The sequence below is a fragment of the Elgaria multicarinata genome, chromosome 20, assembly GCF_023053635.1.
Source record: "Elgaria multicarinata webbii isolate HBS135686 ecotype San Diego chromosome 20, rElgMul1.1.pri, whole genome shotgun sequence".
Taxonomy (NCBI): Eukaryota; Metazoa; Chordata; class Lepidosauria; order Squamata; family Anguidae; genus Elgaria; species Elgaria multicarinata.
The window spans coordinates 8,727,719-8,867,825 of record NC_086190.1 but is presented as its reverse complement, the minus strand read 5'-3'; the positions used below and the strand labels follow the sequence as shown (position 1 = coordinate 8,867,825).

The following is a 140,107-nucleotide window of genomic DNA, read 5'->3' as shown; positions in this document are numbered from 1 at the left end:
AGGGGTATGGAGAGAAGGGGAATTTGCCCCAGAAAGAAAGGAAATCCTTTTTGCCCCAGAATTTGCCCCAGAAAGAAAGGAAAACAGGGTGAGGGGTATGGAGAGAAGGGGAATTTGCCCCAGAAAGAAAGGAAATCCTTTTTGCCCTAGAAAGAAAGGAAAACGGGGTGAGGGGTATGGAGAGAAGGGGAATTTGCCCCAGAAAGAAAGGAAATCCTTTTTGCCCCAGAATTTGCCCCAGAAAGAAAGGAAAACGGGGTGAGGGGTATGGAGAGAAGGGGAATTTGCCCCAGAAAGAAAGGAAATCCTTTTTGCCCTAGAAAGAAAGGAAAACGGGGTGAGGGGTATGGAGAGAAGGGGAATTTGCCCCAGAAAGAAAGGAAATCCTTTTTGCCCCAGAATTTGCCCCAGAAAGAAAGGAAAACGGGGTGAGGGGTATGGAGAGAAGGGGAATTTGCCCCAGAAAGAAAGGAAATCCTTTTTGCCCTAGAAAGAAAGGAAAACGGGGTGAGGGGTATGGAGAGAAGGGGAATTTGCCCCAGAAAGAAAGGAAATCCTTTTTGCCCCAGAATTTGCCCCAGAAAGAAAGGAAAACGGGGTGAGGGGTATGGAGAGAAGGGGAATTTGCCCCAGAAAGAAAGGAAATCCTTTTTGCCCTAGAAAGAAAGGAAAACGGGGTGAGGGGTATGGAGAGAAGGGGAATTTGCCCCAGAAAGAAAGGAAATCCTTTTTGCCCCAGAATTTGCCCCAGAAAGAAAGGAAAACGGGGTGAGGGGTATGGAGAGAAGGGGAATTTGCCCCAGAAAGAAAGGAAATCCTTTTTGCCCTAGAAAGAAAGGAAAACGGGGTGAGGGGTATGGAGAGAAGGGGAATTTGCCCCAGAAAGAAAGGAAATCCTTTTTGCCCCAGAATTTGCCCCAGAAAGAAAGGAAAACGGGGTGAGGGGTATGGAGAGAAGGGGAATTTGCCCCAGAAAGAAAGGAAATCCTTTTTGCCCTAGAAAGAAAGGAAAACGGGGTGAGGGGTATGGAGAGAAGGGGAATTTGCCCCAGAAAGAAAGGAAATCCTTTTTGCCCCAGAATTTGCCCCAGAAAGAAAGGAAATCCTCAAGCCACAGGAAAGGAGAACGAATAGATGACTCAAGTCGCACAGAAGAGATGGCCACCCCAAACCTGGAAAATATATATAATTATACCCAATTAGGAAAAAAAAAAGGGAGAGACGCTTTCTCTCAGAATTTCTCTCAGAATTTCTCTCAGAATTAAAAAGCTGCTTCTGAAAGTCGGGGCTGAGGGCGATTTGCTCTCTGGAGAAGGGGGGGAGGAGGAGGCAGGTGTCACGTAGGCACACCTGGAAAATGTACGAATGTATAATTATCCCCAATTAGAAAAGGAAGCAGATGTCTCCTTAAAAGGCGCCCGGGGGAAAGGGGGGGGAGGTAAGAGATTTGGTATCTGGCAACAACAAAAAACCCACCACCCCAAATCCTCCCCCTCAAAACTAGGCCTCGCTTGAGCGGGAAAGAAAAGCGCGAAGGAAGAGCAGCCGCAGTCTGAGGGAAATGAACCGCTGAACTCCGCGGCCTCCGCGACCGCCGAACGCCCGCTTCGAAGGCGCCCGCCAATCAGCTGCCTCTTCCCGGACCGGACGTGGCGTGAACAACCAGACCGGAAGTGCTGGGAAAGGGCACGACAGGCACACTGGGAGATGTAGTTCCGCGCGGGGCGGGCGACGTTAGCTGACGACCCTGTTGTTAATTCGATGTAGTTTTATTTCAAGACGTGTGTTTTTCAATCAATAAATCTTCAATGCAGATATAAGCTACAGTATCCGCAATATTGGGGTGGTGTGCGTTCTATTATTGCAACCTGTTGAAAGCTACGTTCAAGGGGAATGGATATAAAGATTCTAAATTATTATTATTATTATTATTATTATTATTATTATTATTATTATTATTATTATTATTATTTTATATAGCACCATCAATGTACATGGTGCTGTACAGAGTAAAACAGTAAATAGCAAGACCCTGCCGCGTAGGCTTACATTCTATTAAAACCATAATAAAACAATAAGGAGGGGAAGAGAATGCAAACAGGCACAGGGTAGGGTAAAACTAACAGTATAAAGTAAGAGCAAAATCAAGTTTTAAAAGCTTTAGGAAAAAGAAAAGTTTTTAGTTGAGCTTTAAAATGCTTCTGGCTGTTCAGAGAGCACTATTATTATTATTATTATTATTTATTTATTTATATAGCACCATCAATGTACATGGTGCTGTACAGAGTAAAACAGTAGTTTTACCCTACCCTGTGCCTGTTTGGTGCATTCTCTTCCCCTCCTCATTGTTTTATTATGATTTTATTAGAATGTAAGCCTATGCGGCAGGGTCTTGCTTTTTACTGTTTGTACAGCACCATGTACATTGATGGTGCTATATAAATAATAATAATAATAATAATAATAATAATAATAATAATAAAATCATAATAAAATAATAAGGAGGGGAAGAGAATGCACCAAACAGGCACAGGGTAGGGTAAAACTAGCAGTATAAAGTCAGAACAAAATCAAGTTTTAAAAGCTTTAGGAAAAAGAAAAGTTTTTAGCTGAGCTTTAAAAGCTGCGGTTGAACTTGTAGTTCTCAAATGTTCTGGAAGAGCGTTCCAGGCGTAAGGGGCAGCAGAAGAAAATGGACGAAGCCGAGCAAGGGAAGTAGAGACCCTTGGGCAGGCGAGAAACATGGCATCAGAGGAGCGAAGAGCACGAGCGGGGGAATAGTGTAAGATGAGAGAGGAGAGATAGGAAGGAGCTAGACCGTGAAAAGCTTTGTAGGTCAACAGGAGAAGTTTATATTGGATTCTGAAGTGAATTGGAAGCCAATGAAGAGATTTCAGAAGTGGAGTGACATGGTCAGAGCGGCGGGCCAAGAAGATGATCTTGGCAGCAGAGTGGTGAACAGAAACCAACGGACTGATGTGAGAAGAAGGAAGGCCAGTGAGAAGAAGGTTGCAGTAGTCCAACCGAGGAATAACCAATGCATGAACAAGAGTCTTGGCAGAAGAGACTATATCTGTCATAGCTTACGACTCAGGTGCTCCTTGCTCAAAACAGCACTTCTGTGTTTTTATATTGTATTATATGTTTTTATACTGTTCGTTTTATATTTTGAATGGTTTTAAGCTGTGTGGTTCACATAGAGAGCTTCCGCTATTGAGCGGTATAAAAATGCAATAAATAAATAAGCACTTTTGAATGCAAACCTAAGATTAGAAGGTTTGGGGGGCAGCCTTGGCTCTTCCAAGGCAAGGCTGAGTCAAGTGCACGTCGACAAACGATGAGAACTACGAATTTAATAAAACAAGCAAGGAGTGGGCAGGACTGTTTGTGGTTCACAACGGAATCCCTGTAAGATCCCATATAGTTTGTGTAGGTGTGTGTCTTGTGCTTTGAAGATCATTTCATTGATTTGATTAAAATGTAGGATATAAATCTTCTAAATTCATTTATTCTAAATGAATGAATAAATTCCATGTGGAATGCTGTGGGTGGGTGGAGGACAAAACAATAGTATAATTGTGCTGGTTTAAGTCTAGAGTTAAGGCTATCTCATGTTGGCTCAAGCTCCACAAAGCCAGAATATTGGAAGCTAAGGCTGATATGTTAACTGGAACATAGGAGGCTGACTTATACAGAGGCAGACATCTTGCCCAGTACTTTCAACACTGACTGGCAGCAGTTCTCGGGGGGTGGGGGGCGTTAAGGCAGGATTCTTTCCTTGCGCTTCCTGGAAAAGCTGAGGATTGAACCTGGGAACTTCTGCATGCAAAGCATGCACTCTATCGCACTGTGATAATGTGTGATATCACAAATCAAGCTTGATTACAACTTGCCATCCATGCACCCACATGGATGCCCCACATTGTCCTAGGCTTGTATAATCTAATAAAGCATGTGAGTCTGTTTTGCTAGGAATCCTCCAGTGGGTGGGCCCATGCCAGTTTATTGCTTACATCAGTAGCTGGCAAGATGGATTAGCCAATGAAAAACTGTTCTGGAGATAAGATACTTAGTGCTGGTTCCAGGCTTTGGTAGACTCTTGGGCAAGGCGGCCTGGCCTCTATGTGGACTCCTCCTATCCAAGGCACCACAGCCCACTCACTTGCCCTCTTCCTCTGTGTCCAAACTGTAGAAATGTGCAGAAGGAAATCACAAGGTACGTGGAGGATGCTGCTCCATCTGTTATTGCTTGCATGCTCAGAGACAAAAGGGATGAACAAGCAGAAACAGCAAGGTGGAGGACTAGAAATAGGAGGCTCTAGAGTGCAGGCAACGGGGCTGTGGACCTCAGCAGGTGCCCCACAATGCTGTACCGGGAAACCCCAAAGGGTAGAGCGATGCTGGGGGCGGTGCAGGTGTTCTCGGACTTCCCGGAACGCGTGCACCAGCCCCCGCCTCCCCCCAGAGCAGGAAAAGGGCAAAATCAGCCCTGCGGGGAGGAGCTGGAAGACGCGTCCCAGGACTTCTGGGAACGCAATTCCCAGCCCCTGCCTCCCCGCAGGCCAATCTAGCCCTTCTGCTATGCTTGCATGATCACACCAGCGCCGGCGTGACAGAAGGGCTAGATAGGCCTGGGGGGAGGAGCTGGAAGACGTTCTGTTGCTATAGTTCTTTAACTTCCGTAGCCAGTGGTGTATATTTCTCTCTCTCTTGTCCTCTTCCTTTTCTGCAACATTTTTGTCATTAGGTATTGCTTTGTCAATGAGGTAGGTGTGTGGGCTGGGCATGTTGGTGGGCATGCCCCCTTGGGGGCTGGACATGTTGGTGGGCATGCCCCCTTGGGGGCTGGACATGTTGGTGGGCATGCCCCCTTGGGGGCTGGACATGTTGGTGAGCATGCCTCTTTAGGAGCTGGACATGTTGATGGGCACACCCCCTTGGGGCGGCCATGTTGTCCTCCTTTTTGGTTTCCAAAATATGGTCACCCTAGATAGGTCCTTGAATCTGTCAGGGCAGGCTTTGGGGTGAATGAAATAGAGTATTTCTGACCCCTTTTAATGTCAAAGTAGTAGAGTAAAACACCAACACCACCCTACCCATTTATATAATGCATTTCATGTGTTCAGCAGTTTTCACTCATATTGATTTGAATGCTGAAGATAAATCTTATGAGTGGAAAGGCAGATTATTATTATTATTATTATTATTATTATTATTATTATTAAAGAGCTTTATTATATAAGGGCTTTGGCTATACGGCAGTATAAAAATTCAATAAATAAATATTATTAAACAGCAAAAATAACAATCAGCAACAGCCTTATGGATGGAGCAGTGGGATACAAATGTTTTAAGTAAACTAATTATGCTACTAATAATATCTTAAGTGCCAACATATCACTAATAGTGCAGTGATCTAGATCAGTGGTTTCCAACTGGTGGTCCATGGACCCCAGGGGATCCATGTAACCCACTCAGGGGGTCCATGGCACCATTCACATATTAGCTCTGCAAGGTCCGCATTTTAATAAAATAAAATACACCGTCTCTCCTGCTCCGTTTCATTCGATGGTAACTTTATGCACAAAAGCTCCTGCATGATTTAGTGGCTAGCTTCAGAGATTACTTCCCTGCACCTAATCTTGAAAACTCATGGATAAGGAATCCTTCTGAATGTGGTGATGTACAACTAACAACTCTATCTGCGGAAGAGCAAGATGCACTTGCTGATGTGACTTGTGATGGTTCATTGAAATAATTTTTCAAAGAATATAGACAGGACCAATTCTAGGTGAAGGTTTTTCCTGATCATAAGAAGTTAGGTGAAAACGCTTTGTAACATGTAGTTCCCTTTTGTTCCACATATCTTTGTGAACAAACATTTTTTGACATTTTGTTATATGAAGAACAAGCATAGAAATCGGCTTGATGTTGATCCAGATTTGAGATTAAAAGTAGGAAATATTGAACCGGATGTGGAAAGGATTGTTCGGGACAAAAGGAGGCATGATTTCTCCCATCACATTTAGGTTTAGTAGCTGCTCAACAGATTACAATTTGTTCAATTGCAAACTAGATGTTAGTAAAATTAAATTCTGCTTTATATTCTTAACTAAATCATTGTCATTTTTGTTTGGTAATATCACAAATATCACAAATGTTATGGTCTGTTTTTTAGTATATCTAAAATCCTTTGCTTATTAAGGGCTACTCCTTATTTTCTCCAAAAAATTGCTTCGCACAGGTAACTACCATAAAGATAACAACATTTTCAAATGTAGGGGGTCCATGGCTTGGCATTTGAAAAACAAGGGGTCCACAGAACTTAGCTAATTGGGAACCACTGCTCTAGATGTATACTCTGAAGTAAGCCTCCTTGAGATTCTGTGACTTAGGGTACTTTCAGATAGAGAGCTCCTGGTGCTAACAATCAAAAGCAATTAAATCTATTCTGTGTTTTCTTCACTCATTTTATTTATTTATTTATTTAAGGATTTTTATGCCGCCATTCAGCCAAAAAAGGCTCTCACGGGGGCTTACAAAAGTATTTCTTGACAGTCCCTGCCCACAGGCTTACAATCTAAAAGACATGACACAAAAGGAAAGGGGATTGGGAGGGAGGAGGAGGAGGGGGGGGAAAGGAAAGCAAATTCAGGCACTACAATCTTAGTTGCAAAGTTCAGCAGTTACCGTTGACAGCAGGAGGGAGGGGGCTCTCAGCTGGAGCTGGACCCAGGCAAGGTGGAGAGGTGCCTGGCTGCTGCTTCCTCCCTCCTATACCCACTTATTGCGCTCAATGGAGCTTACATCTGAGTAGACATGCAAATAGCTGTAAAGCAGGAATCTCATTTAATTATTTCATTAAGTATTAAGCACCTGTTAAACTTGAAAGTGTTTACCCATGGCTGATTACTGTCTCTATTTGGAATTTCTACATGGCTTACAGTGCAATTCTATGTCTGTTCAGAAGTAAGCCCCATTAAGTTCAATAGGACTTTCTCCAAGGTAAGTGGATATGGAATTGCAGCCCCAGTTTCCAAGATAAGAGACATTACATGTCAAGCCTGCCCTGATATCAACATCTTTCTCATCTGGAAATTGTTTCCCTTCATCCTCAGGAGGTTACTTAGTGTTGAGAGAAAGGTTCTTTGTGCATGATCAGGAGCCTTGGCCACTGATTCTGGAGTATTCATATGTGTAATGCTAAGTAACTATTTTATTATTAAACAAAGGAAGCAAATCCCGAATGGAGTCTAATTATGTAACCAAACCTTGAATGGAGTCAATTACATATGGAGCCCAATTACAGGAAAATTAACTGCAATCATGTCTACTCAGAAGGAAGTCCCATTGAGTTCAATGGGGTTGACTTCCATTGTAGCGTGTAAGATTGTAGTCTAAGAAAAGGGTGGCTTATGGGATTTGTTAGATTTTCCAGCAGAAGATGAGGCTCAAATCCAGGTTCTTTCCCATTTTACTTTGCGATCATCTCCCACACCTTTATAGTTAGAAACAATGCTATAGAACTAAGTGGGACGGACTAACTTCTCAATAATCTTCCAAGTTCGTTCTCATTCAAATAGATTACAGAGATTTTTAAAGAAAGTTTAGGAGTATGTTATTTGTTTATCTATGTAGAAATTCATACCCCATCTTTGGCCACATTGGGCCCCAAGGAGGCTTACAATAATTTAAACCATAAAATACAAATACACAATAAATATCAAAAAGGCACGAGTCCCACATTCCCATCAAATGATCTACCAGTAGGCTGGCATGGCGATGAAGATAATAGAATTCAACACGGAATGGTTAGCATTGCTGTGTGTGTTTATCTAAAATAAATAAGAGCAAAGTTTAAAGGATGTTTAAATCTAATGCTGAAGAAGTAGATTAATTTCCACTCAAATTGACGGGACTCACTTCAATTCAGATTGAATACTGACTACATCTGGTTACCACTTTGATCCGAGTGGAGTGGTTCTCGTAAGAATGGGGTGTTCTGCCTACATCTGGTTAGAATTTCGATTTATTCGTGTAGAAATGAGGAGTTCCGTTTATAGGATATCATGAGATTCGGTTTCAAGCTACCTAATATTACATATCATTTGCATCCGTTTCTGATCTGCTTGTGTTTCGTTTTCATTATACACGGATGGTGCTATATCAATGCAATTGCTGTTATTTTTGTACCGAATGCCAGGCTGTCCCCACCCATCCAATTTTATTTATTTTGCCACACTAGATTCTGTGCTTTTCTATTGGGGGTTAATCTGACATACCAATTATTGTCCGTGTTGGTGGTAGATCGGTGTGGAATGAGACCCCCCACCCCCTCTAAAGAGAGTTCAAGTAATCAACAAATGAACACCCACTGGGCACCCAGGAAACCCCCCCCAAACAAAACATCCATAAAGGAGGATCACAATCCGGACTCTGCACCAAACAGCAAAATGTCGCAGTGATCCTACAGAAATATTTGACGGGTTTTGCATTTTCAGAAGGTATCTTTACCTTTCTCTTAAATAGATCGTGGTATTGTTATTTTGGATACTTGGCTTATTTTCACCATAACAGCGGCTTTTAACAAAACAAATTTCTATATTGAATCTATGCTTTTAACTCCAGACAGCAATTCAACCGCGAGTGAAATGTTTAAAAAGAAACCCCCAGAAGAAAGGATGCGTTGGGGGCGTGGGGTGTTATAAGACGGTCAGGATAGTTGCAATTCTATAGACGGATCCTTTTTTTAAAAAAAAAAAAATATGGTTTGAAACGGGTGAAATAGGAACGTTTTCGGGGGTGGGGAGTTCTCTGTTGTTATTGAATCCATGGTTTGAGAAGAAAAGGATTGGAAGTACTAAAAACTGTCATCTTAAAAGAACAATTGAAAATGATAAACTAAAGGGGTGTGTGGCGGGGGGGGATGAGATTTTGGGATGAGGACGAAGGCTATTGTGCAATCGCAGAGATTTTTATTTTTCTGTCTGGAATAAAGTCGGAATATCTACAGCCAACTCTCAATATTCAGCAATATTTTTTATGTAGGTCCTAATGCTATGTTACCATTCATATTTGCAATGTGATTACGAAAAGCCAACAAATCAAGTTACGATAATGTATGCAGACCATTACGATCCTGTCCTCTGAGTCTTGGGAATATGAAGACCAATCCGAGTCATTAATAACGTGCAGAAATTAAAGCCACCACCAAACGCCGTTCATTCTTTTTCTGAGACCCGAAGGCGAAGAAGACGCCCTTCTCGGCATCGGGAGGTGAAGGCTCTTTGGAATGACAAGCCACAAGACAGATATGCCCATTTGTCATACAGGTAGAGAGAGTGGGGTGCATCCCCCCCCCAACTCCATCCAATGCGTATTTACACGGAAATAAGCCGCGCGGAGTTCGATGGGAGAAATAGCAAATGTGATTTTATTAGGCAACAGACAGGTGCGAACAGGTGGGGGAACCCCTTTGTAAAGTTGGTGGGGGACAGAAGGATGCTCATTGTGGGTTAATTTGGGAGGGGGATAAGGTGATGTAAGGGCTAGATTGATAGCCCTGAGTCCCCCCCTCCCCTTCTTCCTCTCCCTCTCTCCCTTCCCGCTTCCTTTCAACCAAAAGGCGCCTTTTCCCAAGCCACCCCCCCCCCCAAGCATGGCATGAAGGGGTTAAAAAGGCGAAGTCTCAGGAGAAACTCTCCTCCCCAGAATCTGATCATGGGAAGGGGAAGGAGGGAAGTACACTACAGCAGACCCCTCCCAACCTGGGCTGTTCAAAAGGGGGAACAAGGGAAGCGAAGATGAGCAACCCAGCCCTGCCTGGGCCAGGGGTTGCCACCTGTGACTCATCCCCTTTGGCAGCACACAGACAGATCTCAAGCCAGCCAGGTAGGCAGGGAGAAAGGAAGCTGGGCTGGGCGAAAGGGAGAGTAGCCCTTGGGATGGTGGAGCCCAGTTGACTCTTAGGCCAACAGCATGGTGGGGGAGGGGGAGAATGGGAAATTAATACTTTATTATTTATTTATTTATTTATTACATTTATATACCGCCCCATAGCCGAAGCTCTCTGGGTGGTTTACAAAAATACTTGAAGTACACACATGTATCTCAATCAGCTCCATTTATTCCAATGGGTCCAGATGTGTTACTGAGTCTGGAGCCATCTCTCTCACTCCCCCCCACCCCCATCTATAGAACCAGACTTATCTCCTCTGCAGGGAAGAGTTATAAGTAATCCCATGACTGGTCAAACTTTGGACAGGTGACCTGAACTCATGCACCCACAACAGGACAGAGGGCTTTAAATCTCAGATAAATTCAAAGAAGTTGGGCGTCTTCCAACAGCTATTAGCAGCAACAGACTATCCATAGTAGTGCACCTCTGAATACCAAGTGCTGGAAGCAAAAGATAAACAAAAACTAAAAGTGATAACCCCCCACCCCACCCACATTTTGATGTCCTGCTTCTGAACAGTAGCTGCAAACAGCAAGATGGACTAGAAAGAACTTGGTTTGCATTTCTTATTTTCCCAAAGGAATTTCAATCCAATAATGGGGCATACTTCTTCCCCAAAGCCTACTGAATGGGGGACAAAAAACTCAAAGAGATTATATAGAAGTCTTAACAGGGGTAGCTGGGTTCTGCTGCAGCAAACAAGCAAAACGAAAACAAGAGTTTTGTGGTACCTTTAAAGTGGGGGTGGGTGGGAGACAGTGTGCAACCTTTTTGATCCTAAGGTTTGCATAGGATGTTGGCTCAGGGGACCACAGGTTGCCCACCCTTGCTTTAAAAACTTAAATGGATTGATGAATGCATCAGCTTATATAAGCTCTAGTTCACAAAAACTTGTGCCACAATCAGTTTGTTCGTCCTTAAAGAAAGAGTAGCCTCTATCAGGATTGCTGGTGTGTGTGTGTGCATGCATATTTCTTTAGTTGTGTTTTAATGGATCTATTTTCGAGTTTTAATTAAGATTTTTTTAACCTCAATTATATTATTGTTAGCTGGCTTGAGTACCGTCTTTGGCAGAAAGAAAAGAGATAAATTTAATAAAAAAAGTGCCACCGACTCTTAACTTGTTTTCATACAGAGACGTGAGCAGTGAGGAATGCAATTTAACACCAGGATGGCAGTAGGGAGAGATTGATAGGGTGACCATATGAAAAGGAGGACAGGGCTCCTGTATCTTTAACAGTTGTGATGAAGAGGGAATTTCAGCAGGTGTCATTTGTATGCATCCAGCACCTGGTGAAATTCCCTCTTCCTTACAATACTTAAAGCTACAGGAGCCCTGCCCTCTTTTGTATCTAGTCAGTCTAGTATAGCTCCTGCAGCTTTAAATGTTGTGATGAAGAGGGAATTTCCCCAGGTGCTGTATATATACAAATGACACTGGCTGAAATTCCCTCTTGATCACAACTGTTAAAGATACAGGAGCCCTGTCCTCCTTTTCATATGGTCACCCAAGGAGAGAAGTGTTCTAAAGTGCAGCCTTTTGCCCTTTATCCTAGTTCTAGCTCCTCCTTTACAGGCAGCTGCTCACCAAAGTACCATGCAAGGGACTAACAAACACTCTATAACCAGAGATGCCACCCAACTTTGTACGCACAAGACATTCACTCATCTTATCACTTTGAACAAAGCTCTTCCTGCTGTTAATTTAAAGAGCATGGCAATGTTCTTTTCCTGCCTGTGGCTGCAGCAAAGTAAGGGGGATATGGGGAAAAAAATAAGACATGGGACTGTTTGGGGGCAAATGTAGGTCAAGATGAGTGGTGGTGACTTCGTCAATGTTATGCAGGGATTTGAAACTCACATATTTTTTTTTAATTCATGGCTACCCTGAATGGGTTTTAGCTGAACACATATTATCACACATTATTACATAAACAATTAAAATGAGCCGAACTCTGATCTCCCCAATCCAATCTAAGATCCATCATAATTGGTATCAAATCATGAATGTCCCTTGTTAATCAGGTTACTATGGGAGGAAATAGGCTGTAGGCAGGCAGACCACCAGACAGAGAGAAAGAGAGAATGGAAGATAGTGTTATTGATGAAACTCTTGAGGTATTCACCTTATGCAACATATCCACCCTCTCATCAGTTCATTTCTCTTTCCCCTCTAGTTGTACAGGGCAACAGTTGATATAGCATAGACATCTCTCCCCACCACCATTTTTTAGAAGTCTAATAGTTATCATCTATCTCTTCCTGTTAGGTACACTGATCAGTCAGTCAATCTAATCATATCCGCCTATTGGTTTAACTGTAAGTGAGCAACATTGTGGATACAGCTAAGAAACTTAAATTCGTTGAAGAAAATGGAATCCAAGGGCCAAATTTAAATATATAGAGTAAGGCAAGTGAATCAGAATCTCTCTTTAGAGAACATAACAGGTTATAAGTAAGTAGGAGGAAAGCACACAGCCTTTTGTGTGTCTCACGTTCTCAGTCCGTGAAAGCTCGGTGACCCTGCTTGCATTATGTAATTGTGTTACTATGGTGGTTGCCATAGAGGCTAGTGTAACGAGCTAGGGATATTGCACACACAGGTACAAAATGTAACAGAACTAGGTCTAAAGAGCTGCTCCCTGGTGATATCGGAGAAAATAAGAGCCTTCCAAAGGGGGACAATAGTACTACATCTGTTCCAGGCTGTGGTTTGGAATGGAGAATTCTCCCAACGGTTACACCCTCTGAACACCAGGATTAATAACATCCTTTGAAATTCCTGGCTAACTGGTATAGAAGAAGAAGAAGAAGAAGAAGAAGAAGAAGAAGAAGAAGAAGAAGAAGAAGAAGAAGAAGAAGAAGAAGAAGATTTATTTATTTATTTATTTATTTAAGGATTTTTATGCCGCCATTCAGCCAAAAGGCTCTCACGACGGCTTACAAAAGTATTTCTTGACAGTCCCTGCCCACAGGCTTACAATCTAAAAGACGTGACACAAAAGGAAAGGGGATTGGGAGGGAGGAGGAGAAGGGGGGAAAGGAAAGCAAATTCAGGCACTACAATCTTAGTTGCAAAGTTCAGCAGTTACAGTTGACAGCAGGAGGGAGGGGGCTCTCAGCTGGAGCTGGACCCAGGCTCTATGGAGAGGTGTCTGGCTGCTGCTTCCTCCCTCACTGGTGGCCTCTGGAAGACAGTTGGTAGCAGGAGGGAGGGGGCTCTCAGCTGGAGCTGGACCCAGGCACGGTGGAGAGGTGCCTGGCTGCTGCTTCCTGCCTCACTGGTGGCCTCTGGAAGACAGTTAGTAGCAGGAGGGAGGGGGCTCTCAGCTGGAGCTGGACCCAGGCACGGTGGAGAGGTGCCTGGCTGCTGCTTCCTCCCTCACTGGTGGCCACTGGAAGACAGTTGGTAGCAGGAGGGAGGGGGCTCTCAGCTGGAGCTGGACCCAGGCACGGTGGAGAGGTGCCTGGCTGCTGCTTCCTCCTCCACTGGTGGCCTCTGCAGTGGCAGTTGGTAGCAGGAAGAAGAATTCTTACCCACCTCTCCCTTTGGATCGAGGCGGGGAACAACATTAGAACAGGAATCAATACATCTTAAAAATTCTTGATTTTACATTGATCTGGATAGGCCTGCCGGAAAAGGCTAGTCTTTAAAGCTGCCTTAAAATCACACAGAGAGTTAATTTTACGAATCTCCTCCGGCAGGCCGTTCCACAATCTGGGGGCGACAGAAGAAAAGGTCCTCTGGGAAACTGATGACAGCCTAGTTTTAGCTGACTGAAGTAAGTTTACCCCAGAGGACCTGAGTGTATAACTTCCATCTCTTGAGCTTCTCACCAAAGCATCTTCTGTACAAAAAAATCCACTCAAGCTTCCTTCGTTTCAGCAGGATAAATTTATAGCAGCAGTCATTCTGTTGCTGATATTAGCGTTAAGTATTTGTGAATCACAAATCTTTGCTGGTCTATTGCAAATCAGCCAGAGAACTACTAGTAGATACAAATCTATCTAGTGCCCATCCCTGAAAAATAAATCACTATAGCTACACAAACAGCTGTGTAGGTCTTTAATGTAAGAGCCAACATACACATTGTCTTATTTATTTATTAACAATCATTTAACTGTTTTGGGATTTGTTTCAATTGAGCAGTGGAATATAAATATTGTTATTAAATAAATATGGCTAATAATGGCTCCATTCAGACAACACACTAAACCATGCTACTTAACCACAAAATGGTTCCGTTAACCATTTTGTGGTTAAGCAGCATGGTTTAGCGCGTTGTCTGAACAGGGCCTATAAATAATAAGGCTCGCTAAGAGACTTACAGATAGAACCATAAAGACCATAAAAATGCAATAAATAAATAAATAAATAATAAAGAGTTAAAAGTATACCTTTAAAAAGCAAAAACCAGAATAACACTCAAGCAGCAAAGAGTAAAATCAAGACAATAAAAGCCTGAACTTCTCAACAGCACAGAAATATTTAAAACCAACCATACAAGTTTCCAAACTTCCAAAAGATTGTTTAAGAAGTTTCTAAAAGTTTATTTATAAGCCTGGGAAAATCGGATTTCCACCAGGTGCTCATAAGATCTCAGGGGGCAGAAGAGTTTGCCCTGGGGCTTCCTCGAAGGCTTGGACCCTAAGCCCTATAGGCTATGGAGGCTGGCCTGGGGTGCCTTGCAGGCTGGACGTGCCCCATGGGCTGAAGATTTTGCATCCCTGATACGCAGTATAAAATTTTAAACCCTCAGAAGAGAGAACAGGAGCCTTGATGTTGTTCACCACCTGGACAGCAGACAGAGTGAGCAGGCACACAGTTGTCTCACTACGGTGAGATGTGATGTAATTCTATTTAAAATTGTAGTCATTATTTATAACGTTTGCATTTCTACGTAAAAATTGGCACATGCAAATTTCATGCATATATATGTTTTCTTTTGTCCTGTTTTTGGTGATGCATTTGTTCTCACTTTTTTAGTGTTGTGTCAGTGGCCACTTTAGGTTCAATCCCTCTTATCTCCAGGTAGGGCTGGGAAAGACCCGGGCCTGGAGAACCATTGCTGCCAGTCAGTGTGGACAATACTGAGGCAGATGGACCGATGGTCTGACTTGGCATACAGCAGCTTCCTTATGTGTTCACCAGTAGCTTTTTGTGTATAGTACTGCAGTGCTGTTGCCCTTAGGGATGCCTCCCACCCCTTCCTTACAGGGATGTTGTAATTACTGCTGAGAAAATGTATGTAACATGCTTTGAAATGTGGTGTATCAGGTGTGCAGAAGTTGTGACATACTTCTTCTTCTTCTTCTTCTTCTTATTATTATTATTATTATTATTATTATTATTATTATTTCAGTTTATGAGACATCATATAGCTCAAGCTGTCAGGATGACATACACAATAAAAACAAATAAAATAAAACTAATCATAAAGACATTTAAAAGATTTAAAAGCAGCCACAACAATAATTCAGTATAGTTCAAACACACACACACACACACACACACACACACACACACACAGAGTGTCAAAGCAGCTAAAACTATAGCTGTGTGGAAATGGACTCTCAAAAATGTCAATTTTGTTTATGGGCAGAGAAATTCTCCAACTGTTTCTCTACATTGGCATCTTCCTTTTTGCATCTTCCGCAGTTATAGCAGGGAGGAGATTTCTCTCACAGATTTCTCTCACAAATAGCCCCTGCTGCCTGTGCTTCCCAAAACTGAGGGAAAAACCAACAATTTCAAAAGCAATATATTTTTTTTATAAAGGCATTCAGAGCAGCCATTTTGATCCTTTTAATACTCTGTAGCTACTTAGACACTCACCCCAGTATTGAAAGCAGCCAAGGGACCTTGGAGAATCAACAGGCTGACACATCCCATCTCTCTCCTAACATAAGTTATCATACAGGAGCCCTGTCTTCCTTTTCATATGTATTCCTTAGCCTGAACCCCAACTGAAATGGATCCAGATCACTCTCATTGAAATGCATCTGGAGCTTTTTTGCCCAGCAAAAAAACATTCACCACCAGCCTAAAGGTGTTATGATCTTCCAGCTCCAGGAATGGTCTTATCCCCACCACTTTCAGGTGGCTTGGAACCACTTCCTCTCACAAAGAAATATAAACCACTACCCTGGCCCACCTGGTCATTCTCTTTCTGCCAGTTCTAATAAGCCGGGGGGGGGGGGGAAGGATCCAATATAAAAGTGTCCCAGTACTTTGTCAACATCCTTTAACTGTAACAAATGAAACTTATCCAACAAAATTGCTCTCTGGATACCCCACCTGATTCACCTGCTATAACAATGGAGTATAAATCCCAGAGGATGCAAGAGATTTTATCATGGAAATGCCTGGCCAGTATGTCAGAGCATTTGATAGATCCACAGCCTCCTTAGGGCCAACATATATAAGCTCCAAACAACTCCCAAAAGCTTAATTGGATGACATAGATAGGATGTAATGAAGGCAGAGAACTAAAGTTTCTTCACTGCCCATGAATAAGCTTGAACATGGGCACACACTAATGTTTGAATGCATTCATTGTGAGCTTTTCTCCATCAATGTACAAGCCATCTCCCACCCTGTTTCATTGCTTTCAGCAACATGGCATACCATGTATGATCTCTACTAATCAAGAGAAAGTGCTCAGCAGCAATTGTGTCTACCACCCAAGCAATTTCTGCATTCCCCAAATAGACTAGGGCTTTGGCAGGAGAGGCTGCCATACCAGCCGGACCTTCCTGCAATGACTCTTCTGGAACTCATCTGGATCCATTAGCCTTCCAGAATGGACGATCTTAATATAAAACGCCCTACCATATAGAGGGGACACATATAGAGGGGAAACCAGGTGGTGATCTGACCATGACAAACATTTCCAGGCATATATGGGGGTGGGTGGGTCTGCTTGGAGGGCTTCCCTTGCTTTGCAACCCCATCAGCCTCACAGAAATGTCACAGTACAAGATGTTCAATGCCAGGTACCAGCTGGAGAATCAATTCACCTTTCCTGCCATTGCCAGTTGTGTGGGCTTTTAATTGCTTGCCTGCTGTTCCTTGCAGTTATAAGACTCCCTAAGGAGCATCTCTCAGAGGGAGTGGACTTCCCTCTGAAATTGGGCAGGTGTGTATACATTTTGAGCTGCCGTCACCATTTTATTCACCAAGGATGCTAGTATCCCCTTGTCTCCAACCCTTGAAAAGCAAATATCTGGTTTAAAACAAGATGAAAACAGGGCCGATTAAATGGCTACAGTTTCTAAATGCTGAATTGGGATCTTTCAATGGGGTGCTTTTAGACAGATGGCTCCTGGTGCTGGCAATTAGAAGGCATTGGGTAGGTGTTTCATGTTTTCTCCTTAACAGATTTTTTGCATTAAGGAAAAAGGCTGAACACTGCCAGTAAACTTCTTTCTTGAAGATATGGACAATGTTAGCCCTTCTCCAGTCATCTTCATCCGTCTTCCATGATTTTGCAAAGATAATGGACAGTGGTTCTGACAGTTCTTCTGCTAGTTCCTTAGCATACAGATCATTGGAGATTTGAACTCATTCAAAGGAATTAGGTGTTCCTTGAACTTTTGTTTATCAATCCCAAACTGCAATCCTGCCCCTTCAGCTTGTACTTCACTTTTGCTGGGGGTGGTGGGTGGTGGGAGAGGGTCATAGACCCGCCTTTGGGAGAAGATTGAGCCAAAGTAGGAATTGAGCACTTTGGCCTTTTCTTTGACATCTGTTGCCATCCTCATTAAGCAGTTGAACCACCATTTCTTTCCTCTGTCTTTTACTATTCATGTACAAAAGAAGAGTACAGACAGGTGGCACAGAAGTGTTGAAATGGCGTCAGGAAGGCTAAAGCTGTGAATGAGCTGAGATTAGCGAGGGACACTGTAGTTAAGGACGATGAGTAGATTCTGCGTTCCACCATTATAAAGCAGTCATTGGGGGATGGATCATTCTAACATTCATAAAATGGAAAATGTTTCACCAATCTCGCTAAAATTTACATGTACCAGAAAGAAATGTCGGTTTTACATACCCTGAAAATTTCAAAAACGTTGGTAAAAGATTGAGGAAAGGATGGCAGTTTAAAGTACAAAAGGAAAAAAAACCCTCTCTGAATCAAAACGAAACTGAAAACATAGGCTGACGAGAATATGTGCTCATGATATTTGGGAAATTTAGACCTTTACCCATCAATCCAGTGGTGGGGTCTTCTTCCTCCCTGCTTCTAGTCCCCACTTGGCCATGGAAACCCATTGGGTGACTTTGGGCCAGTCACAGACTCTCAGCCCAGCCTACCTCACAGGGTTGTTGTTGTGAGGATAAAATGGAGAGGAGGATTATGTATGCCGCCTTGCGTTCCTTGGAGGGGAAAAAGGCGGGATATAAATGCAATAATAATAATAATAATAATGATGAATACAGAGGCCTGGAATCATTCCTTATGATTGTTGGTGTTTGCTTTAACTGGTGAAGCAAGGTGTAGAACTCAGCAGAGATTTCTTTCAGCCTTCCTCTGGATCTATGATCCTTGGAATAGGGAGCTATATATTCCTTTTAACCCCCCCCCGCCCCTCCATACACACACAGTGCTTCTTTCCATTTTTCTAAGCGTTTGGTCCATACTGCTGTATATAAAGCTGAAAGCTTCAAACACTTCATTTAATTAGATTAGGCTAGTGTAACTTTTAAAGTACAATTTTGAAACCTAGGGTGACCATATTTTGGAAACCAAAAAGGAGGACAACATGGTTGCCCCCAAGGGGGCGTGTCCAGTACCAAGGGGGCGTGCCCACCCGAACATAGCCTTGGTCACATGTCTGATTTTACAGCACACATTTAAGACAAATCTGTTCTACATAATATCTTAATGTTAAAATCACTGAAATAAAGAACAAGTGAGAGATTCAAAGTATCTGAAATTAACTTCACTCACTCCTACTTTTGTAGGTTTTGCTGTACTTTGAAGCTTTTGCTATACTCTGTCTGTTACATTCTCCCCTTCCCTCAAATATCTTTTCTGACTGCATCTTCACTCATTGCAAGCTGCTGTTGTTGTTAACAAGGTTTGCTACTGCCCCCAGATCTGTTTCAAATTTGGTATGGCTAAAGCTCTACCTAAAAGCTATCATGGTGCCAACTTTCAGCTCTTTATCTTTAAAAATGACAGTTTTAAAAATAATAATTTTAAAACCTCATTTTTTTAAAAAAATCCTAAAAAAGTCAATGGATGAACAGATCTGTTTCAAATTTGGTGTGGCTAAAGCTCTACATAAATCCTATCATGGTACAAAGTTTCATCTCATTAACTTTAAAAATGACGATTTAAAAAATAATTTTAAAACCTCAATTTTTAAAAAAATCCTAAAAAATCAATGGATGAACAGATCTCTTTCAAATTTGGTATGACTAAAGCCCTTCCTAAGAGCTACCATTGTGCCAAGTTTCATGTCTTTATCTTAAAAAATGACAGAGTTATAAGCATTTTTGTTAATTCCCATTAGAGCTGCTCTTTGGGGGGGGGGATCTGGATTTCCCCTTCCCTCCCCCTCCTGGATTTGCCATCAAAAACCCGGACAAATCCGGGCAAATCCGGTCATATGGTCACCTGGGCCTACAACATTGGTTTCGGCCTAGTCACACTGTTTTTCTAATAAGCTTTAGAAACAGTTAAACTGTAGCGTATTTTGCATAGTGTACACATGGATTTTCTTTCTAAATGTTGCAGTCTAGACTAGCTCTTGATGTGTTTTTGGAGGCAGGCAAAACCTTTGTTGTTCCGGCAGGCCTTTGGCAAATAATCTGGACCTCTATCTATACCTTGGACTTTTAAATAATTATATATTTTAAAAGTTTAAAATGTTTTAATATTGAAATGTATTTATGTTTTTAACTCTTGTATATTTCTGTTTATAGATTTAGCTGTAAATGTTTTCATTTTGTAAGGCTGCCTTGAGGCCCAGCATTGGGCAATAGGTAGGATGATGATGATGATGATGATGATAATGATAATAATAATAATGTAATTTTCACATTTCACTTCTATTTTTGATGTTCTTTTGCATTTACTTTTCTTTATAAACCATTCATATCTTAAGACTTTTTGTGTGGCATGTTTTCATTGGTTTAATAAGTTAAAAGGGGTGTATTCGCTGTTTTCCTGCTTATGTTATCAAATTGTCTATTTTCAACTTCAAGGGTAGCAGAGTTGGGGGGAAATCCTCATTCACTGCAATCAGAGGCACTGAGTAAGGGATCCCTGGAGAAAATTTAGACTGACCCCAACCACATAACACTATTCCCCCTTCTGAAGAGGTCTGGATCACAGACTATTAAACACAAAGTAGCAGACCATAATAACAGTTCTCATGTGGACATTTGCTTTATGAGGCAGGTGCTCCTGCGGGCTACCAAACAAAGAAACTAACAGGCTATAAAATTGCCTGACTGGGTCTGCCAGAAATCTGGCCTCAACACTCCTGGAAGGTCCATGTTCTTCAGCACCTGCTCTCAGATGAACTTGATGGAATCCCACCCTCCACCCCTGGCTTTAATTTACTTGCCTCCCCTGGCTGGGCTTTGCAGGAAACTATAGGAACAGACAGCAGGCATTCATAGCACACATAGGGTGCTGAGACTGGCAAATCTAAAAGCAAGTATGTTGCTTTTCAAGAACCAAGGAAATTCAATGGGTCTTACTTTGAGTAAATATCTAGGGATGGAAATGCAGCCTATGCACGAATTGAGCCTTGCCAAGTTGGAAACAGATTGGTTCATGCCTTCATTTTTAGGATTTTTTAAGTTTGACTTTTTAAACCTAAAAATAAGGCAATCTGATTCCAACTTGGCATGCCTAAAGCCCTACTTAAGAGCTACCATACTGCCAAGTTTAATTGATTAGTTTAATCTGCTTTTATTTCATTTTTAAAAAACTTGTACTGCTCAAGGTCCTAGACCCCAAAGAGGAGATCTGTGTTTGAAATTTTAAAAATTCCTAAAAATCAAGGCATGAACGTACCTGCTTTAAACTTGGCATGGCTAAATCCCTACTTAAGAGCTACCATGCTGCCAAGTTTCATCTCTTTATCTTTAAAAATTAGGGAGATGTAAGCATTTTGGTTAATTAATGAATTTGAAAAGTTTGTTCAACACATAACACTAGCTTTGATTTAATATTGGATGTCAACATGGTGTAATATCCTGGCTGATTCTGGTTTGGTTGTCAACTGTCTAATATCTGGTCATCCGTTACACAAAGCCATGAAATTCATTAAACAAAAACCTAAGGTTTACAAAACAACGTTAAGGCTCTACAGTTTTCAATCAAGCACCAAAAAGCAGGGAAATTGGGAGTTAATATGATAGCCTGCTGCCCTCCAGATGTTTGAGATTACAAGTCCCAGCATTCCTGACCATAGGGCATAGTGACTTGCAATGATGGGAGTTGTAGTCCAACACCTTTGGAAGGCACCAGGTTGGGGAAGAGCGGCTCTAAACAAAAAAAAAGAGAAGTAGGTGGCCCTAAGTTGTTTGTCATCAGTTTTCCACAACCCCACAGTCACCTCTGCATATCATATTCTCCATCCTGTCCTCATGGTTTATCTGCTTTGGAAGAATGAGAATTTCACTGGCACTTTCTGCCTCCTTAGGGAGGATAGGGTGTTAAGGCTTGTGAGCCTTAACTCCCAATTTCCCTGCTTTTTGGTGCTTGGTTGAAAACTGTAGAGTCTTAATGTTGTTTTGTAAACCATAGGCTTTTTGTTTAACGAATAGGGTTTAGAGATAGTTAGTATTCCCTGGGAGGTGAAGGGAGGTAGATTTATGTGTACAACTTAAATTAAACTTAAAGTGTCTTTTAAACATCTTTTACTTTATGAATAAAATACATTCTTATTTTGTTATTTCAACCACATCTGCTCAGCCATTTACTTTACTTCAGTTGGTAAATACACACACACTCACGCACAAATAAGTAATTAAAAGAAGTCTAGCTCCTTCCTATCTCTCCTCTCTCATCTCACACTATTGCCCCGCTCGTGCTCTTCGCTCCTCTGATGCCATGTTTCTCGCCTGCCCAAGGGCCTCTACTTCCCTTGCTCGGCTTCGTCCATTTTCTTCGGCTGCCCCTTACGCCTGGAACGCTCTTCCAGAACATTTGAGAACTACAAGTTCAATCGCAGCTTTTAAAGCTCAACTAAAAACTTTTCTTTTTCCTAAAGCTTTCAAAACTTGATGTTGTGCGGACTTTATACTGTTAGTTTTTCCCTACCCTGTGCCTGCTTACCCTACCCTGTGCCTGTTGGCATTCTCTTCCCCTCCTTATTGTTTTACTATGATTTTATTAGAATGTAAGCCTATGCGGCAGGGTCTTGCTATTTACTGTTTTACTCTGTACGGCACCATGTACATTGATGGTGCTATATAAATAAATAAATAATAATAATAATAATAATAATAATAACGTGTCTATACTCAGAAGTAAGACACATAGAGTTCAATGGATAACAGAACGTAGGATTTCAGCCTAACTGTTAAACTTTTTAATGGATTAAATCTGCATAGTATGCATGGTGGACAACATACAGCCTGTGGGCCCAGTGGTTTTTACAACCCCCGCCTGGTCCAACTGTCATGGCAGCTGCACATCAGAATTGTGGTGATTCTGCTGGGGAAAAACAAGGATGCTCCCCATTCATCTTGTTTACCAGCAGAGTTGCTGTGACTCTGCCACTGTTGCCACTTCTGGCAGTGGCGGGAGAAAGTGGCAGGCCCTGGAACGGGGCAAGGCAGCACCCCAGTCCTTCAAAGTTGCTCACCCCTGAACTTATACAAAAGTTCCAATGCAAAACCAATCCCTTATTCACAGGTGAGAAACGTACGTGCTGTCCCAGCAGGTCCCATCTCAGAAGCGGCATTCCTCTGTCATGTGCAGGAAAAGCGGACTCTTCTAACATGATGCCGGCCACCAACAGTTTTTGGAAGTTCTTATGATATATATATCACACATTTTTTAAAAACGGATTTATCAAGACCACTTTTAAATTGTGGAAAGTCACTGATTCACTAACATGTAATCTTAAGCATGTACACTGAGAAATAAATCCAGCTGCGTTCAATGCTGCTTATGGTTAAGTACGTGTGAACTAGACAGAAGCCTAAAAACATAAAAGCCATAGTTACAAGCAAGCCCGGGTGTACGTACCCAGAATTTGCTAAAGGTGCTGGAAAATTGAAAAAGAAAATTGGCAGAAAAAGAACTTGCTGCAGGTGAGGCAGCTTTAGCCTTAAACGACTGGGTCTTTTAATTCTTAAAGGCCGCCTCCCCACCTCCACACGGTGTTCCAGGAAGGAGTGTGCGGGGCCTTTGCCACAATTTCACATAGCTTTCAACAGCTCCAGTATCATCACCTTGACGACCAGGACGCTACTTGGTCGTTGGTAGTGCAGTTAAGTAGCACAAAATCTCAATCCTTAGGCCTCTCTCAGAGGGAAAAGCAAATCCACAAAGGCTGCAAAGAGGTAGGACACATCTTCCCCTCTTTTGTTGCTTTTGGGAGAATGCATGATAATATCCCTTGCAAGTTTCACACAGGGTCACTGTTGCCAATAGCTCTGATGTGGGGCTGGGATGTGTGTGTGTGTGTGTATATATATATATATGAGAGAGAGAGAGAGAGAGATTTCCCCAGCATGAAATATTGAAGTGGGTTGATGAATGACGTAGTTTTGTTAAAGTTGTGGCAGAAACAACTCTAAACTATTCCTGAACTAAGCTGGAGGAGAAGGCAGCGGTTTTAGCATTATGTTCTGCTTTGATCTGCAACACTTTAGGCAAAGTTCAGCACTTGCGTATGGGCCATCGATTCCAGTGGCTGAGAATTAAAGCACATGCTTAATATTGTGGTTCTGTGTATATTTACTTAAAAGGAAGTCCCAATGGCCTTAACTTCCTAGTATTTAGGACTGCAGCCTTAGTCTCCCGCTGAAATCAACAGCATCTTTAAAAAGGGCTTGATTTTGGCCACATGGAGGTGATGCTGTTATGAAACTGTTGCTTCTTGGTGTTGTTGTTTGTTTATTTGTTGTCACAGCACCATCAGCTAACATGGGTGCCTTACAAAGGCACATAGGCAGAAATAGACAAATCTCTACCCGTAAAGACCATACAGTCTAAAGCAGACAAAGGTGGGGGAAATGCAGGAAGAATGGATGGGAGAAAAGAGAGCCAAGGGAAGGGATGAAAGAATCAGTGCAGTCAAATTAATTATACATGCTTGGTTGCAGCTGGGAAAGAGGTTGGAGCAGATGTGCAAAAGGTCATGTGGAACAAGTGGTTTTTGAAGGAAGGTAGAGAGGTAGTGGCAAGAACAAGTTCAGGGCAAGAGCTCTACCTTAACAAGTGATTGTTCATTCTGTGTTTATTTCACCATTCCCTCTAAAGTCCTCAGAGCAGCAAATATTGTTCTTCCTCTGCTTTATCTTACAACCATGAGAGTTAGGCTGGGCTGAGAATGATTGGCCTGAGATCACCCAGCTGAGCTTCACAGCTCAATACAGTTGGGTCTCCCCAATCTTACTCCAATAATGCCAGGACCAGGTAAGCCTATGCGGCAGGGTCTTGCTATTTACTGTGTAATCTGTACAGCACCATGTACATTGATGGTGCTATATAAATAAATAAATAATAATAATAATAATAATAATAATAATAATAATAATAATAATAATAACAGTTGCAACTGCTATCTTAATTTTCTGAAGGAACGATGCACCCAAAAGTTTGCCATTCCCAAACCCTGTGGTTAAAAAAACATGAGTTGCCATATAAACTCTTTACAGTCCCAGAATTGGACACAGTACTCCTGATGAGTCTAGCTAATGCAAAATAAAGTGGACTTCCTCTGACTTGAAAGCTATGGGTCTGTCAATGCATCTTAAAACCTTTTCCCCTCTTTTGCAGCTGCTTCACACTGCTGACTCATGTTCAGCTTATGTTCAAATGCGCCCAGAGATCCTTTTCACATATAGTTTGCTGATGGCACCAAATTATTTAGGGTAGTTAAAACAAAAGGGACAGTGAGGAACTCCAAAAGGTTCTCTCCAAACTGGGAGAATGGACATCTAAATTACAACAGCTGGGATTATTTAGCTTGGAAAAACGGAGGCTAAGGGGAGACATGAGACTAAGGGGAGACGAAATTATGCATGGTCTGGAGAATGTGGATGGGGAGACATTTTTCTCCCTCTCCTATAATACGAGAACCCTGATGGGGTCATCCCATGAAGCTGACTGGTGGGAAATTCAGGACAGATAAAAGGAAATACTTCTTCACCCAGCACATAGTCAAACTATGGAATTCTCTCTTACAAGTCATATTGATGGCCATCAGTTTGGATGGCTTTAAAAGGGGCTTAGACAAATTCCTGCAGGAGAAGGCTATCAATGGCTACTAGTCCTGATGGGTTCTATTCTACCACCAGTATCGCAGGCCTATATTCACCAGTGGGAGGGAGGTCTTGCGTTCATGTCCTGCCTATAGATTTCCTGGTCAACAGCTGGTTGGCCACTGTGTGAACAGAGTGCTGGACTAGATGGACCCTTGGTCTGATCCAGTATGGCTCTTCTTATGTTCTTACTCCTGCTAAGCTAGATATCACCTGCATCCATTTTTCATCATCATCATCATCATCATCTTCAAATGATTGCTGCAGATTGATTCACCACAGTGCCCACCCAAACACAGCCTTTGTTTATGATTGATTAAGATGCTGAAATAAAAGCTTGGAGGTAAAACCAGGAATTATTATTTTTTGCTCAGTTAGTGCTGAAAGCAAATTCCTCGACTGAATATATGCTCAGCAGGCATCCTGTTCTTTAATGCAAAATGGTTGTCTTGCCACCCCCTTCCCTGCCCCCAGCCCAGTATTTTGCTGCTGATTCTGCTGAATAGACCCTGATGTTCTAGTAAAAATTATGTAGATCCTACAAAACTAAAGTCTGCCCACATCTGTTTTAAATATCCAGATTTACAACATCCACAGATGATTGATTGTGGGGCTAGAGTATATTGCTGCTACATCAGAGACTAGAAGGTTCATCAGATTAGTGTTTTATCACACGCTCACTACTGCTCTAGGTTCCAGTTCTGGGTAGAACAGAAATGGCAACATTTCAGTGTAATGAGTTCTACTGGGCTTTGCTTCCAGGTACAAGGCCACAGAGGAGCTGAGTGCAAGATCCCCAGGCTCTTCGGGACCAGGGGAACAGCAAGAGATTAAGGAAAGAAGCAGCATGTGCATCAGTGGATTAGAAGCTCTTATATATTGAATACACCATAATTAATTAGGGTTGCTTCCATTTTTATGGAACTGTCAGGATTTCCCCGGATTTGTCCTGGTTTTTTGTTCTTTCCATGGTGTCAGGGGGGATTTTCTATAATTTTCAATAATGTCCTGGAATGACACACCTTCCCCTTTAAGGCTGCCATTAGCATGGCAGGAGGGAGTGACATGCTTTCTTGAGGCACGTCATTCCCCCACCACCACCAAGCTCCAATTGAGGTCTTAAAGGGGAAAGTGGGTCATTCGTGGACATTATAGAAAAGGCCCCAATTGGAGTGGATGGTGGTGGTGCAGAACGAAATCCTTTCCCCTCCTCCACTCCAATCGGGTTCTTTAAGGTGGCGGGGGAATAACGTACTTTCTGCAGGACTCAGAAAGCTGCTTCCCCCCCACACACACTAGGTGTCCTCTTTTTGGGTTTCCCAAATATGGTCACCCTATAATAATGATGATGTTTATGTTGATAATGGATGATGATGGTGATATGATGATGATAATAGATCATGATGATAATGATGATGGTGATGTTGATAATGCTAATAGATGGTGATATAATGATGATAATGATGAAACTGTGCGGGAGAGAGGGCCAGCGTATTGTTATTTGGTTTTTCTTTCCACTCTCTTTCTTCCCCTGCAACTTAAAAAAAGCTGTGTATGGAATTTAACTAGACGTTATTACAATTACTAACTTTCCCCCTGAGTTGACGACATTCCACGTTTGGAACTTTCATTGAAAAGGAGTGAAGTTTATGCTTAAGATAAATCCCTTGGCTAGAGATGTTGGAATAAGCAACAGCCATTTGTTGAAACTTTTGTCTGGAGGGAGAAAAATAACTGGTTGAAAAATCGCCAATTGATTAGTACATATTATGGTTTCAGTTTTGCCTACTTTACTTTGCCTGCTTTAATTGTAAGAAGAAAAGATGCTTGTTCATATTAAGCAAAAGACCTGTTTAAAGCTTGCAGTTGTCTTCTGTCTCAAGTGTGGTCTGACAAAACTTACTCTGCAATGAGATAAAGGGCAGTGATGAGCTGTAAAATCTTGCTGCTGGCTTTTCATCTAGCATTATAGGACTCATACATTGAATGTCTCACTTGTTCTTTATTTCAGTGGTTTTAATATTAACATATTCCATAGAACACTTTTGTCTTAATTTTAAGGTGTAGAATTAGACATGTGACCAAGGCCATGCCCCCTTGAGGGCCAGACATATCAAGTTGGCCCCGCCTTGGGGGTGGGCATGGTCACACCTTCTTGACTGCTGCCATATTGGCCTCCTTTTTGGTTTTCAAAATATGGTCAGCCTACTCAAAGAGCCATTCTTTCCCTTCCTGCCCCCATGATCTGTATGCTGATGACACGCAGCTCTATTTCTCCTTTTCATCTTCAGCAGGAGAGGCTGTGGGTGTGTTGAACCGGTGCCTGGCTGCGACAATGGACTAGATTAGGGCTAATAAAATGAAACTCAATCCAGACTAGACTGAGATGCTGTTAGTAGGTGATTCCGCTGACAGGAAGGCTCTGATTCTCTGCATTCCCATCATTCTGTGGGGTGAGGGAGCCATCACAGTTAAGTTGGTATAATACAACAGAAAGGTATAACACATGTGTCGCATTAATATGTCTTTAGTATTCAGGGCTGCAGTGGGGCCATCAGCAAAATGGGATGGTGCTAATGGTGTGTGTGTGTGTGTGAGGGAGAGAGAGTTCAAACCTTTAACTTCTCAGACTCGAGGCTGCCCAGAGCAAGTGAATAGATTGCACCACACTTGCAAGAGAACGAGTGAATGGGCAGATGATTTTTAGTAGGGGTGTGCACGGACCCCCCACTCCGCTTCACTTTCAGATCCGCCATTTTCGGATCGGGCCGCTCCGCCTCGCCCCTACTCCGCCTATGCCCACTCCGCTCCGAGCTCCGGATCCGGATCAGAGCTCCGTTCCCCCCCCATGGGGGGGTTACCGCACCCTGCCGCCATCGCCACCCATGCGGCGACGGCAGCAGAGCCCGGTAAGGGGGAGGGGGGCCTTACCTGCCTCCGTCCGTGGTCCGTCACCGTCTTCAATTGAGCCCGCGGTTCCACCAGGAAGTCTGGGCCACAAGCAGCCCAGACTTCCTGCTGGAACCACGGGCTCAATTGAAGATGCTGACGGACCGCGGACAGAGGCAGGTAAGGGAGAGGAGGGGGGGTTTACCAGGCCCTGCTGCTGTCGCCGCATGGGTGACAGCGACAGCGGCAGGGCCCGGTAAACCCCACTTACCTTTCCGGCGGAGCTCCGGATCGAGGCGAAGGATCCGCCTTCACCTCGATCCTCTTCGCCACGCTCCGCCGGCCCCCCAATCCTCTTCGCCTCCGCCTTAAGGGCAGGCGAAGCCCCCCGCTCCGCTTCTAATTCGCCGGTCCGATTAGAAGCGGAGCACATCCCTAATTTTTAGCCTCTGCCTTGCGTTTCCAGCCACTCTACTCCATCCTCTTTCCCACCTGTCCTTCTGTTCTCCTCTCCAGCGATTTATCAGAACTCTGTGGTCATTGGGCACTTGGTTCTTATTGGACTGTTCTTGGGTTTTCCTCTTTATGTTTTTTTTCCTAACCTTTGTTGTTGCATTTCTGCAGACCTCTCAACACACCTGCTGATGTCAGCCAATACTCCTCTGTCGTGTGTGGTGCCATTTTGGCTACATATACAACAGCACTCACTTCAGAACATCAGAAACTGAGGGAATGGCAAGGCTTTAAGTATTCAGGACAATAGCTGAACAGGTTACAGTGATTTTTCTCTACCTCCCCTTTAGGGCCATTTATCCTTCAGATTCTCCTGCTGTGAAGATGTCACAGTCTCCCCCAGCGGATGAAGGCACGACATTTGAGCATCTCTGGAGCACCCTGTAAGTGTTATTTATATGGCACCATCTGTGTGAACATAGCTTTACAGAGTGACAAATCCCCTGCTTCAAGGAACATACATTAAAGTCCTTGGAACATTCAACTGTTTTTGCATGTTCAATTTTGGTTCATTTTCCCTCTCTCCATAGTGTGGATGGAGCTGCATATGCAAAAGTATATAGTATCACACACCTGTATGTATGCATGTATGTATATGTGCCAGTGCCACATTTTAGGGGCAGGCATGCACCCCAGACAACCCACTTGGGGCACAGGGCTCAAGGGAAAGTGGGAGGGCATTTATCACCACCTACCTGCACCACAGCTGAAACAAAACTATTCATCTTCAATGACTAAGCCAGGAACACTAAACTACATGGCCAGCATTAAATTCATGGCATCTTGTTCCAGGCAGAAATCTCACAGAGGTTCTTTTTGAGCAGCCTTCTTTTTCCAGAGAGAGCGAGACTGATTTTTTGAAGGCTGCTTTGGACTGAGATCAGACCAAATGTTTAAACACTATGTTGTCTTCTTTATACAGGGAACCTGACAGTACTTACTTTGACCTCCCCCAATCGGAGCACACAGGGGGCACTGAAACTTCTAACCACACAGACGTCGCCATGGATGTCTTTCAGATGCGAAGCATGAACGATTCAGTAATGGTAGGTAAATTCTGTATCAAGGAGCATTCAGAAATTGTATCCTCCACCCATAGCCTGAATTGGTACTCTTTGCTCTACTATTTCAAGACTCTACAACATTCTGTTGTATGTGTGGATTTGGCCTATGGATGTGTTTGCACTAGCCAAGTTCTGGGCTGGTAGATGAGCCAGACAAGTTCTCTCAAAATTACCTCTCCTGTTTCTGATAAATTGCTGACTCCTGTTCTTTACAACTGTAAGCAAGAAATCCACTAATACATTTTCTCACAAGTAGAGCCTTTAGACTCAAGACGGTCTAGCCTTTAGATCCACCAGATGATTCAATGTTGGACCACTCAGAGAGCTTCAGCTATTGGGTGGTTTAGAAATGTAATAAATACCTAAGTAGTATGAAAGGGCTACAGCAGCATTCTTCAGTGTGACACCCATCAGATGCTTTGAACTACAATTCTCCTCATTCCTGACCATTATCCATGCTGGCTGGGACTGATGGGAATTGTAGTCCCAAATTTGTGATGGACACTACATTGGGGAAGGATGGCCTATTGCTTCAAAGAGCAGCCTCTAGCACTGCACTGCAAGCAAATCCACTGGTACAGGCAGGGAGAAGAAATCATGCTGCTTTGCCCCATCCAGACAATGGAGCTACAGTGATCATGAGCTTGCTTGACATGACGAGCTACCCTTTCTAAAATACCAAACGCCATTCTGGGAAGTGAAGACACTTGCAAGGTTGGGCAGTCCATAATAGGGATGCTCAAGGAATTTCTTAAGTCTACATTTTTCACCACACTTCCCCAGCTAATACTGGAATGCAGTTATCCTTCGGTTTTCACACTTCTCTTTCGACCTATGAAAATATATATATATATATATATATTTTTAAAAAAAGATATATTTTAAAATACTACAATCTTTCTTGGTGTGTTTTTTAAAACAACAACAACTGAAGATGGATGTGCAAATACAGTAGAACAGAATGGCCTTTTGAGTGAACATAGTGAAACTGACATGTTTTTATTTCAATTTTAGAATTTCTGGCTATGGGGGCGGTATATAAGTGTAATAAATAAACTATAGAATCATAGAATAGCAGAGTTGGAAGGTGCCTACAAGGCCATCTAGTCAAACCCCCTGCTCAATGCAGGAATCCACCCTAAAGCATCCCTGACAGATGGTTGTCCAGCTGCCTCTTGAAGGCCTCTAGTGTGGGAGAGCCCACAACTTCTCTAGGTAACTGATTCCATTGTCGTACTGCTCTAACAGTCAGGAAGTTTTTCCTGATGTCCAGCTGGAATTTGGCTTCCTTTAACTTTAGCCCGTTATTCCGTGTCCTGCACTCTGGGAGGATCGAGAAGAGATCCTGGCCCTCCTCTGTGTGACAACCTTTTAAATATTTGAAGAGTGCTCTCATGTCTCCCCTCAATCTTCTCTTCTCCAGGCTAAACATGCCCAGTTCTTTCAGTCTCTCTTCACAGGGCTTTGTTTCCAGACCCCTGATCATCCTCGTTGCCCTCCTCTGAACACGCTCCACCTTGTCTGCGTCCTTCTTGAATTGCGGAGCCCAGAACTGGACGCAATACTCTAGATGAGGCCTAACCAGGGACAAATAGAGAGGAACCAGTACCTCAAGTGATTTGGAAGCTATACTTCTATTAATGCAGCCCAAAATAGCATTTGCCTTTCTTGCAGCCATATCGCACTGTTGGCTCATATTCAGCTTGTGATCTACAACAATTCCAAGATCCTTCTCGTTTGTAGTATTGCTGAGCCAAGTATCCCCCATCTTGTAACTGTGCATTTGGCTTCTATTTCCTAAATGTAGAACCTGGCATTTATCCCTGTTAAATTTTATTCTGTTGTTTTCAGCCCAGCACTCCAGCCTATCAAGATCACTTTGAAGTTTGTTTCTGTCTTCCAGGGTATTAGCTATCCCACCCAATTTTGTGTCATCTGCAAATTTGATAAGCGTTCCCAGCACCTCCTCATCCAAATCATTAATAAAAATTTAGAAGAGCCTGGGCCCACGACTGAGCCCTGCGGCACCCCACTCGTTGCCTCTCCCCAATTTGAGAAGGTTCCATTGATAAGTACTCTTTGAGTCCAATTCTGTAGCCAACTGTGAATCCACCTAATAGTTGTTCCATCTAGCCCACTTTTAGCTAGTTTGTTAATCAGAATATCATGGGGCATTTTGTCAAAAGCTTCGCTGAAGTCAAGATATATGACGTTCACAGCATTCCCACAGTCCACAAGGGAGATTACCCGATCAAAAAATGAGATCAAATTAGTCTGACAGGACTTGTTCCTGACAAATCCATGTTGGCTTCTAGTAATCACTGCATTGATTTCAAGGTGTTTACAGATTGACTGTAATCTAATCTAATCTAATATAATCTGCTCCAGAATTTTCCCAGGGATGGATGTCAGACTGACTGGTCTGTAGTTCCCAGGTTCCTCCTTTTTGCCCTTTTTGAAGATAGGGACAAACATTAGCCCTCCTCCAGTCGTCCGGCACCTCACCCGTCTTCCATGATTTTGCAAAGATAATAGACAAAGGTACTGAGAGTTCTTCCACTAGCTCCTTCATTACTCTAGAATGCAGTTCATCGGGCCCTGGAGATTTGAACTCCTTCAAGGAAATTAGGTGTTCCTTGACCATTTATTTATCAATCTCAAACTGCAATCCTCCCCCTCAACTTCTGCTTCACTTTTTCCAGCGAGGTCATAGATCCGCTTTTGGGAGAAGACTGAGGCAAAGTAGGAATTGAGCACTTCAGCCTTTTCTTTGTCATCTGTTATCAATTTGCCATCCTCATTAAGCAGTTGAACCACCATTTCTTTCCTCTGTCTTTTACTACTCACATATCTGAAGAAAGCCTTTTTATTGCTTTTAGCATCCCTCGCTAATCTCAGCTCATTCTCAGCTTTAGCCTTCCTGACGCCATTTCAGCACTTCTGCGCCACTTGTCTGTACTCTTCTTTTGTAGCCTGGCCTTCCTTCCACTTCCTATATGTATTCCTTTTTGTTTTCAGGTCATCTCTACGCTTTTTGTGGAGCCACATTGGTTTCTTCTGTTGTCTTCTATCTTTTCTCCTTGTTGGAATTGTTTGTAACTGTCCCTTTAAAATTTCATTTTTTAAATACTCCCACCCATCCTGCACTCCTTTTCTCATTAGGCTCACTTGCCATGGGACCTTACTTATCATAGTTCTGAGTTTAATAAAATCAGCTTTCCTAAAATCCGGAGTACGTGTAAGGCTACATTCAACTTTTGTCTCCTTCATAATCAAGAATTCAAGTATGACGTGGTCACTTTCCCCCAGAGTTCCCGTAACTGCCACTTTATCCACTAAGTCATCCCTATTGGTCAATATCAAGTCAAGGATTACCAATCCTTCTTCCACTTTCGGTAGGAGAAAGTTATCACCCACACATGTCAGGAATTTCTTGGAAGGGCCGCTTTTGGCAGTATTTGTCTCCCAACAGATATCAGGGTAATTGAAGTCCCCCATCACTACTACAAAACACTTCCTTGAAACACTGGCAATTTGTTTCTCAAAAGTTTTGTCCTCGTCTTCTCCTTGATTGGAGATCATCAATTAGGGTGACCATATGGAAAGGAGGACAGGGATCCTGTATCTTTAACAATTATCCTGGTCTCAAATGACGTGCTGAAATTCCCTTTTCAATACAATTGTTAAAGATACAGGAGCCCTGTCCAACTTTCCATATGGTCACATTAGTGGATTTTCAATCCTTCTCTGAGAGTTTCCCAGATATACCTGTGTCTGTGAAATCCCCCCCCCCTTTTTTTAGTAGCTGGCAAAGAGGACTAAATTCTTCCACATTGTAGATCCCCAGGTGCCCCACAAACCTGCAAATTGCTTTGGTGAGTTATTCCTAGGATATAGGTATAGCTGTTGCTGCCTGGCGAATCTACATTTGCTATGGGTTTTTAAAACTCCTTCCTTGCTATTTACTTGGGTAATTGTACAATTCATGTTTTATTTTTTAAAGAAGTGAACTGTTTTTGAACCTCTCTTCTTGGTTCTTGAATAAATATACTCAGCTGGAAACTGGCATTGACTTAGGGTGCTTCCAGAAAGCCTTTTATTGTGCCATTGCTCTGCCTCATTTATGGGGGAGGGGGATTTATTTTTTATTTATTTTCATTTATTTAAGGATTTTTATGCCGCCATTCATCCAAAAAAGGCTCTCACGGCGGCTTACAAAAATATTTCTTGACAGTCCCTGCCCACAGGCTTACAATCTAAAAGACATGACACAAAAGGAAAGGGGATTGGGAGGGAGGAGGAGGAGGGGGAAAAAGAAAGCAAATTCAGGCACTACAATCTTAGTTGCAAAGTTCAGCAGTTACAGTTGACAGCAGGAGGGAGGGGGCTCTCAGCTGGAGCTGGACCGAGGCATGGTGGAGAGGTGCCTGGCTGCTGCTTCCTCCCTCACTGGTGGCCTCTGCAGAGACAGTGGGTAGCAGGAGGGAGGGGGCTCTCAGCTGGAGCTGGACCCAGGCATGGTGGAGAGGTGCCTGGCTGCTGCTTCCTCCCTCACTGGTGGCCTCTGCAGAGAGAGTTGGTAGCAGGAGGGAGGGGGCTCTGAGCTGGAGCTGGACCCAGGCACGGTGGAGAGGTGCCTGGCTGCTGCTTCCTCCCTCACTGGTGGCCTCTGCAGAGACAGTTGGTAGCAGGAGGGAGGGGGCTCTCAGCTGGAGCTGGACCCAGGCACGGTGGAGAGGTGCCTGGCTGCTGCTTCCTCCCTCACTGGTGGCCTCTGCAGAGACAGTTGGTAGCAGGAGGGAGGGGGCTCTCAGCTGGAGCTGGACCCAGGCACGGTGGAGAGGTGCCCGGCTGCTGCTTCCTCCCTCACTGGTGGCCTCTGCAGTTACAGTTGGTAGCAGGAGGGAGGGGGCTCTCAGCTGGAGCTGGACCCAGGCACGGTGGAGAGGTGCCTGGCTGCTGCTTCCTCCCTCACTGGTGGCCTCTGCAGAGACAGTGGGTAGCAGGAGGGAGGGGGCTCTCAGCTGGAGCTGGACCCAGGCACGGTGGAGAGGTGCCTGGCTGCTGCTTCCTCCCTCACTGGTGGCCTCTGCAGAGACACTAGGATCTAGATAATGTCATCTTCCACTCGTAACCCCCCTGTTGTTTCCATGGTTCCTTCTCTCTTTTTTCTTCCCACGGAAAATTCATGAAGGAGAAAAGATGGAAGACCTGCACAACCTCTCTTGATAATTCGTAGCAGGACCTCTTCATTTGGAAGCACCTTTTGTTCTTTTGACTAGCCTGGGGTTACTTTTAGGGATGGCCACGATCATGAAGTCTTATCAGGTTGGAAGTGCAGTCGCTGTGGGAATGGGAAGCTGGGCCCCAAGAGGGAGAGCCAATGTAACTTTTTGTTTGTCCACCTCCACCATACAGTCAAACTCCTCTCAGTTAGAAGAATCGTACTTCTGTTGCCTGTCCTGACAAGCAGAATGAAAATATTCTATCATTTTAACATACAGTAGATGGAGCACGTCAACAAAGTAAAAGCACTTTATTTGTTGATTTGCCTAGGTATTAGAACCCATTCCACCAGGAACCAAAAAAGTGCAGTGCTGCATTGAATAAAGGGTGCACCGGAAACGGGACTTACTTCTGAATAAACATGCATAGGACTTCACTGCATGGCTGCAGTTTTATCCACACATTTGATTCATTTCTGGGCCCAAAGTGTTGGTTTTGCTCAGGACCTCAGCACCTGATGGAACACCTCCTCCTCCCATATGTCTACAAATCCTTTAAGGCAGGGATGCAGAACTATATGAGCACATTTTTGCTTAAAGCTCTTAGGAGAAGCATTTCAACCCTTTACTTTTGTAACCGCCCAGAGAGCTCCGGCTATGGGGCGGTATATAAATTTAATAAATAAATAAATAAATTTAATAAATAAATTTAGAATGGGGGAAAAACTGCACAAGAGCCAGAAAATTGCTAAACAATTGTTGGTTAGGGGGAAAGGTGGTGAAGCCAGGGGAAGGGTGTGTGGCCCTCTAGGGAATCCCATAGGACCCTGCTGGGAACCCAGGAGGACCATATTTGGGCCACAGGTCTGAGGTTTAGTATCCCTGTCTTAAGGCTATCTACGGCAACTCTTCTCTCCATGTGTATCATTTCAGGCCATGGGTTCTGTTGATGCTTTGCCCTGTAGCCAGGATTCTGCTATGGGCCAGATCTTTAGAAGGATCAGGTTGGGTTAACCTTTTCATGGAACTAAGGGAACTCAGCACCATGGAAAACTCCAACTGGAGCTGGAGGCCAGACAGGATTGTCTGTACATTGCTTCAACAAGTAGCAGATTAAGTCTGAGCTTTAAATAAGAGTTTACTATCTCTAGTCTGGTTGGCTCTGTCTTTATTCGGATTGAGGCTTTGTCTCTTAAAGGGGCATGGCCTGTTTTAACAGCCTCAAGCTGCAATGGCATGGGATTGTGTCATATGTCCTCAGGATCAGAAGATAACAAGAAAACCTCCTTTGGACACAAGAGAGCTGACTCCTCCTGGAATCATCCCAAAGAACTGAGCCTTGTGATGACTGAATCCTCTTCCTGAGCTGTTAATTCTGGAGCCTCCTCTCGGGAAAAGGGGTCAGGTACCACTATGGATGAGTGTTCAAGGTCTTGATACACGACAGAGTCCTCCCTCAATCTGAAATTTGGAGGGTGGCCTTGAGTGAGAAAGGCTTTTCACTGGTGGCCCCACAACTGTGGAATGCTCTCCATAGGGAAGTTTACCTGGCTCTCACACCTTTTGATGCCACACTAAGACTTTTTTGTTCTCCTTGGTATTTTAAGATCTTATTGTTTTAGTCCGTTTGAAATTATTAACTGGTTGTTTTTAGTTCCTTCAGATTATATTGCATTTCATTGTGTTGGTATTTGTGTAGTTGGGCTTTTCTGCTGGATTGGATGCAAAGTTGGATTAGTTATTGTATTATTCTGTTTTTAAAATTATTTCATGAAACACCCAGGAAACTTGTTTTGTAGGGATGTAACAAATATAAATAATAGATACATTGTGAGACTTACTTTTGAGTAAGAATACATGTTTGCACTGTAAGAATATAAGATTGCTTGCCTCTGCTTGATCAGACTAGGATTAATGTAACCCACAGTTCTGTTTCCAACTATAATCAGCCAGATGGTTCTTCAAAGCTCTCAAGTAGAACATGAAGGTGGGAAGCTCCCTTGTTGCTTGTCCGTGGAATAGGATATTCAGAGTAAGACTGTCTCTAAGCATAGAGGTTCTACTGATTTAGCCATCATGATGGCCCTGTTCAGAAGACACCTTAAACCAAAGCTTTAACCATGGTGAATAAGGTAAAAACATTATCGTGGTTAAAGCCATGGTTTAAGGTGTCTTCGGAACAGGCTGATGACTAGGCCTCCTCCTCCTCCATGTAAGCCAGCCATCACCACATTGTGTAGCAGCAAATTTCAAAAATAATTTTCTTTATATAGAGTTTTCTATCTTGCCTTTCTATTGCCAATGTACTACTCAGAATGGCTTACAACAGGGTGGCTTGCCACCAAGCAAAATGGAGGCATAACTGCTTAGCTCTATAGACCTCAGGCTCCTTTTAGGCACTGATAACAGCAATTTTGATCTACTCTCCTCAGATAAGAGATGCAACAAAGAGCAAGTGGGCGATATGGTAAGGTACCGAAACTCAACTTCTGTTCCGATATAGTTGCTGACAGCTCAGAAGGCCTCAGCAAGGAAGAGGGAACTGACATGGCGAAGGGCAGGCGGAAAGCTTCAAAGGGCACAAAACGGACTAACACCCTTGCAGCAGAAATTGACATACTTTCTCTAAGTCAACAACTCAGGGCAGATTTAGCAGAAGATTGGACTGCAGTCCTTAAGAAAGAACTCTCTCCTATTGAGATGACCTTAGACTCAGTCTCAGTGCAACTTGCAGGGATTTCAAGTACTGCTAATGAGGCCATGAACAAGAGGCCTCATCCCATCATGCATGCCTTGCGCGAGAGTCAAAAATAAAAAAAATGACAGATAACTAGGGAATTGCAAATGAGGCTAGAGGAGCAGGAAGACAGGAATTGCCATTACAATTTTAGGATCCGTGGCCTGCCGGAATCTGAGGAAGGGGAAGATGTAGTGGGATTCCTAATAAAGTGCTTGACAACTCTAAACTTAAAAACTACAATCAAAATGGACGACATAGAGAGAGAGAGCACAGAACACTAGGACACAAACCAGTAGAGGGCACTCAACCTCGAGTCATAGTAATCAGATTTGAAATGTACTGCCTGATAGCTTCATCCCACGTACCTGTTTCCGTCGAATTGTCCCTACAGCGCTAAGCTGTCAGCATTGTTGTTGCTACCGGGCGGCAAGATCCTTCGCAAACCAGGAAGTGGATTTAAGGGGGGGAATGTAAAAAAATCATAAAAAATCAACAGATGACCCAATCTGATTCAAATTTGGTATGCTTAAAGCTCTCCTTAATATCTATTACTGTGCTGGGATGTGTCTTCCAGCTCTTCCCTGCAGGGCCAATTTTGCCCTTTTCCTGCTCTGGGGGGAGGCGGGGGCCTGGTGCACGCGTTCCCGGAAATCTGAGAATGTACCCCATGCCCCCAGTGTCACTCTAGCCTTCGGCTGGGCAGGCACAGTTGGGTCCACTCAGCCAAAAGCTAGAGTGGCTCTGGGAGGGTTGGTGCATGCGTTCCCGGAAGACTGAGAATGGATGCGCTGCCCCCTGCCCTCAGCATCGCTCTAGCCTTTGGCTGGGCAGGCGCCACCACGCCCGCCCAACCGAAGGCTAGAGCAGCTCTGGGAGGGGTGGTGCATGCTTTCCCGGAAATCTGAGAACACGTGCACCGGCCCTTTTCCCCAGTGAATTGGGGCCCAGTCCCAGTTGCCCCAGAGACCTCTGTTTTTCCGGAGGTCTCTGGGGTTTCCCTGTGCATCTGGTCACCCTATTTAACATGGTGGGTGGCCAGCACAGGTGGGAACAAAGGACTAACTTTACTCCTATGCAAGAGGTCTTCCATTGCTGAGGAAATGGAAGTCAACATCTGGTGTGATGAATGATTGCTTAGCTGGTGTAGGAGAGGCCCACTAGCTGCAGGGTGGTGGTACAGTATAGCATTTGCCTTTCTTGCAGCCATATCGCACTGTTGGCTCATATTCAACTTGCGATCAGTAATCTGGCAGTAGGGGCTCATTGGCAACATCATGCCCAAGAGCCCCTTGAAATCTGGCCCAAACCCTGTATGGATATAATACTAGAATACCTTCCTGCCAGTCTCCAATGTTCCATTCTTGGACAAGGTGCTGGAGGGTTGGTTGGCTTCTCAGCTCCAGGGATTTCTGGATGGGACAGATTATCTAGATCTGTTTCAATCTGGCTTCAGACCTGCTTATGGAAGAAAGACTCCCGTAGTGATCCAGCTGACTCCTGCCACCATATATTCCTCTGCCCTCTACTGCCCATTCCCTCCCAGTCTCTCCGCCTTTTTAAAAATAGCTTCTCCTGCCGGCAGGCAATAATTGTATGTCTAATACTACTTTATATACATAAGGAACATGTATAGTCCCTCCCCTCCCACCATCTGTCCAACAGACTGGGTGGCCCTCACCTTCAGTAGTGGACCAACCTGCAGGAGTTGATGCAATGTCTTGCAGCTGGCAGAAGGTCTCTTATTTATTTATTTATTTATTTAAAATATTTATATACCGCTCCCCATTGAAAAATTTCGGAGTGGTGTACAAGGTGAAATGAAAATAAAAACAGAATAAAACAGTTAAAACAAAATTTAAAAGAAGCAATGACAGTAATCCAAGGCTGCATGTTAAAGAAAGGCTTCTTGGAATAAAGATGTGTTCAGGAGTCGCCGAAAGGAGTACAAGGTTGGAGAGAGTGCACACTCAGGGGTCTGGTCCTGCAAAGAGGCAATGCTTTCCAGCCCTATAAAGTCTCTTCCAAGGGGCAGCCACAGGTAGAAGGTAGGAAACAGTGGTAAAGCTCAATAAGTCTACCTGGGCTATGTCTCTTTTGTGTCCTCTCCCAGCAGGAGGGATGCTAATGGCATCCGGATGGTGGTCATCCCACCTTTTTCTTCTTCCAGTCAACTCTGACATTAGAAATAAGCTAGGCTGATTAGAACGAGTTAAGAACATAAGAGCTTTGCTGAATCAGACTAAAGGTCTATGTAGTCCAGTGGTTCTCAACCTTCCTAATGCCGCGACCCTTTAATACAGTTCCTCATGTTGTGGTGACCCCCAACCGTAAAATTATTTTCGTTCTTCTCTACACGATTCATTGTCATGGGATGGTTTGCTAATGAAAATAATACATAATACAAAAGATGATACATGACATAGTTCAGTCAATACAGTTTCCTAAGACCATTGGAAATATGTGTTTTCCAATGGTCTTAGGCGACCCCTGTGAAAGGGTCGTTCGACCCCCAAAGGGGTCCCGACCCACAGGTTGAGAACCGCTTATCTAGTCCATCATTTTGTTCTCACAATGGCTAAACAGATGCCTGTGGGGAGCCTACAAGCAGGACATGAGCACAATAGTACCCTCCACTCATGTGGTGCAGTTACTAGTACTGCCACTGATACTGGAGCCATCTGGATTAGTAACCACAGATAGCCTTCTCTTCCAAATGATAGCTGCTGAGGGAAATGAACCAGCAGGGAAGAGTTAAAGAAACCTCTTGCATCTGCCAATCCTCCCCTGCAAATGTAACTCCTACATTACTAACAACCAACAAACAGGTATTTGGAAAGGTCTGTTTGTTTTGGAATGTGTTGCTCTGCCCTTACAGCAAAAAGCATTCCTTAAAGCAGGGATGGGGGACTTCCATCATGCAGGCCTTGTAGTCCAGCCTACAGAGGGTCTGCAATTGGCCCATGAAGCCTCCATGGGATCTTCATGGCGGGGTGGTGGAAGCCAATCCCTGCCTTCTGGAGGAATCCCTCATATTATCTCCGATCTCAGGTTGGAGTTAATAGCAAGGATGCAGGTGTTCTGGCATGACTTAAAGCAGAGTTGCCTTATACAGATAAAACATGGTAATACAGCATTTAATATTGGGGGCAAAAATGAAGGATTGAGCCAGTTTGAAAGATGTTCAAATCAACTTACTTTATTAGCGCTTTTATACACATCGTCAGAGAAAGCTATCTAACACTGTTTAACTTCAAGCACCCCGTAACACTGGGTGTGTATATGTGAACAAAGGTCTTTGATAAAAGGAAAGGCACGTTATAGGTCAAAATACAGAAGGCTGGAGCTGAATTATGGCATGTCAACTTGTGGAATTGATGCAATGAAAGTCAATTCAAATTATGGAAATAGCATAATTTATACCTGTTTTGTAGTAATTTGGGTATTTGTTGTTGTGATTGTGGTTGCGCTTTTCAAAGTGTAGATTTTTATGATCGATCATAATTCATCCTGGGAATAGACCTTGTTCAGCTCCATGGAACAATTTCCAAATCATTCCATTTTACCGACAAATGCAAATTTCATGATGTTGATGAAAGATGCAGCCTTGGTGGCATTTAACTCTGAAGACTGTTTTAAGCAGCTTTTGCAGGCAGAGGAAAATGGGAATTAAATCTGTCTAAATTTAATTCTGCAGAAGGAAACCCACTCTGCACTCCATTCCCCCTTCCCACTGAGAATCATTGGTACTGTCCAATACATCACTGGGCAAGTCTAGGCCTGCCTTCTCCTTTAATGAATAGTCATGAGAGAGAGAAAGGGGTGGGTATGGGTTTTGTTGTTAGATGCAACTAGTTGACAGAATGAGGCTGCGGGGTGGGGGGTGGGAGAGAAGAAAGCAAAATAGCCAGCCACCTAAGTAGCCAGCCCACATCTCTGTGCTGCCCTTTCTCTGTTCGCACACACAGGCACTTCACCAGCTATCTTTGCGTGCAGCTTAATGCCCTTGCTGCTTCAACATTCACTCCTTGACCCCATGACTCCAGCGGCAGGGAGTTGCACTGTTACTTTTAAATCCCAAGAAGACTAAAATGCTGTACGTTAGCAACCCAATGCAGCACTACAGTACGGTAGGTGCCGCCTTTTTTTTCACCGGGGTTCTGTGAAGGGTTGAGCTTGGTTAGGCCAACAGGGCACTTGTGGATTCTTCAGGAATGCCAGACACAGGCTGCAAGAAGTGAGCTGGAAATTTGTTTTGCTAGTTGTTGTTGTTGGCTTTTTAAAATAATAATAATAATAATTCTGAGCCCATGAGGAGAGGCATCGATCTTTCTCTGGCAGGTTGCTGTTGAACGAGATGTTGGGAGGTCTCCCAACCATTTTTCTAAACCAGGACATCATCAGCTGTTTGTTTGGCAAGACTCCATATCTGGTGTTTTGTACAGTGGCTTGAGGATGTCTTCAGAATCTTAGAATCTTCTGTGTTTTGCTAATGGGTGTATGCACTTTGCACAGTTTCATTATGCAGATGCTATTAAGGCAAAAATCCTAAGTACATTTACCAGGGAGGAACTAACATTGAGTGCAGTGAGATTAACCATTTTAAACATGCTTAGGATCAGGCTGCATGTTTCTTATTTTCCCCGACATTATCTTTGCCAATCTAAAAGAGGAGCTTCATCTTCTACTCTTAAAGCTATATAGCAAAATCTGAATTTTGACATTAAGTTATTTTTCATTTCTGTTTGGCTTTGATCCATGAAACTGTTGAACAATTAACAACCTACGTAAAATCTCTAATTGTCAACAAAGTTGGCTATGCATATAGACAATCTCCAAATGCAAAATAAAAAAAGTTGAGGAATAACAAAGATAGCAAAAAATGATGCTCAGTACCTTCACTGTAACTTTAAAAGGCTCCAGCGATTCTATGAGCATTTACTAAATTCTGTCATTCTGCTTCCAAGCTGGGATCCTAAAAAAAATACTTAGAAGTAAATTCCACCAATATCAAAGGGATGTACTTCTGAGGAAATTCAGGATCTAGCCGTAAATGTATTAATCAAAATCCAGAGTCATCTGTCTTATACCTTGTAGACTCACAATATCACACACTTATTCTTACAATGGTGTGTATTTAATGGGACTAACTCAGAACATTGCACTAATTGGCAGGAGTCACAGTTGCTACTTCTAATCTTATATTATGTATATGCCATGTGTTTGCTGTAACCTTAGGAGATAGTTGCCAAGTCAGAGTGATTGTGTGTCTTTTAATTCCTGCAATCACCACATTTTAAAAAAAAAAACCATTTGTTATACGTATGTCCTGGTGTAACATGGAAGTCTCAGTGATCTCTCATCCATGCCTGCTTTTAAACCCCATGAGCCATACACCGGGTGACTTGCCTAACTAAATACAAAACTTATCTGAGTTACTATAGATCATGCATTCTAATTTAGAACTAAAAATTGCTACTATTAAACTATTGGGAGTTGAAGAACCCTGTTGATCTACTGCAAATCAACTAATCTATCAGTAAATCTTGATCTACCTTCTCCCTGCCTCTGTTCTATCACATCAGGTATTTCCATGCAAGAAATCATGAGACTATAGTTGGCTAAAAATGTCGACCAAGTATGAAAAAGGTGAACTTCATTCAAGTGATTTATTAGGAAATGGATCTAAAACCAGAATCATAATGCCGCTATACAAATCTGTGTTACAGTCATGCTTCAAAAATTGTCTACAGTTCTGCATGCCTGCATCTTAAAAAGTATTTTTTGGAGCTAGAAAAGGAGAAGAAAAAGACAACCAAAATGGAGCATCTCCCCTACAAAAAATGCCTGTATTGTTTGGGCCTTTTTGCTTTAGAGTAGGGTGACCAACTGTCAGGATTTCCCCGGATTTGTCCTGGTTTTTGTTCTTTCCATGGTGTCAGGGGGGATTTTCTAGAATTTTCAATAATGTCCTGGAATGACACACCTTCCCCTTTAAGGCTGCCATTAGCATGGCAGGAGGGAGTGACATGCTTTCTTGAGGCACATCATTCCCCCACCCCGAGCTCCAATTGAGATCTTAAAGGGGAAAGTGGGTCATTCGTGGACATTATAGAAAAGGCCCCCATTGGAGTGGATGGTGGGGGTGCAGAATGAAATCCTTTCCCCTCCTCCACTCCAATCGGGTTCTTTAAGGTGGCGGGGGAATAACGTACTTTCTGCAGGACTCAGAAAGCTGCTTCCCCATACACACACTAGGTGTCCTCTTCTTTGGTTTCCCAAATATGGTCACCCTACTTTAGAGAAAAGATGAGAAAGGGAGATATGTTAGAGTTTTTTACTCCCTCATTCTTAATAACTATATCTTGGGGCCATCCAATGAAACTTTGTGGAAATTGTTGAGACAAGAAGTAGTGATGCCCACCAAACTTGGATGGCTTTAAAAGTAGACCAATTCATGGAGGATAAGGCTATGAATGGCTATTGTCATGATGATTATAGATATTGCCTAAACTAAAGGCCACACCTACACCTGTGTAGCAGTGATTTCCATAAATCAACACTGCATTGTTTGAAGACGTCTTTCCTTCTGTCTGCCCCTGGTTCATTAGATAACAGCTGAATTTCAGGTATTTTGTGAGGGAGTAAACCTCCTCTCTATCTACTTTCTCCACACCATGCATCATTTTATGTCATGCCCCCACTTAATCGTCTCTTTATCTAATTTAAAAAGCCTCAAGTGTCAGAGCAGGGGAGACAGGGTTGCAGGACTCAGCCTCTGGCCTCCCACAGCAATAAGCCATTGAGACTGAGGGAATGGAGATGACCTTGCAATTACAGAGTAGAAAGTGGGAGGGATTGATCCCCACTTTCCTGGGAAGAAAGAGCTACAGTTGCTCTTATTGGGGAGAGCATTCCAACACCAAAAAGTATGTCTTTCCTGTTGCCAGCCTCCAAACCTTATTTGGAAGAGGCACCTGAAGGAAGGCCTCAGATGATGATTGAAGTGTATGGGTATGTTCAAAGAGGCACTCTGTCAGTTATTTAGGTACCAAGGCATATAAGTCTTTATAGGTCAAAACTACCACCTTGAATTGGGCTTACATATACAGTCGTGTGAAAAAGAAAGTACACCCTCTTGGAATTGTATGATTTTACATATCAGGACATAATAACAATCATCTGTTCCTTAGCAGGTCTAAAAATTAGGTAAATACAACCTCAGATGAACAACAACACATATGACATATTACACCGTGTCATGATTTATTTAACGGAAATACAGCCAAAATAGAGAAACCATGTGTGAAAAAGTAAGTACACCTTATGATTCAATAGCTTGTAGAACCACCTTTAGCAGCAATAACTTGAAGTAATTGTTTTCTGTATGACTTTATCAGTCTCTCACATCGTTGTGGAGGAATTTTGCCCCACTCTTCTTTACAACGTTGCTTCAGTTCATTGAGGTTTGAGGGCATTTGTTTATGCACAGCTCTCTTAACGTCCCGCCACAGCATTTCAATCGGGTTGAGGTCTGGACTTTGACTGGGCCATTGCAACACCTTGATTCTTCTCTTTTTCAGCCATTCTGTTGTAGATTTGCTGGTGTGCTTGGGATCATTGTCCTGTTGCATGACCCAATTTCGGCCAAGCTTTAGCTGTCGGACAGATGGCCTCACATTTGACTCTAGAATACTTTGGTATACAGAGGAGTTCATGGTCGACTCAATGACTGCAAGGTTCCCAGGTCCTGTGGCTGCAAAACAAGCCCAAATCATCATCCCTCCACCACCGTGCTTGACAGTTGGTATGAGGTGTTTGTGCTGATATGCTGTGATTGGTTTTCACCAAACGTGGTGCTGTGCATTATGGCCAAACTTCTCCACTTTGGTCTCGTCTGTCCAAAGGACATCATTCCAGAAGTCTTGTGGTTTGTTCAGGTGCAACTTCGCAAACCTAAGCCGTGCTGCCACGTTCTTTTTAGAAAGAAGAGGCTTTCTCCTGGCAACCCTTCCAAACAAACCATACTTGTTCAGTCTTTTTCTAATTGTACTGTCATGAACTTTAACATTTAACATGCTCACTGAGGCCTGTAGAGTCTGTGATGTAACTCTTGGGTTTTTTTGCAATTTCTCTGAGCATTGCACGGTCTGACCTTGGGGTGATTTTGCTGGGACGTCCTCTCCTGGGAAGATTGGCAACTGTCTTGAATGTTTTCCACTTTTGAATCATCTTTCTCACTGTAGAATGATGGACTTTAAATTGTTTGGAAATGGCCTTATAACCCTTCCCAGATTGATGGGCAGCAGCAATTTCTTCTCTAAGATCATTGCTGATGTCTTTCCTCCTTGGCATTGTGTTAACACACACCTGAATGCTCCAGACCAGCAAACTGAAAAAACTTTGGCTTTTATAGAGGTGGTCATACTTGCTGATGATCAATTAATCACAGGCATTTGATTAGCAGCACCTGTCTGCTACTTAGCATCTTAATTCCTATGGAAGCAGTAAGGGTGTATTTACTTTTTCACACATGGCTTCTCCATTTTGGCTTTATTTCTGTTAAATAAATCATGACACGGTGTAATATGTCATGTGTTGTTGTTCATCTGAGGTTGTATTTACCTAATTTTTAGACCTGCTAAGGAACAGATGATTGTTATTATGTCCTGATATGTAAAATCATACAATTCCAAGAGGGTGTACTTTCTTTTTCACACGACTGTAGCCAGCCAGTGCAAGTTGGCCAGAATGAGTGTTATATGTTCAGAACCCCCGGTAGCCACTATCAGTCTGGCCACTGGATTTTGCGCAAACCATCTAGAAGGGCAGCCCCATGTGGAGTGCAAACCAATAATCTAACTTGGAGGTTGTTAGAGCATACAGTGCTGAGGCCAAGTTATCCCAGTCCATATAGGGGTGTAACTGGACCACCAACCAAAGCACTCCATGCCACTAAGGTACCTGAGCTTCCACAAAGATGGGGGCCTCTCTTTCGACTGGCACCTCATTGTTGGTCGTGAGAGTTTTTCTCTAAGGATGAGCCTTCATCACCCATGTTCTGTTTTGCCCTGTGGCCTGCTTTGACTGACCCCTCTTTTCCCACATTTTGATTTGTGGATGCCTCGATTCTGCTAAGCTCCAGGTACCCAACTGCCCACCAAATATGCAACAGGAAAGGTGCCCTGCTCGTCCAGCACTTCTTAGCTAAAAGCTGGAGATCTCCTGGATGCCAAGGGCTGAAACTGCTCAAGGTGCAAGACCCTTATGAGGAGGTTTGACAATCTGAATTTGAAGAATTTGGCTCCAGTGGTTTTTTAAAACAATAATGTTAAAACCTTGAACTTTAAAAAAAAAAATCCTAAAAATCAATGGATGAACAGATCTGTTTCAAATTTGGCATGGCTAAATCCCTCCTTTAGAGCTATCATAGTGACAACTTTCAGTTCGTTACCTTTAAAAGTGACATTCAAAAATAATTCTAAAACCTCAAACTTAAAAAAAATCCTAAAACTCAGTGGATGAACAGATCTGATTCAAACTTGGCATGGTTAAAGTCCTTAAGAGCAATCATGGTGCCAAGTTTCATCTCTTTATCTTTAAAAACTTTTAGATCAATGTCTGAGTTTGCACCTCTAATGAGTTATGTGTCCTTAGGGGAGTTAAATCGCATTTTGACATGTGCACGTAACTTTGAGAGCAGGACAAAGTGATTGGCAGATTTTCCGCCTTCCCACCTATCGCGTCCTCTGGCTGACTTGTTCCTTCCCATCGTTTTCATGTTGAATTAAGATGGAGCTTTTAAAATGAAAACAAAGAGGGGGGAACGGGCAGCGCGCAAGAGGAGACATGTTCAGTCCCCCTCTCATATCCTTGTCTGCTGCCTCGCTCCTTTGCCCACTCACTTTTCCTCCTGTATGGGAAACGGGTAGATACAGCTTTTAAAATGAAAACGAAGAGAGGGGAACGGGCAGCAAGAGAGAGGAGACCTGTTTAGTCCCCCTCTCGCATCCTCCTCTGCTGACTAGTTCCTTTCTCCACTCGCTTTTCCTCTTCTATGAATCTGCAGAGCTCTGCAGATAAAATTTATAGCGTGCCTCGTCTATAATCCATTATTATTATTATTATTATTATTATTATTATTATTTATTTATATAGCACCATCAATGTACATGGTGCTGTACAGAGTAAAACAGTAAATAGCAAGACCCTGCCGCATAGGCTTACAATCTAATAAAATCGTAGTAAAACAATAAGGAGGGGAAGAGAATGCCAACAGGCACAGGGTAGGGTAAGCAGGCACAGGGTAGGGTAAAACTAACAGTAGAAAGTAACAGTAGAAGTCTGCACAACATCAAGTTTTAAAAGCTTTAGGAAAAAGAAAAGTTTTTAGTTGAGCTTTAAAAGCTGCGGTTGAACTTGTAGTTCTCAAATGTTCTGGAAGAGCGTTCCAGGCGTAGGGGGCAGCAGACGAAAATGGACGAAGCCGAGCAAGGGAAGTAGAGGCCCTTGGGCAGGCGAGAAACATGGCATCAGAGGAGCGGAGAGCACGAGCGGGGCAATAGTGTGAGATGAGAGAGGAGAGATAGGAAGGAGCTAGACCGTGAAAAGCTTTGAAGGTCAACAGGAGAAGTTTATATTGGATTCTGAAGTGAATTGGAAGCCAATGAAGAGATTTCAGAAGCGGAGTAACATGGTCGGAGCGGCGAGCCAAGAAGATGCGGCAGAGTGGTGAACAGAAACCAACGGACTGATGTGAGAAGAAGGAAGGCCAGAGAGAAGAAGGTTGCAGTAGTCCAACCATAGCCTTGTATGTGCGGATGTGTGTATGTGCACATATGTGCATTAACTGCACTATACAAAAAATTCAGGAGATAAATCAGTTTTGCTGCTACAGTGTGATGCTCTTTACCTAGATTCTAATCAACAAAAATTTGGGTTTATATTCAGTGAGAAGCAATCCCATTGTCATGTAGACAGGAGCTAGGAAAAACTTCCTGACTGTTAGAGCACTATAACAATGGAACCAATTACCTGGAGAGGTAGTAGGCTCTCCCACACTAAAGGCATTCAAGATGGAGGTGGACAGCCATCTGTCAGGTATGCTTTAAAGTGGGTTCTAGCACTGATCAGATGGGTGGACTTGATGGCCTTAGAGGCCCCTTCCAACTCTATGATTCTATGACTATATCTTTAAACCAGATTTGGACTGGACAGTTTTTCAAACAGAGGGCTGTCCTCTGTAATGTAGGATACATGGCTATCCTACCTTATTATCTCTTTTGGTGCCAAAGACCGTTTCCCAAACCTTTGAGATGCAATGTTAATCCTGACATTTTAAGCTGCTTTTATTATTTTATAGCTTTTAGCTTATTTTAAACATAAAAGAGAACTTCGGCTATTGGGCGGTATAAAAATGCAATCAATAAATAAATTGCATTTATTCTGTCATAGTTTTTGTTCTTTTCGTAAACTGCCCTGGGAGTATAATTGAAGGCAAATTAAACTAATAAGAGCGCAGCTGGATCAGACAAAACATCCATCTAGTTTCTCACAGTAGCCAGGGAGATGCTTCAAAGGCCGTTGCTACACCAGCCCGAAAATCCGAGCTGGTCACGGCCGAGTCCCTGTGCGTTCAAATGACGCACAGGGACTCCTGGGAGGAGGGACGAATGAGAACAAGTTTTCCCAGGGCTAAATAATATCTGGGAAAATCCGATTCTTCCCATAGTCTCGGGATCGTCCTGAGGCTACAGGACGTGTAGCCGCCCATCCTGGTTTCTTCTCTGCTCCCTGTGAGTAGCAGGGATCAGTAGAGGGAAGGAATCGGGGGGAGGAGGGTCGGGGATTTTTTTTAAACTTATGTTTTAGTTGGAGTGCACGTGAGCTCAGCTCTTTAAAAAAATTTTTTAACAGCGGGCGCAACACCCTTCTTCCTTTCAGGATGTTGCATCCACATGTGGACTAAGAGGAAGATCTCGTGATCAGAATATTGCAAGATCCTCCCCGTTCCCTCCCTCCCTCCCTCTATGGTGTAGAAAGGGCCTCAGAAGCAAACAAGCTGGGTATGTGGACAAGATTTCCCACTCCCACTAAACTTTAGCATTAATATTATTAGTCTTTTATTTGTGCAGTGCCTTCTATTTGCATGGTGCTTTAGACAAGAAGACAGGGTTCCTGCCCCAAGGAGCTCACAATTGGAAATTCAACACCAGAGAAACATCAGTGGAGGGAGGGAAACTGGGAAGCAGGAATGCAGTTGTTTCAGGGGCATGAGCTTAAGTTTAACGTATTGGGCTACAACTTCCACCATTCCCATGCTAACTGGGGATGATAAGGACACCATGGGGTAGAAGGCTGTAACATGATATTTGAACTAGGGCCAAAAGCCAAAGAAAAATGTGGAGTTTGTGGAAGGATCTGAAGGGAATGAGAGAAGGTGCATCTCACAGGGCTTCTAGGAAGCAGCTCAAAGGATATGGGGCAGCAAGGGAGAACCTGAGACACACGGGGCCAATTGCATAGTATGAAAAAAAAATACATGTCAGATAAAATGGTGACCAAGAATTGAGCAAATGAACCGGATCAGGAGTATTTGCTTCTTGAAGTTCCGTCTCTGGCGAGGCACTGTGAGATCAATTTTGTACAGAGCAAAAGCATCCTGGGACTACAAATATGAAAAAGACAAAAGGGTTTTGCTTGCATATTTTCGGGGAGAAAGATGTTCTTCACCTGCACAAGTTCAATCTTGTTCCAAATTCCAGCAGTTACTCACTGAACACGGATGATATTGTAGGAGATGCAGCACACTGGAGGTCTTACTTGACATGGATGGCTCATGTGGGTACTTTTCCCCCCTTTTCTTTTTTTTTAAGAAAAGCTATTACGGTGCAACATCAGAAAGTTATCCGTGGGTGAGGTTCAGCAATCCCAAGTTATAACATGTTCCTCGATTTCAAAGTCTGGTTACTTTGAAGAATTTAAGATTGATGGCATGTTGGTAAAAATGGAAGGGTACGGTAAGGAAAGCTGAGCAAAGTTACTAAGCTTCCTCACCATGTGAAATTGGGGAGCTGGGGAACAAAATCCATTTAGTTTTGGTCTTTGCAGCCACCTCTTTATGGGATTGCACTTTATCTGAATTCAGGCCATATTTCAACCACGTTTTTTTGCCTCTCCACAAAGGATTGACTGTGGAGCAATACATATACAAAGCATTACATCAGAATGCAAAACAAACAAAAAAACCGTAGGTTTTACAGGAAAAATCTGAGTGTTCTGCAGGTGGAAAATACATAAGAGGCCACCTACTGCATCAGGCTGCTGGGTTCATCTAGCTCAGTGCTATACACTGACTGGCAGCAACTCCCCAGATTTTCAAGCTGGGATCTTTCCCAACCCTATCTTTTGATACCTGGGATTGAACCTTGAACCTTCTGCTCTATCACTAAAATCAAAGTATATACCCTTTAAAATGGGAGGGGGGAAGAGATAAATCTGGCCCATGGCGCAAAATTCCTCAGGAAGTGTTCTTTTGCAAGCTTCATTGAAAGGAACAGAAGGTGTGCAAGAGGGCAAGTGTCAGATGTGGTCGGTCAGGCTACTGGGCAAAGTCATCCATTATAGGTGGGCAGTAGAGAGCAGTAACTGCATCATAAGAACATAAGAAGAATCCCTGAAGCTGGGTTAGGCCAATTGTCCATCTAGTCCAGCATTCTGTTTCCCATGATGAACAACAAGATGCTTCCTGGGAGCCCACAAGTAAGGAATGAAGGAAAGTAGTTTTCTCCCACTGTTTCGCGCCAGCAGAGATAGTCTACCTCTGAAACTGGAGGTTCCATATATCCATTATAATTAGAATCCATTGATGTGCTCCATGAGCACCAGCAGGCAGTGGTAACCAGCAATGGAAGCAGTTAACAAAAGCCAAGTTCTGAGTCAGGCAGAAGCTCTGTCAGAAGACAGAGAGCTCCAAGGGCCTCTCCTCTCATAAGATTCAGAACTGAAGAGAAGGGCTTGATGTCCACCTTCCCAAGCTTTGCCTCTCTACTGAGAGTGAAGGCACCTTAAGGAAGAGCCCTGCAGAGTCAGACCTAAGGCTTACCTAGTCTAGAGTTGTATGTTTCCACAGTAGCCAGCCAGATGCCTCTAGGAAGTCCACCAGCAGGACATGAATGCAACAGCATTCTCCCACTTGTGTTCCCAGCAACTGGTATTGAAAAGCATGCTGCTTATAATACTACAAATTATAGAGAGCCATCATAACCTTGACAGCCGTATCCTTCATGAACTCCTTCTATGTTCAGTAGCTTCTAGGCTGTTGTGTCTCAATAGGGCTTTATTGGGGGAGTGTGGTAAGTGGATGTCCTGGAGGGTTTGAGCTGCTCACTTATTGGTCTCTATTATTGAGTTCAAGGTCTTCTTTTTATTTGGCCTGTGGCTTGTTCCTCTTCAGATGGAGCTTCTGTTCAATATCGGTGGGGCATTCAGTTGTTTGGCTGCAAAGGAATGCAAAGTCTTGGTTAGGCCTGAAAGGCGGGTCAGTTGACTAGTCAAATATGGAGAGGTTATTATTATTATTATTATTTATTTATTTATATAGCACCATCAGTGTACATGGTGCTGTACAGAGTAAAACAGTAAATAGCAAGACCCTGCCGCATAGGCTTACAATCTAATAAAATCATAGTAAAACAATAAGGAGGGGAAGAGAATGCAAACAGGTACAGGGTAGGGTAAGCAGGCACAGTCAAGCTTGTGAAATGATCATTAATATGATGGGTGAGGGTCATGGGAAAATGGGCCCATACAGTGAGGGGGGGGGGCATTGCCAATAGTGTTTAGGGTAGGGACCGTAGCTTGGTTGTAGAGCACATGTTTTGTATGCAGGAGGTCCCAAGTTCAATCCTTTTTCAGTTTAGCGAGGATCAGGTAGCAGGTCTTCAGAAAGACGCTTCTTGGCCTAAGAGTCTGGCGAGCTGCTGTCATAGGGTGACCATATTTTGGAAACCAAAAAGGAGGACAACATGGCTGCCCCCAAGGGTGTGTGCCCACCAACATGCCCAGCCCCAAGGGGGCGTGCCCCCCCAAACATGCCCTTGGTCACGTGTCTGATTTCACGGACATGTTGGGATGGGCACACCTCCTTGAGAGCAGCCGTATTGTCCTCCTTTTTGGTTTCCAAAATATGGTCAGCCTATTGTAGAGTTTAGGGTAAAGAGTGTTCTCCACTACCTCAAAGGGTATAAGTTACCGGAGGGTAAATTTCAGTTGAACATTAAGAGCAATGTCTTGACAGTAGAAGCAGTTTATTTGTTTATTTCTTATTTATTCATAAAATCATACGGTAAGCTATCAGTATGCTGATGACACCCAAATATAGTTCTCTATGCCTTCGACAACAGCGTCAGCTAAGGATAGTGTGTCTCCTCTGAATGAATACTTGGAGGCGGTAATGGGCTGGATGAGGAAAAACAAACTGAACCTGAATCCAGACAAGATGGAGGTGCTTGCTGTCAAGGGCTCTGACCTAGGTTTGGCTTCACTCCCCCTGAAATATTGTGTTTGCAGCTTGGGGGTGCTCCTGGATCCATCGCTCCAAATGACAGCTCAGATAGATGTGACGGCCAGGAGTGCTTACTATCAGCTTTGGCTGATATGCCAGCTGCACCCCTTCTTAGAGTCAGAAGACCTAAAGACAGTCGTGCACGCGCTGGTAACCTCAAGGCTTGACTTCTGCAATGTGCTGTACATAGGGCTACCATTGTACCTAGTTTGGAAACTTCAACTAGTTCAAAATATGGCAGCCAGGTTGGTCACCAGGGGTGAGCATAATACCCCAACATTAAAATCACTCCACTGGCTGCCAATTAGTTTTTGGGCAAAGTACAAAGTGTTGGTCATTACCTTTAAAGCCCTACATGGTTTGGGTCCAGGTTACCTGCAGGATCGCCTTCTCCCATACTGTCCGCCCCGCACACTCAGGTCCTCTGGGGAGAACTTACTTCAGTCAGCCAAAACTAGGCCGACATCTGTTATCCAGAGGACCTTTTCTTCTGTTGCCCCCAGATTGTGCAACAGCCTCCCAGAGGACGTTCGTAAAATGAACTCTCTCTGTGATTTTAAGACAGTTTTGAAAACTAGCCTTTTCCGGCAGGCCTACCCAGACCCAGATGAATGTGAAATCAAGTATTTTTAAGATGTGTTTATTCTTGTACTAATGTTGTTCCCCGCCTCGATCCAAAGGGAGAGGCGGGTAAGAATTATTATTATTATTATTATTATTATTATTATTATTATTAAATATAAAACAATAAATATACACAGCTAAAAACAAAATAAACCATGAATCAAGTTAAAAAGTTTGACAATGTATACAATTACCTAGAGAAGTGGAGGGCTTTTTCTCATTCTGAGGTTTACAAGCAGATGTTGGTGAGTCATCTGTTAGTGATGCTCTAATACTGGATTCTCTGCATTGAGCAGAATGTTATACTACAAGGCCATTCTGAGAAATATATATATATATATATATATATATATATATATATATATATATATTAGAATAATAGAATTGTGGAGTTGGTAGGGACCACAAGGAACATCTAGTCCCTCTGTAATATGCAGGAAAACAAATTGAACCATCCAAGAGGCTGTCCAGCCTCTTTCTTCTTAAAATCCTCCAGATATGGAGAACTCACAATCTCCTTAGCGAGACTGTTCCACTGTTGCACAGATATTACCATCAGGAAGTTTTTCTTTATATTTAATTGAAATCTAGGTAGATGTAACTTCTACCCATTATTTTGGTTCCTAATTTCTGTGGCAATGGAAAATAGTTCTTTTTTTAAAAATATTTTTATTTATTTTCTACACTATATAAACATACAACATTACAATAGTAATAATAATAATAAAAAGAAAACATCAAACAACTGCTACATGCATATTGAATAAATGTTGAGTACATATATGTTAAGTATTACCTATACATTATCATACTACAACATAATCATTCTTAACATAAAAGTGCACCCCCCACCTCGGGATCTATTCCTGAGTCCAAAATCTGATCGTTTCTTCTGCTGGCGGTTTCCCACTTCCCTTAGTAAACACGAATATTAGGAACTGTTTCCAGATTCCTTCAAACTCATTTATTTTAGTTACGCCTTTTCTCCACTTAATATTACATGTCAGTTTATCATTAATGGCTATATCCCATACTTCTTTATACCATTCTTCAATAGAATATTCCCCTTGAATCTTCCAGTTCCTAGCTACCATCAATCGTGCTGCAACCAGCAAACTCGATATCAGCTCTATAGTTTCTTTTCCACACTTTATGTCTTCAAATAGTGACAGCAATGCAATCTTTGGTGTTTGTTCTATTTTCATTCCCACTATTTCTTCAATTTCTGAAAACACCATCTTCCATAATCTTTGTACATATTTGCATTGCCACCACATATGTAAATACGTTCCTTTTTCCCCACAACCTCTCCAATAATTTGCTGAATGCTGATCATTTATCTTATTCAATCTAATCGGGGTTAGGTACCACCTCCACGAAATTTTAAAATAGTTCTCCTTTATTCTCACTGACAAACTTCTCAACACTCTTTGTTTCCATAGTCCCTCCCATCTCTGTCGCCCTATTTGTACCTTCAAATCTGACTCCCATACCATTTTCTCTGAGTTCTCTCTAAACTCCTTTTCTAACAATATTTTATATATTTCACTCATTAACCCTTTTAAGACTATACTACCTCCTTTACCTTTTTCCTTATTTGCTATTAACTCTTCAAACTTTGTCATCTTTCTGCAAACTCTATTATCTTTAATCCACTTTTTATTCCATTGTTCTAATTGCCCATATTCTAACCAAGATAATTTTTTCTCCTTTAACAATTTTTCCATATCTTCTCTTGTTTTTATATCTCTTAAACAATCCTTTAGTTTCATTTTTCTTTTCTCTTTTAATATTTTACATAATCTACCCTTCAGATCCTCTGGGAAATTCTTTAACATTATTATCGGTGCTAAGGGAGAGTTGCTCGGAAGCAGCTTCCCTTTAAATTTACTCCAAATTTCCCATTGAGTCCTCAGGAGTGGATTATCTATACTTCCAACCCACTTTCTCCCTCCATCTTTAAAAAAGACATTGTCCAAGCTCATCTCTACATTACTTATAGTTTTTTCTTCCATCCAATGTTAATCTCCTACTCCTATAATTGCTTCTACAATATGTCTTAATCTATTTGCTGCGTAGTATAATTTTATATTTGGGAGACCCAATCCACCCTTTTTTTGGCTTAGATACCAATTATTTTTATTCACTCTTGCTCTTTTTTCTCCATTACAATATTTATTAATAATATTTTGCCAACTTTTTATCTCAGTTTCTGATATTTTTATTGGTAACATCCTAAACACAAAATTAATTTTAGCTAAAATCTTCATTTTTATTAAAGCTATTCTTCGAAACCAAGATAAATTTAATCTTTTCTATTTCTCCAATTTCTCTAACACCTCTTTCTTTAACCTCATTAAATTCTCCTTTTCAAGATTCTCTAAATTTTTTGTAATTTTTATTCCCAAATATTTAATCTCCTCCTTAACTCTCATTTCTATTCCCTTATGTTCCCATTCCTTTTCTTCCTTCTTGGTATAATTAAACAGCATCATCTCTGATTTAGACCAATTTATTCTTAACCCTGTAATTTCTTCAAATTCCCTCAACTGATATTTAATTCTTTCTATTTTTCTTATTGGGTTCTTAATGGTCAATAAAGTGTCATCCGCAAACATATTTAACTTTATTTCCCTTACCTCTCCAATTCCTTCTAACTCTTCATCCTCCCTTAGTGCCTTCACCAATACTTCCATAACCATTACAAACAGGACCGGCGAGAGCGGACATCCTTGTCTTGTACCTCTTCCCAAGAAAGCAGGGCCATCTTGACATGACCAGCCCCCAAGGGGCGTGGCCTTGGTCACATGACTAATTCTATATTTCCTTTTACATAGATGTCAAGTATGAAAAAGCCTATAGCTACTGGTCCAAGGCAAAGATAACATGAACATATTCTAATTCTTAATTTTAAAGTTCAGTTATATTTAACACAATTATTATTATTATTATTTATTTATATAGCACCATCAATGTACATGGTGCTGTACAGATTACACAGTAAATAGCAAGACCCTGCCGCATAGGCTTACAATCTAATAAAATTGTAGTAAACAATAAGGAGGGAAAGAGAATGCAAACAGGCACAGGGTAGGGTAAACAGGCACCGGGTAGGGTTTAACACAAAAGTATCACATGCAAGTGAAATGACCCAAAGTTATTTCCTTGTCTAAAAAGTTATGTAGGAACAATGAATGTACACGGTGTAATATGTCATGTGTTGCTGTTCATCTGAGGTTGTATTTACCTAATTTTTAGACCTGCTAAGGAACAGATGATTATTATGTCCTGATATGTAAAATCATACAATTCCAAGAGGGTGTACTTTCTTTTTCACATGACTGTGCATGCTTCCCAGCCAAGATCTTACTGAATGTAAACAAAATATTAAACCCAACTGTCCCCATGTGCTCAGTATCAATTGTTGGATAACCCCCCCCCCTTTGAACTGGAAATCTTATACTTTTATAATGAGACATATCACTGAGAAAAACAAACCAAGATCTGAGCAATTTTTAAATGAGGAAAGGAATCACATAAATGAAGAAACCAGTCATCCATTAGGATTTTACCATAGCAGGATTGGGCTGCTGGCTTCAACCTTTTGTAGTCAAGTTTAACTGGGTAACTGTCAAATAAAGTGCAGTCAAAATCTCTATGCTCATGCAAATAATAAAATAAAATCCAAATAATTAATTCCATATATATTTATATTGCATGTACAGATAATGATGATGATGCCATCAGTTCCAAGAAACAATAGACTATGTAACAGTAGGATGTAAAATTCCGGCAGGAATGGACTATACAGACAGATCCAATACAGCTACAAAAATAATTCACCGATAATTTGGTCATCAAATTCAATCTCATCAAACAACCTACACCATACTATACGCACTCACCCGAAAGAATTGGAAAATGCAAATCATAAAATATACTGGGACAGAACAATTCATATGGACAAGACAATACCTTGCAACCGACCAGACATAATGGTCATAGACAAAAGGCAGTCAAGTTACTCAAAGGCAGTCAAGTTATTGCAGCACCTGAGGAAGAAAATCCCGCAAGTGCTTCTGACCCTCCCTAATAATAATAATAATAATAATAATAATAATAATAATAATAATAGATCAGATTATGAAAATATATGTACACCCAGTGGAAGGAAAAAACTCTGGCGGCTGCCACCGAACAGGGAAAAAAGATTAGGATAAGGCAAAACAAATAAACAAAACCATCCCACCTTCCGCCCCCCCCCCCCCCGGCCTCTTGTGGCCAGGTGAGCAGGAGCAGACCTGGGCAGCCAAATCAATCTGCAATGAAAGGGTTACTTGGCTGGAAGGGGAAAAACAACCTGCATAATAGCAGTATTATGGTCAGGAGACTTTTCCTTTCACTGATTGACTCAGAGCCCGTCTACACTTGTCTAGATGAAACGTAACAAGTTGGCAGAGATGACGTCAGCAGTCACGTGATGCTGTTATTGTTACGTTTCTTCTGACTTTTAAAACCGTTCCACTTTCTGTTAAAATCGTTTTAAAACTAACAATGTGCCCCAACCTTTCGTTGTATTCAATGCCGTCTTTCAAAGTCATGTCTCGTGACCATGGTCTTTGCTTCCTGATTAGGACAAGTGAGGGCTTTTCTAGGGGAGGGAGAGCTGGCACAACGCGACGAGGGGGAGGGAGGGCGGTGAAAGAGGGGACAGAGGCTTAATTTTTTTAAAAAACCGCTTATCTTTCGGGGCGCACGTGGCCCCTTTAAGACGCTGCAGGGCTTCCCTCGTCCCTACGCGTCGCCCCGCCTCCCTGCCGGCTTATCCCGGCAGGTCTAGCTCAGAGTCACCGGAAGAAGGAGGTTTACTTCAGAGCTAATGAAGAACGTTCTAAAGAAGAGTGTGCCCGGGTAAAACGATAGAAGAAAAGGTATTTCGATTGACTGGGCTCAAGTTGCATTTTGTAACGTAGCAAGGGAGGATGCAACAATGCACTTAAACAACGGTGTAATGAATAGTGTAGATCCTGCCTCGGTCACTCGCAAGCGCGCCTTTTTCTGCTGCTGCTGCTGCCCCTCCTCCTCTGCACAGGCGCAATAGCACGAGTCACAGGGAGTGACTCAGCCGAGCCTGTGCAGGAGTTCTTTACAAAAGGTGTGCACGCCTTTTTCTTGTCTGCTGCAGCTATGCCGCTCAAGGCACCATTTTAGAAATCAGCCAGCCAGACTTGGAATCCGGGATTCTTGCCCAGCTGGTTGGGACATTTCAGAATCTCCTGGAAATTGGGACATTCCTGGTTTTCTGGGACGTATGGTAACCCTACTTCTGTGGTCTGAAGACGTGGACAAGATGCTGGTAGCAGTTCGATACATCACATCTCGTCTCGGCACTTCATGTCATGGCTTATTTGAGGTAGCTGAGGGGGTTTCACTGGGTGGGTCCAGGGAATGGTGGCTGTATCATCACATCAAGGGGTTGGTCCCTGCTGCCCATAAGGAGGCAATGGTACAACAATGCCTTAAAAAGCTCTTGCTAGATCCAGAGGTTTATAATAACTATATCCCCATGAGAGGATCATGACTCAGCTACAGGCATTCTTGAAGGATATAGATTGTCTAGACCCAGACTGGGTTCTGGCTTGGTTATGGAGCGGAATCGGCCTTGGTTGCTCTGATGGATGACCGTTATTGGGAGAGGGGCAGAGTGAGTGTAATTCTGTTTCTATTACTCAATCTCACAGCAGATTTTGATAGCATTAATCTTGATATCCTCTTGGATCATCTCTGTGGATTCAGGATTGGGGATAGCATTTTGCAGTGGTTCTACTCCTATCTAGAGGGCAAGTTTCAGAAAATAGTCTTGGGGGACTTATGTTGGCTCCCTGGCAGACTTGGTACTAATGCTGTTTAATAGCTAAATTAAGCTGCTGGGTGCAGTCTTTAGGGGATTTGGGGCAAGGTGCTGATGACACTCAACTCTATTTCTCCATTATATCTGAAGCAGGAGAGATCATGCACCACCTAGATCACTACTTGCATGCAGTCGTGCGCTAGAAGGCAACTAAGCAGAAGATGAAACCTGATAAGACAGGGGCACTGTGGGGAAGTAATTCCCAGGTCCAGGAATTAGGGTTATTACCACCTCTGGATGGGATTGTACTCCCCATGAAGGAACATGTTTGCAATCTGGGGGTAATCCTGGATCTGTTGCTGTCATTGGAGGCCCATGTGACCTCTGTGGCTAGAAGCACCTACTGCAAATTTAGCCTGGCATGCCAACTGCACCCATTCCTGGACAGGGATAGCTTGGCCACTGCGATCAACGCATTGGAAATGTCAAGACTGGATTACTGTAATGCACTCATTGTGGGCCTGCCCATAAGGCTGTTTCTGATGCTGCAGCTAGTATAGAATGCAGGAATTAGGTGCTTTGCTGTGTGCATATTATGTCTATGTTGAAGGATCTACACTGGGTGCAGGTCTGTTATTGAGGTGAGGTTTAAGGTGCTGGCGTTAGTATACACAGCCCTATACCTCTCAGGACCAGGTTATTTCAAGGAATGTCTTGAAACGGAATCAGTTACCTAGGGAGGTTGTGGGCTCTCCCACACTAGAGGCCTTCAAGAGGCAGCTGGACAAGCATCTGTCAGGGATGCTTTAGGGTGGGTTCCTGCACTGGACTCAATGGCCTCGTAGGGCCCTTCCAACTCTGCTATTCTATGATTCCCCTATACCAACCTCCCTATAAGTGTATGAGAGAAGGAGAATGTGTTCTCTGAAAATGTTTGCAAATCCTTGAACATGTGTTCATGTTTTTAAAAATACACATTTTCATGCTGTAACCTATAGGGAAAATATGCATATTTTTTGCGCATTTCCCCCATTCGTTTTACATATTTTTCCCATTTGCAGAAAACGAACAGAGGTCGCAAATGAATATGGTAAACGAAGGGAGACAAACATCAAGCTGATGTTTGGAGAACCCAGGTGAATGCAGACCAAAGAGGACAGGTGCAATAGAGGACTGCCCTCTGATATCCCTTCAGAGGCATGTCCACTGTAGAGTAGGACACTTAGCCACCCCAGACCTTTCCTGGTGGCAATTATCTGGGAAGCCCACAGTCGTTTTAATTTCCTTCAATACTCTAGAGAGATGCTATGTCAGATGCTGTGGAGCATTATGGGAAAATCAAAAGTATGGGTGGTTTCCCAGCTGCCTGCTACCAGATGCCCTAATGACGAGACAGGGAAGGCATGTGGTCAGATGGCATCAGCAGTAATCCCTGCTTTGGTGCTTGGGCCCAGCAGAAGCCATGGGTGCTGTCTTCACGGTGCCAGGTTGGCGCTGCTGCTGTCAAGCCCCACACTTTTGCTGGTGCAGCGGCAAGTTGCCCTAATGAGGGGAGGCAGCGTGGGCTTTCTGGTGGCCGTTAGACTTGCCATGCCCACCCCTCCCCCTCTCATGGCTTCCAGCAACCAATAGGCACAACCGTGGCTTCCAGCAACCACCCGGGAATGCTCCCAGATTGGCTCCAAGTGAGGACAGACGAGTGGAAGAGCCGGGCTGACCTCACTCTGTCTGGATAGGAAAAGTCAGGGACTTCCATGCATCCATGCATCTTCACCTCTTTGCCCCGAGGTGGCTTCGAATCTGCGGCTGTGTCATCTAACTATTCAGAGCCACCCGGGGGCAAAGATGACATCAAGACAGCCCCAGGTGTTGCTGCTCATCCAGCAAGAAAGAATCATTAGTAAAATCACCAGTTGGGTTTTCTATGTTAAATAGAGCATTTTGAGCAGGAGAAGAGTTAAGCCCATTTCTCCTATACAGTGGTCCTGACCTAATCCCCACCCCCACCCCTCTGCAGCAGCATTGGGTCCAGCTCCAGGTGAGAGCCCCCTCCCTCCTGCCACCAACTGTCACTGCAGAGGCCACCAGTGAGGGAGGAAGCAGCAGCCAGGCACCTCTCCACCGTGCCTGGGTCCAGCTCCAGCTGAGAGCCCCCTCCCTCCTGCTACCCACTGTCTCTGGAGAGGCCACCAGTGAGGGAGGAAGCAGCAGCCAGGCACCTCTCCATCGTGCCTGGGTCCAGCTCCAGCTGAGAGCCCCCTCCCTCCTGCTACCCACTGTCTCTGGAGAGGCCACCAGTGAGGGAGGAAGCAGCAGCCAGGCACCTCTCCATCGTGCCTGGGTCCAGCTCCAGCTGAGAGCACCCCTCCCTCCTGCTGTCACCTGTAACTGCTGAACTTTCCAACTGAGATTGTAGTGCCTGAATTTGCTTTCCTTTTCCCCCTCCTCCTCCTCCCTCCCAATCCCCTTTCCTTTTGTGTCATGTCTTTTAGATTGTAAGCCTGTGGGCAGGGACTGTCCAGAAATACTTTTGTAAGCCGCCATGAGAGCCTTTTTTGGCGGAATGGCGGCATAAAAATCCTTAAAATAAATAAATAAATAAATACAATTTTACAAGAGCGGAAGTTCACGGAACGTCTGCCACTAATGCAAACAGGTTGAACCTCTCATTCAAAGGAGACAGTGACTTAATCACAAAATTTTCAGCACTTCAAGAGATGTTGGGAATAGAGTAGCCTTTCCCAACCTGCTGACTTGCCATTGTGTCAGACTATGGGCTTGTCTATACGGGTTCTTTACCCTGACCTAAATGTGCAGATTTGCATTTCGGGACACATGACGCAGCCGTCCAGTCGCCATAGAGCTGGGTTTTTAACGTGATAACGCGCACATTCGCATTTGCGATTTACCGCGACTTTTTGATCGAAGTCCGAGTTTGCACTGTGTTATACTTACGTGTCGTTGGGGGAGTTAAATCACATTTTGACATGTGGGCGGAGCTTTCAGGGCAGGACAAAGTGATTGGCTGATTTCCCACCTTCCCACCTATCGTGTCCTCCTCTGGCTCCCTCGTTCCTTCCCTCCACTTTCATTTTCATTTTAAATTATATGATTCTCCGGAGCTCCGCAGATAAAGCTTATAATATTAAAACAAAGAGCAATCCCGTTGTCGTATAGATGAGGGCTACAGCTGCAATCATGCCGGCTGTATTAGAGTAAAATTCAATCCGTTCTTCTTTGAGTATGTTGTGCAGCCTTTCTATTGTGGATCAAGCTGAGGAATGAGGCCAGCCTGTCAAGAGTATCCTTTTCTCTCTTTCTCTCTGCACAAGTGCTGGCTTGTTTATTTTGGTGAGGGGGGGGGATGCAAAAAGTGCAGCCACAAGACCGCACAAGGTATTTTCTGTTCCCTACCAGCTTCTCAAGAGAAGCTGCCCCTTTAAGATGCCTGTAACAAGACACCTGGAGTAGTTTTGCAAAAGAGTGCGCCTGAGATTTCCATGTCTTTAAACTAGCAGTGTTATTTCTTTCCATCTCTTCCTCTCCCCCTGAAACCCTTTCCCTCCCCCCCCATTTCCTTTCCTCCAGTCCCAGTTTAATTTGCTGAACAGCAGCATGGATCAGAACACTGACAGCAGAGCCGCCTCCTCAAGCCCTTATAGCTCGGAGCACGCCTCCAATGTCCCAACGCTCTCACCTTACTCCCAGCCCAGCTCCACCTTCGACACCATGTCCCCCGCTCCTGTCATCCCTTCTAACACTGATTATCCGGGGCCACATCACTTTGAAGTGACCTTCCAGCAATCAAGCACCGCAAAATCCGCCACCTGGACAGTAAGTTGCATGCGTTTTTTGCTCCTTGGGGATCTTTTGAATGGGTTTATGCTGCAGGAATCACCAACTGATAATTATACTATGCATTAGTATAGGAGGAGGGAGGAAGCAGCAGTCAGGCACCTCTCCATCGTGCCTGGGTCCAGCTCCAGCTGAGAGCCCCCTCCCTCCTGCTACCAACTGTCTCTGCTGAGGCCACCAGAGAGGGAGGAAGCAGCAGCCAGGCACCTCTCCACCGTGCCTGGGTCCAGCTCCAGCTGAGAGCCCCCTCCCTCCTGCTACCAACTGTCTCTGCTGAGGCCACCAGAGAGGGAGGAAGCAGCAGCCAGGCACCTCTCCACCATGCCTGGGTCCAGCTCCAGCTCAGAGCCCCCTCCCTCCTGCTGTCACCTGTAACTGCTGAACTTTCCAACTAAGATTGTAGTGCCTGAATTTGCTTTCCTTTTCCCCCTCCTCCCTCCCAATCCCCTTTCCTTTTGTGCCATGTCTTTTAGATTGTAAGCCTGTGGGCAGGGACCGTCAAGAAATACTTTTGTAAGCTGCCGTGAGAGCCTTTTTTGGCTGAATGGCGGCATAAAAATCCTTAAATAAATAAATAAATAAATAAATTATAGAACATACCAAATTCCTATACCAAATTAGACCATCAGTCCATCTAGCCCTGTATTGCCCACACTGACTGGCAGTGGTTCTGGAAATTTCCTATCTGGAAATGCCAGTGATTACCCTGGGACTTTCTGAACGCAAAACAGGTGCTATATAATTGAGCTATGGTCCTTCCCATAAAAATAAAAGTGACATTCCAGTCCTCATGGTTTTGAATAAAGGGCTGATTTAAATAGGAATACAGGAATCTGCTTTGCGCAACTGTGGGTATTTGAGTCGCTCTTCCCAGTACTGACTGTGTCCCTTTCACACAGTGCATGGTGCCCCTATGGGGATGGCACACATGGCAATGATGTGAGAGGACATGGCCTTATCCACTGATGTAATCTGGCTTGCAGTTTGCCCCCCTACCTAACAATACTTCTGCACTCCTGCTGTAAGCGAATGTCTGCTACACACCTGGGAGTAATGTGTATAGCACTGCCCTGCTGTCTGTGACTCTCCATCATGAAACTGGGGCAGTGAGACATGGCCTCCAACGCAATGGTGTTCCCTCTAGAGGGCAACCGTTCGCTCTCTCCCTTATAAGCAAACAGCTGTTGCCCATTCCTATGTAACACTGCTCTCGGGGATGCTGTTACTGTGAGGGCAAAGACTGGCATCCACCCTGAACTGAGTGGCCCAGGATCTGACAGGGAGTACAATTATCTTTGTGAAGCTCTTCATGACATGAACCGTAAACAAAATTGCTAATGGCTGCAGATCCAATTGCTGTTAATTTATTATTATTTATTTATATAGCACCATCAATGTACATGGTGCTGTACAGAGTAAAACAGTAAATAGCGAGATCCTGCCGCATAGGCTTACATTCTAATAAAACCATAATAAAACAATAAGGCGGGGAAGAGAAAGCAAACAGGCACAGGGTAGGGTAAACAGGCACTGGGTAGGGTAAAACTAACAGTATAAAGTCAGAACAAAATCAAGTTTTAAAAGCTTTAGGAAAAAGAAAAGTTTTTAGCTGAGCTTTAAAAGCTGCGGTTGAACTTGTAGTTCTCAAATGTTCTGGAAGAGCGTTCCAGGCATAAGGGGCAGCAGAAGAAAATGGACGAAGCCGAGCAAGGGAAGTAGAGGCCCTTGGGCAGGTGAGAAACATGGCATCAGAGGAGCGAAGAGCACGAGTGGGGCAATAGTGTGAGATGAGAGAGGAGAGATAGGAAGGAGCTAGACCGTGAAAAGCTTTGTAGGTCAACAGGAGAAGTTTATATTGGATTCTGAAGTGAATTGGAAGCCAATGAAGAGATTTCAGAAGTGGAGTTACATGGTCAGAGCGGCGAGCCAAGAAGATGATCTTAGCAGCAGAGTGGTGAACAGAAACCAACGGACTGATGTGAGAGGAAGGAAGGCCAGTGAGAAGAAGGTTAAGAGGAGCACTAAGAAGTTGGAAACACTAGATTCAAGCCTTCTGTCTTTCCTGACAAGCCTCCCAAGCCTGGGGTCATCTGGATGTGTTGGACTACAACACCAGCATCCCCAGCCAGCACTACCTAGCTGTGCTTACTAGTGATTGTGGGTCCTATAGTCCAACACACCAGGTATAAGGAACTACTTAGAGATTTTATTATTTTAAGTGGTATATAAGTATTACTTACAAATAAAATATTTAGGGAAGGCTGTGTGTATGAGAAGACTCATTCACATGAGACTTCTCATACACACATACATAGGAGTCCTTGTACTAGAGGGTTCATAATCTGCATGAGATTATGCTCTTCCTACAATGTTACAATTTCAAATGATTTCACCTGCAGTCCTAGGCATGTCTTTTTAACTGCAGTCCTGCATGCATTAAGGTGGCTACAGTGTCATTGACATCTATGGAATTTAAGTAGTTTGGGGCTAAAACCCCTAGGCATACTTATCTGGAAGCCTACTTCCAAATAAACATGCATAGGTCAAAACTGTAATTGTGTGCAGGATCTGAGCCTCTGCCTAGTCTGGGCAGTCAAGGCTGTATTCCCGAGAATAAACTACTTTGAAAGTAAGGTACACTACAATCAATGGGGCTTATTTTCAAATAAGTGTGTTAGGAACAGAATGTCAAACAAATCATCCTAAATCCATCTTCTCAGACATCCCTGGATTGTAGTTGAGATAATGCTCAAGGCTACCTAGTGATGTCAAAGGGATCTCTCCAAGCTGGGAGAGCGGGCGTCCAAATGGCAGATGTGGTTCAATGTAAGCAAGTGTAAGGTGATGCACGATGGGGCAAAAAAAACCAACTTCAAGTATAACCTAATGGGATCTAGCTGGCGGTGACCAAGCAAGAAAGAGATCTTGGGATTGTGGTGGACAGCTCCATGAAAATGTCCACCCAGTGTGCGGCCGCTGTAAAGAAGGCAAACTCCATGTTAGGTATTATAAGAAAAGGAATTGAGAATAAAATGGCCAGTATCATACTGCCCTTGTATGAATCTATGGTACGACCACACTTAGAATACTGTGTTCAGTACTGGTCACCACACCTAAAAAAGTATATTATAGAGCTGGAAAAAGTGCAGAAAAAGTAAACTAAAATTATTAAGGGGCTGGAGCAGCTCCATTATGAGGGAAGGTTACATCAGCTGGGATTATTTAGCTTGGAGAAGAGGAGGCTGAGGGGAGACATGATAGAGGTGTACAAAATTATGCATGGTATGGAGAATGTGGACAGGGAGACATTTTTCTCCCTCTCTCGAAATACTAGAAGCTGAGGTCATCCCATGAAGCTGACTGGTGGGAGATTCAGGACAAATAAAAGGAAGTACTGCTTCACACAGTGCATAGTTAAATTATGGAACTCAGTACACAAGATGTAGTGATGGCCACCAATTTGGATGAGTTTAAAAGGGGGTTGGATAAATTCCTGGAGGCGAAGGCTATCCATGGCTACTAGCCCTGATGGTTGTGTGCTATCTCCAGTATTCGAGGCAATAAGCCTGTGTGCACCAGTTGCTGGGGAACATGGGCGGGAGGGTGCTGTTGCACCATGTCCTGCTTGTTCATCCTTGGCCGATGGCTGGTTGGCCACTGTGTGAACAGAGTGCTGGACTAGATGGACCCTTTGGTGTGATCCATCAGGGCTCTTCTTATGTTCTTATGACTGAACCTAGAGTTTGAACCTTGATACACCAAGTATATCCCCTGGACCACAGCAATGTCTTTCCATTTCTGAGTGTGTGTTTTGGGATAGCGCATTGCTGCCAGCTGGTTTAACAGATGCCTGCATCCCTCAAAAGAGGACAATCCCCAGTCGGTCCTAACAGGCATGATTTGCAGTTCAAGCAAAGCTGCTAGGAAAGACAAACCAAAACATCTCCTGAAAATGCATGTAACAAAATCTAGAGCATTGCTTTTGTTAGGGAAGAGCACACTTTGGGAGCAGTTGGGATTGTAAAGTGGGGAGGAGGGGGGCAGGGATATTTAGCCCTTCCCCTACCCACTGCATCCTTTCCAGGCAAATGTTTGTGAATCTAAATGTCAGAGTTCTGTCACAAGTTCATAGATTTCATTCTATTCAGGTGCTTCTCTTGTTCACACATATTTTACAGGTAAAACATGAAACAAAGTAGAGCCATTTTAGTCCATAAGAAAAATGTCAAAATCCACGGTTGGGCAATCCCTTTATTCAGACTAACCAAATCGGCAGAAAACTGTACACAAAGTTTCAAGATCTCCAGATCTCTTCCTCAAGCAAGATATTACAAACAGCAAGCTAGGGAGTGGGGAGTTTGGGAAGAGGAGGAAAAAGGGCTGACAATGTTGAAGTAATGAAGCCTGTATGGTCACAGTCTTAAGACAGTGGAGCAAGAGGTGTAGACTTAGAGCTCCATCACACCAGCAATTTATTGCACTCTCGCTATGCCTGGTATGTGTTTTTGCAGCATAGTACTCACATGACCTCATCCCTATCCTGAGCTTATCTTTCCTTTTCCCCTCCATTTTCCGTCTTATTTTGGAGCGGGGAAAATCTGTTTTTTTTTCCCTCCATGCGCAATGCAGCCACTCCTCTGTCCCATGTATTGCCGTCGTTGTGCTATATCGGAGCATCCCTTTTTTTGTTGGGTGTGTGTGTCAGAAGGTGGTCTTGCTGACAAAAGAGATGGGAAGGGCAGTTCTCTGCTCAACTGTGAAGGGGGGGAGGGAGAGAGGGTGCCAGAACACCCCACGGAGAAGGTGAGCAAGGCTGAGGCTGCCAGTGCCCGAGACTCGATCCCATTCAATGCTATAGTTCTTACTCCTGAGTAGGCATGTCTAGGTTTCCTGACTTTAAAAATTATTCAAATATCTATGCAATCACATTTAAACAACAAACCACAGAGCAACAACAAAAGAAATCAACACGCCACTAAAACTATGTGTGTGCTCAGCTACACTGTCCTTCTCCCAGCCACATGGCTATGTTATATATATGCTTACTAGCGTGGATGGAACATAGCAGTATGTACAATTCAGACAGACAGACAGACAGACACACACACACACACACACACACACATACTATACTCACCAAAGTGTGGAAATTCAGTTGCAATTCCCTATGTACCTTATAGCAGAAGACTGGAGCCTCCCCCACAGAAGCTGATAACTTAAAGATCTGTTGCTGTTTTCAACCGTTCCCCCTAGTTTCATGAGAGTGGCTACAAACTTTTACATGGCCACTGTGAGTGTCCCAAGTTCATCAGTATTATCATCTATATTCAGAGGCAGTATACCTCTAACTACCAAATTATGAACCTACCCAGGTATTACCATTGACTCTGAGTCCCTCCTTACAGGACTATTATCAAGAACCAACAGCCTGGCTGGAACTAGAAGCAGGGCCTTTTCAATAGAGGCCCCATGTCTTTGGAAATCTCTCTCAAACAAGTATATATTTGTTCATTTTTAAATAGACCTTAAAAACTATTTGTTTCAAACAGTGTTCTATTAAGCATGATGTGAGTCAGATTTTAAAACTACTACTATTTTTAGGTTGGTTTTTTTTTTAAAAAAAAAAAAGATTTTTATTTGTATTTTTAAAACACATTTTAATTGTCATTTGTAAACTGCCTTGAGAAGGCTGTTGCCCTGAAAATAAAATATAAGTATTTAAAATAAATAAAGGCCAGTGGGGTCAAATAACACAGGGTGAATAGTGCAATTGTTTTTGTGAGGCATCTGACTGGCCACAGATCCACTCCATAAGCTATACTTGGGTTTCTTGAGTCAGAACTGTGATGTAGCTGCAGAACAGGCTAATGTGATGTTACGCTTCATTGATAGAACCATTGTTTCTAAGTCAAAGGAATGAATAGTTCTGTTTTATTCTGCATTAGTCAAATCTCATCTGGGTAATCAGTCCAATTGTGGCTGTCACACTTTAAGAAGGATCTAACAAAAATGAAAATGGGTTTAGAGGAGGGCAACAAAGATGGTCAGGAATATGGAAAACAAGTCTTATGAAGAAAATGTGAAGGAACTGGGTATGTTTACCCTAGAGAAGAGAAAATTGATGAGAAACGTGATATCACTCTTCAAAAGCCCAATGAGTTTTCTCAAAGAAAGGGGCAACGATTTGTTGTCTGCTATCCCAGGACATGATCTAAGGGGCTTAAATTACAGGAGGGTAGGTTTTGGTTGGACATTAGGAGACACATTTTGATATGGATTGGACAATGATGTGCAGTTGGACAATGGAGGTGTTGGTAGGCTCTTAAAGCAGAGGCTAGACAGCTATCTGTTGTGGATGTTCTACCTCTGGATCTCCTGCATGGAGCAGATATGATGGCCTCCAAGGGCCTCTCCAACTGTAGGATCATGTGTACACTGAAGATAGAAGACCTATGTCCTTAAGCACCCAGGTGCGTCCATGGACTGCAAAGCCTATTCCTAACCCCTAATTTTTTCACTTCCTCTTTGTCTTCTTAGAACAAAGTAGGAAATTTAAATGAGCAAGATCAGGAATCACTCGTACATGAACTGAGCTTGTAGACAAGTTTCCCCACCTCTCCAAATGCACACAAGCCAGGTTATACTATCAAGAAACTTGCTTGCCACTACACATACCAAGTAATGCCACCAGTCTCCAACAACTAAGATTAGACAATCAATAAACTACAGAATGCCTTCAGTCAAAGCACTCATCCATCCTTGCCTTATCAGGTATTTTTATTCATTAATTTATTACCGTATTTATATCCCGACTTCTTTCCTCCAAGGAACCCATAGTCCTCTTCTCCATTTTATCCTCACAACAACAGCCCTGTGAGGCAGGTTGGGCTGAGAGTCTGTGACTGCCCCATGTTCACCCAGTGGGTTTCCATGGCCGAGTGGGGACTAGAATCCGGATCTCCCAACTCCCAGTCCAAAACTTAAGGTGTGCTATAGAAACTTTGATAATGTAGCTATTAGCATGCAGCAGGAGACATAGATGGCTTGGAAAAGAGGGCTTTCCTATTGCATATTAAAAAATAATAATCAGGAAATCATAGTACTGAGCGTCATCACACAGGGGAAAATCACAATTGCTTACTGTTGCTTCTCTGCCAGCACATTTGTCCCTCATTACTTCCTTTTTTAAAAGAGGAAGTAAACAACCTGCACTGTTTTGATCCTGCTGCTTGTCCTGCACGCAGCAGGAGATAGTGGCAAATAAATTGTACTTAGTAGCGTGGTTTTTTGTCGCTTGAAGAAAGCTAGAAGGGGTGGAAGGCGCATGGGACGCAGACAATATCGTAGGAGTGATGCACAAAAATCTGTGAGTGCCAGTAACGAGCGTGCAATAAAACGCTCATCTGATGGAGCTCATTATATTGTGTACCATATAGAGTCTGAAACTAGCTCTGCCTCAAAGTCCAGACAACAAGGGGATCATAGCATTAGCATAAGAGTAGTTCAGATGATGTGCTGCTTATGAATGAAAACTAAGTGTCTGCCATTTCTAAATTGTAGTTCATCAATACTCCCAGGGAAAATAATAACAAGCCCCATCAGGCCATCATACCTGCAGGAGGGTGGTTATGATTGCAAGTGGAGAGGGGGAACTGGTTCTAACCCTGGACAGCCATCTGACACACACACACACACACACACACACACACACACACACAACCGCAGCAGCAACCCCAGAGCTCAGGACTGTTGGGAGAGGAGGGCTTATGCTGCTCAGGTATTTTTGGCCATCACAGGGGTTTGGGTACATCAGATTTCACCAGTGGCGGCTCCAAGGGGGACCGATGGGGGCAAGCGCCCCCCCCCCCCGCCAAACAAAGAGCTTGCCACTCCAGTTGCCACCCCAGTTTTAGGACTCCTGTTATAATTGCCTGCATCCTGGGATGGCCCAGAAGCCAGCGGCAGTGGAGACAAGGATTTGATCCCGTTCCAGAGCCAGTCCCAGGGCTGCTTGGTCAGCTCGCTGCTGGGTGACTGCTTGGGCGGAGGCTTTGAGGCCTCCTTGTCATGGTGATTAATTAATTGTTTTTCTGCTGAAAACAACAGAATGAAATTTAATAGGGATAAATGCCAAGTTCTACATTTAGGGAATAGAAACCAAGTTACAAGATGGGGGACACTTGGCTCAGCAATACTACAAACGAGAAAGATCTTGGAATTGTTGTAGATCGCAAGCTGAATGTGAGCCAACAGTGCAATATGGCTGCAAGAAAGGCAAATGCTATTTTGGGCTGCATTAATAGAAGTATAGCTTCCAAATCACGTGAGGTACTGGTTCCTCTCTATTCGGCCCTGGTTAGGCCTCATCTAGAGTATTGTGTCCAGTTCTGGGCTCCACAATTCAAGAAGGACGCAGACAAGCTGGAGCGTGTTCAGAGGAGGGCAACCAGGATGATCAGGGGTCTGGAAACAAAGCCCTATGAAGAGAGACTGAAAGAGTGTTTAGCCTGGAGAAGAGAAGATTGAGGGGAGACATGATAGCACTCTTCAAATACTTAAACGGTTGTCACACAGAGGAGGGCCAGGATCTCTTCTCGATCCTCCCAGAGTGCAGGACACAGAATAACGGGCTCAAGTTAAAGGAAGCCAGATTCCAGCTGGACATCAGGAAAAACTTCCTGACTGTTAGAGCAGTGCGACGGTGGAATCAGTTACCTGGGGAGGTTGTGGGCTTTCCCACCCTAGAGGCCTTCAAGAGGCAGCTGGACAACCATCTTTCGGGGATGCTTTAGGGTGGATTCCTGCATTGAGCAGGGGGTTGGACTCGATGGCCTTATAGGCCCCTTCCAACTCTGCTATTCTATGATTCTATCTGGCAGAAGGGGCTTGTTGTTTTAGGAAGACGTGGGGCAGGGTGGGAAGCTTAGGAAGGAGCGACTGCGCAAGAGTGAAGAGGAGAGTGAGCACGTGCCAGGCAGGCCAGGCTAAGCAGCCTCAGTGAACAGACACTGTTTTGCTTGCCCCTTTTCTGGTGGGAGCAAAATCCAACTAAAGAGGAGGAAGAAACAAGGAAGAGATAAGGAGCAACCCGCCCAGGCCCCAGGTTGCTGCCTCTGTGTTCCCCACGGCTGCCAACTGCACCCTGTTTAAGTATGTTTTAAAAGATTCTCCTTTTCTTTAAGTTACCGATATCATTTCATTCCCTTAAGACAGTCTGCTGACAATCTAGCATTCCATTTATATTATTGCTCTCCCTTATATAAAAAAACTTCCTAATATTGTTTGTCAGGAAAATGCTCAATGCAACTATTCAAATCTTCTGCACTGAGGAACATTTTATTTACCCCACTTTTGCCTTTTTGTGAATTGAATCTTGTTGGTAGAATATTTCTGTGCTGGTTGCAAAAAGCTTTTGAGGGTTTTTAATATTCAGCACATTGTCATTATATACATTGGGTTTTGTTTTGTTTTATGTTGCTTTTTGCTAGCAGCCTGTTTGCCCAGTGTATAATAGTTTTGCTAAAGTTTTACTGTTTGCTGTTTAACCTTTGCCTATCTGGCCAGCTCAGTCTAAGCAGGGGCTGGGGTGGGGGCAGGCAGCTTCAAGAACATCACTATCATCTTCATCCTGGCATGATCTTATTGCTATTTTTGTAATGTTTCTGCCACTTTATCCACTAAGTCATCCCTATTGGTCAATATCAAGTCAAGGATTACCGATCCTCTAGTTCCTTCCTCCACGTTCTGTAGGAGAAAGTTATCACCCATACATGTTCTTCCTTCCCCACCTCCCCTTGCTTCAATAAGTGGGCTCTGCCACAAACTGCTTTCTCTGTGTTATTCTAGAGAGGTTTCTAGGAGGGAGGTGACCCCCTTGGCTCTGTCTCCAGTGAACCCCACCAATTAGGGTTCGATAACTGAGGTTTGGGATGGGGACACTCATAACAGCGTTACCCTTAAAACCCCTGATGCCTAAACTTATTCTTGGCAGTTCTCCATACTATACTCCAGCACCAGCAGCCAGCCAGCTAGAAGAACACTGGTTATTCCATGGATCTCTTCCTTTTTTCTCATTACAGTAGGCCAGGAAAAATGAGAAGGGGAGGAAAGAATTAATCTGTACCTTCTCCACATCTTCCTTTTTTCTCCTCAGAGAATTAAGACAGGAATGAGGGTGAGTGGGGAGAATTCACTCACAGTGCAAGAGTAAATTGTGAGAATTTACTCACAATGTTTGCTCATCAAATAATCTTACCATATTCAATGGCTCTTATTTCTTTAATTACATTTTACAAAGGCAATGGATTGTAATTAAAAAAAACACCCAGCTTCATCAGGAGCATCATCTTCAAAAACATTGTCTTTTGGATCGTTAGACTACTACTTCACAAGTCAAGCAAAACTCAGGAAAAAGGCTGATGTCACAGAAACACAGAGCTCGTTAGAAAGAATTAACTGAACCAGAACCTGACTGGGAGGAGGAATTATCTGGCAGTAGTAGTGAGTCCGATATTTCTGAAATAGATCATTCTGAAGACGAAAGTGTTTCTGAGTTGCCAGATGCATGTTTAGGGGTTGAGTTAATGCCTCCCTTTGTAAAAAAAAAAAAAAAAAGGAAAAAGGGGAAAAAATTACCTGGTCCAAGTGACATTGCACAGTCTCAAAAAGAAAGTCCAATTCAGCCAGTGCTAAAAAGTTATCCATCAATAAAATATGGCCAATCATCGTGGAGACATTTCAACCCAGCATGGTACAAATGCTATTCTTGGTTAGAATACAGTGTAATACAAAATGCTGTGTTTTGCTTTGCTTGTCACCATTTCTCTGGAAAAGATCCCTGTGTTGCTGAAAATCCATTTACTCACAAAGGGTACAACAACTGGAAAAAAGCTACTGCTAATGATTCAAGATTGAAACTGCATAACAGAAGTGTAGTCCACAAAGCCCCATGATATTCTGATTAACAAACTAGCTAAAAGTGGGCTAGATGGAACAACTATTAGGTGGATTCACAGTTGGCTACAGAATTGTACTCAAAGAGTACTTATCAATGGAACCTTCTTAAACTGGGGGAGGCAACGCGTGGGGTACCGCAGGACTCAGTCCTGGGCCCAGTGCTCTTCAACAATTTTATTAATAATTTGGACAAGGAGGTGCAGGGAACGCTTATCAAATTTTCAGATGACACAAAATTGGGTGGGATAGCTAATACCCTGGAAGACAGAAACAAACTTCAAAGTGATCTTGATAGGTTGGAGTGCTGGGCTGAAAACAACAGAATGTAATTTAACAGGGATAAATGCCAAGTTCTACACCTAGGAAATAGAAACCAAATGCACAGTTACAAGATGGGGATACTTGGCTCAGCAATACTAAAAATGAGAAGGATCTTGGAATTGTTGTAGATCACAAGCTGAATATGAGCCAGCAGCACGACGTGGCTGCAAGAAAGGCAAATGCTGTTTTTGGCTGCATTAATAGAAGTATAGCTTCCAAATGGCATGAGGTACTGGTTCCTCTCTATTCAGCCCTGGTTAGGCCTCATCTAGAGTATTGTGTCTAGTTCTGGGCTCTACAATTCAAGAAGGATTCAGACAAGGTGGAGCGTGTTCAGAGGAGGGCAACCAGGATGATCAGGGGTCTGGAAACAAAGCCCTATGAAGAGAGACTGAAAGAACTGGGCCTGTTTAGCCTGGAGATGAGAAAATTGAGGGGAGATATGATAGCACTCTTCAAATACTTAAAAGGTTGTCACACAGAGGAGGGTCAAGATCTCTTCTCAATCCTCCCAGAGTGCAGGACATGGAATAACGGGCTCAAGTTACAGGAAGCCAGATTCCAGCTGGACATCAGGAAAGACTTCCTGACTGTTAGAGCAGTATGACAATGGAACCAATTACTTAGGGAGGTTGTGGGCTCTCCCACACTAGAGGCCTTCAAGAGGCAGCTGGACAACCCTCTGTCAGGTATGCTTTAGGGCGGATTCCTGCATTGAGTAGGGGGTTGGACTCAATGGCCTTATAGGCACCTTCCAACTCTACTATTCTATGATTCTAAGCCTGTGAGGTGGCATGGGAGATTTATTATTATTATTATTATTATTATTATTTATTTATATAGCACCATCAATGTACATGGTGCTGTACAGAGTAAAACAGTAAATAGCAAGACTCCGCCGCATAGGCAGAGTACCAAAAAAACCACAGGAATCCAAAGGAGGCTCAGTTTTAGTGCAATTAAGTGATCTTCATAAAGAACATATCAAAGAAAATAGGCATTATATAACCATACAACAACATACATTGGGTTTCCTAGGTGTACAGGGCCCACAGTTTGCTCTTACTTTCCTTATACTAAGAGTCTACCTTTCTGTTTCTACCTGCACTGGCTGAAAAGTAACTGTTTTCTAAAGAAAGTGTTCTTTCTGTTTAATCTGTATGTCAAGGAAATGCTTATATATTTGACTCCCTTGTTTGAAAGCCTTTTCCCTTACTGCAATTTGAATTTAGCGAATACACGCTATTTTTTTTAAAAAAAACTAAATCAATATATGTTTTATTTCAGAATATATGGTTAGGATGGCAGTTATATAGTGTGAGATATACCGTTATTTTTCTTTGGAGACCTTAATATGTGGGGCACAGCCTGCCCACCTAGAAATATACTTTGCCCCTGCTGCCACCCCCCCCCAATTTTTTTTTCTAGTGGATTTCCCAGGGCTCATGATTTCAGTGACTCACAAGATTTAAGAGCAAAACTTCTGTGAGACCTATACTAGGCCTCACCACAAGGGGCTTTGCCAGTTGGTGGGCTGTGTAGTACCCCACGCTTAACCACAGTACTTAACCTTCAGGTTAAGTATTACCCAAGGCATTCATTGGTCAGGCAGTTGGGGGCAGGAAGGTGTTTTTAATGTCTCTCAGATTGGCCAAAGTTGGGCATGGATGTTTTGCTTTCCCTATGGTATAGGGTGACCATATTTGGGTAACCCAAAAAGAGGACACCTAGTGTGCATGTGGGGAAGCAGCTTTCTGAGTCCTGCAGAAAGTACGTTATTCCCCCGCCACCTTAAAGAACCCAATTGGAGTGGAGGAGGGGAAAGGATTTCATTCTGCACCACCACCATCCACTCCAATGGGGGCCTTTTCTATAATGTCCACGAATGACCCACTTTCCCCTTTAAGACCTCAATTGGAGCTCGGGGTGGGGGAATGATGTGCCTCAAGAACGCATGTCACTCCCTCCTGCCATGCTAATGGCAGCCTTAAAGGGGAAGGTGTGTCATTCCAGGACATTATTGAAAATTATAAAAAATCCCCCTGACACCATGGAAAGAACAAAAACCAGGACAAATCCGGGGAAATCCTGACAGTTGGTCACCCTACTATGGTATCACCTTGTCTATAAATTGCTGCAGTACATCTGCTACAACTTTGGATACAAACAAGATCTGTGTTCATGGGGCAGTAGGGGGATTATGATTCATGGCCCATAGAAGGTGAAGTTCAATGTACCTGTAACTAGAGATCCAGGGCAGAGTGGCAATCACCCAGCAGCTGGGGCAGCTGCTGGAACTGAGAACCATGCTTAGCCCACTTGTAAGAGCAAACACAACAGTACCCCATAGTTTATAGCTCATATTTGAGCTGACCTCCCAAGAAGTTAAAAGTGGCATGGGCAACCAGGTCAGCAACTTGAACGAACAAGAGCTATTATGGCCAGTGCCCCCTTCCCCCAGCTGCAATGTATTTGCTAATTTAATGCCTGTAAATTAGACCACTTTGTGGCCTAGTTTAAATCCAAGAATGGTGTTTGTTTCTTGCCAACACAATAATAATACTTAACATTTGTATAACGCTTTCAAGCATTCAAAGTGCTTTGTAGGAATCATCTAGCTGCAATCCTTAAAGCAACCCTACAATTGCCCTGTTCAGACAACATGCTAAGCCATAGTTAGGCCTTTTGCAACAAACGTTTAGTGAACATGTTTAAACTGTAGTTATGTAACCACCATGGTTAGGAATAGTTCACATGGCCCACTAAGTCATGATTCACACAACAGCCATAATGTTTAACTCAGAATGCTTAACCACCTTGGTTTAGCATGTTGTCTGAACATGGTCAATAATTCACCGGCCCTGTTCAGAAGAGACCTTAAACCATGGCTTTAGCCATGGTGAATAAGGTTGAGTTGAGGTAAATAAGCTTAAATTGTCTTCTGAACAGGGCCACTATTATTATCCCCATGTAATAGATGTGGAGGGGACTGAGGCTGAGTGAGGGTGGCTTGCCTAAGAGCTCCATCATGTCTACATCTGGTCTCTGCGCAGGAGCAAAGCCCATATGTGTGATGCATAGAGACCACGAAGAAGAACATTTTTGTCCTGGTTTGCTCCTGCATTATCTGCCTTCATTTCATTAGCATGTCAAGTGCTGGCCACTTTCACAAGTGCACGTTGTTGCACTATTTTAGCTCATGCATCTTTTCACCTGTGCTGGCTTGCGCTTCCTCGTAGCACTACTATTCCAGCAAAATCTTCTCTCACTTGTTTTCTCTCCTGTATCATGCCTGTCCCACCACCTCCCTTCTCCTTCCCCCTGCAGTTCATTGGTTGCTATGGCTGTGAGGGATATTGTGATGGATGTTGATGCACTCCCCCCATTCTAGTTTTTCATCTAACGTTTAAGGGATTTGGGGTTTTATCGGCCGTTTCCGGCACTTGAGCTGCACAGGGTGCAGCATTTTTTATTACCCCAGCTGCTTGCAAACGAGCTGCTGGTGGGCAGAACTCCACTGCTCACGGGGTTGAAGGGACAGTCTGGGAGCAATGCCCACACCACCCATGTTTCTCAGGATGGTCCCAGGAATACGGAAATACCAGGGAATCTGCAGTCTCAAATATCCTGGTCATCTCTAGATGACACCAGGATATAGGCATGGTGTAGACATGCCCTCAATATGCCCTTTTCTAGCTTCTAGTCCAGTTTGGAGAGCTTCTCTTCTCCACTTCTGCTCAGTGTGGAGTCAGGAATCAGAATGAAATTCCCTACCCACACAGCTGCTGACAACAACCAGACCCTGCAGTAATTGCTGAGAGCAATGAGGCCACACCCCTTGATAATGCTGATGATGATGCTAATGATGGTGATGATGATAATGGATTATGATAATAGATGCTGACCAAGGCCATGCTCCCTTGGGGGCCGGACATGTTGGGGTGGCCATGCCTCCTGAGGGCAGCCATATTATCTTCCTTTTTGGTTTCCAAAATATGGTCTTTGTCCCAAAATCCCCTGTCCCCCTGGTTATTTTTTTTTTCTTAAAAAAACAACAACACCCTTCATTTATTCCAATGGATCCCTGATTCCTGATCAGTCCAACTGTATTCAGTGATGCTTCCTCACTTGTAAGTCTGCTTCAAATCGCAGCCTTAATTTGCCTTTACTATGTTGTAATTTCCAGGGGAATTCATTGGAATTTACTTGAGAGTATATACATGCAGAGGATTGGGATATAAATTAAATAAATATGATTCCCAGCCTGTGGTTATCCCACTCAAGTAGGTTTCATTAGTAATTTGGGTTCCTATATTTACCCTGCAATCATATGTAGGTACTTGAAAGTAACTCCCATTTTCAAATTGGATTTACTCCCAGGTAAAGCTTTGTTGTCCCTTCCCCACTACACAAACACACACAGCTGTTGTACTCCTCTTGATCTATTTGGTATTGTATAGAAAATAATATAATATGGTAATAAGAGAAATATGGTGAAAACATGGGAGAACTGGAGAGTGGTAAGCAAGACTTCCCTTTTTTCATCAATCACTTCCAACTATCGCTAGCAGCATAGTGAATGGTCAGGAAAGCTGTAGTCCAAAACACTTGGAGGGCACCAGGTTGGGAGCAGCATTTCTGTTTGTTTATTTATTTATTTATTTATTTATTACATTTCTATACCGCCCAATAGCCGAAGCTCTCTGGGCGGTTCACAAAATTTCCTAAAGTTGTTTTATATATAGCTTACTATGCTTATGAAATTATCATATTTTAAAACTTTTAAAAGTAAACTCTGTTAGTGAATTTGTAATTATTGTCTGAATAGATTAGAACGACATTAAGTGACTGCTACAGCATCAGAAACAGAACAAAACCAAAACTGTCAAGAATTCACATTTACTTTCAGGAATGCACAATGGTGACTCTACCCACATGTTGGAAAACAGCATAAAAGTCTGTCAGTGAAATATACTTTAGAATAGATCAATAATTTTAATAAGGAATGAAACAACTAATTATGCTGGGAATCTTACAGAGAAAATTGAAAGAACTCCCCCCCCCCAAACACACACATGGCTTCATTATTTCCAGACAATTTAAATATTTAGTCTTTATTTAAAAATGTTCTTATTACAGAGTCTTTAGAAACCATTTTGGGGGGAGTAAAGGCTGCGTAACAATATATAAATACTTTCTCTTAAATTCTAAAAGAAAACGTTTCATAATCTAAGCTGATTGATTTTCCCAATTGTTGACACCCAAAAAAACCGAAACAGTCTTGTGGGAAAGGGTTCCCCCCGCTGAGTTTTTGGTGAGCTTTCACACCTTTAATTCCACAGTTTAAAAAAAAAAGTGTAGAAAACAGCAACTACAATGATCCAACAGTGGGAGCAACTCGTCTATGAAGAAAGGTTATAAATTTTGGGACTGTTTAGGTTACAGAAAAGGCAAATGAGGGGAGAGATGATAGTGGTGCATAAAATTATGCATGGTGTGGGATTCCTAGGTTCATCTCATGAAGCTGATTCATGGTAGGGTGACCATATGAAAAGGAGGACAGGGCTCCTGTATCTTTAACAGTTGCATAGAAAAGGGAATTTCAGCAGGTGTCATTTGTATATATGGAGAACCCGGTGAAATTTCCTCTTCATTACAACACTTAGAGCTGCAGGTGCCCTGCCCTCTTTTAAATCTGGTCACTCTAGTATAGCTCCTGCAGCTTTAACTGTTGTGATGAAGAGGAAATTTCACCAGGTTCTCCATGTATACAAATGACACCTGCTGTACTTCCCTTTTCTATGCAACTGTTAAAGATACAGGAGCCCTGTCCTCCTTTTCATATGGTCAGCCTAATTCATGGGAGATTCAGGACAACTAAAAAGTTGTTCTTCACACAGTGCATAGTTAACTATAGAATTTAGTATCACAAGATGTTGTGCTGGCCACCAGTTTGGATGGCATGTGCTCTTTTCCATATAGTCGCCCTATGACATATGACTATTCCCCTTCTGAAGAGGTTATTATGCCAGACCATAATAACAGTTTTCATGTGCCCATTTGCTTTATGAGGCAGGTGCTCCTGAAGGCTACTGAACAGAGGGACTATCAGGCCATAAGGTTGCCTAGCTGGGTCTGCCAGAAGCCTGGCCTCATGACTCCTCGTAGGTCCACCACTCCTGCTGGACATGCCCTCTGGGGCTGGACATGTTGGTGGGCACTCCCCCTTGGGGGCTGAGCATGTTGCCCTCCTTTTTGGTTTCCAAAATATGGTCACCCTAGGTATTTCTGCAGAGGCTGGATGACCATCTGTCAGGAATGCTAAAGGAAATGGCTAGATGAGGGGGTTGTACAGCAACGATCTCATAGTTTTATGATCGCAAGATTGTCGCCCTGGTCTACACACAGCGTGCGACATCATGGCCACCATTTTTTTAAACAAGAAGGAGAGCATGAGCACATGTGAAAACTGTGAGATTTTTTTTTAAAAAAAACCTCCCCCCCCCCCCGATGGGCACAGAGCTTCTGAGGAGCTCTGTGCCCCATGCCCGGGTCGTCGAGGTTACTCATGAGGCGCCGGGACAAACCGCGACACCCAGCCACACATTCCGCAGTGATCCCGAGACTGTGGAAAAACCACAACAGAAGGTTAGGGAGATATCCCGTGGAAAAGGAGGGATCATCCCTCCCTGCTCCCGGGATGCCCTGTGCATCATGTGCGTCCCGCACAGGGACTGTCCTGGGGCGATCCCCAGGATATTGCCCTGTTTAGCTATGCCCATAGTTACACTCTCCAATGCAGAACCTGCATTGAACAGGGGTTTGAATGAAATTATATCCAAGGTCCCTTCCAAATCCATATTTCAAATAGAGGAAGCCTTCAAAATAGTCCTCCGACAGCCCTTCAAATAGAGGACTGACCTCTGTAATACAGGATACATGATCACTGTAGCTGTCCTTCTACTTGAGTTAGAATTCCACAGTTCTGGTACAGCACGTCCTTATTCATGGCTATGCCAGAAACACTTAGTTTGAGAATGCAAAATGTTGTTCTGTTCTCATCTTAGTATCTTCTGCTGCACCTTGTTAAAAAATAATAATCCATCTCTGGTTTTTGTTTTGTTAATGAGGAATAAGGACTCGATGGGGTAACCCTAAACAGAAATACCATAATAGCAGTATCATACCTTAATGGCCTACCCCCACCCTACCCTGCATCTGTGCCATGATTCATTTTCATGCAGGGTGGGAGGCCAGAGAAAGGCTGGGTCTCTGACAAAGAGCATGACGAAGCATGTCGGTAGCCCGCCAACATGTGCAAAGCTATCAAGCCGCCTGCTTCTGGGAGCTGCCCGGACGTGTCGGAGCTGGGAGTCAATCGCAGCTGCCGTCTCTCCTTCGTGCCATCCTCCTCACGTCAGCCAGCTGGTAACTGATAGATAATTAGTATTTTTCTGAACTCCAATTTCAGCAGCAGTAGCACCCACTCTCTCCCTCCTTTGTTTTTTTTTTTTTTTAAAAAAAGTGAGAATGCTTGAAGTGTGAATAGAGCCTTTGGCGTCCCATGTCTCCCGAGCTACAGAGGAGACTTGCTGGTTCTTCCTTCAGAACAGAACTGGTGTTCTCCAAAGAAACAGGCTTTGGATGGTCCAAACCCAACCTTTTCTCCTCGTTTGGGAAAAAGAGGGCAATAAATGCATCTATTGAAAGAACTGGGCATGTTTAGCCTGGAGAAGAGAAGATTGAGGGGAGACATGATAGCACTCTTCAAATACTTAAAAGGTTGTCACACAGAGGAGAGCCAGGATCTCTTCTCGATCCTCCCAGAGTGCAGGACACGGAATAACGGGCTCAAATTAAAGGAAGCCAGATTCCAGCTGGACATCAGGAAAAACTTCCTGACTGTTAGAGCAGTGCGACGGTGGAATCAGCTACCTAGGGAGGTTGTGGGCTCTCCCACACTAGAGGCCTTCAAGAGGCAGCTGGACAACCATCTGTCAGGGATGCTTTAGGGTGGATTCCTGCATTGAGCAGGGGGTTGGACTCGATGGCCTTGTAGGCCCCTTCCAACTCTGCTATTCTATGATTCTATTTATTTATTTTATTTATTTATTTATTTATTTATTTATTACATTTTTATACCGCCCAATAGCCGAAGCTCTCTGGGCGGTTCACAAAAATGATTCTATGATTCTATGATCTAGATTGTTACTGGGCGCAAACTGCTATCAGCTTCTGTGGTCCTTTGCAGAATAATGTAAGCAGATTTAGGGATGAGTTCCTGCCCCAAGGGGCTTACAATCTAAATTCACAGAACATGGAACAGGTGCAGGGCAGGGGAAGAAGAGGAAAGAAACAGAAAAAGGGAAGGAATGGCCAGAGTCACTACAGTTGCATGTGAACACATGCAGTTATGCACATTTTTGCTTTGCTCCGTTTGGGCCGTGAATAGAAGAAGCTGCCTTATACTGCAACAGACCCATCTAGCCCAGAACTGTCTAGTCTGTTGACAGCAGCTCTGTGAGGTCTTTCCCATCCAATGCCTTCTTTTCACCAGGAGATTGAAACTGGGACCGCCTCAGCTTTGCCAGTCCAGCAGAAGATGAGGAGTAAGGTTAAAGCCAAAGTCTTCACAGCAGAGGTGAACTTGGAGGAAAGGCAGAGGCAGAGGGGGCAGCATGAGAGAATGGGTGGGCGGCCTTCAAGAGGCTCAGCGTGGCAGAAACAAAAGTCACTGGAAACACATTTTTTTTCAAGATACGATGGCTGAGAAATAAGGGGGAGAGATGAAGCTAGGGAAGGAAGGGAAGGACATGTGACATTTTGCTGCATGCTGATGGAGATGGGAACCTGATGTAAGTCCATACCACCACTCTAGGACCAGACCTTGATTCACTCTGCCTCCTCTTATCCTTTTCTGCCATATATTTTGGAAAGGGGAGAGAGAACAGTTTTCTTTTCAGAAATACCAAAGCTTTGTCAGAAGGCATGGGAAGGAGAGGAGCAGATGTTTCCATTTGGAATATACTTTTTCCTAGTACCTCCTCTCTGCCAAGAGATCTAAACATGTGACTCCCCAGTGGCCTGCAAATGAGTAAAGGAGTCTCAGCTCATGTTGCTCTCTGCCCTTGAAGTCCAGTGGGTATTCCTTCCTTCCTTTCTTTTCTTGCAAGCTGTTGATCAGTGAACCACGTTGGATGACTTTTAGGATGGGCATGTGTCCCTACTTTACAGAGGACAGACTTCTAATTGAAGGCATGGTCTATTACAAGGGCTGTCCAGTGCAAGCCCAGTTTACAGCTAAAGAACCAGTAGAAGGGAGAGCAGCAGGGGCCTTGAAGTGCCTTCCCCCAGCTAGCATCTGGGCAGAAGGCTGAACAGGCAGACAGGTCACCTGGTCACAGCTTTCTCCATTGAGATGTACAGCATATCTATTTAATTCATAATAATTATTTCCATGTTGGCATTTCTACATATAATTTAGCACAGTGGTTCCCAAACTTTTTCAGGTCACCGCCCCCTTGGTTCCACAAATTCATGCCCAGCGCCCCCTACCCTACACTATAAAAATCATTATTCAGAATAGTGGTTTTCAACGAACCACTAAGGAAGATAATAATATAATTCAAAACAGTAACAATTAATGGAATATTTATTCCAAAGCACCCGCTGCAGGCTTGCCGAGGGAGGGAGGGAAAAGAGAGCGAACGCCTCTGTTTTGCAGCCGGCGTGGCAGGGCATACCAAGCAGGGTATGTCTCTTCATTAGCATTTTGAAATATTTCAATTCACCGTTAAAAGGACTTTTCTTAAATGGTATTAATACATGTGTGGATTCTTCCCCTATATGGCTTAGGACCAAACTACCTTCTCCCATAAAAGTATCCCTGGGTTTTAAGACCTTCTGGAGAGGCGCTTCTCGGAAAAGACCACCTCGAGCGCCCCCTGCTGCTTCCTTGCCTCTTAACGCCCCCCTATGCAATCCCACCGCCCCCAAGGGGGCAATACCGCCCACTTTGGGGACCACTGATTTAGCATATGGAAATTGTATGCAAATCTGTGTCTTCTATTGGTTGGGGTGGATGTCCTCTTTTGTGGGGTGGGGGGTGCTGTGTAAGTGGCCACCCTAATGACTTTGGAGTTCAAGAAATGGAGGAAATTACTATTAAATTAATTTGTAGACATGCTCAGGGTCCTGTCCTTCCTCTCCCCACTCTAGCATCTTGGATCTCTGTTAGCTTTGACTTCCTAACAAAAACTGAAAAATATGAAAGATAGGCATTTGGGGGTGAGGCTGTAGCTGCTTTTAAAGACCAAGAAGCCAAGCACAGAATCCTGGAGAGGGCTAATGTCTAATTAGTCATGGAGATTTCCTTTTTAGAAGGATTGACCATGCACTGTAGTCAGAGCAAGGGCTGTAGTTCAGTGGCGGAGCACTTGCTTTGCACGAAGATGGTCCCAGGTTCAATCCTCAGCATGTCCAGGAAAGGCTGGGAAAGACTCCTGGCTGAAACCTTGTTGAGCTGGTGAGCTAACTGAACCAATGGTGTGACTTAGGAAAAAGTCAGCTTCTTACATACCTTCAGGTATGTAACTCAGTGGTGGAGCACAAACTTTGCACACAGAAGGTTCCAGGTTCAATCTCCAGCATTTCCAGGTTGGGCTGTGAAAGCCCCCCCTGCCCAATGAACCCCGGAGAGTTGCTGCCAGTCGGTGTAGACCAGAGATGTAGAACCTCAGGTCCAGGGGCCATATCTGGCCCTCCTAGGGTCCCAATCTGGTCCTCTGTGGTTCCCCAGAAGGTCACATCCCCTTTGCCTGGAACCGACCATTTGGTTTTGTGCAGGTTTTCTCCATTCTCAGAGGCTGAAATGGGACTGGCAGAAAGAGCTTTAAGCTAAAATAGGCCGATATTTTCGGGCCCATCCCTCTATTCTTTGTCGCTGCCTACCACTGGAGTGTGGCCTCCGAATGTTTCTCCGAAATGGAATATGGCCCTCAAGCTGAAATGCCTTCTGCACTCCTGGTGTAGCCAATACTGAGCTAGATGTATGAATGAGAGAAAATTTCAGACATCTCCCCATCATTATTAGAAATATAGAGTTGGAAGTGACTTCAAATTATCCTGAAGGCCGTCTCAGACTCCCAACCTGAAACGTGAGACCCACTTTCACAATTGCCCATCATGGTAGCAACAGCTTTGCCATGCCTATCAGGACTGATCTGACAACCCACTTTTGGGTTGTGACCCACCAGTTGAAGACAACAGCTCTAGTCCAATCATTTACTAATGCAGAAAATCAACCAGCAGGGAATACACTAGACAACCACTGAAGCCCCCCCCTCCAACTATGTTTGTAATAATGATGGGATGATGTCTGAAATTTAATTATTCTTTCAATTGCAAAACTGTTGCTTCATCCCTAACATTTCTTAATACCATTAAGATGAACAGCTTTTAAAAAATTATTTTCACTTCAGAGTTATATCTTTTTTTAAAGAAAAAAGTGTGTAATACTCTTTTTTTTTCTCCAAGGCGTGAGCACACCTGTGCATGACTATTTGGTCATTCAGCTCTATTATATTCAATGAATTGAAAAAGTATATCAAAACACATAGAATCATAGAATAGCAGAGTTGGAATGGCCATAAGGCTATCGAGTCCAACCCCCTGCTCAATGCAGGAATCCACCTCAAAGCATCCCTGACAGGTGGTTGTCCAGCTGCCTCTTGAAGGCCTCTAGGATGGGAGAGCCCACCACCTCCCTAGATCATTGGTTCCATTGTCATACTGCCCTAACAGGAAGTTTTTCCTGATGTCCAGCCGGAATCTGGCTTCCTGTGACTTGAGCCCATTATTCCATGTCCTGTACTCTGGGATGATAGAAAAGAGATCCTGGCCCAGTGCTCCAGCCTATAAATGTCACTTTGAACTTTGTTACTGTCTTCCAAGGTATTAGCTACCCTACCCAAAATTGTCATCTGCAAACTTGATAAGCATTCCCTGCACCACCTCATCCAAATCATTAATAAAAATGTTAAAGAGCACTGAGCACTGGGCCCAGGACTGAGCCCTTACCCAGTTTGAGAAGGTACCATTGATAAGCACTCTTTGAGTCCAATTCTGCAGCCAACTGTGGATTGACCTAATAGTTGTTCCATTTCGCCCACTTTTAGCTAGTTTTGTGATCATGGGGTCCTTTTTCAAAAGCTTTGCTGAAGTCAAGATATATTATGGCCACAGCATTCCCATAGTCCACAAGGAAGGTTACCCGATCAAAGACATCTAAATATATGTCACTTGAGAGAAAATATTGATTTAGATATGTGCGTTTTGAGTGAAAATCCATTTAGAAATGCATATTTCTAGAGAAAACGCATTTTAATATTTTAAATCCACTTTGTGTGGATTTTTTTAAAAAATCATAGAAGAATGCGGAAATGGGATGGAATGGTCTTTTCAGTCAACACACGCAAAAATTATATGGACCAGAAATATGGACCAAAAATTCACCCATCCCCACTTGATTAGTTGCCTGTTGTTAGGGTTCTACCCTTACTATTTGTTTGAATACAGCCTAGACTGTGTGAGAGTCTTTGGGGTCAGTAATCTGGCCCTAAATCATGTTGAAACAACAAAAAGAAATTCTGGAGTAGAGCTATCCTGAAATATCTCAAAATATTTTTTTCTGAGAAAATATCTGAGATTTTTCTTTCTTACTCCCTTAGAGAAATAATTTTCTCCAAATATTCTCCACCATTTTTGTGATGGCTGACATTTTCCTCCCACAATGCCCTGGAACGATGCTAGGTCTGGGACATTGTGGAGAATGCAAAACGTTGGCCAGGCTGAGAACACCATTGTGGTAGCAAAAACACACACCAAGGAATACTACTGCCACTGCTAATGGTGGGCACCCCCGAGAATTTCTCCCCCCCATGTAGAAATTTGGTGAAGTGTGTGTGTGTGTGTGCTTGTCTGTATGCCTCTCCCCGCCCCATTTCTTGCCCATAGTAGAGAACTTTGAGAAGCTGTTGGCACACAGCCCTATGGCAGCCCTGTTTATCCAGCCACTTGGGGCAAGATGACAAATTATCCATCCATGCCAATTGTAATGATCGAAGTGTAGCAGTTGTCTTCGTTGACCTCACCTGGAAGGCATCCCTGCCATTTTTTGTTTGGCTGTTTGAGGATCTTTGGTTACATGAGCAGTATCAAAATTTATCCCTTGTTGCATTAAGATCAGATTAGGGACATTAATCGTAAAGTCCCACAACTTCTCATGCCAGATCCAGACAAGAAAGAAGTATGCTCTTTGGAATCAGTTCATTTTTCTGGCAGTATTGACCTTCTGTAAAACTAGCATGTAGTGGAAACCATTTCTCCTTTTTCCTTAAGATCTGGCTTTGTTGAAATCAGTTCCACAGCTAGAATGCTATGCTGAGAGAAAATTCTGACCATAGACACTTTAGTCAAGAGCTAAAACATCAGTGGGAACAGGGAATTCCAAGGGGACTGAGTTTGGGACCTTCTGCAGGCAATGGGGCTTCTTCCTGATCCCAGATGTATGGAGAATTCCTGTAGTTACTCAACGGTTGTGAAGAAAACACACTGTGCACAATTTTCACTAATTTCAATTTTGTGTGATCCAGGGCCAATCCCAATGATGTAGACAGACACTGCAGGTAAAATCTAGCATGTCTCGGCACAAAAGCCGGGTGTCATTGACTGATCCAGGCCTGGGAGGGCTAAGGGGCTCTGAGCCACCACTGAGAGTTGGGTTGTCCTAGAGGAGAGGGAGATTCTTCCATCCCAAGGGTTCTCTGTCCTGTGCAGTTTGATTGGCACTTCCAGTACCAAATTGAATGCGGTTGTTTGGGTGGTGGCCAGTGTTTGGCAAATGAGATTTGCTCCACAGAGATATATCATGGATAATGTGACCTCCACCCACCCAATATACCATCTGCGTCACAGGCCTGACTTTCCCTTCAGAACTAGAAGTTCAAGGCTGCGTTCCTCTGGTCATTTTTTGAACTCTGCGCTTATACTTAGCAGAAAAAACTTTTGAACTGGGCCCGAGTTATCTTTGGGGCAAAATTTACATCTGCCTTGAAAGGTTGATGATTAAAATCACATATAATGATAATATTAATATATAATAACAATCCACATGGGTTACAAGACTCTATCTGACCCTTTCGTCTCAACAATTGATTTCCAAGTCTGGGCAAGAAAGATAATGACAGAAGGCTAAGAGAAGTAGCATGGTCCCAACTCTTCAGCTGAGAGAAATCCCCCTCAATGCCTGTTCCCTGAGGAACTTCATAGGGGAATATCACTGCTTTCTCCAACATTAGGGAACCCAGTACCTTTATGATATCAGCAGTCATTACACCAATCTTTGACGTTATCTCAGACCTATTTGCATACTTAGCAACCAACTCTCTGTGTTAAACAAAGACAGTGTTTGGCCTGTTTAACAAAGATGGAAGCAAAAGGTCAAAAATGATCATGGTCATATAATGGGAAGGAACAGCGAACGTAGCTACTACTATCTAGAGGGACAACTAAGATACAATGCAGGATTTGGAGAAAGAGGGATGAAGAGGGCAAAGAAAAAACAAAACCGATCCTCATTAAGTAATGATACTTCCAGCTCTAAGTAACATTTCTTCCAAACACATTCCTCTAATTTGGTGGGCATTTATTTATTTATTATTTATTTATTTAAAACATTTGTATCCTGCCCTATATCATTAAGATCTCAGGGCAGCGTACAGATAAAAGCATGCAATATAAAACAATAAATATGCACAATAAAAAACAAATTAGACCATGAACCAAGTTAAACAATATATAATTTAAAGCAGTAAAAGCAGTTAAAACAATTTCACTTCTAAACAGAAGGAAGGAAGGAAGAACATGGACCATGCGCGATAGGCATGTTTTCTCATCTCTCGGGATCTGTCTTAACAGATTTGACCAAACTGGTTAATGGTATTTGTGGTTTGCAAGATTCTACATGTCAGAGGGAAATGACAGACACATTATTATCACCTCTCTGCTGCTATCTGCCCAAACCTGCCTTGGGAAGGGGGCTGTGCAGCTGCTTGCTAGGGGAGTAAAGGGAAATTAGCAGCCTGAGGCACTGGTTTTTTCTTGTCTTGCTCCCTCTTTCCAGGCTAGCGGCTTTCTTGGGATCCATTGACTACAACCCCAAACATGTCTAGAGGAGAACTCTAATGAGGAGAGTGGAATGTAAAAAAAGAAAGAAAGAAGTGTGTGTATGTGATGAGTGGAAAACAGTAATGGTTCAAATCGTTTCCTTCAGGAAAGAAGGAAGATGTTCCCTCCCTTTGCCATTCAAGTCTAGACACTTCTGTGTAAAAAGCCAATGATAAACAAGATCTTATCGGTTGGGATTCTGTTGGGACACATCCATCTAGCGGTTCTGGAGAAAGGGAGGGAAGGACATGTTTCTCTTAAGGAACATTATTGCTGTGTGACTAACACGGAGCTCTCCAAAGGCTATGGGGAAAACATTAGTTACCTCATCTCTGCCCCATTTTCCCTGCTCTGGAAAACCCCAAGTCCCAAGAGAGGGAGAGACAGATCTTGCTATGAGGCAACCAGAAAAGGATGTTGAAGGTGGAAGAGTGGGAGGTGAACAGATCTGATCTGGCCAACTAGAGAACGGCCAGTTTGCGGAAGCTCCCAGCTTCGATCCTGGGCATCTCCAGTATTGAAAGACTCCTGTCTGAAACTCTGTGAACCTGCTGACAATCAGTGTAGACAAAGTTTGCAACATGTTGCAGGTGGGCTGCGTGTGCCTCGCCCCTCATCCTCAGGTGCAGCGCCTGCCAACCGTTCCTGATTCCTACAAAAGACAAAATTAACTTGAGAACAAGTTAAATGTATCCTTTTTAAGCTTCCGTGGAGTTTATTTATTTATTTATTTATTTATTTATTGCATTTCTGTATCGCCCAATAGCCGAAGCTCTCTGGGTGGTTTACAAAATTAAAACAATTCAAGTGCAAAACAACAGTGTAAAACCATAATATAAAATACAATATAAAAGCACAAACCAAGATAAAAACAGCAGCAAAGCAAAAGTACAAATTTAAAATACAAATTTAAAACAGCCAAGTTAAAATTAATTTATAGAATGTTAAAATACTGGGAGAATAAAAAGGTCTTCACCTGGCATCTAAAAGGATATAATGTGGGTGCCAAGCGAACCTCCTTAGGGAGCTCATTCCACAGCTGGGGTGCCACAGCAGAGAAGGCCCTCCTCTTGGTAGCCACCTGCCTCACTTCCTTTGCACCTCCTTTACAGTTTGCCACAATTCCCGCCCCCCCCCTTGCTGCACTGCCAAATTCAGTGGTGACCTGTGGCAGTGGATAGTGGCCTCTGGACCTCCCTGAGGTTGCCCGCTCCTGGTGTAAACAATACTGAACTCAATGGAACAAGGGTCTGTCTTGGTATAGAGCAGTAACCTGTGAATCTACTGAAAAGTTCGCCCATGAAAGTTCAGTTCTGCAATGTGCTCTACATAGGGCTACCTCTGTGCCTAGTCCGGAAACTTCAACTAGTTCAAAATATGGTAGCCAGGCTGGTCACTGGTACACCTAGGGGTGACCACATTACACCAGTTTTAAAATCTTTTCACTGGCTGCCAATTATTTATTTATTTATTTATTTATTGCATTTTTATACCTCCCAATAGCTGAAGCTCTTTCCGGGAGAAGTATAAAGTGTTGGTTATCACCTTTAAAACCCTACATGGTTTGGGTCCAGGTTACCTACGGGGATCGCTTTCTCCTGTACAATCTGCCCTGCACACTTTGGTCCTCTGGGCAGAATCTACTTCAGTCAAAGTTAGGCTGACGGGTATTACCCCGAGGACCTCCTCTTCTGCTGCTCCCAGACTGTGGAATGGCCTGCTGGAGGAGACTTCAAGAAAGCTATCAAGACTGATCTCTTCTGGCAGGCCTATCCAGTGAAATTTGAAGATGTTTTTAGAATGTTTTTAGGACATTTTAACAATTTATATTATGTTCTTAATTCAGTTTTATGTATTTTATATTTACTGTTGTTTCCCGCCTCAATCAAAATGGAGAGGTGGGTAACAAATAATAATAATAATAATAATAATAATAATAATAATAATAATTTATTTATATAGCACCATCAATGTACATGGTGCTGTACAGAGTAAAACAGTAAATAGCAAGACCCTGCCGCATAGGCTTACAATCTAATAAAATCATAGTAAAACAATAAGGAGGGGAAGAGAATGCAAACAGGCACAGGGTAGGGTAAGCAGGCACAGGGTAGGGTAAAACTAACAGTATATTATTATTATTATTATTATTATTATTATTATTATTATTTAGTTGAAATAAATGGGAAGTGTGGAAATGGGTGTTTTCATTAAGAAGAACAGTGTATTATAGCAAAAGAGAGGTTAGACTGGCAGCCTCACTATTTGCCATTAGAAGGTTGGTAAAATCAATATTGGTTTGCTGAGTGTTCAGTAATTAATGTTCTCCTTGATTTTAGAAGGCTGTCCTGTTTTATGGTATTGACTGTATTTTATCTGCCTTGTTTTAGCTTTTGTGATTTTTTTTTTGCATTATGGTTTTATTGTAAATTAACTCAAGGACTCATGAGTTGATTTAAAAAAATACATTCAGTACTTAAATAGGGAAAGGAAGATAGAAGAAAATCTCACTCATTTAAAGTATCTGAGCTAGTTACCTAATTACATTGGGCATTACCTTCCCCAGAACAAAATCACATTCTTTTCAATCCATGTCAAATCCACCCCTCTCCACCCCAACAAGTGTGATTTCTATATGGTCTAAGAAAGAATATATGAGGAAGGGGGAATGGGTTTTGTTTTGACTTTTGTTTTGTTCATCCTTAATCCTTTTCTCAGATGCACTGTGCATCCATTGCACTAATACCAGGGACAGCTCCTGTGGCAAATGGCCAAAAGGAAAGACCAGAGAAACAACGGAAAGAAATCTAGGCAGCTGTAACAGTGTCTGAGTCTTCCTGTTCCTTTGTCATTCTGATAATGGTGGAGGAAGGAAATGAGGTGGAAGTGGTTGCGTTGGGTGGTGAGAAGAGAATGCATTTTCTCAAATAGATACAACAGGAATGGATCCAGATGTACTGGTAGATCTCTGTACTCTAGTTGTGAAACCCAGAAATTAATCTGCACTGTTATACTTCCCATCCTCCCCTCTTTCTTCCATCTTTTTGTTATACTTTCTTCCCCATATGTTGTCTCTCTTCCCACTGCTCCCACTGCCAAAATTTAAAACAGAGTCTTGTAGCATCTTAAAGACTAACAAATTTATCCTAGAGTAAATGTTTAGGACACTTTCTGGCATAAATGTTTGTGGACACATACTTTTTTTGTGGATACTTCATCAGATGCATGAAATATTAATCTCAAATATAAATCTTGGGTGAGGGGGTGAATGTAAATGTGTTTTCAGAGGGAATTGAAATGCAAAAAGTGCAGATAGTGATGAATGCCGTAACAGTTGTCATTCACAAAAACTTAGGTAATTTATTTATTTGTTTTATTTATTTAAGGATTTTTATGCCGCCATTCAGCCAAATAAGGCTCTCACGGCGGCTTACAAAAGTATTTCTGGACAGTCCCTGCCCACAGGCTTACAATCTAAAAGACATGACACAAAAGGAAAGGGGATTGGGAGGGAGGAGGAGGAGGAGGAGGGGGAAAGGAAAGCAAATTCAGGCACTACAATCTTAGTTGGAAAGTTCAGCAGTTACAGTTGACAGCAGGAGGGAGGGGGCTCTGAGCTGGAGCTGGACCCAGGCATGGTGGAGAGGTGCCCGTCTGCTGCTTCCTCCCTCACTGGTGGCCTCTGCAGAGACAGTTGGTAGCAGGAGGGAGGGGGCTCTCAGCTGGAGCTGGACCCAGGCATGGTGGAGAGGTGCCCGTCTGCTGCTTCCTCCCTCACTGGTGGCCTCTGCAGAGACAGTTGGTAGCAGGAGGGAGGGGGCTCTCAGCTGGAGCTGGACCCAGGCATGGTGGAGAGGTGCCTGGCTGCTGCTTCCTCCCTCACTGGTGGCCTCTGCAGAGACAGTTGGTAGCAGGAGGGAGGGGGCTCTCAGCTGGAGCTGGACCCAGGCACGGTGGAGAGGTGCCTGGCTGCTGCTTCCTCCCTCACTGGTGGCCTCTGCAGAGACAGTTGGTAGCAGGAGGGAGGGGGCTCTCAGCTGGAGCTGGACCCAGGCACGGTGGAGAGGTGCCTGGCTGCTGCTTCCTCCCTCACTGGTGGCCTCTGCAGTAACACAGGCATTGCACATGGTGAGCCACTGCACATGTATAGCGTGTGACTTTAAAAACAACAATGTTTGTCCTTGATCAAACCAAAGGAAATAGAGTTGATTCTCTTAATTAATGTTACTTCAGCAATTTAGGAAAAGTGTGTGGGGGCAGCCTTTTAGTTATTGTATCATTTAAACAATGGGGAGTCAGAAAGCCTTTCTGAACTTTACAAATCACTCAGAGTTCTACCAGTAGATCCCAGTCTACCTTCTGCTTGCCCCTGGCTCATCCCACTTCCAACAGGATATGGCTGTCCTCTGCACATGCTGCCAAAATGGGTTTATTGTCGATGGATCTTTTGAGGCCTCGCTGGTACTGTCGGGACTTGACGAGGTTATCAGCAGAGACTTGTCTGCATGGGGTTGTGGCAGTCTTTTCTCCCCCCCCCCCCCCGCAGGCCAATGCTTCATGCAGTTCTCCATGTCATAACATGGCATAACAAGATAATTTGTACCAAACAACTTAGCGTAAAGCGCCTCTGCTGTCCCAGAACGTTTTCGTTTACCAGGCATGTCGGGGACGTGCCTGGGAATGTAGGTATGAAAGGGATTGTTTGACAGGAGTCTTTGGTTTGTTTAACACCTGGCTGGAAAAGTTCTCTGCTATCCCCAACCCTTCTGCACATCCCATGCATTTGGTTGCAAGTGTACAGTGATGTTCATAGAGAAAGCAGAAAGCAACCAAGAGAATGGCCTTTTTAACAGGAGTGATAGGTCAGGTCACTAGTGAAACAGCATAATGGAGACTTATAGTGCTGTCTGTAGCAAATTAATGAACAGTAACAAATTGAGGGTCAAGTCGGCAGATGAGCGGGCTCGTTTTTAAAGCAGTATCTATCTCTCTGAAGTAACACCCCACACTTTTTGAATGCAAAGCCCCCATCCCAAATAAAGCTGCTTCTTGTAAACTAATTCCCAAATACCATTCCTTACCTACCTCAGTTTGAACACATTGGTTTTTTTCCTTTCGATGCTCACCTAGGAAAGGTGAGATTTGTGGAGTAACCATCAGACATCAAAGGCCAGTAAGAAAGCACCTTCAGCTACCAAGCTAGTTGACAGCCTGGTCACCAAAAGAGAGGAGCGTTTTATCTAATTATCTGTTGGGTTGGAGCCAGGATCTACCTTACATTGATGGAAGAGGCCTCTGCCTGATTTTAGGGGGCTCTTCTTTCCCCTGTACCACAGCTAACCCCATTCAGCAGGGTAGGTACCATTTCCAGGGGGCTGGAAGGGCGCCTGCAGGGAAGAATAGGTGGGATAGTCTGCTTCCGACAGCCCAGTTGCACATGTTGACATAATTACTAAAATATGTAGTATTTCATACTAAGGGATGCTCAAGATAGATTACAACATGGATATTTTGAATTGCAAAGGGCACGCTTGTAACAGGATCCCAAAACAATTTAAAAATTCCATTCAAAGGCAAAATAAAATGAAGGAGTGTGTTGTGTATTGTATATGACGGAACAGCCTGCTGGGATCCCTTGCAGTTGGTTCAGGTCCAAAGCTATTCTCTCCAGGGTGGCATATAGACTATGGGGCTGGCTGATGCCAAAGCATCAACCCACAGAAGCACCTTTTCCATTGATCTGTAAACAAGTCTTGGAGGACATACAAGTTATGAGCTTTCGGTTTTCTTTTCTGCCTTTGGTGGTCAATCTGAGGTTCTGCTTTGCTCCTCTCCAATTTGGTTGCTTGTTTGTTTAATGCTGCTTCATTTTTGGTTTTGAACCCCCCCCCCAATTAATTAAACTGTTGTGTGTTCATACACCAATTAAAGAGTGCTGATTTAATAAAGTTTCTAAATAAACAATTAAAAATGCACACACCAATAACAACAGAACACCTACAGTTTAGATAGATACATGAGAGCGAGAGAAATTAAAATTACATCATACCTTCCTAAACTTTATTCTGGAAATGTGGGCCAGTTCCATCTCTCAGTGCGAAATGTCAGGTGACACAGGAGACCTGTGAACTTTTTTAAACCTTAAGAGCAGCTACAATAGTGAGGTTCAATAAACTCTGAGCAGCGACACTGGAGAAGGAGTCCTTTCCCCAGTCAAAATCCCGCCACCACCACTACTCGAGTGTCTATTAGGTAAGGGGACCAATTGCCAAAAGAAGAGGGGGTGCACAGAGGCTTGCAGCCTTAGTGGTATCCAAAATACACTGCCTTGTGAAACAACTACAACTCCTTACCTCTGACCGGAAGCATCTAGGGTTGATTCACGCATCAAAAGTCACCTGGCTGCAGCCATTCAATCAGGCTGCAACAGAAGGCAAGAAGGCCCATTCCATCAGGCTCCTCTTCTCCATGAAATGTTGGCACTGCAGCTGGACATTTTAAAAAGGTTGTAACTAAGAAGGAAAGGAAAGGAACCTCTCGTGCAAGCACTGAGTCATTACTGACTCTTGGAGGGATGCCAGCTTTCGCTGACGTTTTCTTGGCAGGCCTTATAGCGGGGTGGTTTGCCGTTGCCTTCCCCGGCCGTGATTACCTTTCCCCCAGCTACCTGGGTACTCATTTTACCGACCTCGGGAGGATGGAAGGCTGAGTCGACCCGAGCCGGCTGCCTGAAACCAGCTTCCGCTGGGATCGAACTCAGGCCGTGGGGAGAGTTTCAGCTGCAGAAACTGCTGCTTTACCGCTCTGCGCCACACGAGACTAAGAACTAGAGCCTAAATTTGCTTTCCCCCCCTCCTCTCTCCCAATCTCTGTCCTTTTTGTGCTGTGTCTTTTAGATTAGTTAACCATGATGTGTTAGATTTCTTTCAGCATGGATTTGCATTTACAAGCCTGACTTAAAGTCTGAGGTGCTAAACCCCAGACTCAGCTTCACCGCCTCAGCAAAGACTGGGCCACTGAAGCACAACATCTATGGCACCAACAATTGGTGGGAACACACTCTTTCTATGGGGCTCTAGCAAGGGATGATGGAAAAGTGAACGAAGCCAAACTTGCGGCCCTCACTGCCTTTGCTGTTAAGTGCTGGATCCTGGGATCCTACCTGGAAGGACATGTATGGGCAGGAGCTCCTTGATATTTTAACATACCTTGGAAGCTTTCTCTATGAGATGGTATTTTAAAAGGATTTTTGTGTGTGTTGTTTTGGCACACAGATCGCATTTTGTAGGGAAATGGTGGAATGTGTTCAACAGAAAAACATGCCCTTCCATGTAAGGACTAGCCAAACCTCGCATTTTGCTTTTAGAGTCAGGAAGCAAAAAGAAAGAATACGGTAAACGATAATCTCCGTAGAAGACGCATTTATTTAATGCATTTATTTATTACATTTCTATGCCACCCACTAGCTGGGCAATTCATAAAACAAACATCAAACCATAAAATGCAATAACGTAATAAAACATAAAATTAAAACTATGTTTGAAAGAAAACCAATGCAGGAACAAGATAGAAGCCGGCAGCAATGCAAAGATCTAAAAAACATGCTAGCACAGCTTTTAAAACAGAAGGTCTAAAAACGCTTGGGAAAATAAGATCTTCACCTGGCGCTGAAAAGACAGAGTGTAGATGCAAGTCTCTCTGGGGAGTGAACACCACCATTTTTATCTTGCTTTTCAGATAATTATAGACCCTGGACACAATGGTGGCTTTCAGCAGTAATTTGTGGGTTAATTAACCCATGAATTGTGGGCGCTTATGCTGCGTGTGAGCTGCTTCCAGTTTCTAGCAACAACTTACAAACGCAGCGTTCGTTAGTTGTTTCCATGATGTCTTAACCCAGGTACTTAGAGTTGTTTGTGGGTTAAACAACCCTAAATTAACCCATGAATTGCTGCCTAAAGCTGCATCTCATGACAATAAAGATGTGAGACAGACCTCTGTTACCATACTTACAAATGAAAAAGACAAGAGACACGGAAAGGAAGGGGAGTGGTGGTGGGAGATAAGATCAGTTCTTCAAGGCCAGAATGAGGTGGTGGGCTGTAAGCGGGCAGTCAGTTGCAGTAGGTTGTCAAGGGTTCTAACTCCCAATTGTTTAACAATTACAACAAAAAGGCCTCCCCAGCCCCAAACTGCAATTGTAGGCTGTTTGGAACCTTGCTCCATAGTAATTCATCTGAATATTTGTACCTGTAAATGCAGGCTGCCCAGGTAGATATCTCATGGAGCGTACCAAATCACCGAATGATATAGTTAGAAGGTGGTCTAGTCAGTCAGTCCATCTAGCTCCGTTATTGTCTGTACCAGCCTTGTCCAACCTTGGGACCTCCAGCCATGTTGGACTACAATTCCCATCATCCCCAACCAGCATTGCTATCATCCAACCAATAGTTCCAGCTCCAGGTGATTGTATTTATTGTATGCAAAACATGATCTACGGTCCATCCCTGTCAACTCCACAGGAGAGATTCAGTGTTTTCCCCCCAACTTCTATATTTTACCAAGTGACCAAATAATTACTAGGGTTGCCACTTTGTGTGTGTGTGTGTATAATCATGCCCCACCAGCATGCCATGCAGATAAATGATGAGATAGACAATGATATTTTGTTATTCTCCAACAAGGCAACTTATTCTGGCAGGTCCATGCAAAGAGTCCAGCTAGTATGGAGTTCTTTTACCTTCACGACGACGCTTTGCCACTCCTTCACCTTAAAACCCCATGTTCTTTTTCGTGGTCTCTGTGCATCACACTTAATGGGGCTCTGCGCCTGCGCGGAGCCTACGTCGGACTTCTAATAGCTGAGAATCTTTTGGGCGGGAACTCCTCCCCCACCGTCATGTGGTATATATACAGTGTTCCTGCCCACTCCCTCAGTTCCTCTTCGACCGCCGATGCTACTGCCTCGTCGCGACTAGAGTTACATACTCACCTTGCTGAGAACATCATTGTTCTTCTCCGTTCTCCTTCTCCTTCTACTATTCTTCGTTTTTTCTCCTTAAAAAAAAAAAATCCCACCAAACATAGCAAGATCCCTAATATGGAGGATGGACCCTTCCAATCTAACTCAGGGTATTCCGTTCCTACTCCCTACACACACCAGGACCATTACGACGGACGCATCCTTGAAAGGATGGGGAGCCCATTGCGGCACCCTCCAAGCACAAGGTCTATGGTCCCTGTCCGAGAACTGATACCACATCAACAGACTAGAACTCTTGGCAGTATGGAAAGCCCTACTTGCCTTCGAACCTCACATCATCGGACACCGAATCCAAGTCCTTACGGACAATACTTCGGTCCTATGGCACCTCAACAAACAAGGAGGCACACGCTCTCCGAGACTAGTCAAATTAACAATACAAATACTTACCTGGGCCATGCAAAGGAGCATGCAAATTACTGCAGTGCACATTGCAGGCACATCCAACACCCTTGCAGATGCACTACGCCGTTCCAACACAACGTCCCACGAATGGGAGCTTGCACACTCCATTCGCCTGAATATATTTCAAAAGTGGGGATACCCCGCAATAGACCTCTTTGCCTCTCCACAGAATGCAGCTTGCAGGAAATTCTGTTCCAGAGGAGGACATCATGCATCGCTGGGGGATGCCTTCTCCATCCACTGGTCGGGGACACTTTTTTACATCTTCCCACCCTTTCCGTTACTAACAAGGGTGATGGCCAAGGTCAACAGGGAACGAACCAATGCCATAATCATTGCACCATGGTGGCCTCAGCAAACATGGTTTCACACACTCCTTCAGTTGGCACAGGGACATTACACACACCTGCCCTTACACAACAACCTCATATCACACAGTGTGGGTAAGGTTCACCATCCAGATCTAAAGACTCTGAAACTAACCGTATGGAGAGTACAACAGACGTAGACACTAGCCTTATCAGCGACCAAATCCAGCGAATACTTCCAGCATCCAAACGTCCAGCATCCAGCATCCAAACGTCCATCCACCAGACGCTCATACGCTTCCAAATGGAAGACTTTTCTCTGATACGCAACCGACAACGGATTCGACCCACAACACAGTCCCGTAACCGATGTACTCCAGTTTTTAACAAGCCTTTTCAACAAAGGACTTAAACCTTCCTCAATTAAAGTCTACCTCGCAGCCGTATCTGACTCACGCCCAACAAACCAAGGATACACTCTATTTTGTCATCCCCTTGCTAGAACTTTCCTTAAAGGTCTAAAAAACCTCGCACCACCTCATAGGATACAATCCCCTTCGTGGGACCGGAAGTTAGTTCTAAGTGTCCTTATGTCAAAGCCCTTCGAACCAACGGCAACTTGTTCACTCAAACTCCTCTCATGGAAAGTTGCATTCCTGGTAGCCATCACTTCAGCCAGGCGGGTTAGTGAACTTGCCGCGTTAAGAGTAGACCCGCCTTTCCTTATTTTTCACAAGGATTCCGTGTCTCTTCGTCCGGACATTTCCTTTCTTCCAAAGGTGGCATCAAATTTTCATGTCAACGAGCCTATATCGCTACCGTCTTTCTTTTCGAATCCGACGTCTGACCTAGAAAAACAATTACATTTACTAGACGTACGGAGAGCTCTGGCTTTTTACAAAACACGAACACAACCCTTTAGGAGTACCCAGAGGTTATTTGTTGGCTATGGGAAACCTAAAAAAGGCTCACCTGTCTCAACACAACGCATCGCCACCTGGATCCGTGAGACAATACAGCTCTCATACAAGATAGCCAAAACAGATCCACCGATCCATGTCAAGGCTCATTCCACCCGAGGAATAGCTACATCCATCGCATTTGCTAAGGGCATTCCTCTTTCAGAACTATGTAGAGCAGCCACATGGACATCGCACTCCACATTCATAAGACATTACAAACTTGATGTCCACGCCAGATCCAACGCCCGCTTTGGAAGAGCTGTACTATCATCCGTCTTGTAATGGGACACCTTACCCACCACCGGTAAGTCAGCTCGCTAATCGCCCCACTAAGTGTGATGCACAGAGACCACGAAAAAGAAATGCAAGTTGCTTACCTGTAACTGTAGTTCTTTGAGTGGTCATCTGTGCATTCACATTACCCCCCCCCCCACCGTCCCCGCTTCGGTGTCAGTAATCTGTCAATACCGAGGATGGGTTTCTCCCAAATCCCGGGATCGTACGCGGTCTCGAGGAACTGAGGGATTGGGCGGGAACACTGTATATATACCACATGACGGTGGGGGAGGAGTTCCCGCCCAAAAGATTCTCAGCTATTAGAAGTCCGACGTAGGCTCCGCGCAGGCGCAGAGCCCCATTAAGTGTGATGCACAGATGACCACTCAAAGAACTACAGTTACAGGTAAGCAACTTGCATGTATCGCTGCTGCGTGGTGGGGTGGGGTGGGGTGGGGGGCAGGAAATCCCCATGCCAGCCTAGAGTGCAGGATTTTTCAGCTATCGGGGTACTGGAGCCCAACCCCCACCTTCTTTCCAGGCTTCCAGCAACCAATCACCAGAAACCATCCATCCTGGACCACAACCAGTTCGAAGCTGGAGTGAAGTCACATGGTGGAAGGGCCATGGTGACTTTGCTGTAAAGGAAAAAGTCAGGGCAAGTCCCCAACTTTTTTTTATAGTGCAGCTTTGCAGAAAATCCCCGCAGTGGCTGCAAATTAGCGGCTGCAATGCAGTGCTGAGTTGCAGCTACTGTGCAGCAAAGAGACAGCCCCTCGGTGGGTGTTTGGGATCCCTCAGCAAAGATTCTGTCCCAATATGTTGGGACAATCCTTTCCACTCCCGATTCTTGCTAAACATATCAAGTAATAGAACAATCAAGATGGTACTGGTGTGCTCAAAAGGGGATAGAGGATTTTTTATAAATATGCCACAGTGGGTGGTGAAGTTTGCCTGGAATCTTTCAAATGGAACTAGGTTGTCTACATGGATTGAAAGAGCAACTTGCTTTCTACTAGGGCCATGTACCCTGGCAAGATGAAACAAGACCACAAGGACTGGAGTTGTTAGTTATTAGAATGAATTATTAGGATTATTTGTTTTATTACCCATTCATTTAGTTTGCGTTGATTTTGTTATTCATTAATTTGGAATGTCCCCCAGCCCATTTTGCTGCATTCATTTCTTTTCTTTTTGTAGCGTTCCCCCACCCCCCCGGTGATTTCTGTGGCCATTTCTGTTGGCTGCCATTGTTCTTCCCAGAATGCTCTAAATGCTGCATCATTTCTAGGGAGAAAATAGTGTCTTCCATTAGTGTTCACCCTCCCCCCCCCCCCCGGCATGGAATGCCCTGGAATCCATTATCCAGAGAATTGTGAGAGAAAATGGGTGACAGCTACTAGGTATAGCTGCTGTCACCAAAAGCCCCACTCCCTCCCTCATGTGTGCAAATGGGGAACAAATGGATATCAATAGGAAGCCCGTTCCTTGCAGTATATTCAGAACAAATGAACATTGAATTGAAAGGACCCTGTAACCTTCCAGATGGACAGCTCTTAGCACTATCAACCAGAAGGCCTTGCACAGCTATTCCATCTTTTCCTCCTTAACAGATGTTCTGTAGTAAGGAAAAAGAAAGAAGGGATGGTGGGTTGCAGAGGACAACCGCAATCCCACAAAATTCCATTTTAGGCACAATGCAACAGCCTAGTCCACTTAAACATTTATTTATTTATTTATTTATTTATTACATTTTTATACCGCCCAATAGCCGAAGCTCTCTGGGCGGTTCACAAAAATTAAAACCATCATAAAACAACCAACAAGTTAAAAATACAAATACAAAATACAATATAAAAAGCACAACCAGGATAAAACCACGCAGCAAAATTGATATAGGTTAAAATACAGAGTTAAAACAGTATAATTTAAATTTAAGTTAAAATTAAGTGTTAAAATACTGAGTGAATAAAAAGGTCTTCAGCTGACGACGAAAGGAGTACAGTGTAGGCGCCAGGCGGACCTCTCTGGGGAGCTCGTTCCACAACCGGGGTGCCACAGCGGAGAAAGCCCTCCTCCTAGTAACCACCTGCCTACTGACCAAAGGAAACATTGGTCATCTGACTCTGCCCTCCAGGTATTTTAGAATATGGATTGTCGTCTCTCCATGGCCAGCCATGAAAGCGAATGTTAGGTTCTAACCCTGCCTGATCTGTATGAACCTTGTTCCTCTTTCTAGTATTCCCCACTGCTGAAGAAGCTCTACTGTCAAATTGCGAAGACATGCCCAATTCAGATCAAAGTCTCGACACCTCCTCCTCCAGGCACCATCATCCGGGCCATGCCTGTCTACAAGAAGGCAGAGCACGTGACGGAAGTGGTGAAGCGGTGCCCGAACCATGAGCTGGGACGCGACTTCAACGATGGTGAGATCTTTGCAGACAGGAGCATATCTTCTGACCCCCAAAGTTCAGGAACACATTGGCGCCCCGTTCAGACAACACGCTAAACTATGCTGCTTAACCACAAAATGGTTAACAGATGCATTAACCTTGATTTTGTGGTTAAGCAGCATGGTTTAGCATGTTGTCTGAACAGGGTCAGTGTCCCTTAATAAAGGGTTGCTTGATATTGGTTCCCCTCTGCCATCACAGTTGCATTCTCCTGAGAACTACAAGTTCATTTGAGAACTACAAGTTCAATCGCAGCTTTTAAAGCTCAACTAAAAACTTTTCTTTTTCCTAAAGCTTTTAAAACTTGATGTTGTGCGGACTTTATACTGTTAGTTTTACCCTACCCTGTGCCTGTCTACCCTACCCAGTGCCTGTTTACCCTACCCTATGCCTGTTTACCCTACCCTGTGCCTGTTTACCCTACCCTGTGCCTGTTTACCCTACCCAGTGCCTGTTTACCCTACCCTGTGCCTTTTTACCCTACCCTGTGCCTGTTTACCCTCCCTGTGCCTGTTTACCCTACCCAGTGCCTGTTTACCCTACCCTGTGCCTGTTTACCCTACCCTGTGCCTGTTTACTATACCCAGTGCCTGTTTACCCTACCCTATGCCTGTTTACCCTACCCTGTGCCTGTTTACCCTACCCAGTGCCTGTTTACCCTACCCAGTGCCTGTTTACCCTACCCTGTGCCTGTTTACCCTCCCTGTGCCTGTTTACCCTACCCTGTGCCTGTTTACCCTACCCAGTGCCTGTTTACCCTACCCAGTGCCTGTTTACCCTACCCTGTGCCTGTTTACTATACCCAGTGCCTGTTTACCCTACCCTGTGCCTGTTTACCCTACCCTGTGCCTGTTTACCCTACCCAGTGCCTGTTTACCCTACCCTGTGCCTGTTTACCCTACCCTGTGCCTGTTTACCCTACCCTGTGCCTGTTTACTCTACCCAGTGCCTGCTTACCCTACCCTGTGCCTGTTAGCATTCTCTTCCCCTCCTTATTGTTTTACTATGATTTTATTAGAATGTAAGCCTATGTGGCAGGGCCTTGCTATTTACTGTTTTACTCTGTACAGCACCATGTACATTGATGGTGCTATATAAATAAATCATCATCATCATCATCATCATCATCATCATCATCATCATCATCCTGGGCACTAGAGGCAGACAGCTGTTTGACAGGATGTCTGGAACCTGACTGAGCTGGGGAAGGGTGCATGTAGAGAGAGCCATTCCTCTGCGCCCCCATCAGAATCAGTCCCAGTGCAGCCAGGACTGATGTTTCTCCACCACTAATAGTGACAAGGAAATAGCAATCCCAGTCGGGTTCACTTCCGCTCCCACCCACCCCGCAGCTATTCCATCCAGTGTGTGTGTGTGTGTGTGTGTGTGTGTGAGAGAGAGAGAGAGAACTTGATGGGACTTACTTCGGAGTAGGCATGTAGAGGATTGCACTGTAACTGAATATTTTATTACCACAAAATGATAGCCAGTACTTTAGACAAATCCTAAATGTATTTGACAAATTTACAAAGGATCAGTCTATCGTTCCAACCTCTACATAAGTGCCAACACATTTATATATTTTATTTATTTATTTAAGGATTTTTATGCCGCCATTCAGCCAAAAAAGGCTCTCACGGCGGCTTACAAAAGTATTTCTTGACAGTCTCTGCCCACAGGCTTACAATCTAAAAGACATGACGCAAAAGGAAAGGGGACTGGGAGGGAGGAGGAGGAGGGGGGAAAGGAAAGCAAATTCAGGCACTACAATCTTAGTTGCAAAGTTCAGCAGTTACAGTTGACAGCAGGAGGGAGGGGGCTCTGAGCTGGAGCTGGACCCAGGCACGGTGGAGAGGTGCCTGGCTGCTGCTTCCTCCCTCACTGGTGGCCTCTGCAAGACAGTTGGTAGCAGGAGGGAGGGGGCTCTCAGCTGGAGCTGGACCCAGGCACGGTGGAGAGGTGCCTGGCTGCTGCTTCCTCCCTCACTGGTGGCCTCTCCAGAGACAGTTGACAGCAGGAGGGAGGGGGCTCTGAGCTGGAGCTGGACCCAGGCACGGTGGAGAGGTGCCTGGCTGCTGCTTCCTCCCTCTCTGGTGGCCTCTGCAGAGACAGTTGACAGCAGGAGGGAGGGGGCTCTCAGCTGGAGCTGGATCCAGGCACAGTGGAGAGGTGCCTGGCTGCTGCTTCCTCCCTCACTGGTGGCCACATACATAAGTAGCCAAAACAGCCCAACCCAGGTAGAGGAAGGGGAGGTATCAGCAAACTTTTGAGGTTTTCAGAAGTTAAAAAGCCCTGGGAGTAGGGGAAGATAAAGCATTGGAGACCCAAAACAGCACAATGGAGACTTGAACATGGCCACAGAATGCTGATTGGCTGTAGGAAGGGGAAATGGCTGAAGGAGCTGCAATAGAGATGGGTGAGAATTTTATTAAGTTTGAATTTTGATGTGATCATCCCTAATTCATACTCCTGGAACTAAATTACAAACCAGAATGCATTTATGCACTTAAATCTGCATTTGCCCTAACATTGAGCTCAAGCTCAGCAATTCAAAAATATGCACAAAATGTGTACATTAAGGAAATGTTCACAAAAATGTGCATTTTGGGGAGAAGTGCACAGAAATTTGTTTTTGCCTGTGGGGGAAATGCATACATTCTTTAAAAGGCTCGTATTTGGAAAATTGTACACAAAAATGTATATTTAAAAAAATGCATACAAAAATATTCATGAATATTCATATAGATTATTTAAAAAGCTATTTTCAAATAATTGAGGAAATGGGATGGAATGAATTTAACTACAGAAATCAAACAACTTGGCCGAAAACGAACTTGACAGATTTCCCCACTCCTACAATGGAATGGAATATCCTAGAAGAGGGCGTGGCTACCTGGCTAGCATCCTGAAGAGGAGGGCTTCGCATTGCAACATTTTCTTGCAGGACTCACTTGTCAATTACTAATAGCCAGGATAATTTGATTGACCTTCCCTATGCAAAGGCAGTATAGCTTTAAGTACCAGATACTGGAGATAAATGCCAAGAGGAAATGACCATTTCCTGCCCATTTTGTTGTGAACTTCTTGGGGCACTTATTGCTAGTGGAAGTAGAATTATTGTTGGAAAGAAGTAGCTGGGCTAGATTGATTTACATCTTATCTAACAAGAAGTGAGAACAAAGCCTTTTAACCCTTGGGAATGTCTGCCACTGACTTTCATGTCCTGCTGAGTTGCTTTTTGACTTGCGGTAAGCCTGCCCATTTCCTCCACAGGCCTCTCAGCTCCTGCCAGCCACCTAATCCGTGTGGAAGGCAACAACCTCTCTCAGTATGTGGATGACCCTGTAACGGGAAGGCAGAGTGTGATGGTTCCTTATGAGCCCCCCCAGGTAATGTCTTGCTATCAAAAAAAATCATCTACTGCAGAAGCAATATGGGCAGTTCCGTAATTGAGAATAACTTCATTATTTGAGGAGGGAGGGGAGGCTCTGTCCACCACCAGCCCCAAAGGTAGTATTGCTAGTCCTCAAGGATTTGGTGACATCTGTTGGAAGAGCGTTTAGAGGAGTGTCCTCACCAGGCATCCTCTAAAAGAAAGGAAGCTCTGGCACCTAGAAAAGTTCTTTGTTTTATATACTTGTGTTTGCATACCCAGACTGTTTGCTCCTACTACATAAACAGTAGTCCGGTACTATTTTGCTGTTTCGAGGGTTCTTCTTCAGTATAACGCCACTAAGTTTACAGAAGGAGCCACGGCTACAATAGAAAGAAACCCACCGGGGTTTATCACCATATCATTCTCGTTTCCTCAAGGACTGAGAGCGTTACTGTCGGCTTGAGGAAACGAGAATGATATGGTGATAAACCCCGGTGGGTTTCTTTCTATTGTAGCCGTGGCTCCTTCTGTAAACTTAGTGGCGTTATACTGAAGAAGAACCCTCGAAACAGCAAAATAGTACCAGACTACTGTTTATATAAAAGACGCTTCATGTGAATAGTTCACCTATGTATATTGGATGTTGATACTGCAGGCTTTGTTAAATATTGTTGAAGTGCCTGTATTTTGTACATTTGTAAAAGTTCTGAAATATTCATTTATGAAAGCTATTTTGATACCCTTGTGATTTGAGTGTTATCACTCTTATTATACTGTTGCTCCTACTACATGACAAGGGAAGGAAGGAAAGGAACCTCTCGTGCAAGCACTGAGTCATTACTGACTCTTGGAGGGACGCCAGCTTTCGCTGACGTTTTCTTGGCAGGCCTTATAGCGCTGTGGTTTGCCATTGCCTTCCCCGGCCATTATTCCCTTTCCCCCAGCTAACTGGGTACTCATTTTACCGACCTCGGGAGGATGGAAGGCTGAGTTGACCCGAGCCGGCTGCCTGGAACCAGCTTCCGCTGGGATCGAACTCAGGCCGTGGGGAGAGTTTCAGCTGCAGAAACTGCTGCTTTACAAAAATGGATGCTTATCCAATTTCTCCATTTCCAAGGACCATGCGACACATCATGTTAGACACTTTTTAAAAAGCATACTTAAAACTAGCCTCTTATTTTGAAAGGAAAGCAGCCATGTGGGGCCTGTTCTGGATTGGGAGTATAATCTGGATTGAGACCACACCTGGCAACTTTTCTTTCTAAATAAATGTAGCAGGCTTAAGCGCCCTCTTTCCTAAAGCTTGCTTCATGTCAGGTATTGTTTGGCCCTGGGTTTGTGGGGGCAGGGTGCACCCAGTTGCTCTTTTGCGGCTCTCATGAACGTTTGGGACAGAGAGTTCTTTGCTAGAATATAAATCAGGGCTCAGCCCAGCACCTATTTTTATCATCAGGACGTCAGTCTAGTGAAGCCTTCCCTAACCGGATGTCCTCCAGATGTTTTGGACTACGACTCCCAGAATTCCTGACCATTATCTATGCTGGCTAGGACTGATAGGAGTTGAAGCCCAAAACATCTGGAGCGCACACAGTTGGGGAAGCGTGGCCTAGTGCATGTGCTGTGGTAATAAGGAACGATATCTCTCATGATGTGGGCACAGTCAATTTCCCTTGGCACGGAGGCACCCTGAACAGGGTTGCTAGCTGATCAGCTTGACTTGCCCCTGAACATACATTGTTCTTTATTACGGTCACAGACCAGCAAAATCAACACCAAAACATGCAAAGGATAGATAAAAAGTGACATAAAAACAAAATACAGCTCGGTGAGTTGCTTCACTCAGAAGGACTGCAATGTTATTTTTCTAGTTTGCATTGAGGTCATGAGAAACTTAGAGACCCTTTCAGTAATATGGGAGGGCACATCCCTTAAACAAATTAATACCAACGTTGTGGGGCTATATCCAGAAAAGGCTGTTAATAAGGGAAAGATTAACTTTTTTCTACATTCCTCATACATGTTACAATGCAAAATGACATGTTCAACAGATTCTATTGCTCCAGAACCACAGGGACATTTCCGTTCATTAACCGGGATCTTACTAAATCGCCCTTCTAGTAATGCTGATGGCAGCACATTAAAACGAGCGAGGGTAAATGCTCCCCTATACTTCGGAATGGTTAAAGCATACAGATATGAAGCTGCAGTGAGCCCATAGTTATTAAAATTATTGTAGAGCAGCAGAGAGCAAGATTTGTTAGCAGCAGTTCTTAAATGCTGTAGATCTAGATCTATTAGTCTTTGAACATCAAGAGATTGGGCCTTCTGGAGCCCATAGTTGCCTACAGCGTCCACAGAGAAGCCCAGCCTAAGTAGCTTCTTCTCCATCTCTCTCATCCAACGAGTGACATAGGGATCTGAGAGCAGTAAAGAGAGATAGCTACCAGGAGAACTTGCCCCTGTACCTTTAACAGCTGTGTGAGCTGCAAAAATCCATATGTAAAGCTTTTCTCCAAACCGCGAATATCTGCAGGCAGTGACTGTGTAAGGACAAGCAAGGGCTCCTTAGAATGTGGGCAATCCCAGCTTAAAAGTATTCTGGTTCTGGAGCCAGGAAATCCAAATGCACTCTATGTGGATTGCCCCTAAGGCTGCTCCAGAAGCTGGAGCTAGTACAGAACGCAGCAGCTTGCCTGTTATCGGGGCCTGACCCTTTCCAGGGGCCCTTCCACACGCCGTAGTGAAGGCGCGTGCATGCGCCCCAACTACTGCCCCCAAACGATAGTGTGTACCTGTAGCCTGAAGAGACGGAGGAGGCGGCAGCTGGGTAATCCGGGCGCGTCCTTGCCGCTGCCGCCTCCCCGCCGGCCTCCTGCTGCCGGGGTAAGAGCGGAGCGACCCGGGTCGGAGAGCTCAGCTTCCGCTTCCGCCGAGCTCTCCGACCCAGGTCGCTCTTACCCCAGCAGCAGGAGGCCGGTGGGGAGGCGGCGGCGGCGGCGGCAAGGACGCGCCTGGATTCCCCAGCCGCCTCCGCCTCCCCGCCGGCCTCCTGCTGCCGGGGTAAGAGCGACCCGGGTCGGAGAGTTCGGTGGAGGTGGAAGCGAATCATCAGTACGCTAGTACGCTAAACCTGGCCTGGTAGCGAATAACTTGGGACCAGGATATCAGAGAGATGAGGTGGAGGATGGGGAGCAGCCTTATGCCGAGTCAGATCTTTATTCTGTCTAGTTCAGAGTTGTCTATGTGGATTGGCAGCATCTCTCTGGGGGGTTTCAGACAGGTCTCCATGGAGACACCAGGGCCCCGACTTTACACTGGTGCTTTGGCGCCACAAGGAACCTTGCACCTGCACTTGCATTCATTTCTGACATCAATTTTCCGGCCCCGCACCTCTGGAAAAGTAAAAAAACACACAAAAAAAAACAGGGGGAGGAACAAGGCAGCAGACGAGGACGTGAGAGGGACTGGGTGAACCACGTCTCCTCCCTCTGGCTGCCCGTTCCTCCCCACCCGCCCCCATTTCTTTTTATTTTTATTATCTGTATCTGTGGAGCTCCGCAGATATAGATAATAAAAAAATTTAAAAGGCGGGGAGGAGGATTGGCCCATTCTTCTCCTCCCCCCCAACCAATCAGGGGGCACCATGGGCTCTACTGCCAAAAAAGTTGGGGTAAGTACCCAACTTTTTGGGTGCAGAATTTCCGGAGTTTGCCCCTGGATGGCTTCGCGATGGTGGCTGTATCATGGAGATGACGTGCTGTTACTGCAAGGCAACCCTGAGGCAAACCCTTCATGTAGATGCGTCCCAGGCCAGGGACTGAAGCTAGAAATCAAGAAGTGGCCAGATCTGTCCCCACAACTAGCAGGGCTACTACAGATGTATTTTATGCTCCCCATGGCTAAGTGGGGGCAGCTTAACTCTGCCCTCTGTCTGTAGGTTTAGGGCAACAAAATGTGGCATCACTTACAGTATTCATATTGATGAATAAATACATTATTTATAATTAAATAATAAATAAAATATTGAAGGAGGTAGGACTAGAAAGAAGGGAGAGACTGCTTTTAGACTTGGAGCACCCTCTACTGTTTAGCAAAGTTATTGCAGATTTAATTCTTGCACCCACTTGTACATTTTGTTTTATTTATTTATTTATTTATAGTATTTTTATGCTGCTCCTTGGGCAAAAAAGGGAGAAAGCTCCTAGAGAGGCTTAAAATCAATAAAACACAATCTACAAAGACACGACATGCAAGGAAATGGCGATGAGGAGGGAAAAGGAAAAAAATTAAGTAGATTTTCAGTAGGGTTGGTAGAATGGCCCTGCTCTTCCCAGTCCAACTAGAGCAGGCCCTGCTGCTCCCTCTGCCTGCTTCTGTCTCCACTTCTCCTTCTTTTCTCATAAGGCAGTTGATGTCAGTTAGCCCTGTTAGGGAGTTCAAATGGAATTTCTCCAAAGACCATAGGACAGCATACATTATTCTCTCACACACATCACCTTATTCTCACAACACCCCTGTAAGGTAGGTTAGGTTAAGAGGTCATAATAGTCTCAAGGGTGTCATGGCTTTGTGGGGATTTGAACCTGCACTTTCCCTCTCCAAATCTGACATACTAACCATGACATTGCAGCACACTGAACCTCTGTTTTTTTGCTTAAGGAAAAGGTTTGGGACCTCAGAATGTCGCCAAAAGGTGGATTAGGACCCACAAGAGGGTTGTGGCCCAACCTCAAGTGGGCGCTGGTACCACCACCACTGTCAATGCCTCCTCTTTTTCTGTACACCGCTCTGAGATCTTAATTATATAGGGCAGGATACAAATGTTTTAAATAAAGTAAATACCTTAAAAACAGAGTGAATGTTGCCCCTGAGCACATGGCCTCTTGGGTCCCATGTTGCTAGGTTGGAGTTGCAGGGGGGTTGTCCCAGCTCTTGACAAGTCGAAGACGACTGACCCAATGAAACTACCCCTCTTAAACAATGCTTAAATCTCATCTTGAACTCACCGAGACTTAGGCGGGCTTAACTTCAGCAGCACGGTGCCTTTCCTTTACTGAGCTGACATTTGCAGTAAGACTGTATCAAGACTCCCCTTTGCAAGAATGTACCTGGGGAAGGGGTGCATACAGCCCTAGGCTCCAGTGGGAGGCAGAGGGTGGCCAAAGCATTTTGGGCAGCCTTTCCCAACTATGGCTTTGCAGATGTTGGATTACAACTTCCAACTTCCCCAGTCACCTTGGGGATTATGGGAAATGGCCCAACAACCTCTGGGGACCCAAGGTTGGGAACAGGCAGCCAACAGCTCAGGGAGCGGATGCCCAGAAGCAAGCAGACAAGGCAAAATCAAGTGGGTGGTTCACACAAATTCCCCCATTATACTCTGCAGCCATGTCCTGCTCTCCCCCCCCCCACTCCAGGCACCCACAACAGAAATTCTTCTCCGCTCTCCACGGAGTGTGAGAAACGGCTCTCCATGTGTTGAAATGGATGCAAAGAGAGCTCCTCCATGTCGGAAATGATTTGGGCCTGTCTCTTCTCACGTGGAGAAGCTCCACATGTGTACATCAGTGTGCGTGGAAAGCCCTTTCCGACGCCATCCAAATGTGTATGGGGGTGGAGGGTGGGGATTGCCTGCCTGTGTGGCCCTACAACCTTCTTTGTGCATTGTTTCCAGGGTTCAGCTCTCCTTCTCTGTTTACACCTTTCAACATAAAAACGAAACATGCACACTTTACAGACTAATGGCGCTGCCCCACCCACGTCTGGCAGGGCCTTCAGATTAAAAATTCAGCACTGCGTCTCACAGCACACCAGTGAGTGCCTAGGAAAATAAACCTTCTCTCTCTTTCCTTCGGAGCAGGTGGGAACTGAATTCACCACCATCCTCTACAACTTCATGTGCAACAGCAGCTGCGTGGGAGGGATGAATAGGCGGCCCATCCTCATCATTATCACTCTGGAGACCAGAGAGTGAGTTGATCATACCAACAACATTTGCTCCCAAACAGACCACACAACTGTGCTGTTGCTACAGATCCTAAGGGAGAGATAGAGGGCAAAAGTCGTGGGGTCCTGGCAGTTGGAGATTGGAGGGGATCACCGGGAGCGGTGTCTGAGTGTGATAAACCCCGTGCCCACCCATGCTCTCATATGTGGAATACGGATTATTAAGGAGTTCAACCATGGTGAATTCTGATGCAAACTGACCTGATCCATACCTCCCAGGGGCTGGCTGAAGCCCATCGAGTCCTCCTTCCTGGCACAGAGGCGGTCAAGAAGCTGCCGTCCACCACACTGTGACTTGGGAACGCTGGGTACCCACCCGCCCCGTGCTGCTTCCCTTGACTCTGCTCTGATTCCGTATATGTGGAATATGGATTATTAAGGAGTTCAACCATGGTGAATTCTGATGCAAACTGACCTGATCCATACCTCCCAGGGGCTGGCTTCACGGCGCCAGGTTGGTGCCGCCTCCCTCCACAACTTTGCACTTTCCCTCTCTCAGGGTGGCGTTGGGTAATCCTGATGCCGAAGAGGGAGTGCAGGGCCCCATCCAAGCCCCGGAGCCACCCCTGCCCTCTTCCTGGTGGAAGGCGACCAATCGCTGGTTGCACTTCCACCAGGCTCAGCACGTGGGTTGACCCTGTAATGGCTGCAGAGTGACGTTACACGGCTGAAGCGCCATGTTGATGTTACTCCTGTTGAAAAAGTCAGGGTAAATCGTTGACTTTTTCTAAACACAGCGTCGTGGGGAAGCCCCATGGTGGCTGCGGTGCCATCTAATCACGGAGCGCAGAACGACAGTCACTGCAGGGCTTCCCCCACGTGTAGACAGCCTCCCCCCTTCTCCAGACTATTATGTGGGTTGAATGCAGTAATCCTTCAGATTTCTCACTTCTCTACACTTTGCAATGCAGTTCTTGACTCCAAAAATGTCTCCAGATGTGTTTTAGGATAAATTAAGCTTAGAAATATGTACTTTGATATAAAATTCATTTATACATGTATATTTCCGAAGAAAATATTTCCGAACGCATATTTCAACATTAATTTTCATGCAGATTAAAAAATAACCACAGATCAATGAGGAAATGGAAAGGAATAGATTTATAAATTAACGCATGTAAAACTCAAATGGGCTGGAGGTAAAATGATCCTTCCATCCCTCATGAAAAGGGGAAATTCTGCTTGTATTTAGCCCTTTGGCTTTTTCTAGGGCTGTCAGAAGATTAAAGAAGACTTAAACCAGCAGATCACATGGAGTTTTAGCTGATTACATTTGCACAGAAGTAAAAACACACACCCTCAAACCAACAATTCTGAAGGAAACCTTGCTTTGAGATTATGCATGCAGCAGAGATCTAAGTGAGGGATGCTTCTTCTAAGGGCCAAAGCACATGTTTTAATGTTGGGATTCCATGATTGGGTGTGTGTTTTCCAATGTCATTTTCTTCTTCTAAAAGCAGCCAGGAGTGAGAGACATGGGCTGGACCTATAGAGTATGGAAGGAGGGGTAGCATCGATTCTTGACTTAAAATTGCAGCCACTCTCAAAGTTTTCCCCTTTGTGGCTAATAGCAGATCAAATGGGGGGTGGTATTGGATCAGAGTGTAGAAGGAAAGGGCAGGACTCCTCCCCTCAGCCTGTGTTGTGGTCCCAATCCAAATTTCCTCTCCCCCAGTTGGTTTTAGCAGAAGAAAAGATGGCAGGATATGTATTCACCATCTCCCATGTCATGTCTAGTTTGGCCCTAGATCCTCATGCTAGTTTGTCCATTGTTTGTATATTACTATTTTGATTCTGCTTTTCCCCCAAGGACCTCAGAGCAGTAAGCACAATTGCGCTCTCCTCATTTTACAAAAATCCAATGAAGCATGTTAGGTTGAGTGAGTGAACTTCATGCCTGTGGGGGGATTGGAACTCCGGCCTCCTGGCTACTAACCACCGCACCAGGCTGCCTCTAGGCATTCTAGGTCCTAACATAAGGACATCAGAAGAGCCCTGCTGGATCAGAACAAGGGTCCATCTAGTCAGTACTCTGTTCACACAGTGGACAACCAGCTGTCAACCAGGACATGATGCAACAGCACCCACCTAGAGTGTCTACCACTAGTTACTGTTCATGCTGGGGCCTCAGAGGAAAGGGGCATTTATTTTATCTATCATCTCATTTTTATGCCTCCATATACTGTAGGGCACAACTGCTGCTCCAAGGCTGTGTACATAAACTACAAGAATAAACATAAAACTATTATTATTATTATTATTATTATTATTATTATTATTATTATTATTTATATAGCACCATCAATGTACATGGTGCTGTACAGAGTAAAACAGTAAATAGCAAGACCCTGCCGCATAGCCTTACATTCTAATAAAACCATAATAAAACAATAAGGAGGGGAAGAGAATGCAAACAGGCACAGGGTAGGGTAAACAGGCACAGGGTAGGGTAAACAGGCACTGGGTAGGGTAAACAGGCACAGGGTAGGGTAAACAGGCACTGGGTAGGGTAAACAGGCACAGGGTAGGGTAAACAGGCACTGGGTAGGGTAAACAGGCACAGGGTAGGGTAAACAGGCACTGGGTAGGGTAAACAGGCACAGGGTAGGGTAAACAGGCACTGGGTAGGGTAAACAGGCACAGGGTAGGGTAAACAGGCACAGGGTAGGGTAAACAGGCACAGGGTAGGGTAAACAGGCACAGGGTAGGGTAAACAGGCACAGGGTAGGGTAAACAGGCACAGGGTAGGGTAAACAGGCACAGGGTAGGGTAAACAGGCACAGGGTAGGGTAAACAGGCACAGGGTAGGGTAAAACTAACAGTATAAAGTCAGAACAAAATCAAGCTTTAGGAAAAAGAAAAGTTTTTAGCTGAGCTTTAAAAGCTGCAGTTGAACTTGTAGATCTCAAATGTTCTGGAAGAGCGTTCCAGGCGTAAGGGGCAGCAGAAGAGAAGGGACGAAGCCGAGCAAGGGAAGTAGAGATCCTTGGGCAGGCGAGAAACATGGCATCAGAGGAGTGAAGAGCACGAGCGGGGCAATAGTGTGAGATGAGAGAGGAGAGATAGGACATTCATTACATAATAAAACATTCATCCAATTAAAACCACATTACACCCCCTTAAGTGGCAGTTACAACATCAACAACAACAGCAGTTATTAAAAAGAAGATTAAAATAAAAATATTTCTAGTTGTTTGTGCTCTAAGTAGGGGGTCCATTGCCAAAAAAGCTCTGTCTCTGATAACTGTCAACACAATATATTCTTTGACCAAGCCAGAAAGCAGTACTGATTGCAAAGTCCGGGTAGGCTTGTATGGCACAGGTGAACCTTCCAATAATCTGGTGCCAAACCAGTCAGGGCTTTAAGACCAAGACTGGTGCTTTAAATTGGGCCTAGGAACAAACCGTCAGACAGTGTAGCAGGTACAAAATTGGTGTAATCTGTTCTGAATGCTTGGCTCGTACTAGCATGATTGCTGCCATGTTTCGTATCAACTGAACTTTTGGAACTGTCTTCAAAGGCAGCACCACAGAGAGCTCATTACAGCAATCCACACAATATCTTGGGGTTGTAATGAATAGCTCAGTGAAAGACCCCTTTCCTTGCAGGCGAGTTTGATATTTAAGATAAGATTATCATCCATTTAATTGACTGACGCTTTGCTTCTCAGTGGGCAGGTCTTGGGGCGGAGGTCATTTGAAGGCCGGATCTGCGCTTGCCCTGGCAGAGACCGGAAAGCGGACGAGGACCATTACCGAGAGCAACAAGCCCTGAATGAAAGCGCTGTGAAGAATGGCAACCCCAACAAGCGGAGTAAGTCATTGGATTGTAGTCTTCAAACAATGGAACCCTACACAAGATGACTGATACCTAGCGAGCTCTCTTATCTTGGCTAGAACAGGGTCAGCCATCTGCCAGTCCACAAACAGCATCCACTCCATCGCGTGCCTTTGTGCGGCTTTCGTACGCTGACTGAGCTAGAAGTTACTCAAGTAAAAAGTTGTATTCTGGTTTTTCATGCACTGTTTTACCCAGCCAGTAATGCTCCCTAACGAAGTGCCAGGTGCTTCGCACTTGTGTGTCGACAGGATCGAATCCTCAGTGGTTGGAGAAGTTTCAGGTGCCTGGAAGTGGAAGCCAAGTTAGTAGGACCACGTTGCGCTTGCCTCTGTGTGTCTCCTGCATCTCCCATAAAAAGCAAGATTTGGCTATCATTTGTTTGGATGCAAAGACAACTTTTGGTATGGTAACACTGGGTTTTATATAGTACACTGGGCTTTCTGCTACGTGAATAACTATGGATTTTGTGTCATGGATAAATATGTTATATATGGCTCCTTGATTTTGATTTAAGGCTACATCAGTTAAACATTTTACGCTATCAGAACTTTGACAGCCCTGTATAAATGCAGCGTGACCATGATGAACAATAGTGGGGAGTATAAGTTGGATTCCTGCTCCTATTTTTGTATATTTTTAATTGATTTAATAAATTTGTAGAATGCTGAATAAATGCAAAATACCGTATTTCTTCGATTCTAAGACGCACTTTTTCCCCTAAATAAACAGCTCTAAAAATGGAGTGCGTCTTAGAATCGATGGTGTCTTAGAATCAAAGCAATATGGTAAGAGGAAAAGAGGAAGCTCCTGCAGCAGCCTCGAGCCATGTGGGCGAGAAGGAGCTGGGAGGGTAAGCGCCTGGTTTTTTGTTAATCAAATTCATTCGTAAGTCCCATCGATTTCCATGGGACTTACTCGCATGTCGTCGTCCCCTGGTGCACAGACAAGTAAAGAGCGGGACTGGAGAGTTAAGCGTTTTAGCTCCTTAATCGCGTCTTCTCCTCTCTCTCCCTGACCGAAAATATTGTTTACTCTTTGTTTCAATGCCCCCCACTTCTTCCCGCTCAAACGGCGGTTTCTTCTCTCACAGAGGGAAAAAAGAAAAGGACACAACCATTAAAAGAAAGCGCAGAGGGGGGGGAGGAGGTTGGCTGGGCAGTGAGGGAAGTATTTCTTTGATTCTAAGATGCCCTTTTTTCCCAAATAAACATCTCTAAAAATGGGATGCGTCTTAGAATCGAAGAAATACGGTAGATAACAAAAGACCTCCTTATTGTTTGTGAAGAAACATCTAGTTGACCAACCTGGGAAATACCTTGGCCTGATGCAAAAATGGACAGCAGAGGAAATTAGTGTAGTGCAGGTGGCATGACAAGCAAGACTTGGTGAAATTCTCTCTTCCACACATTTATAAAGGTGCAAGAGCTACCCTAGTGGATGCTGGACTAGATGGACCTGTGGTCTCATTGAGCAGGGCTTTTCGTCTGTTCTCCAGGTGCAATTTGCTGAGAGCTCCTCCAAACCTGGAGCCAACCTTGATGGTAGGCCAAACCCTTCTTGAGTCCTACATACCAGCATAGCTTAGGATCCACATTTATCAAGAAAATAGGTCTATAACATGATCTGTTCCCAACTTGAGTAGAACTATTATATAAGACTTGTTAAAAGAGGGAGGTAGAGTTTTATTTAAAACAACTTCCAATTAAATAGGAATTAGAAAATTAATATACTTCTGTACCAATGAAATCCATCAGAATCAGAAACTTCCCCCAGTCTCATAGATTTAATAATATCCATTATTTCTTGAGGGAAAAGATGTGAAGTGGGATAAGCAACCTAATCGTATGACAACTATGGCAGCCTCGGAGTGTCATCACACAGGGGGAAATTGTGTTTCCTTACCATCACTTCTCCATACTTCCTCATTCTTCCTGGAGGGGAAAGAGGAAGTAAATGAAGACCACATGGGCTCATTCATTGGCTGTTTTTATTCCGCTGCTTTTCCTGCACACAGCAGGAGATTGCAGTATATTCTGGTGTTGTTTTTTTTAAAAAAAGGTGGATTAAAAATAATAATTTATTTATTTGTTTGTTTGTTATCTGCTTCTCCCTCTGGATCGAGGCGGGGTACAACACAAATGCAAACACCATAAAATACATATAATTGATTAAAACATTTAAACCTAATACATTATTAAAAGCAGCACATTATTAAAAGGCGTCTTAAAATTCAACTGGGTTCTATTTTGTTACGGAAAAACAAGTGTAAGGAGTGAGAGATGGATTTTGTCAGCTAAAGGATGCCTGCACATCCGTAAACGGGCATTAGCGAGCATGCGATAAAAACGCTTTTCTGCTGAACCTCTCATGCTCTGCAGAAAAATATCTATTTTGACCCTGTTCAGATGACACGGTGGTTAAGCGTTCTGAGCTAAACATTTTGGCTTGGCGTGTTATGTGAACCATTCCTAATCATGGTGGATACATAACCACGGTTTAAACACTAACAATTTGCTGCAAACGGGTTAATGGCCTAACCAGGGCTTAGTGTATTGTCTGAACAGGCCCATTGTTCTCTGATGGAGGAAGATTGCGATTAGACAAATAACACTCTAAAAATGCTGAATTATAGTCCTAGAATTTGTATGCACTTTGCCTTGGATATCATTATTATTATTATTATTATTATTATTTATTTATTTATTTATATAGCACCATCAATGTACATGGTGCTGTACAGATAACACAGTAAATAGCAAGACCCTGCCGCATAGGCTTACAATCTAATAAAGTTGTAGTAAACAATAAGGAGGGAAGGAGAATGCAAACAGGCACAGGGAAGTGTAAACAGGCACCGGGTAGGGTGAAGCTAACAGTATAGAGTCCGAACAAACTCAATATTTGAAGGCAATAGGGAAAAGAAAAGTTTTTAGCTGAGTTTTAAAAGCAGTGATTGAGTTTGTAGTTCTCAAGTGTTCTGGAAGAGCGTTCCAGGCGTAAGGGGCAGCAGAAGAAAAAGGACGAAGCCGAGTAAGGGAAGTGGAGGTCCTTGGGCAGGCGAGAAGCATGGCATCAGAGGAGCGGAGAGCACGAGCGGGGCGATAGTGTGAGATGAGAGAGGAAAGATAGGCAGGAGCTAGACCGTGAAGAGCTTTGAAGGTCAGCAGGAGAAGTTTATATTGGATTCTGGAGTGAATTGGAAGCCAATGAAGAGATTTCAGAAGTGGAGTGACCTGGTCAGAGCGGTGGGCCAAGAAGATGATCTTAGCGGCAGAGTGGTGGACAGAGACCAGCGGACTGATGTGAGACGAAGGAAGGCCAGAGAGAAGAAGGTTGCAGTAGTCCAACCGAGAGATAACCAGTGCGTGAACGAGAGTCTTGGCAGAAGAGACAGACAAAAATGGTCGAATCCTGGCAATATTATACAGGAAGAAACTGCCTCGATGTGAGGAGTAAAGGAGAGCAAGGAGTCAAATATAAAGCCAAGACTACGAGCTTCCTTGACCGGAGTAAGCGTGACATCGTTGACAGTAAGAGAGAATGAGAGGTGAGGAGAAGGTTTAGGAGGAAAAACAAGCAATTCAGTCTTTGCCATGTTAAGTTTCAAACGACGATGAAGCAGCCAGGCTGAGATATCTGAAAGACATGTCGAGATACGATCGTGAACATCTGGAGAAAGTTCCGGAGATGAGAGATATAATTGTGTATCATCGGCATACAGGTGATATTGGAGGCCGTGAGACTGAATACGCTTACCCAAGGGCAGCATGTATAGAGAGAACAACAACGGGCCAAGCACCGAGCCTTGCGGAACCCCAACTGAAAGGGGAAAAGAGGAGGACGAGCTGCCGTTAGTCGACACGCTGAAAGAGCGACCCTCTAGATAGGAGGCGAACCAGTTATAGACAGAGCCACAGAGTAATATTTTCATTTTAATAGGTACTCAGTTACATCACTCTGTTGGGTTTGAGGCATTAAGGTGTGTTTTTGAGGTCATGTTCTAGCATATGCTTTGTATTAAAGGAAGTAGAAAATATGTATCCTTAGCACAAAGAGTTAAAGCATTATTAATTTCATAGACATTAAATCTCCCTCCTGAGTTATACAAGTCTCTCTTTACTATGAAATATGAACTTAACAAATTATGTGCTTCAGAAACTGAATTTTTATTAAACTGTTGCACGCAAAGAAATTGGGGAAAGGGGTGACAAATGTAACATGTTATTAGCTTCTAATCTAAAACACATTAAGTGTGACAACACTTAGAATATACTGTGTACAGTTCTGGTCACCCCACCTAAAAAAAGATATTGCAGACCTGGAAAAGTGCAGAAAGGGGCAGTGTAAAACTTAGGCATGATGTATAGGTGGTGGATAGGGGAGCACAGTTAAACTATGGAATTCACTCCCACAAGACAGCGATGGCCACCAACTTGGATGGCTTTAAAAGGGGGTTAGACTAATTCCTGGAGGAGAAGGCTGTCAATGGCATCAGTCCCGATGGCTCTATGCAATCTGCCTCTGTACACTTGTTGTTGGTAACACAGGTTGGGAGGGATGCTGTTGCACCCATGTCCTACTTGTGGGTCCCTGGTCAACAGCTGGTTGGCCACTGTGTGAACAGAATGCTGGACCAGATGGACTCTTGGTCTGATCCACCATAGCTCTTCTTATGTCCTTAAGTACAAGAGAAGTTCTATTATAGGAAGTGGCATGGAACAGGTGGTAGTCACTAACTTTCAGGATCAGGCAGATTCCGATCTGTCATTCCTAGATCCCAGCTTGAATTGCGTGCAATTCCCTCTGCTAACCAGAAGTCTTGCATCTTGTCCTGGGGAGGTGGAGAACACCAGCAGCCATGAAAACACAAGTCTAGGGTGGATAGCAAGAACGGGAACCAACAGATAAACAGAGTCTAATCCTTGCCAAGATGCAGAAGATGGTGGTGGTGGAAGATGCAGGAGCCACACAGAAACAAGCACAACACGGTCCAAGATTCAGCATCTGGAGAACAGGAGTAGGGCTGTAGTTGAACAGTAAGGCACATGTTTTCTATACAAAAGGTTCCAGGTAGGGAAGTCGTGAGCACCTGGTGAATTCCTGTACACCTGTCCCCCCCAGCCCCTGATCGACCCCCCCCCCCGACCCACTCACCAAGCAGCTACACACTAGGGCTGTGCTCCGCTCCGATTCAGATCGTGAATCTGGAGCGGAGCGACCCAATCCACCTCCGCCAAAGGCGGATCCGAATCGGGTCAGGGGAGCAGTGGATCGAGGCGAAGCAGTTTGCCTCCATCCGGAGCTCCATTGAAGCCTGGGCCTCAGTTGAAGCCTGCGACGGACCGCGACGGAGGCAGGTAAGTGGGGGGGAGGGGGCTTACCTGGCTCCGCCGCTGCAGTGGTGGAGCCAGGTAAGGGGGAGGGGGTTTATTCGGCCCCAATTTTGTCCCCCCTTCCCCCCTTATCTGCCTCCACCATCTGCCGCAGAGGCAAGTATGTAGGGAAGGTGGGGCAAAATCTCAGTCTGCCCCTTTGGATCTCGCTCTGCAGAGTGGAACGGGGTAGGGTCGAATCGACCCAAAGCGGTTCAGGCCCAATCCGAAAGTTCCAGATCGGGCTACGAAGCGGTTCAGGGGGTCTGTGCACAGCCCTACTACACACTCAGTGAGCAACCATCCAACCCTATAGTGAGCCACCAGTTGCATAGAATTGCTTGTGAATTTCCATGAAAGTAATATTGCAGCTCTAAAGAACCCATTTACTCAACATTTCAGGTGTTAAAAGCGCCTGTAACGTTGCATAAATGGCTTCTTCATGGCCGCCATTTGTGCAACACTTCTTTTACAGAAATCCCTGACTTGCCGTTTCTATACAAATGGCGGCTCAATATGGGGACAGGAGGCTGCCAGACCTGCTTGTTGGCATGCACCCACTCAGTCAGCAGGTACGGATGGAGGTGAGTCCATCCATCCCTAGTTCCAGGGCCAATTCAAAGCATCTCCAGAAAGCGCTGGGCAGAACGCCCACCTGAAATTGTGTTGAATCAATGTAGACAATACAGAGCAGGAAGGACCGATGGTCTCAAGTCAGTAGAACGCAGCTTCTTTCACCTGTGCGGAAAGCAGGTACTCCACCACTGACCCTTGGGACCTCCCCAGTGCTCCACAGATTCCTTTGTGCTGTGACAACCACCTTTCAAATTAACCCTGCATAATAGCATTCCTTGTTTTTTCTCTCCCCACCCCAGCTTTCAAGCAGAGTCCTCAAGGTATTCCTGCACTAGCAGCTGGAATTAAGAAACGGAGGCATGGGGAAGAGGAGACATATTACGTGCCTGTAAGTAGTATCCAAGGCAAACATTTTGTAGACTGTTTTACAAGTGGCCGGTGGATTATCACCCAGACATAAGACAGACTAGACACATGTTATTCTAACTGTTGTTTATTCGTTCAGTTGTTTCTGACTCTTCGTGACTTCATGGACCAGCCCACGCCAGAGCTTTCTGTCGGCTGTCGCCACCCCTAGCTCCCCCAAGGTCAAGTCTGTCACCTCCAGAATATCATCCATCCATCTTGCCCTTGGTCGGCCCCTCTTCCTTTTGCCTTCCACTTTCCCTAGCATCAGCTTCTTCTCCAGGGTATCCTGTCTTCTCATTATGTGGCCAAAGTACTTCAGTTTTGCCTTTAACACCATTCCCTCAAGTGAGCAGTCTGGCTTTTTTTCCTGGAGTATGGACTGGTTTGATCTTCTTGCAGTCCAAGGCACTCTCAGAATTTTCCTCCAACACCGCAGTTCAAAAGCATCTATCTTCCTTCGCTCAGCCTTCCTTATGGTCCAGTTCTCGCAGCCATAGGTTACTACGGGGAATACCATTGCTTTAACTATGCGGACCTTTGTTGTCAGTGTGGTGTCTCTGCTCTTAACTATTTTATCAAGATTTGTCATTGCTCTCCTCCCAAGAAGTAAACGTCTTCTGATTTCCTGGCTGCAGTCAGCGTCTGCAGTAATCTTTGCGCCCAGAAATACAAAGTCTGTCACTGCCTCCACGTTTTCTCCCTCTATTTGCCAGTCATCAATCAAGCTGGTTGCCATAATCTTGGTTTTTTTGAGGTTGAACTGCAACCCAGCTTTTGCACTTTCTTCTTTCACCTTTGTCATAAGGCTCCTCAGCTCCTCCTCGCTTTCAGCCATCAAAGTGGTGTCATCTGCATATCTGAGATTGTTAATGTTTCTTCCTGCGATTTTAACTCCAGCCTTGGATTCGTCAAGCCCAGCACGTCGCATGATGTGTTCTGCATACATGTTGAATAGGTAAGGTGAGAGTATACAACCCTGCCGTACTCCTTTCCCAATCTTAAACCAGTCCGTTGTTCTGTGGTCTGTTCTTACCGTTGCTACTTGTTCGTTATACAGATTCCTCAGGAGGCAGACAAGATGACTTGGTATCCCCAAGAACTTGCCACAGTTTGTTATGATCCACACAGTCAAAGGCTTTAGAATAGTCAATAAAACAGAAATAGATGTTTTTCTGGAACTCCCTGGCTTTCTCCATTATCCAGAGGATATTGGCAATTTGGTCTCTAGTTCCTCTGCCTTTTCTAAACCCAGCTTGTACATCTGGCAATTCTCGCTCCATGAATTGCTGGAGTCTACCTTGCAGGATCTTGAGCATTACCTTGCTGGCATGTGAAATAAGTGCCACTGTGCGATAGTTGGAACATTCTTTAGTGTTTCCCTTTTTTGGTATGGGGATATAAGTTGATTTTTTCCAGTCTGATGGCCGTTCTTGTGTTTTCCAAATTTGCTGGCATATGGCATGCATCACCTTGACAGCATCATCTTGCAATATTTTAAACCGTTCAGCTGGGATACCGTTGTCTCCTGCTGCCTTGTTATTAGCAATGCTTCTTAAGGCCCATTCAACCTCACTCTTCAGGATGTCTGGCTCTAGCTCACTGACCACACCGTCTGAGCTATCCCCGATATTATTATCTTTCCTATACAGATCTTCCGTATATTCTTGCCACCTTTTCTTGATCTCTTCTGTTTCTGTTAGGTCCCTGCCATCTTTGTTTTTGATCATACCCTTTTTTGCCTGGAATTTACCTCCGATGTTTCTAATTTTCTGGAAGAGGTCTCTTGTCCTTCCTATTCTATTGTCTTCTTCCACTTCCGCACATTGCTTGTTTAAAAATAATTCCTTATCTCTTCTGGCTGATCTCTGGAATGTTGCATTTAATTGGGCATATCTCCCTCTATCACTGTTGCCTCTTGCTTTCCTTTTTTCTTGGGCTACTTCCAGTGTCTCAGCAGACAGCCATCTTGCCTTCTTGGTTTTCTTTTTCTTTGGGACGTTTTTTGTTGCCACCTCTTGGACAATGTTGCGAACTTCTGTCCATAGTTCTTCCGGGACCCTATCTACTAAATCTAGTCCCTTAAATCTATTCTTCACTTCCGCTGCATATTCATTAGGAATATTAGTGAGCTCATATCTAACTGATCTGTGGGTCTTCCCTATTCTCTTTAGTTTGATTCTAAATTGTGCAATAAGAAGTTCGTGATCTGAACTACAGTCAGCTCCAGGTCTTGTTTTTACTGTCTGTATAGATGTCCGCCACCTTTGGCTGCAAAGGATGTAGTCAATCTGATTTCGGTGTTGGCCATCTGGTGAAGTCCATGTATAAAGCCGTCTTTTCGGTTGTTGGAAGAGAGTGTTTGTTATGCACAGTGAGTTGTCCTGGCAGAATTCTATCAGCCTATGTCCCGCTTCATTTTGTTCTCCTAGACCATGCTTACCTGTAATTCCAGATGTCATTTGACTGCCCACCTTAGCATTCCAGTCTCCTGTAATGAAAATAACATCTCTTTTTGGTGTATTATCCAGTAGGTGCTGCAGATCCTCATAGAACTGATCTACTTCTGCTTCTTCAGCATCTGTGGTTGGGGCATATATTTGGATCACTGTGATGTTAAATGGCTTACCCGGAATTCGAAATGAGATCATTCTATCATTTTTTGATTGTATCCAAGCACTGCTTTAGCCACTTTATTATTAATTATGAAGGCTACTCCATTTCTTCTGTGATCCTCTTGTCCACAGTAGTAGATCTGGTGGTGATCTGATGTGAAGTGGCCCATTCCAGTCCATTTCAGTTCACTGACACCCAATATATCTATATTTAATCTTGACATCTCACCAATAACCACATCCAATTTGCCCTGGCTCATAGATCTTACGTTCCAGGTTCCTATGGTGTGTTGATCTTTAGAACATCGGGTTCGTCGTTCACCACCAGCACCGTTGGCCGCTAGCCGTCCTTTCGACTTTGAGCTAGCTGCGTCATCACATCTGGGGCTAGTTGAACTTATCCTCTGTTCCTCCCCAGTAGCATTTTGACCATCTTCCGACCTGGGGGTCCCATCTTCCGATGGTATACCAGTGCTCTGGTATACCGACATATCTCTGGTTGTACTGATCCATTTAGTTTTCACGGCTAATACCTAGCTAATACCCTGGATAGCTAATACCCTGGAAGACAGAAGCAAACTTCGAATTGAGCTTGATTGGCGGGAACACTGGGCTGAAAACAACAGAATGAAATTTAATAGGGATAAATGCCAAGTTCTACACCTTGGAAAAAGAAACCAAACGGTTTCTTTTACAAGACGGGGGATACTTGGCTCAGCAATACTACAAACGAGAAGGACCTTGGAATTGTTGTAGATCACAAGCCGAATATGAGCCAACAGTGGGGAGATCTACACTGGTATATATAACGTTGTTTTGTCAGTCAGTATACGTAATATGTTATACCGATTTAAAACGTCGCTGGGCACACGTAGGTATTAAAACGTTTCTTACCGTTTTCCTCTCCGGTAGGAATGCAGCACTCTGGGCCACACAATGTATGTTGTAACATGTGTACGGTGAAGGGTGGTGGTGGAAAGATTTCCCCTCTTTCTACACATGGGAGCTTTTCCTAAGCAGGAGGGAGGGAGAGAGCCTCCAGGCAGGGTGAGGGGATTTACTTTACTCAAAAGTAAATCCCATTGATTTCAACTGCTAACATGACCTGCTGCCCCTTGGTCTATGCTTGGAGGGGAGAGAAGGGGAGGGCTGGAATCTTTCTGCGCCCTTTTCCTAAGCACAGACCAAGGGGCAGCATGTGATGTTAGCAGCTGAAATCAATGGGATTTACTTTTGAGTAAAGTAAACCCACTAACCCTGCCTGGAGTCTCCCTCCCCACTTGCTTGCATCTTCAAGTTCATGAACTACAGGTGTGCTGGTTCCCTTACACAAAAGTAAATCCCATTGATTTCAACTGCTAACATCACATGCTGGCTTACCTTTGAGGAAAGCCCATTGAACAGAGAGAGTCTTACTTCTGAGTAAACCCATATAGAACAATGCCCATAGATATGCAGATCATGGAAGGGGGGAGGGAGTTTATGGCTGCAAAGAGGAATAGGAGTCAAGAAAGAGGAAAAACGACTGCTACTTTGGGTGCAGAAACACAATAAAGACGCCCTGAAGAAGGTGATTGGCTAAGGAAAAGCATATGGGGGAAAAGGAAGGTTTCTTACGATGCAATCAGCCACATAAGAGAAAATACAACGACTTATACGGATCAGATCAGAAAATAAAATGACAGAAAGGGTAAGCGATACAACATTACAAGGCAAGCGTCATGTGGCAAGATAAGACTCAATACACAATAAAAAAAACATTTATAAGCAGTATATCCAGCTTAGTGTAGATCTCCCAGTGTGATATGGCTGCAAAAAAGCAAATGCTATTTTGGGCTGCATTAATAGAAGTATAGATTCCAAATTGCACAAGGGACTGTTTCCCCTCTATTCGGCACTGGTTAGGTTTCATCTTGAGTCTTCCATCCAGTTCTGGGCACCACACTTCAAGAAGGAGGCAGATAAGCTGGAGCGTATTCAGAGGAGGGCAATGAGGATGATCAGGGGTCTGGAAACAAAGCCCTATGAGAAGAGGGTTTGGGCATGTTTAGCCTGGAGAAGAGAAGACTGAGCACTGATTGAGCACATGATGGCACTGTTCAAATATTGGAAAGGTTGGCACATAGGGGAGGGCCAAGATTTCTTCTCGGACATTCCAGAGTGCAGGACAGGGAATAATGGGGCCAAGTTACAGGAAGCCAGATTCCAAATCACGTGAGGTACTGGTTCCTCTCTATTCGGCCCTGGTTAGGCCTCATCTAGAGTATTGCGTCCAGTTCTGGGCTCCACAATTCAAGAAGGACGCAGACAAGCTGGAGCGTGTTCAGAGGTGGGCAACCAGGATGATCAGGGGTCTGGAAACAAAGCCCTATGAAGAGAGACTGAAAGAACTGGGCATGTTGAGCCTGGAGAAGAGAAGATGGAGGGGAGACATGAGAGCACTCTTCAAATCCTTAAAAGGTTATCACACAGAGGAGGGCCAGGATCTCTTCTCGATCATCCCAGAGTGCAGGATACGGAATAACAGGCTCAAGTTACAGGAAGCCAGATTCCAGCTCGACATCAGAAAAAACTTCCTGACTGTTAGAGCAGTATGACAATGGAATCAGTTACCTAGGGAGGCCGTGGGCTCTCCCACACTGGAGGTCTTCAAGAGGCAGCTGGACAACCACCTGACAGGTATGCTTTAATGCGGATTCCTGCACTGAGCAGGGGGTTGGACTCGATAGCCTTATAGGGTCCATCCAACTCTACTATTCTATGATTCTATGTCAAAATCAGATCTGAAGCTTGTTCTCTCACAATTCAGGTTCGTGGCCGAGAGAACTTCGAGATACTGATGAAGATCAAGGAAAGCCTAGAGCTGGTCGAACTGGTCCCCCAGCAGTTGGTTGACTCTTATCGTCAGCAACAGCAGCAGCTCCTGCAGCGCCAGTAAGTCCAAAGTGGTCCTCCCGTTCTGTAAAGGGTTTCATCAAAGTGGGTGGATCAGGCCAGCATTGGAGGTTAATATCCTCAACCAACTGCTGAGGTCTCAGCGTGCACACCATCGATCCCTAATGAGCTACTACTGTTTCTTGCCACTCCTCCTAGCCCACTAGTTTGTCTCTATTGAATTGCCATGAAGCTGGGAAGGGCGGCCCCAAGCTTGCTGGTTTGGCCCTGTGCTGCTGATGCACACCAAAACAGTGCAGCATCCACAAAAGCCCCCTGCTGCTCATTTCCTATAACAAAGCAGGAAGCCCATCCAACAACTGGGCTTGCCGGTTTGGCTGTGTATAGCAGTGCAGTGGCCACACAACCCACAGCCTTCAATCGAACCTCAGAGCTGAGCAAGGGGCAAGGCTTGTTGTGCAATCCTTGCCGACCTGTGTAGCTCCAAAGTTGGGGTGAGGTCTAGCACTTATTGCACTCCCCATGGCCAGCCAAAATGCGGAAGCCTAGCTACTGCCTTCATGCTCTGCTTGTGGGTTGCCCAAGAACATCTGGCTGGCCAAGCTGGAAAATAGAGTGGACAGATGCAAAAGTGGATTTTGCAGAAGAGGGCAACCAGGATGATCAGGGGTCTAGAAACAAAGCCCTGTGAAGAGAGACTGAAAGAACTGGGCATGTTTAGCCTGGAGAAGAGAAGATTGAGGGGAGACATGATAGCACTCTTCAAATACTTGAAAGGTTGTCACACAGAGGAGGGCCAGGATCTCTTCTCGATCCTCCCAGAGTGCAGGACACGGAATAACGGGCTCAAGTTAAAGGAAGCCAGATTCCGGCTGGACATCAGGAAAAACTTCCTGACTGTTAGAGCAGTGCGACGGTGGAATCAGTTACCTAGGGAGGTGGTGGGCTCTCCCACACTAGAAGCCTACAAGGGGCAGCTGGACAACCCTCTGTCAGGGATGCTTTAGGGTGGATTCCTGCATTGAGCAGGAGGTTGGACTCGATGGCCTTGTAGGCCCCTTCCAACTCTGCTATTCTATGATTCTATGATTCTATGGATGGGAGAGGGAATGTCAGCAGGTGAAGTATAGCTTGCATGAAATTGCTGAAATTCCCTCTTCCATACAACTATAGAGGTGCAGGAGCCACCCCAGTGTGAAACAAGGGCCAGATCTACACTAGGCAGGATATAACCCTTTGAAAGCGTTTTGAAGACCGTATAGGGAGTGTGTCCTGGGCCTCAACAGTTGTCACTACTTTTATAAACCGTTTAAAAGCTGTAGTGTAGATCCTGCCAGGATGCTGGGCCTTTGGTTTCTTCCAGCAGCCTTTTCTTCTGTTCTCTGAGGGCAATTTACGGAGAGCTCCCCCAAACCCAGAGCCAGCCCTGGTGGTAAGCCATACCCTTCTGCCCCACTACCCTGCTACCATTGCTTATACATGTATCCAACAGTTACCATAATGTCCAAAGAGGAGAACTGTGCTGTCACTTCCCCTCTGGAATCCCATTCTTAGACAGTCCACTTCTGTTCTTTGGAACAAATCTTTTTACCAAAGGTTTGAGGAGCAGGGAAACTAATGCAGTTGTTTTATTTTGCTTCCAAATGTCGCCTACTCTTTCTTGCTACTTCAGCCTGTGAGCAGTTCAACTCACGTCCAGCTTACAAGCAACCCTCTCTTTGTCCAATGAATTTGAGAGCCCAAAGTAAGCTGGTGAATGTGAGATGACCCCAGCTGTAATCTGGGCAGGTGGTGAGCTCGTCACAAAATCAGTATAGTCTAAAGAGAAAGGAAGCCATGTCAAGGTTGAAAACAACAGACATTTCTTAATGTTAAGCCCACACTTAACATTACCCAAGGATCCAGGTAGGGTGTCCACTTACATGTCACCCAAAAAAGAGGACGAAGTGGGACTACAATTTGCATTAAATTTGTACATTCTAGGTAATAAATAGATGACAGATAGATAGATGACCTATAAAGCTCTATATGGTTCGGGTCCAGGTTATTTGAAAGAACGTATTCTCCCTTATGAGCCTGCCCGTGCTTTGAGATCTTCTGGAGAAGCCCTTCTTTTAGTCCCACCTTCTTCGCAGGCATGCTTGGTGGGAACATGGGAGAGGGCCTTCTCGTTGGCTGCTCCGGTGCTCTGGAACGCTCTTCCTGGGGAAGATAGACTGGCTCCCTCCTTGACGGGCTTTCGGAAGCAGGCTAAAACTTTTTTGTTCCAGCAGGCCTTTGGAGAATAATCCAGCCCTCCATCTATGTTAATGTTTTATAATTTTGTTGTGTATTTTTTAATTGTTTATGGTTTTGTTTCCCTCCCCCCCCCAATGTATATTTTAAACTTTGTAAGGCCGCCTTGAGGCCCAGCATTGGGCAAAAGGCGGGATACAAATAAATATAATAATAATAATAATAATAATAATAATAATAATAATAATAATAATAATAGATGCACATTTAGAAATAAGGACAATAATTTAAATTGAAGTACCATAGTCCTCACCATAGTGGTGACCAGGTGAGCCCCATGTGCCTGCTCAGTCTGCTGTCCACGTGTCGGTGGGCAACCTCAAGGCCCCTGCTGCTCTCTCTTCCTAGGGTTCTTTATTTTTAAACCAGACTTGGCTTGAACGGCCATCCAAACAGCGAATGACGCCCTTCAAATAGAGGTCTGTAGAGTTGGACACAGGCCTTTGGTGTCCCTTGGTAGGTTTCGTTTCTGCTGACTGTTGGTTCTATTTCTGAGCAGGACTCACCTTCAGCCTCCTTCTTCGTATGGCCCAGTACTATCGCCGATGAGCAAGCTCCACCCAGGAGGGATCAACAAACTGCCATCCGTGAATCAGCTTGTCGGGCAGCCTCCACAGCATGGCCCTGGCACTGGGCCAAACCTCGGGCCCATGGGTAAAGCACTTAATGCAACTGACGAGAAATATGTCATGACGTTATGTCCTGCTTTTCCTTTAGAACAGACGTGGACAGACTTCAGGCTTGCGGGATCGCCTTTGGGACACTTTTCAAGGGTAGCCCCATGTAGAGCACACTGCAATGCAAATGCGATGTAACCTAGGCATGGATAATTGTGGCCAGGTCAAACCGATTCAGGAAGGGTCACAGCTGGCACACCAAGCCTAATTGTGTAAATGCACTTCTTGCCATCACTGCTGTCTGAAGATCCAGGGAGAGCGTAGGGTCAAGGAGCACACCCAAGCTATGGGCTTGATCCTTCGGGGTGAGCACACCCCTTTCCAGGACATGCTTTCTACTGGCCAACAAGACCTGGGTTTAAGCTGACCTTGTTCAGCCTCATCCAACCCATTATTGAACCTAGGCAATGTTCAAGGGTTTCAGCTGCTTCCTTAATGTTAGGTGACAAAGAGCAATAGAGCTTGGTATTATCAGCATATTGGTGGCATCTTACTCCAAATGACCTCTTCTAGTCATTTCATGTAAATATTAAGTAACATGTGGTATAAGGCAAGCAAGCATGATGGTAAAAGCTTACTCACTGCCAAACCTAGGGGAACCTTCTTCTCCTCTGGCTACTGGAATGGCTGCTACTGTTGCTGGTATAATGGTTTTGGAGGGGGTGGAGCCTTGTGAGACACCACAGGCCAGCTGCCATGGAGTCAAACAGTAACCCCCCCTCCAGCACCACCTTCTGGACACAGCCCAACACTGCAGAACAGGACCTCCAAGGCCCAGCCTTGCTAGGCGGCCTAGAACAATCCCAGAGTTGATGGTATGAAAGTCATCAAGAGATCCACTCCCCCATCCAGTTCCCAACACAGGTCAACCACCAAGACTGATATCCCAGCTGAAAGCCTGATTGAAATGGGTCAAAATTATCAGTTTCCTCCAGATGTTTTCCGAATTGCAATGCTTCTTAATCACCAAGGCACATTTGAGACTGTCCTATAGCTAGACAGGAGGTCTTATTACTGCATCTTTTAAGCAAGAGGAAACAGTTCCCTCTTGCAGAGAAGCATTAATCATTTCCTTTAGCCACAGCATCAGTCCTACTTTGGCCATTCACACAAAACCTGCAGGAGGGTGGGTAGGAAAACTAAGGAATGGGGAGGGGAAGGAAAACCATGGGCCCTTCCACACGCCGTAGTGAAGGCGCCTGCATGCGCCCCAACTACGGCCCCAAAACGATAGTGTGTACCTGTAGCCTGAAGAGACGGAGGAGGCGGCGGCGGCTGGGTAATCCGGGCGTGTCTGCCGCCGCCGCTGCCGCCGGCCTCCTGCTGCCGGGGTAAGAGCGACCCGGGTCGGAGAGCTCGGCAGAGGCCGAGCTCTCCGACCCGGGTCGCTCTTACCCCGGCAGCAGGAGGCCGGCGGGGAGGCGGAGGCGGCTGGGGAATCCAGGTGCGTCCTTGCCGCCGCCGCTGCCGCCTCCCCGCCGGCCTCCTGCTGCTGGGGTAAGAGCCACCCAGGTTGGAGAGTTCGGCGGAAGCGGAAGCTGAGCTCTCCGACCCGGGTCGCTCTTAACCCGGCAGCAGGAGGCCGGCGGGGAGGCAGCGGCAAGGACGCGCCCGGATTCCCCAGCCGCCGTTGCCTCCGTCTCTTCAGGCTACAGGTACACACTATCGTTTTGGGGCCGTAGTTGGGGCGCATGCAGGCGCCTTCACTACGGCGTGTGGAAGGGCCCCTGGATGCATGTGCCAGTCACACGACCGGTAAGCATGCGGCGCACTGTGGTTTACTTACCCCTCTCCACTCTATGGTTCCCGCAATGTCCTCCCTCTGCTGGTTATCCCAATGGCCATCGCACTGGGAAAGGGGATGTTTCAGGCGCTCCAGTCTTATCCAATAGTGACCATAGACAACAATGCTCATATATTACAAATGAGAAGCACTGAAGCTGAGAGATAAACAGCTAGCATAAGACTACGCCTGGCTAGAGCGGTAAAATTTCTGGAAATTTTGAAGCCATGGGGAAACCCACCCACCCCATTTTTTCCAGGGTGTGGGTTTTGGGGGGAAATGAGAAATTTTGGGAAAATTGAAATAATGCAGTATTAGCACTTTTTACAGATTGAAAGTCACATTGTTACTTTAAGAACATAAAATGTAATTATGTCCAAGTTGGTTTGGCATAAAATTATTACATTTGGTATATTGAAAGTACAGTGTATTCAAACAATTTTTACAAATTTAGTTTACTTTTTTTTTAACTTTTTTTTGTATCAAATGGAGCTACAAGCAACCTCTTTGGTTCTGCCAGTTTATGAGGAGCAGGCAAAAAACAATTTAAAACAACAACAGAAGAAGAAACCACCATTAGTACCAAAGAAAATTATTTATGTCTCCACTAGTCCTCCAGTGTTAAGATATAAAGAACCCATTCCCACAAAAAGAACTGAGAAAAAGGGCGGACCAAGATTCAATGAATATGCATGAAATTTAATCAGACTCCTTTTCAGACCTATAGCCATCACTCTCAGTTTCAGTCTCTGCTTCAGTGGCAGTGCTGCCCCCTAGAGGCAGAAATGCATCTTGCTCTTGCATTTGAGAGTTGTAGTCTCAGTTTGCAACCTAGGACTTGCTTGTCCTCAGTGCACAGAAATTGTAATAATCGGATACTGTACATAGTTTTTAGAAATCATTTGGCGAAGTAAATATCTGAACACCTTGTCTTAAACATTTTATTCATCATGCTAAAATAAAACATCCCATAATCCGTTTTTCTTCATTTTGGGGGGGACGGACAAAAAAGGCTTCAGAAAAAAATGAGGGGGGAAACAGTTTTTTCCAGAAATTTTCTGGGGTTTTTCCAGGCCTTCTTATCTCTCAGCCTGGCAGAGAGCTGATGCTGTTGTTTTTCTATTTGCTATGGTTAAACTATTGGGAGTCAAAACCACTTTTTAATCTTCTGTAACTCACCCAGAGACCTATCACTGTATCCCAGGCTACATTCTGCCAGCTGCCACTTGAGATAACTCAGAGAGGCTTACATAGGGATGCCGGCAGACTTGTATCCAGGTCAAATAGGTCCGCATCTACTGATAGGGTGAGGACTGGACCTTTGCAACTTTAGTAGTTGTGTAGAAAAGGGAATTTCAGAAGGCATAGCTTTTCAAACAGCATTAGGATCCGAAGCTCAAGATCCGGAGGGAGCAAACTGTTAGAGGAATCAGAGGCAAACAGCGTAGTTGAAACATGAAGTGCTCACGACACCAGTTAAAATTTTATACTTTTAAACACCACCATATTTTTATCCTGTTCTTTCTCTAAGTAACTCTTAGGCTATCACATTTTAGTTAGCTTCTTGGGCAAGTGAGTTTTCCTTTATCTACACCAGTTTCCCTTATGGGAAATGGATGTTTTCTGTCAGGCCACACCTACCATGGTGGCCATTTTGTGAATGGGCAACTTTACGGCAGCTATTTTTTCAGAGTACCCACAACACTCAATATTCCAACCTTTGGGGGCCAGTGGGCACGTTTGGGATCTTGAGAGAGAGCTGTGGTTGCTCTCACAGAATAGTTGCTGTGAAGATTTTCAAGCAGAGGCTGGTTGACATGCTGTAGTTTTACCTGCATCATCAGGGGGTTAGGTTTGATGACTCTTGAAGTCCCTCCCACTTCTATGATTCAACCAATGCACAGTCATTGCAGTGCTTAGTACTGCGTAGAGTACAATGCGCAGTGCTTAGTACTGCGTAGAGCTACCAGGGGAGGTGGGAGGTATCCTCCTTGTTTGATAATTATAAAGGAAAATCTAGATCAGAGAGGAGATGTCTGGGTTGCTTTAGATAATGGGCTTTCTGCTTTATAGTAAAAGGTTAGTGTAGATGATTCGGACTCGGGGAAGACCTTCACACTCTAAGGCTGCAGTCTTTATGCCGCCTTACTCGCTTCATGCACATTTCCCAAGTAAATCCCATTGGGAACAGCAAGACCTATTCTAAGTTAATGTGTCTAGGCTCATACTGGAGATATACTTGAAGTACACTATGCAGTCTTGCTGCTGTTTCTTAATCCCAGGGCCAGGAATGCTGAACAGCCACACCATGCAGTCCAACGGAGAAATGAATGGCGGTCACTCCTCACAGGCGATGGTCTCGGGGTCGCATTGCACTCCCCCTCCACCCTACAACCCAGACCCAAGCCTTGTCAGGTAGGGGAGGCAATCACTACGTGACTCAGTTTGGGGTAATTCAGCGATGTCTCCTGTTGTTTTAACCTAGGGTGACCATATTTGGGAAACCAAAAAAGAGGACACCTAGTGTGTGGGGGGGGAAGCAGCTTTCTGAGTCCTGCAGAAAGTACGATATTCCCCCGCCACCTTAAAGACCCCGATTGGAGTGGAGGAGGGGAAAGGATTTCATTCTGCACCACCACCATCCACTCCAATTGGGGCCTTTTCTATAATGTCCACGAATGACCCACTTTCCCTTTAAGAGCTCAATTGGAGCTCAGGGTGGGGGAATGATGTGCCTCAAGAAAGCATGTCACTCCCTCCTGCCATGCTAATGGCAGCCTTAAAGAGGAAGTTGTGTCATTCCAGGACATTATTGAAAATTATAGAAAATCCCCCGACACCATGGAAAGAACAAAAAACAGGACAAATCCGGGGAAATCCTGACAGTTGGTCACCCTATTTAACCTTGCACTATCCTCTGTAGCAACTGGTTTACTAGTTCTGCATCAGGAGTCATGCTGCTCCATTTGGTGTGGGGTGGGAGGAGGCAGTGGGAGGGAGAGTAGACAAAAAAACACTTTCCAGTTTGCAAATTTGTCTTCTCATCTCAAAGGAAACAAGATGGTTTATAGATACAGGTCTATTTGGTAATTAAAGTGCCCCCAAAATGTGATCCCATTTGGAGTGAGAGAAGCTTGCACTAAAGAACTTCCTCCTAGGGTGGCCTCTTATGGATCTCCTCCCCCCATACACACAACATGACACATATTTGCATAAAATTTACATATGGTAATTTATATGTGCAGATGCAAATTTAGAAATAACGATCAGAATTTAAATAGAAATATGATGCAACTCACTGCAGTGGGGGATGTGGTACCAGGTGGCCTCTGGGCCTACTGCTCAGTCTTCTGTCCTGGTGCTAACTGTTGATGGGCAACGTCAAGGCATCCCTGCTCTTCCTTGTGATGGCACTCTATTGTTAAAGTTGACTTTGACTGGACAGCCCTTAAAACAAGACTCCTTAAAATGGAGGACTGTCCTCTATAAAGTAGGCAACATGGCCACCCTATGTCCTCATGTGAGAATGGGAGGGAAAAAAGCACCAAATATTGGGTGTGGGTGGGAGACAAGCTCTGGTGCTGACATATTTATAAAAGGCTTTTATTGGTATCCAAGAAGCTTCTTGGATACCAATAAAAGCCTTTTATAAACCTGATGGCACCAGAGCGTGTCTCCCACCCACACCCACTCTATGTCCTCTCCTTGTCACAGCCTTGAGTTTTGCTAGCTGATTGTCTTTCTGTCTCCTCTTGTTCAACAAATGATGATCAAATATTGCTCTGGGGTGGGGTGGGGAAGCTGTAGCACACCAGCTGTCATTGGGCTACATTTCCCCTCCTCCCTGACCACTGGGAATTGTAGTCAACAACAGCTAGAGGGACACTAGTTCCCTGTCCCTGTTATGCACAGTGAGCTCGGAATAAGTCCCGTTGAACTCAATGGGACTTACTTCTGAGCAGACTTGTGTAGGAGGAGTGTGCCGCTAGAGTACCTCAGAACTTAACATTGGCTTTATTTTCCATATATATATTCTTCTTCTTCTTCTGCAGTTTTTTAACAGGTTTGGGGTGCTCAAACTGCATTGACTATTTCACTTCACAAGGGTTACAGACTCTTTATCACCTGCAGAACTTAACCCTGGAGGTAAATACACTTTCTGAGAAGTTTTTTTTTACTCCATGCTCTGTCTGTCTGTCTGTCTCTCTCTCTCTCAGGGCATTGATGTAGCTATCTCATCAGTGTCATGTATGAAAATGAGTAGAACAGAACCTTGCCAGTAGACAGAGTTTGAGGGGGAGGGATTGAAGTTTCACCAGTACCAGTATGGCTTCTCCCGATGCTATTTTGGAGTGTCAGAAAAAATGTTTTCCCCCCTTCCTTTCCTTTCCATTTTGCCTTATTTTTAGAGTACTTAACGAAACAGACACGCTTTTGCAATTGAATCCCCTTACCTCCAGCAACTAAATAATGGAATTCTTCATTCTTATTCTGGCCTTTAGAATCATAGAGATGGAAGGGGCCTATAAGGCCATCGAGTCCAACCCCCTGCTCAATGCAGGAATCCTGTAAGTTGCGCATTTACAAAAAAAGAAGAAATAGGGATCTATGCTTTAAATCTACAGCAAATCATTTGATGTGTGGACACTACAGGCACATTTCAAGGCATAAATCATTTAACGCTATAAAAAAAGCCTGTGTTATAGAAGAGGGGTAAAACACCTCTGATGCAAACATATTCAAAATAAGGCTGCCAACTTCATTTTGAAAATAAAAATAAAAATTGATACCTTGGGTTGAGTTCCCCTAAACATGTACAGAGGACTTCATTAGCAGAACGTATCTGCACTGCAGAGTTTTCTAGGTGCCAGATGTGGTTCACCACGCGTAGAGTTCACACAGTCCTCAATGTAAGCTTACAACTCTTCTTCTATGTCAGAGCTACTCCATAGTATCTGGTTGAGCTTTTATATTATATTTTATATTACGGTTTTATACTTTGAATGTTTGAATGTTTTTAATTTTTGTGAACTGCCCAGAGAGGTATAGAAATGAAATAAATAAATAAATAAATAAATAAATAAATAAATAAAATATTTGTTGTTTGGAATGGTTGCCATCAGTTGTTGTAGCTCATCCAGTTTTTAATTGAACTCTGTGATGCGGTTGTAGGATCTTGGAGCACTGAAGATCCCAGAGCAGTACCGTATGATCATCTGGAGGGGTCTCCAGGAACTGAAACAGACTCATGATTATGGAGCTCAGCAGCTCATCCGCTCCAGCAGCAATGCCTCTACCATTTCCATTGGGACATCTGGTGAGCTGCAACGACAACGTGTCATGGAAGCCGTGCACTTCCGTGTGCGCCACACCATCACTATCCCGAACCGCAGTGGGGCTGATGAGTGGGCAGACTTTGGCTTTGACCTACCAGACTGTAAGTCCCGCAAACAGTCCATCAAAGAGGAGTTCACAGAGGGAGAAATCAACTGAGTGCGACCATAGGAGCAGGCAGCCAATGAACTAAGAGGGAAACTATCAGGAACTGAAAGGTATTTGGCATGAAAGCCAGGAAGAAATGAGCCCTTGGGTAGCCACCAAAAGTATTTTTCAGTGCTGGTGGCGGAAAATTACAGTTGTGCAGTGGAACTTTGAGCACAGTGCATTCCTACATACCTTTCTAAGAAGAATGGTATTTATTATTGCCATGCCAGGGAATTCAAAAGAAGAAACAGGCTGTAGTTATTTGCGGGTTGTATCCAGCAGCAGAACATGGATTGGTTAAAACCTACTGGTATGTTGCAGGTGTAACACACCTGTGTCAAATTTGACCACAATGTAAAGAACCAGCTTTCATTAATTAAGGATCATCTGTGTCCCTTTCATCCATCTAATGAGAGATGGCTGAGCCCCTGCATTCATTTCTTCAGTGAAAATGGGGTTATCCCTACATGACACCTCCCTTTTCTTGGGAGGTCTCCTTGGCTGCTTGGTATGAGACCATTTAAGAACTTCTTTTACTTAACGGACTGCCAAAAAAGTGTTTGTTTTCTACAGTTCTTTATAGAATGGGGAAAAAAGCTTTTTATAATTTGACGATTCCAAGCGATGTTCATATTAGATAGATGGAACCCTTGCATAGAGAGGCAACTCTCTGAACACATTGTATATACGTACTTGCCATGTCGTTGTTAGATTTATTTTCTGTGTAAGCTATTCTATAAAGAGTTGATAGATGTGCAAAAGTCCTCCCCCATCGTCGTCGTCCCCCGCCACCAAGAAAGCATAACGATTTGGTCCTTCTTTCTCTGTCCTATCAAGAAACCGCCCCTCTCAAATGTTTGTACAGTCAATAGGTTCCCATATCATAAAATCCAAATAATTGTTTTGGTCTTTGGATTATATTCCTAAGAGAACTGTCAAAAAGCCATAGCTTTTATCTTGTGCGTGTGGATGGATTCTATATATAGTTTCGTGCCATTTCTCACCTGTTAGCCCCATAAAAGAGTAGCATTTCCTCAATTTCAAAGTAAAAGTTATGCTTTGGTGGTGGAGGGTTGTATTGTGCGTATT

At 44.2% G+C, this 140,107-nt stretch overlaps 1 protein-coding gene across 2 annotated transcripts; it reads left to right on the top strand.

Annotated features, from left to right (window-relative positions):
• The first annotated feature begins 29,803 nt into the window (after positions 1-29,803).
• On the top strand, positions 29,804-139,358 carry TP73 (tumor protein p73). 2 transcript variants are annotated; one of them, XM_063145375.1, is made up of 12 exons: positions 29,807-29,869; positions 63,478-63,723; positions 103,480-103,666; positions 106,967-107,082; positions 112,930-113,039; positions 116,747-116,889; positions 123,164-123,252; positions 128,694-128,818; positions 131,574-131,728; positions 135,817-135,949; positions 137,587-137,680; positions 138,707-139,358. In XM_063145375.1, exons 1-12 carry the CDS (start codon positions 29,828-29,830, stop codon positions 139,025-139,027), a joined length of 1,761 nt encoding a protein of 586 aa, XP_063001445.1. In that variant the 5' UTR covers positions 29,807-29,827; the 3' UTR covers positions 139,028-139,358. The 2 variants fall into 2 exon arrangements, with proteins under 2 accessions (XP_063001446.1, XP_063001445.1); XM_063145376.1 differs by lacking the exons at positions 131,574-131,728; positions 137,587-137,680 and having other exon boundaries at positions 29,804-29,869.
• Positions 139,359-140,107: the final 749 nt, after the last annotated feature.

Bases quoted from the DNA above. Each gene is read 5' to 3' on its own strand.
- TP73 (XM_063145375.1), top strand. From the start codon at position 29,828: ATGGATGTCTTTCAGATGCGAAGCATGAACGATTCAGTAATG. The intron at 103,667-106,966 runs GTGAGATCTTTG...TTTCCTCCACAG, and splicing joins GGGACGCGACTTCAACGATG to GCCTCTCAGCTCCTGCCAGC. The intron at 128,819-131,573 runs GTAAGTCCAAAG...ATTTCTGAGCAG, and splicing joins CAGCAGCTCCTGCAGCGCCA to GACTCACCTTCAGCCTCCTT.